The sequence below is a fragment of the Vidua chalybeata genome, chromosome 2 (genome assembly GCF_026979565.1).
Source record: "Vidua chalybeata isolate OUT-0048 chromosome 2, bVidCha1 merged haplotype, whole genome shotgun sequence".
Classification (NCBI taxonomy): domain Eukaryota; kingdom Metazoa; phylum Chordata; class Aves; order Passeriformes; family Viduidae; genus Vidua; species Vidua chalybeata.
The window spans coordinates 36,315,413-36,459,591 of NC_071531.1; positions in this window are offsets into that span (position 1 = coordinate 36,315,413).

The window sequence follows — 144,179 nt, forward strand, 5'->3', positions numbered from 1 at the left end:
AGGCTCAGCTGCTTTGTCTCAGCCATGGCTTGGGGGAAATGGTGACCAAAGAGGTGTAGGCTGTTGACCAAAAGTGTTTCCAGATACTGTTGTGACATGGGTGATCTTCAGTGCTAATTGGATTGTTGCCTTCTCATACCATATGAGGTGGTTACCTACACCACAGGAGACAGCAGACTTGTCTGGAATGAATATGTGAAAGATTAGGGGACATTAAATGCTACAGGAATTGGTTTTTATTGTTGATTGGTTGATGGATCATAAATACTGTGGTTGAAAAAATAACTCGGGTACTTTACAGATATACAGAAGATAAAAATATGTGTTTCTTCTGTATGAAGAAAACCAATGCTGAAGACTCCACTCTAAATGAGAAAGGGCTAGTCTGACTTCTCCCATATATTTTTTTAGAGCCACCTAACTGTGATCTATTAGTACTTGACATGCACTAACTGACATCATCTTTATTAATACTGCATACAATTGCCATCATCTTTATTAATACTGTTGCTGTCTTTGCTGCAGTCGTCATTATACTTGTCATTATTTTATAAAAAGAAATTGCTGGTTTCTGGTAACTGGATTGCCAAGACTAGGTCCCAGAGGATGCATGTAATAACATTTGTGGTCATCAGTATGTATGGTAGAGGAGAAAGGGGAAAAAATTTATTATTGGATAGGCTATGTTTTCTTAAGTGTCCTCAGCATTTTATACCATTCAGAGGAAGATTTCAGAGCAGATGGATTTCAGGTCAGCTGCAGGGTGGGAAGTTCTGTAGTATGTTTTGATGCAAAAAATTATTATGAAAAACACGCTGAGGTTTAAGCAGTATCTGAAAAAGCATAAAGATCAATCATATAATGGTGAAACCTCCAATAAGTAGAATGCTAATAGTCACGTGGTATTAAAAAAAAAAATCTGAAATCTTAATGTTAGTACATGCTTAGGAACTTTAATATAAAACATTACTTTACAGTTTACACTAATTTTTATTGTTATTTTCCTATATTTCTCACATGAGTTGGAGCCTTAATAAAGTAGGATTAAAGTAATCTTTCCTAACACTGTTTGTGCTGGAGATTTTCTCACCAATGTCTGCTTTTGTTGTTCTATTGTTATTGTTAAACTAGTAGATTAGCTATGTGTCAGAAAATTAAAATATTTCCTGACATATTTATTAGGTATTAAATATCTTGGGCAATGATTAAATAATACTGAACATTATATTTTTTACAAAATCCTTACTCTTTGACTGAGTTCTAGGAGTAGAGTTGGGGAACAGAGTACCTAGTAAAGGGTAGTTACACATTATGTTGTTTCCCATATCCATCTCTTCTGCTGGCTTCCCAGGGCCAAAATTTGTTTTGCATCTCTGAGTGAGGAAAAGCTACATTAGTTAGAAAACATTTTCTCAGTGAGAGATCTTAGAGAGAATTCAAACGTGCCCACCAGAATCAAACACATCCTGGTATCTATGATTGGGTCCCAGGATAATGCCTTACAATCCCTCCACCCTGACAGGGCCCTGATGCACAGAACAACAGGGAATCACACACACAAAGAAGGAATAGAATGACCACCTGTCATTCTATTGGACAGGCAAACGGAAAATCTCGGGATGTGACGGAAAGCAAGACCCTTCCCCCCTCATCCTGTAATAAGTAATCAATCACCCCTGAAGCATGCAGCCCCTCCTAACTCCAGTAGTTTTCCACTCCTTTCTAACCCTAGCCGGACCCACCATCCCCCTTTGACATAGTAAGACCCCCTTGACTATTTAACCTCACCAGATGAGATAATAAACGCCATTTGACCATCCACCACATTGGTGTCTGTGCATGTCTGTGGCCCGAGTCACCCGGGCGAGGTTGGGTCGCCGTGCTGTGTCTTGAAACCAGGTCGCCCGCCTTCTCAGCAGAAGGCGACAAAGTGGTGCCGAAACCCGGGAAAGAGAAATTCTCTCGGGTAGCGGGTATCACCTGGACAAGAGCAGCGGACGGAGCTGCGGGACCGACTCTCGGCGGGGGAGACGTCCCCAGACCAGCGATTGACATGGAAGCCATCGCGAAGGTTGTGAGTTCAGTTTATAAGCAGTGGGGAATTAAGTGCAGGCTCAAGGATTTTTATCTCGCTATTGCGAGACTCTTAGAGCTTGGGGCGATTGAACATCCCATGGAAATATTACGCCCGGAGGTGTGGGAGAAATGCACGGCCGCGCTGGCCGAGGATACTAAATCCTCAGGCAGCGGCAAAAGCCTCAAGGCGTGGGGAAAAGTCGAACAAGCCCTGTGCAGGGCGCTAGAGGAACAGGAAACATGGAGCGCCACACGCACATGTTTATTAGCTACACCCAAACTGGGGGTAGGAGCGGCAACGCAAACAGCCCCTGAAAGTGGTCTACCCGGGAGCGGGGATCCGGGGGGGCCGGGCGCGTTCCCCCCCTCCCCGAGCCAGAGTCCAAAACCCCCCGCGGAACCTCCCGAAAAACCCGTGGGTTCCCCATCCGTCCCTTCACCGCCAATCAGCGATTCGGTGCCGGGAGCACGGCAGCACACGCAGTCCTTTTGGGAGGAACAGGCGAGGGAAGCCAGGGACGCGGAGAACGCGGCTCAAGAAGAAGCGCGGGCGGCGCCGCCACCATACCCAGCCGAACATGGCGCCGGCGACCGAGGGGATGGGCGGGGCGCGGAGGCTCTCGGCAGGAAGAGCCAGGAGTCGCGGGTTCTTGCTAATGCGCATCCGCGGGGAAAAGAGGAGGAGGAGAGCGGCAGAGAGCGCACACCCAATCGGGAGCCGTGCTCAACGCTGCTACCATTTAAGGGAGAGACCTCCCCCTGCGGGCGACAGGGCAAGCCCAGGGGGCGGGAGCAGCACCACCCCCGAAGGGAGGGGCGGGGCCGGAGCCGCACAAAAAGGCACCGAAGCTCGGAAGTGCGCTGGCATTCGACTTCCGGCTCTGAGTCTGGCGACAGCAGCTCCACCAGCTCAGGAGAGCTGACGGAAGCCGAGTGGGACTCAGAAACGGAAAGAGCGGAGCTAACGCGGTTTAAAACAAAAACGAATAAAGCCTTAAGCCACATCGAAAGGCAATCACAATGCGAACCAGCCCAGTTCACCGACTGGGGAAAAATAAAAATAGCCTGTGCTGAATGGACCCCTTCAGCCGCGGTCCAAGCCTTCCCGGTGAGAATCACCGGACCAGAGGGGAACCAACAAAGGATATATAATCCGGTAAACCCCAAAGACATACAGGCAATTGTCAAAGCGATCTCAGAAAAAGGGACCGGAACAGACGGTGGCAATCCACCCCTACATTCTACAAAGCTCTCCACCCTTGATAGGAAGGGATATCCTTGCTATGTTAGGAGTCAGGATCACAAATTTATCCTGAGGGCCACTGCCGTACACCCACCGCTGCCAATCAGACTGACTTGGACTAACGAGAATTGCGAGTTTCTGTTTACAGGACATGCTCGTGGGCCGTCCCCATAACGCGTACACCCCGGTTCCAGAGGAAAACGACGAAACACCAAAACACCAGACAGCACCCAAGAGTCCTGCACCGGTGAGACCCAGACAGCAACGGTGGTTTTGTGCGATCTTGCTATTAGGGCTCATTGCCGGAGGGCGAGCCAACCCAGACTATTACCCCCATCAGCCATTCAGGTGGGTCATGCAACATCTTTCAAGTGACAAGGTATTCAAAGAAATCACCACGGCAGGCACCCCATCCTTCGTGTTCCACATTGCCGACCTGTTTCCAGGACGACCAAAAATACGACCCCATCACCCACACATCATGTACATGTACCTATCCTACTGGTGTCCAGCCTCCAACCTGGGGAAGAAGTACTGTAACTACCCGGGGTGGGGATATTGCGGACACTGGGGCTGTAAAACCATTGTCACAGATGCCAGACCATCAGGAGAAGGGTGGGAACCGCAGGAGCCCAATAGATTTTTACAGTTCACCTGGGCACCTACCGGCTGTAAAAAGCCCGCCATTGCGAAAGGGGTCTATAGCAACCATTATACACAGCCCAAATATCGGAAGTGCACAGACTATAACATGACAGTTTTGCAGCCAGAACACCCTAGTTGGGCCACAGGCAGAACGTGGACTGTAGTCCTCAAAGGGCCAAAAGAGTGGGTGAATGTGCGAATTATCAGGCTCCAACCACCGGCACCCCAACCAGTAGGACCCAATAAGGTTATTAAGGACATGCTGAAAGGGAGAAACATAACCCATCCCAAAACCTTACCCACAAAGGCCACTGATATCCCGACTGGCCATGCGGATGCCTTCCAAATAGGCTGCTTAGCCGAGTCAGACTCAGACCCAATCTTCCGCATGCTAGAGGCTACCTTTCTATCCTTGAACGAATCCAACCCAATTCCTAACCAATTCCTGCTGGCTTTGCTACGATGTTAAACCTCCTTTCTACGAAGGAGTTGCTCTAAACACCCCCTTCAGTTACTCCACAGCCGATGCCCCCCAGCAGTGCAGATGGGACACTCCCCGTAGAGGAATCACCCTGAGTCAAGTCACAGGCCAGGGCAAAAGCTTTGGCAATGCAGCCTTGGCAAAGCAGAAAGGCAACCTCTGCACCGAAGTTGTCAAGCCCAACAGAAAGATCAACAAGTGGGCGATCCCATCCGCATCTGGGATGTGGGTTTGTCAGCGATCTAGGGTGAGTCCTTGCGTGTTCCTTGCCAAGTTCAATGACGCTATCGACTTCTGTGTCCAAGTTCTGATTGTTCCTAGGGTCCTGTACCACTCAGACGAAGAGGTATACCACCTTTTTGAGGAACCCGGCTGACTCCACAAAAGAGAAATAATAACGGGAGTGACTATCGCAATGCTGCTCGGCCTGGGAGCAGCTGGCACAGCCACAGGTGTCTCAGCCCTCGCAACCCAACACCAAGGGCTTGCTCAGCTGCAAATGACCATCGATGAGGACTTGCAGAGGATCGAGAAATCCATCTCCTTTCTAGAGAAATCAGTCTCCTCGCTTTCGGAAGTGGTCTTACAGAACAGGCAAGGACTGGACCTCTTGTTCATTCAACAAGGAGGTCTGTGTGCCGCCTTGAAGGAGGAATGCTGCTTCTATGCGGACCACACAGGAGTCGTTAAAGACTCCATGGCAGAACTCCGAGATAGACTGGCTCAAAGAAAGAAAGACAGGGAAACCCAACAGAGCTGGTTCGAGTCCTGGTTCAATCAATCGCCATGGCTCACCACTCTAATTTCCACCCTAATAGGTCCGCTAGCGATACTGCTTTTAGCGCTTACATTCGGACCATGCCTGCTAAACAAGCTGGTCTCATTTGTTCAGGCTCGCCTAGAACAGGCCAACATCCTGTTTATAGGCCAGCGACAAATGCTGTGAACCAAAAACCGAGGACACTGCCAGTCGCAAAGGTTCTCTAAACTTCCCTTGCGAAGATTACTCAGGTTTACCAAAACCCCTTTTCCCTTACCAAATTATAACTTTGTACCTCACCTTAGTGCCTATGTTTATAACTACCTCATTCATTAGTAAAAAAGGAGGGGGGAGATGTGGTAGATAGGGACAGGCGAACGGAAAATCTCGGGATGTGACGGAAAGCAAGACCCTTCCCCCCTCATCCTGTAATAAGTAATCAATCACCCCTGAAGCATGCAGCCCCTCCTAACTCCAGTAGTTTTCCACTCCTTACTAACCCTAGCCGGACCCACCATCCCCCTTTGACGTAGTAAGACCCCCTTGACTATTTAACCTCACCAGATGAGATAATAAACGCCATTTGACCATCCACCACATTGGTGTCTGTGCATGTCTGTGGCCCGAGTGACCCGGGCGAGGTCGGGTCGCCGTGCTGTGTCTTGAAACCAGGTTGCCCGCCTTCTCAGCAGAAGGCGACACCACCTCACATAATAATGTTTCTGTCTGTTTTGTAAGGTGACTGGTTTGATGGCGTCAAATTTCTACACATGTTTCTCTTGAAAATGAAAGAAGTCTGGAGAGAAGACACAAATACACTGTGACAAAATGGCCAAACACAAAGATGTAAAGCCTGACTAAGAGCGGGGAATGGTGAGTAAGCAAACACACTGAATCACAAAATTGTCATCACTGTGTCTTGATTCAGTCAAAGAGCCAAAGAGAGAGATCCCAAACAAATACAGGCTGGAGATCAAACAGATTGAGAGCAGTCCTGAGGAGAAGGAATTTGAGAACTTAGAGGATTTGGTTAAGGAGAAGGTCAACATCAGACAGAAATGTGCACTTGCAGCCCAGAAAGACAAACATATCCTTTGCTGCATCAAAAGCAGAATGGCCAGCAGGGCAAGGAAAGGGATTCTGTGCCTTTCTACTCCACTCATGAGACCCCATTTGATTACTCCTCTGAGGACCCCAACATAAGACCAGTGTGGACTTGTTGGAGTGAGTTTAGGGGAGAGTGATGAAGCAACTCTCCTATGTGGACACGCTGAGAAAGTTGGGGTTGTTCAACATGGAGAAGCAAAGGCTTTTTTGGAGACATTATAAAAATGTTCCATCACCTGCAGGGGACTTACAGGAACAGAACATGTTGGATGGGGCAACATGGTCTAGCAGAAGATGTCCCTGCCCAAGGAAGAGGAGTTGGAACTAGATAATGTTCCCTTCCAACACAAACCTTTTTAAAATTCCATAATTCTATGATTTTAGTTATCATATGGAAATACAGTCTGAAGTACATTTTCCTCATGTTCAGGGTAACAAGTACATGAACTGACTTATAATTTGTTCTTCAGAAAGCATACTAATTTGTAGAACTTAGAAAAGCATAAAGAATTCTTTCTTCATATATATATAAAAGATGCATTGTACTGATTGAAGTTCGTGAAAACAATTTTGTGTGATACATATCAAATACGATATGATTTAAAGCACAGCATTTACAGGTCTTCAACTAATATAACTTTATGAAACTATCTCACAAGTAAAGTTATGATGGTGACAATGACTCCTACTGGATAAGTCCAATCTATTTTTTTTTCTTCTTCATGAAAAATTAGTTCAAACTATGTTTTTTTAGGGTTCTAAGAGTTTGCAATCTTCTTCTAAAGGCAGACTTATAAAAAATAACACTATGCCCTGATAAGAAGATTTAGGGTTTCTAGTGTAGTCAGACATTTGTAGTCAATTGCTTGTAAAAAGAAATGGAGTCTTGAAGCATTAGTGGTTCTTGAAAATTAATTTACTGGCAAGTTTTTACTTTAAGGCAACTATGAGTTGTGCAATAGGATCCCAGGGGTGAGACAGTGCATGTAGTCTGTGTGCAGGCTGCATGTGTGTGCATCTGAGAAACCCATTTTGCCTGATTGACACTTCACTGCTTAACACTTGGCTCTTTGTTTATCCAAGTGGATGATATATTCTAGTGCAGCATGACTTTTTTTGAGGAATAAATTGTGATAGTCCAAGCCTATAATTTGATTTCAGCAACAGGCCTTCAGGGACTAGAGTATTTGTTCTAACTTGACTTTGCTTCTCCCTTCTGAACTACGTCACTCAGGATATGCACACCCACTCACCTCCATGTTTAGCAAAGTGTGCTCATTGTCCTGTATTGTAATCTCAAAGGTCAGGGCATTGAACCATTAAATATTCAATTTATTCATGTAGGTACATTACACATGTTTCAGTGTTTTCTTAAATGATTTGACATTAGCAAAAGAACACTGAGGCAAAAGAAACTGTGCAGAAGAGATAGGCCTTAGGCGATACACAACAACAAATCACAACAGATATTAAAACCAGATTTAATATACATATTGTTGTAAAAACCTTTCCTTCATTACAGTAGCAATAGATGAGAATGACTGCTCATGCAATTTGCTGTACATTAACTTAAAAAATTCTATTAAACTTCTTGATAAAAATTCTGTTATAATTACTTCATGGATGTCAAATCAACAACTTTATATACATTCAGCCTAGAAATACACAAATTTTTCTTGTGTGATCCTGTACCATCTTGATTCTGAGAGCTCTTACTAGAGCTGAACTAAAACTGATGTGTTTTCTTCATTTTAAGCAGGCTTTCTTTCAGCTATTTACTCATTTACTGTGTCTGCTTTTCATAAACATTGAAAAGTTAAAACTTATTGAGCCCAACATTCACTATCTTTCAATTTCTAAGTTACAGATATGAGAGTTGGTTGGTGGTATATTTGTAGCTGTGAGTATTCATGTGAGAATTTTGTGGTTTTCCCTCAAGGGATAAAATGTCACTCCAATATCAAGACTATTTAAAAATATATAAGTATATATTACATAATAAAAGACTACTAAAAAATGATAAAAGAATACTAAAAAAAAATTGGACTATAAGGTATAAATTACTTGTAGGTACCTTGTGAAAAATATGTACCTCTCATTCTTTTCCCTTTCAGGATTCTGCTGGCATGAAGACTACAAAGACAAAAAATAACATTTCACATTAATGGGCAACTTCCAAAATAATATAATTTTGCAATTAGAAATATATGCTGCAAATTAATATTCACAGTATTTACTGCTCTGAGAATTTAGCAAAGCAAAATTTTACAAATTATTACTTCAAACATTTGACAGGGAACTGTACTGACCTGTAGAGATAGAATGTAAGGAAGATAATTTAGAGGCAAAATCTACCAACCTGCTTGTATTGACCATTTTTTTACTCTGAAGTTATCCTAGTGAGATCAATAGGATTACTGGAACAGTAATGCCCTACTTACTGAGGTCATTACTGTGAGAAAGCCTGGCAGAATTTGGCCTTTAATGTGTTTGGTCAAAATCTTCCTTTTTTTTCCAATTCTTTTTGTGTGTGTGTGTGTGTGCGTGTGTCTGTGTGTGTGTGTGTGTGTGGGTGTGTGTGTAGGTGTTAAACAGTTTCACTGTAGCTTTGGGAAATGTAGCTTTGGAACCTGGAAGTTTACATACTTATTTCAAAGAGAAAACTTAAGATTTGGTCATTCATTTTGAAAATATTTTCTTCTTTTATTCTGCAATTAGATTTATGAAAACCATTTTTAGAAATCACACAATACCGGGACATACTCTTTTTTTTTTTCCCTGTAAGTATATTTGTTTTGCAACTCAAGTAGCATTCTCCTCTTAGAAGGATAAGACCTCTTCCTCTCTTTGTGAAACCAGAAAAATATCATCTATGCCCTCCTTCACACTTGAACCACTGAAAGCAATGCAAAAAATGGCATTAATTCAGTAAGAGTAGAGCCTTGACCCTGACATTCTGAGCCCTCTTAGGGACAGAGTAGCCTTTAGTGGTGCTTGACATAGGCCTGGATCATGCCTGAAGTACATATATCATTTGCAAAAAGTGAGGTTTTTTTTCTCTTCAATTTTTTTTTTCTCTTCAAGAACTCGGGAAGACTTTCTTGCAACTGCTTGGGAGGGAATAGAGACTTGGGTTGAAATAATCACAAAATCTCTTGCTAGAGAATAAATTCCATTTTGAAGCTAACATGTTTTTCTTTTTTTGTATTAGTTGCTGTTGCTGCTGCTGCTGCCATACACTTGTCTTTGTTGCAACTTCCATGTGCCTGAACACGATTGGTTGGCTCCTTGTTCTCATGCTATTGTTCAAGATGTTTCTATGGAGAGTGATTTAATTTCACTAGATTTGTGGCTTTCTCCTGCTGTGCCTGTATAATGGCATTGAGGCAGATTGTTGAAAGGGAGCGTCTCAAGCCAGGTGGAGTTAATTAAGCTGAGGTAGGTACCCCCAGTCCTTCTCACATGCAAAAGAGTATAGAGGAAACCTGGCAGCTGATGATATAACAAATGTAAATATATTTTTGATGACAGATTATGTCATGTAAAAATAGTGAAAGCAACTGAAAACTAAGGCAATGTACTGTCTGCTTAAATTGCATTTCCCACTAAGAAAGAAGTAATTTATTTGCAGTGAATAAATGAACAGTCACAGGATTTGAGAAAAACTCACTAAGTCTTAAAATGAGAGGACTTGATATACATGCAAGAAAGATACAGGACCAACCCCCCCCCCCACCTTCCCCTCCCTGCAAGGGTCCATGTTATGCTCACACACTGTTAATAATGAATTTGGAAATTCCTCTAACTTCTAACATGCTAAAAAGTTACTGAAATATATTAAACACACAAAAAAGAAAATAAAGTCCTATATTACTTGTGGCTCATTCTGTTCCAGAAAAATTGTGTGGGCTTCAAGATTTTCCTGAAAACAGCTAAAATTTACAAGCTGCAGAAACATAGACTTGCTTAAACCATATTTACAATGTTGAACTGACATGAAACAAAGAAACAACATAGAGAGCAAGGTCCATATAAGGAAATATCATACTATTTTAAATAGAATCGATGGAGGAAGTTCTTTTTACTTTTGCTTATATGAACATATTTTATAAAATTGTGTAAACTCAGTACAAGATACTGTGACAGAGTCAGGTGAGAACAAGCAGAAACTTGTAGATCATCTGTGATAAAGAATGGAGCTAAGAGTGGTAAAGAAACTCTGTGGATTTGGAGCTTAATGGGTTGAGAGGCAATGAAAAGATGAAACTGGGAAACAGCTAATGGCCACAGCATGCTTTTTGTCTTGATGAACTAATTTCCTGGTGGAATGTGTTTTGCTGCAGGAGTATGTTTGGTATGAAAATTAAATGGAAGCATAAGCAGTTTATCTAAGGTATTTTATCTAATCTCTGTGTGTATTTTAAATCCATCAGAACAGAATCTCAGCACTAACAGTCTTTTGTAACAAAGCAGTCAGAGGACTGAAATTAACCACTCTTCTTACATCATCTGAACATAGCATGTTTTTCCCTTGTCTTATTCTCCAAGGGAATAGTGTTGGGTCACTCAGAGGTGACTGCATCTATGCAAATGTAAAGAGATGGATCTTCACTTTCCCTTGTAAGGTGCCATGGTCCAGAACTTATTCTGATTTTTGATGAAAAAAAAATTTCTGTCTGTAAAGCAGACAAAGGCTGCTGCCAAGATCTTAACCCTGGTTGCTGTCTGTCACAGTTACTAAGGCTACAGCTGCCACACTGGGGCAGAGTGAGCAGCAGGTATGAAGGAGTCATGGCATAGTTCTTTCAAGACTTTGAAGAATAGGGCCAGCATTTGGCCTTGGAGTGGATTTGATGCCACCCAGGTAGAGAGAACAACAGAAAGATCATCAGAATGACGTGCTCTTTTCGTGCTGCTGAACTTAGGACATGCACTGAATAAAATGATTGCAGCCAAGTAAAGAAGAGAGAAAAGAGATAGTTACTGAAATATGTTTCCTGAGTAATTGATTAGATAATGGATTTCAGAGTGATGTATCAGTGGTACATAGCAAGGTATTAAATGTATTTGTAGTTTGAGTTGTAAGTCTGGGCTTTCAACTTTCTAGGAATTCTTATGACAAATACAGGGAAAGGAATCCTGGAGTTATTGTGTCTCCTGTATCTGTTGTAATACACATTTCTTCAGTTCCCTCTGTTTAATCTATTGAAAATGAACTTGTCAAAGTTAATAGAAGAAAAATTCTTTGGATCAAACAGACTCATGAGCTAGTTAAGCTAACATCTGGGATTAAGGCTAGATTTTACCTACTACGAAGTAAGAGAAGTGCTAACAAGCACACAAAAATAAAATAATTAGAGCAAAAATTTGGAGGTAAAAAGGAAAATAAGGATATGAAGGTCAAATAATGTTTTTCTAATGACAATTTTTCAAAGTTTAATTGTTACATTCATTTTACAAGATAATATCTAGCATCCACAATAATTTTTTGACCAAAATAGTTGAATTTATTATTTTGAACTAGAGTTTCAATCCCACTCCCAGCTATTTATAAATTTAAAATTAGTTTTAAATGCATCACTTATTATTGTTTTACTTAATTCCTGATGTTCTTCTGAATCTCTTGAAAGACTAGGACTGCCCATGAATGCATCAAGTACATTAACATATTATTCAGTATTTCAGACACCTTCATTCTTCTCAGAAAGACCTCATTATGAGTGAAGAATACAACTTTATGGACCTTCATCAGGACTGCAAGTGAGAAGTTTAATTTTCTATAAACTACAGTAGCTTTTGGAAGTTCTCTGCATGAATTTTCAGAATCTCAAATAACTTCAACAACTGTCAGGTGTAAAACTGTCTCTGTACCAAACTGCCATACACACAATTGTTTTCACATAGAAACAAGGTCATTTTTTAATATATATCTGGCTCACACCACCTCTACTCTGTCATTCAGTGATGGGCTCAACATTTAGAGAACCTTCCAGTTTCCAGAAAATAATTTTTCAAGATACTTTTTCCTCATAATCACTCTGCTCGTAAAAGTAGCCAGCTTGTAAAACTACAGGTTGTTCTGCCAGAGGGTGAAAATTTACTGCACTGAAGTCAATGACAAACACCTAGAGAGATAGTATTTCACTCATGATGTTTCACCATAATATATTATGACTCTAAAAGAAGTGGTGATAGTTCATAATTGATTTGTGATTACAGATGAGAAGCAATGAGAAGAGACAGTGAAAATGCCATTTATGTTTAGAATAAGGTAAAAACAATGAGTTAGATTAAAAATTTAAAAAGGAAAGCAAATTAATTATTTAATTTTTTCAGAGGCTAAGATATATTATTTAAAGGACCACATACTTGACCTTTTCTTCCTTTTATTTATCTGTTTTTTTTTTCTCTACAGATTACATCAAAAACCAAACCCTAATTTTGGACATTCACAGGAAAAAAACAAGCAAAATGTAGCAATTTGTTTTTAGCAAATCCAGAACTATAAGAAAATTATGCTGTATCACAGTCATTTTTTTCTAAGTCACTTGGGGAAGAACACCTTTAAATTTGGGTGCATATCAGACTTAGAAGAATGAGACTTGTGCAGTGTTTTACTGCTAAAATTGTTGCAATGTTATTAAGAAAAATTCTAATAAAATAAATTTTAAAAAGCGCCCTCACATCAGCACTTTCTAGTTCCTGAAAATTTTTATTGTAAAGGAAATTGTGTTATCATGACCAGACTTCCATCTAGAATGATTAGGCATGGAAAGCTATTAGAAAGAATAAAAGCAGGAGGAAAAACAATAGAGTTGAAATATAGCATACCGTAAAAAGCTGAAAGTATAGCGCATTAGAAAAAATTTGAAGGAAGGAAAGAAACAAAAAATGTGCATCCCTTGAAGAGGCTTGAAAAACTGTCAGCTTTTAGCAGTAAGCCAATATTTCTATTTGTGGGCTCAAGGGACTGTTAAGTAACAACCAATTATTTCAGGCAGGCGTAGATGTATATGGCAGCATTCAAAAACCTATGAAAAGATACTGTTAAAACTGGTTTAGTACCTTTTAGAATATTGTGGCTGTGCAGTCTTACATATTACCAAGATTTATTCCCTGAAGAAAGATCAAATAATATTGGAATATTCATCAGTGAGGCAAAATAATGAAGCCAACCAAAGTGTGTTGCAGAATGACACATTCAATTGTAAATGATATGTTAATTCCCTTGAATGAGTTGATGGCAGCAAATAAATAAGACTCAAAAGACTTATTTCCTGCTTAAAATCGAACATGAAGTGAATGTTTAAATTTAAATAGAGTCTTGTTTTTAAAGTTAAGTTATGAGTTTGGGGTGTGGGGTTGAGACCAGTGATAATCCTAGTACAGTAACTCCCTTCTTGTACAAAAAATGGAAAAGTGAAGTGCACTACTTATTTTTTTGTAGGTCATATAAAAAAATGTAAAATGAGTAGTGAGAAGCAGGTACCAGATTTTGAAAATTTCTTTTAATGTTATATTTTTGGCTGTACATTAAAAAGCTGAAAGTCTCGTACTTTTGGGGACTTGAAACAACACGTGCAGTCTAGATAGTTAGTGGTCTTCTGTTCTATTGACAGATGCAGTAAAGATTCATATAGGTGGAAGTAATTCTGAGTCTTGCCATAGTTTATGTCTATAATTTGTTGTTAATTACTTTTCCTTTCTTTCTCTGTTTTAAAAATAATAATAGTGGGTCTTCATTTGGGAATAGAAAAGGGAAAAGTTAATTGACCAGCTGTGTAAGAAAGCAACTAATTTCTGGAAGTCAATATAAAGTGAATGTTTGCACAAAATTAAGTATTTTACTTATATTATGAATATTGGAAAACAGGAAAGGCATTCACAGAAAGAAGAATTGTCTGACAAATAAAATTATATGGTTAAAAAAAAATTAAAAAAAGTTAGGATTTAAGACCTTGGTAAATAATGGTAGATATATGTAAATAGAAGCAGTAAATAGCTGGACAATGACTAGCTACCTGTATCCCAAATATACACAACAGAACTAGCTTCCCAGATGTATCTGATGTGAATAAAGTATCCATTTGCAAACCTGGTTTAGGCATGAACAAACGTATCTTAAAGGTTGCCAATGTTTAAATTAACTCTTTGGGAAAAGGAATATATTTCCTTTGAGCATGTAGAATGCCAAGGTAAATGGCACCCTAATCCCTAATGAAGGCTTATCTGCACTGCCAGAACACAAACTGTGAAAGAAGAAATAAAAAATCCCCCAACGCACAGCATAAAACTTCTTTACTCTGTATTGTCTGTGTTCACAGCTGCAAACCTTTCAGTGAGTAGGAGCAGCTCTCCAGACCCTGTAACATACAGCAGTGCCAAGTGAAGAGTTTTGCAACAGAAATCTATTTGCCTCATCATCCTCGCTCACATCCTTTTCCTCAGTGCACAAACAACACAAAGTGACTGTCTGTGCTCATATAACAAATACAACTCTAAAAATTGTGGTGATTTGAACTTGATGTTTTCATTCCCCTGATGATTTGCAATCCTTAATCCCTGAGTGCTGAAAACCTCTGAGAATTTATAAATAAATCTGTTAATTATTATGTGTTAAAATTAATTTAAATTATTTTAAAATTAATTTAACACTTAGTATTAGATACTGACATTTCTGTCCCAAGTGGTCTTATCAACACCCTAGTGCTGCAATTTCCTATTTACTTAAAACTGTCTGAATTGTTATGCAGGTTAGTACTTCAGATTTTTTAAGGATGCAAGGAAGTTTCTCATTTTGTGGAGATTGGAGAGAAAAAAAAAAAAAACCACCAACTCAACAACAACAGATAAACAACACTTATGAAAATGTCAATGAGTTGCCATATCTCACAATGAGTGCTGTCTAAATGCGCTAAATAGTATTGAAGCTTTACAATTTCCCCAGCAAAGGTTTATTTCTTGCATCTCACTCCATCTTTCTTAATCTTTTAACAACATAAGGTTTCTGCCATTTTCATTTAGAGTAACAGAGAAAATGCAATGCTATTTTGCTCAGTAAGAGGCAGTAAAGATAACCCCTAAAAAGAGATTTAGATGTCCAAGTTTAAAGGTTAGTTTCTTCTTTCTTGTTTAAACTAGATATCTTTATTTTCTCTATGTCATAAGGGGCTTTTTCAGAAATGTCTAGAATTATCTAGTTCACTACCTCTAGTTTACTCACTTTAAATTATATTAAACAATTTCTTAGAGTTTACTTTGTAACAGTTTATTCCACTTTTGTTTATCTCAGTATTTTGGTATAGACTTCCCCAGACATGACTCAAGGCACTTGATATCTCACTTTAAACTGTTCTCAGGAGAGAGACTCTTCTGTTATTTATATTGAGAGCCTAAAAGACAACCTTCCTGAAGATGCACTCACAATTAGGTTCTATAAACCCTCCACCTTTGTCCATCAGGAAGGGAAGAGAGAGAGGGAGGGAGAAAGGACACTTCCATAAATATTTTTCTTTAAGATATGCTAAGACCTTAAGTTCAGAAACTTAAAAACAAGAAAAGTAGGAAAAGAGTGAAGAACCATAGCACAAACTCTAGTTATCTGCAGGATATACCCACTCGAATATGAATTCTTTACTGTCACAAAATGATAGATAATGGGCCACAGATTTTATTTATAGAGAAACAAAGGATGGACGAAGGTGGGGAAGGAGGGAGGCAGAAAGCATAATAAAATATAAACCAAAATAAGGTAACATTTTCTCTGGAATTTTGTATTAGTTTGACATTGTTAAATTGTTATAGACTATAAATGAAGAAACATCTTCAGTAAAAAAATTAGTTTGAAGGATTAATGTAGTAATTTTGAGTATAACATATTACTGAGGTAAACATAAACAGTTTACTCTGGGACTAGATTTTAAAATTTATCATTTTATGTCCATGTCATCCATTTCAGTTGGCTTGGTGATTTATGATGATACAATAATAATACATAATAATAGTGTTAGGGGTAGAAAGTTTTTTAGAGACTTTCTATAGTATCTTATATTTTAGTTCATAATAATAGTATGTGTAAGTCTGGTGATTTATTGAGCATATCTGTATCAGAGACAGCACTTCTAGACAATTCAAAGATCTTGTTTTTTAAGAAATATTGTCACAATGAAAACTTTAAAATGTTAGTCACTGTTATATTTTTAAATTTCTTTAGATTTGGACAAGTAATTAACTTTAATTTTGTGTTTTACTGAAACACAAACATTTGGTGTTTTACTGAAAGGACAAGAACTTTGTGGTGTTCACCCATTTATAGTTAATGTAAGCAGTGAGAACTAAAATCTTTCACTGAGATTTACAGCGTGGCTTCTGTGTTTTCTTCTCTGTATCTCAGTGGCTGCTTTCTCCCCCTGCATTTAATTGGGTGATGTCCTTGATGGTGTAGGGCTGGCTAGTCAGTGTCTGAGACTGTCTAGAAGACTCTCACTCTTTATTCTCGTGGAAACTATATCTAACAAAATTGCTGTGTCTCAAAAGACTGGAGCCTCTCAGGCAGTATCTGACAGTCTGCTAACACAGTCTGCTAATGCATTTTTTGAAATTTTGTTGCTTATACTTATGAGTGGCAACAAAGTAAATGAAAAGGGTTTGCTGTATAATGCTGAAAGAGAAGACTTCTTTCCTTTTTTTTTTTTTTTTTTTTTTTAATTCCTCTTTTATTTGTGCTAGTCAGCACTGGAGATGCCTGACTCACATTAACAAGTGTATTGACACCAAGCATCTGAACAATAAGAGAGAGAAGGCATATGCTATGTCAGTTTAGGCCATCAAATATCATATTGTATTGTCAGTCATTTCTGAATAATCTGTTGAGAGTATATACTCTGTTTTGATATGTGCTATTTTTTTAATATGAAATACAGATTGGAAAATACAAGTATTATCTGTAGAAGGTAGAAGAAAAAAAGGAACACTGGCAATAATGATTCAATTGTAAACCAAAACGGCCAAGGAATATGAAGAAGCAATAATTTTTCATGGTTAAAGTACAAAAACAGAAAAATTTTTATTTCTGGAAATATGAGAAGATTCAAATTTAATTTTTGGAAAGAGGAGTTGTAGGCTGTGTTCAGAGCTTGAAATACTATTTTTATGCAAATTATTATGATGTGTCAGAAAAATGAAATCTCTCATCTCAGTACAAAAAATGGAAAACTAGAATATCAACCTGAGTGTTTGAGCATAGCATAGTATATATCCAAATAGGATTTCACAGATTAAAGTTATGCTCAGGGCAAAGAATGAACTTAATATAGCAAACAATCCTCATTTTTAGCTACTTTCTATACCAAAAAAACCCAACTTTTCCAACATCATTGTTCAAGAAACTCTTAGAAATTATTTAAGGAATCAGTAACTTACTTGAGATAAAAGGCTGATCAATGCTGTAGATACATATCTAGGAAGACACTGTTGACCAACACTTGTTGTTCATGTTTACATTTCATTAAAAACTTGAGCACAGAAGTAGAAAACACTCATTACAAAGGTACTAACACTGTTTACTAATCCACAGGGAAATTTTACCAGCCTATTGAATGTATTTGGACTCCTGTTTATGGGAAAGGTATTTCCTTGATGAGAACTGAGCAGAGGCTTTCTGAAAGAAAATTCTGATCTATGCTGTCACATGCTTTAAAGACAAATGTAAGGAAAAACCTGATTCTTTAGAAAATCAAGCCAAGACAAACCAAAACAAAGCCCCACTTGTTTTAAAAAGTGGTTTTCTGACAACTTTATATAATTATCACCTTACTAGGTCTCAATGTAGTTTAATATGGATGTAAACCCTAAGAATATGAATGTGTTATGACAGGAAAAATATGTTAGCATATACACAGAATCACAGAAAATTGGGGTTGGAAGGGACCTCTGAAGATGACCTAGTCCAACCCCTCTGGTAAAGTATGTGTCCAGCACTTGTGCCCAGACAGGTTTTGAATATTTTCAGAGAAGTGGACTCCAAACCTCTCAGGGCAGCCTATTCCAGCACTCTGTAACTCCCAAAGTAAAGAAGCTTTTCTTCATATTCAGATTGAACTTCTGTGTTATGGCTTGTGCCTGTTTCCCGTTTCCTCACTGAAAATCAGTGGAAAGATGGACATTGCTGGGCACATCCTCTTGACACCCACCCTTAAGATATTTCTAAACATTGATATGATCCTCTCTCCTGGCTAAATAGGTCCAGTTTCCTCAGCCTTTTTTCATAAGAGAGAAGCTCCTGTCCCCTAATCATTTTCATAGTTCTTCACTGGATCCCCTCCTGCAGTTCCTTGTCTCCCTAGAACTGAGGAATCCAAAACTGGACACAACACTCCAGATGTGGCTTCACCAGGGAAGAGCAGAGAGATAGGATCACCTCCCTCAACCTCTTGGCAATTCTATTCCCAATGCACTCTAGGATACCACTGACATTTTTGGCCATAAGGGTGCCTAGCCGTGGGGGCTTTTAGCCACTTGGCACAAAGCTCGGATAGCTGGTACATCTGAGGGTCCACCAGAAGAACAGGAGGGACACTCGGGCTGCTGAAATCCTGCTTGTTTATTGAAGGGTTGCAGAAGGGGCAAACAGGGAGACAACGAAGCAGAAGGGAGGCAGATTCCGAGAGCCCCGAAGGGCGGGGTGAGGATTCTTTTACTGCGTAGGGGTAGGAGGGTTTAGCATTCGAGGGTACAATCGGGAGAAGGCTAAAGGGAGGGGAAATATAACATTAACCAGTGGGGAAAAGGGAAAGGAGTGTTCTTGGTGGAAGAACCAAAGGGAAAACGTGGAACAGAGAAGATTCTAGGCTAAGGGGCAGACTTGAACAATAACTGACAGGACAGGGGGAGGGTACAATTCTCTTACAAAAGGGGGTGGAGAACTCATACAACTGCTGTTTCCCATGGCAACCCTAGACTGACTTCCCCAACCCCTCCTCCTACATAAGGGCACTGCTGCCTCATGGACAGCTTGTTGTCTGCAAGGACCCCCAGGTCCTTCTCCTCAGAGCTGCTTGGTAGTAGTCAGCCTCCCTGCCTGTAGTGGGGCATGGGGTTATTCCTCTCCAGGTGCAGAACCCTACAGATTTTTTTCTTCTCTGCCTAGCTCTCCAGCCTGCTCCCATCTCACTGACTGGTAGAACACACTCTGGAGTATCAGCCACTCTTTCCAGTCAGAAAGCCTGCTGAGGGTGCAGTGTATCCCTTCATTCACGTTGTTGATGAATAGGATACCTGAAATATCAGCAAAGGTCTTTTCCATAGTAAAAAATGCATCTTTATATGGAATTGCTTTCAGATTTGTAAGTGATCTGGAAATATGTAATGAATGATCTGCCAAAACAATGGATTTTTAAACTCAGTTACAAATGACTGTTATTTTGCAGTGATGAGCAGAAACAGACAGACCACCCATAAAAGGCTGGAAGTGCCAGCTAGTGTGGATAGTACTCCATAAGACAATTAACAATGACATGTTTATGCAATATGAAGTAAACCAAAAGTATTAAAATAAAAAATGTTTGTGAGTGCACGTATAAATATAGAATATAAATATCTATTATATTTGTAACCCTACTATGGGGCTTCCCTGGGAGAAGCATGACCAAATTCAAGAGTTTCATGAAAAAAAAAAAAAAAAGGAAAAAAAAAAAGAAAAAAAAAAAGAAAAATAAGAAAAAAATATGCTGGTCAGAAGCCTCAAATTTTTTATTCAACTTTTTGTTTTTCAGTGAGAAATTTGCCCCATTCACAAATATGAATCCAATGACTAAATTGACATTTGTATTAAAGAGAGAAAATAAAATTCTCTGTTGTTAGATTAGTGAGGGAACAGCAACTCATTCTTTAAATGTCAGAGTAAGAATTTATGATCTTTCTCTCAGAAGAAGAGATCCTTAGGCAAAGTGCTAAGATCAATGTTGTACACTGTGGTACAACACAGGGCCTCTCTTCTCCAGTAAGTCTCAATCAGAGGTTCCACTGGGTAATGTGGCATGGTTTAAGTTGATCTGACCCATCAAGTTACCATTTTTCATCAGCCAACTTGGCTACCACCTGTTATTCCCCCTGGTTGCACCTGACCCTGTTAAAGATCTACGAGTCATGCCATGTCCCAGTACTCACTTACACACGCAATGTCACATGACAAAGCTATTCCCTAGTGCTGGGGTTTGTGGCATCAGGAGTAACAATTGTTACTTTGTTGCTTGCAATTATTTATTTCTCAAAAAAAATTTTCTGTTGTCCTCCAACCATTTTATCTCTATTTTCTGTAATTTTCATAAGACATACAGGAAAAAAAAGAAAAAAAAGAAAAAAAAAGAAAAAATGTAAAATCATCCTTAAGTTTTAAAGTTAAAAGAAAGTGGTGGTTTTTCACAGTTTAGTAGACATTGCAATAACATCAGCCATCTATGACAAATAAGTGAAGTAGCAACAGCCCTAGGACCTGTCCAGATGTGTTTTCATCACAAAACCATGAAGAGTTTTTGAGGCATATATGGCATTTAAGACTTAATTACGTGGGTGATTTCATCCAAATCTCTATTAAACATTGTGACAATTAATTTCTTGGTTTCAGTTTCCTGTAACTTATTGTTGCTACTGATGGTTAGAGCTGTTAATGAGTAGTATTTGAACTGCAAGTACTGCTATTTTCCTTAAATGAACAAGAAGCACTGCTAAAAGAGCCCAAGATTTCCAAAAGCATATAAATGCCAATCAACACTTCATATGTATTAATATTTCATGCCAAGTGATCAGACTGAAAATGTCTTTCTTCTATTGTACAGCACTAAGTCATGACTATTTTCATTGAAACAAGTAAGAATTTTCCTGTGACTAATCCTTTGCCCAGAAGGGCAAGGGAAAAAGTAAAATTTTCAAAGAATTGTCTAGAAAATTTTTGTGCCAATTAAATTCCATATGATATTGCATAGGGTTTCAAGATAAATAAGGGAAAAACAAAGATGTATTTCCTTGATTTAACTTCTGGACCTGTTCTCAAATTCTGGATCTGTCACTCAAGAGGGAAAATACCTTCCTAGTGGTCTCTGCTGCTTTATGAGTTATGACTCACTTTTATACCCTTGTTTATTATCTCCTGGCTATAGTATTTAATAGGCATACAGAGTTGCCCACATTCTATTCAGAATGTAGTAGGATTCACAGAAAAAAGTCAAATTCAGTTTCATTTAAAGTGATATAAGTTTACTTTTTGGACCACAATGAGCTCTGTCTGGCTTTACAACAAAGTAATGACACAGGTTTGGGTATCTTACCATGAAGTGACATGATATCCTGAAGCCAAAGAGAAACCCTTATTCCCTACTATTTCTCAGTAGGTTTTCAATCTGAATGGTTTCTTGTGTTTCTTTGTAAGCTGTCATTTCCAAAGGACTATAGTTAAAAGATCAAAGCAATCATACTTTAGCAGTTAGCTAAAAAAGATTGTATTCACTCATTAAACAGTATTGAAAAATAGATATTTTCTTTTATAACTATAATGAAGTTCCAGAGCCTGAAGAATCAATTCCACATCAAAGAATCACTGCCATGATAAATACATATTTTTTTCTCCTGTCTAACAAAACTTCATAGAAGGATTTGTGACATATTAAAACATCAATTTGTGAGAAACATTTATTCTGAACTTTTAAGTAATTAGATTCAAGTCACACACAAGAAATTTTTATATCAGACATTCCTAAAGGGATGAACCAAGTCAAAAGCACACTGCTACCATCAGTAGGCAGCACTTTAACAACAGAGAAAGATGCTGCTGTGTTTTACTATACATAGTCTACAAAAATGAACCATAAACGGAGATTCATTTAATTCTCTTTCTGTGTGAGTGTCAAAATAACCAGCTATACAGAAACATGCGGCTCAAGTACATAGACGGATCACCTTGGTTAGACAAATAAATAAATTTCACCTCTGTGGTGGCACTCTTTGTGGTCACAGGCAAAGCAATTTAATGTTGAAAATATTTTGCTTCAATCTCCCAGTTAAATTCTAATCTTTAGTTTAGGTAACCTTGTGCATATGTGCATGGGTTTTGTAGTCCTGAAGGTAAATTTTCACTGAAGGTGTTTTTGCCAGCATATAAATAAAAGAACAAATACTCTGGTGCTTGTTTTCTGGTGAGCTAGACACATATATATAGCATATGTCAGATGAATAAAATGAACAGAATTTTCTCTATTCATTTACATAATTTATTTTGGGAAAAATCCCAAATAAACAAAAATAGAGTATTTCTTGATTCTGATGATGATACATTTCAAAATTTGCCTATGTGGACAAAGAAAATCCTTGTCCATAACTATGAAGGTCATTGATTATAAATGAACATGAATTTTTTTTTTCAACTCATGTGTGGTTTATGCACTGTATTATTAGACACTAGACCTGAAGTACTGAGGGAAATAAAACATCATCAACACTTAACATATTTATTTCAGACTGCACATTTTGGAAAACACATAAACTACTGCCTAGGCTTTCCAATGTGATCTTGAAAGCCTTACTACTAGTAAATAATTTCTTAAGAGAAAAATTTTTAACTCCACTTCTCTCCCACTCCATGGAAATAAACAGAGTTTTCAAAGAAAAATACGTGCTGTTTATTCTCTTCTTAATTGATCCAGTATAAATCCTACATTTGCTTGTGTACTATTATAAAATGTGTCTGTTCTATTAATGACAGACATTGGTTCCAAAATTTGATATATTTGGTAAAATAGTATAGGATTATTTTAATGAAGAAAACTTTAACAGATTTTTGCAATCCTACTCTAGTTTCAAGGTATCACTAGGTGGAGGTGAGAGAGCTCTCAATCAACTTAACAGTTGCTCCACTTATTTTTGCCAAAAATACTAGAGTGAAGATGCTATGGTGTATCTGATGAGTGACAGTGCGTGGGAGGAGACCCCAAACATAGATGAAATCACAAAAATACATCATGATGTGGCATTGTTACTTTTTAACTCTATTCATAAAATGCAGTTTAGGACACACAAGAGTATAAGTGGAATAGCAATTTTTAGAGAGTTTACTGCCATCCTTCACAACCCAAACTGAAGAAACGGCACTCCCTACTTCCTTAGCCTGTTGAGATCAGAAAATAATTGCTGTTATGACTATGAATCACAACCAAGTCACTGTCAGAGAAATGTAGTTTATTTAAACCCCTTTTTAATTTACTTTCCCCCAGCTGCATAGATATATTAGTAACCACTTACATCATGGATACTGAAAATAACTCTTTTCCTGTTATGATTTAGATCACAATCTACAATTTGCTAATTTTTATATTTTTTTTATTCTTGAAAAATTAATTGAAATTTTAAGTCTTGAAAATTGTGGTTTATATCTTTGATTTAAAAGACCACTGATTAAAACATTTTAATTTTTCAAAAGATATTAAATAAATTATGACAACAATATTTATTATGAAATTAATTATTAATTTCTTGTAGAGCTCTTATAGAAATGCACATGTAAACATACATGTTGGTGCATGTATCCAACTGTTATTTATATACAGCATAAAGCATATATTATACATATAGCATTTTCCTTATTTTAGCATTATAAATTGAAAAGCCAGTCTGAATTCCATAGATAGTTCCTCAATTCTGACATGCTTTTTCATCTTCTTAAATAGATCTCCTTCACATGTTTTCCCTAAAAACACAAACACATCTACTTTAGTTTAAATAAAGGCTTCAGTATTATATTTTTAATGGTGAAGTAGCAACAGAAGTTTACTGGAGATAGTGAAATCTAGCTAGTGTTTAGAATAAACTACTTGTCACTGTGTGTGATGTCTGGGTAACTTAAACTGACTGGACATGCAGCAGTCAGTACAGAACATACCTGGAAAGCTTTAAAAACATCCCTACCTCCAAAATGATGACTAAATAATGGGGTACGTGCATCAAACATACATTTTACATTTATATAAGTTACTTAAGTTATATAAGCATGCTTTTAAGTAATCACTTTATTTCTTGAATGCTATTTTGTACTTTTACATGAAAAAGCTAAAAGAATCTGATGACTCTGAAGCATCTTCTTAACTCTTTTTACATTTGATCCTGTACTGTTGACTGACAGATTAATAATTTTTAAAATAGATTAAATAATTGATCTCAATTATTTTGAGATCATTACATTATTTAATTGAATCATTTAATCATTGAATTATTTAATTGATATCAAAATCTTTCTGATATTTTTAACTATACACACTCTGTTAAATGTTAAAGGGGTTTGGGTTTAGGTTTAAATATACTAACCTGAAATGGTAATTTTTTCTTTCCTTCATAAAATAGCTGATCTGAATTTCTCAAACATTATTATAATAAAGTATTTTCTTAGTGTCCTAAGAAACATATAGATATCTCAATTAAAGCATTATCTAACAATAATGCTGACACCCTATAAATGCCTCTCTCACAGAATTGGTTTGTTTAGACATTTTTATGCTCTTAGAAACCTTATCAGGTATGAACAGCTAGCCTTTTAGATGATGCAACTTGTGTTAGCAAGGATTTATCAAGACTGTGGGATACAAACTCTATTTTGTAATAAAACCCCTTAGCTAATCTGCTTTAACCACTCCTGAGCACTCCATCACCACAAAAAACCTGCTATTTTAATGGTAGATTTCAGATACATGTTAAGGTTAAATAGTGATAGAAGGGTGCTAAATGAAGTCTTATCAGGTTACCATGCATCAGAACTGTGATAAAGTTTCCTCAGGATAGTATCAAATGGAACAAGGGTCTATTCAGAAATGTTTGACAGAAGACACACCGTTTCAGTGGGACCTGTCTAATTGACAGCATGGCTTAAGTGTGGAATTTCTGATACATAGAACCTGGTGACTGCCTCGACTGCAGCAGTCTGTGCTGTGTTCAGGCTATTTCAGGGTCAGTTTTATGAGTTAACCAAAACCACTGATCTGTATAAGCAGGCAGAAAATTTTGCAACAACAAGCTTCTCTTACCTTTTTTTTTTTTTTTACTATTTGTCACCATCAGAAAAATATGTAAGGTTCATAGATAATGAAGTGTCATGCATCTCTGCATTTTTTTTTTTTTTTTTAAGTTATTTGTGCTGGACTGATTTACCATCTCTTTCCCCAGTTTTTAGGCAGGGCCTCAGCTCTCTTGCAAGTTCTCAGGATGACCTCATCTTCAAAGTGATTCATGGAAGGAGAAGACAGACAACTGGACACATGCGGGAGCCATCTATGTAAATGAGTTTTAATTTTGGTGCTTTCTGTTTGGATGTCCCACTTCTGTTTCTATATGCCCTTACGAAGCTCTGTTGCTACTGAACAGAATTTTACTTAAACATAAGTTGACAGTGAAGTAACTAAAGAAAAATTTAACTGAAGTTATATTGTTTGGTCTTGGTCCCATTCCATGGACTTGGAACTGTTTAATTTAAAAAGAGGACATACTCCCTTATGTCATTCCATAATAATCTGCGTGTAAGAAAATGCTTATTTGAGAATTGCAGAGTATAGGAAATAATGGCTGGAAAGAAATGGCAGACCAAAAAACTAAGGTTTTGAGGTGTTTAGATAAAAAGCTGTAGCACTCCTTATCACCTTCTGACCTTCCTTGAAAGATAAATATCAGATGTTTTAGGCATCTAAACATACAAAGGGTTGAAAGTGAATCAGAGGAGAATGTTGCTTTTTTTCCTTCCAGGCATGTGTTTACTATTTGCAGTAAAAAAAATTCTATAAAGAGTGTTCAGCAGAGACTATAACCTGCTAGTGGCCCTCTTCAAAACATTTATGAACAACAAAATGTGTTGTGTTTAATCAAGTAGTTAACATTAAATCAAGAATTTTTTGTCTCAGAGAGTACAAATTTGCTGTTGAGGCAGATTAACTGAAAGATAGCACAAGTCACAAAAAAAGAGGGGAAAATCAGAGGCTCTGGCAAAAGAACTCCATGTAAACAAATGATGCTGGCTCAAAAGGCAAGCAAAATTTAAAAAGGGAATATAATTCTTAAGGAAAAAAAAAAAAAGTATGTGTTTGGTACAGGAGTAAGGGAACAGAGTACTTGAAAGGGTACAGATAACAGGAATGAAAAGGCCATTTTGCAATGTTTTGTCTTCTGGAATGGCGTCTTTCTGCACATATCCAGATACCCAGTAAACTACAAATTGCTAAAGAACTGAAAGAAGGAAACTGAACTGAGGATTTCTGGACTGAGCTAGAAAGCCTCTTAAAAAATTCACTTTTGAAAAATTAAAATTACACATTCTATTGCACAAATATGGCTGTATAAATAATTGGCCCAGTATTTGTGCTTAGAATCTTCTTTCCATTGCATCATTTTAGATATGATGAAAACCAGATACAACTAAGAAACTCATGTCATTAGGAATGTTTTTACCACAGAAGGGAAAAAAGGTTTCAAACATTAACTCTTTTCGAGGCTTTTTTGAATGCTGTTTGTGTTATAAATTTTGGAAAATCAAGCCAGCTTTTACAGTCTACTACTTCTTGCTTTACAAATACTCTCTTATGCAATAGATGCAAAGACTTCAATAGATGTACATCAACTTAGAATATCAGGGGACTCCTCTGGTCTGTATTACATGTCCTATATAGGTTGGAATATTATTCAGTGCTCTAAATAGTATTTTAACTGCATAAAGAAGTATACAGTTCATTAGCTGCTATAGTCACCTCCCTTTTTTATCTAGTTTGATAAAATGGGAAACACTGGAATGGGAGAATGCTTTATTTTCCATTTAAAAAGTTTTTCCTATATGACAAGTAGAATAAATTGTTTGCATCCATTCTTAGGTGTTAGGAATTGTTTGACTCCACTCAAAATTCTGAGTGAGTTTATTTGAATTTTCAACTTGATTTCCATTTTGACTATAAGAAATGAAATATATGCATGCTACAACAACAGTAGCAACTTAAACAAAAACTCAGAATTTATGTTCACATTTTGCTCCAGACAGCATTCAAAACTCTCTTACATCTACAGGCAATCAAAAATGTAACAGACTGGAAAGGTAAAGTTCTTAATTTTTTGCACAATTTTTTATGTATTATAATGTACAAAAGTGTTTTTTTCACTTATTTGATGTTTAGTTTCTGCTTGAAATACTAAAATAGCTAATGTTTTCTGCTGCTAGAAGAGGAAGAAATTATAGCATAAATCTGGAGGAAAAAGAAAAAAAGTTCGTATAAAGCAGCAAAATTAGGAGAAATTTTGTTATAACATTGTTTACAGACAGATATTTCTAGGGATTTTAATTATTTATTTGAAGACCAAAGTATTTTTAAAAGCATGTAAATTTTATTGACCATCATCTTAAGTGGGCCTAACTGCTAGCAATATCTGCATGTACAAAGAAAGAATGATAGGAAGAAAATTTAGGATTATCCTGTCAAATTTTCTCTCTGGATTTGAGCATTGAGGAAATTTTCTGAAAGATATACAGCTATGTATATTAACTATTTACAATATCTACATATTAAAAAAACCCTCAAAAAACCCAAATATTCTTCTTTCTGTGGTATATTAGACATCAACACCCTAGTGACAAAAAACGAGGAGAAATCTGGGTAACGAGTAAATCTGGGTAACACTGGATATTTAAAAAAACCAAAACATTTTGATGAAAATATAGTTGCAGGAATCTTTAGCAGTCTTGTGATAAAATTTCCTTATTTTTTTAACTTCTTATGTTAGGATAACATTGTTCTTAATAACAGTAATTTTTTGCCATCCAATTTTTTTTGCCATACTGACCAAGAAGTCTGTGCAACTTTGAGATAGTTCAACAAAATTACTTGACTAATTCTGCCTTTAGAGGATTATTTGTTCCCCACTGATGCCAACTTTTGACATGTGTTTGTTCTGTATACACAATTTGGTACATATTTAATGTATCAACAGCAATGGGAGTCATGGGTATCTGGGGATCATTTCACTGACTGCCAAAGTGCACTCACCTCTTGGGGAAAAGTTATTCCAACATAAACAGTTTTGATATTGCCAACTTGCACAATATTTGATAATTTCTCTGTGGCCCAGCTGTTCTCTAGTCTTCACATACGCAAATATAGCTTTTATTTGGAGAAAAAAATGGCGTTTAGTACTCAGTGGAGGAGTTTGGGGCAGACTATAAAATTAAGCTTGAAGCATTAAAGGATTTTTGCCACAAAATCCCCACAACTACTTAATATAAAGTGATCATCCTTTATTTTTTTATTTTTAGGCATGATCTGGAGTGGAGGAAAAAGTGGTGCAGGGAACTTGGGAGAGCCCTACTGTGTCTTTTAAGTCCTTAATATTATGAATGCTATTCTTTAGGAAGAATAAGCAAACATGGCACATATTCAAACTCTAGAGAAATCAGTGTAATTCTAGTTGCATAAAGACATTCAAGTTTATTTTCATACTGAGTTCTGGAGAGCAAGGCCGCCTTTTTTTTTTCAAATGTAAGAACATTTATTCCACAGAAATAATTCCAGGTTAAGTATTTTCTATACTTTAATGATCTTTAATTAATTCAAATATAAAATGAGAATCTTGAAAGTTTTGTTCATGCTGGAACCCTTGACAAATAAGACATCAGTCTGAGAACAATATTATAAAGTTTATATTAATTGTATTGCTTATTTGCCTTACATTTATAAGGTGATACATTACATATAAAATTTTCTTTAAAAAAAAATCAACGTATTTTCTTAATATACTCAAAGGTGAAATCTTCACAGCTAAATTTCCTTGCTAATAAATTGAGACAACACGTGTTCAAAATAAGTTATCACAATATAAATGGTTTAATGAAAGTTTCCAATGGTACTTCTGAATTGAACTTGGATTTAGCTGAGAAGGTTTTCTCACAACTCTGTATGCTTCCAAAGAGAGAGGTTAATCCTTAGGAATGCTAGAGAATCACTGGGTAAACTGATAATAGTACATTTTTATGATTCTGTCAAGTATAGCCACAATTAAAAAGTTCCTTTGTGGACTGAATACAAAGGCCTTGCAAGCTGCAAGTGGTCTGTGGGCTGTGATATAGAGAATCTTAAGCTGGTGGATATTGACGTAGCCCTATTAAAGTCAATGGCATTAACACCTCTTTTGTACTAGCTAACAATCTGGCCTGTGATCTGCCCCCTACTCTCCATTATACACTGTGTTAACAGATTGTCAGACATCCCTTGAGAGAAAATATATATCCTGCTAGACAAACTACTTTTATATCTACACATAATTTTCAAACCAAAAGTTTGATCTGAAGCCCAGTAAAATAAAATAAACTTCTAGAAAAAGTGCTTACTTGCTAACATTTTCCCTTTTCTTTTTTCTTATTTTTAAAGTTCTAATCTAGGAACAGTACAACAAGGAAGTCAAAGGCAGCCTCAATAGAGCTATTATTTCCCCTCTTGCACAGGTGGTAGACTCAGTTTTTCCCCTCCCAGTGTTACGGCCAGTGCAGCTGTATCAGAGCATGTATAATTAATTAATTATACATGCCTTAGTATATAATTAAGTATAGGGGTGGTGTAGGGGGATACATCAATGACTTTATAGAAGAAGAGAAATAGGAGGCATATTGTAAATCTGATTCACAGTTTGTAGGTTTCTCCACCCCCTGGGGCAATGCAACTGCCCTCTGTAATTGAACCCTCAGCTTGTACCTTTTTTTTTTTTTTTTTTTTTTTTTTTTTTTAAATAACAGAACAACATCAATGAATAAAGAGACCATGCCCTAGAGTTCAACTTCAGCCAAGTTACAAGGACAAAAGACTAAGATCTCAGAGGTAACAAAACTGAAGGCAATGACTGCTGAATAAGCATGGAGTGCAAAGCAAGACTTTGCCAGCACAATTAGAAGTGCAGCAGTGAAGTTCAGCATAGACGAGATCTAGTAGCAGCACTGGATGTACAAGGTAGGGTTTTTTCCATGTGATTGAACATACCCTTATTAGAATTTTAAAACCTGTAAAAAAAGAACAACCACCCTGGAAGAGAAACTCCAGGCTGTGTGGTTATGTTAAGTCTGACAGGATTGCAAACATCTATTTAGATGATAAACTGTAATTCATGTGATTTGGTTTTTATAGGGTGCACTTAAGCGCACAGTTCTAACATCATTCTCTACCTTTTCTCCCATATGTGCATCTTGAGCATCTCCTTGCTGTCATTATTCTGAAAGAGAAACAGAGAACGGGGTAATTTTTCTTCTGTCTGTTGTTGGAAGGCTAATGAATGTCTTTAGCTTTTTGTATTTTTATTTCCATTACACTGGGAAAAAATATGTTAGTAAAAATTCAGGTAAAGATTTCCTTTACCATGAAAAAAAAATTGATAGGATCCCAATGTTCTTAAAAAATATGAATAATCAGAAAAAATCCAAGTTGAAGCTGAATGACTCTGCCAGTTTTGTGGGACAGCAGTTGGCCTTGATTTTAATACCAGCTGTCAGACATCAAGTTTAATATTTATCTTTGCCTTTCCATCATTGCAAGTGTAAAGACACCTCTTGTTTATTGCTCAGATGAGAAAATATGTGTGTAAGGTTTGTTGTAATTCATATGTGGCAGTCTTCCATGTATCAGCAAGACTGTGCTGAAAAGCCTTGCAGACTATAGTTTTTTGCATTAATTTACTTGGCTACAAAGGGATTTGCTTAAAACTTCGAGGAAGGTGGAGTGTCTGGGGGCTGTTTGTTTTGTAGTGGAAATGGTGTCAATGTGGATGAGTCCATCCTCTCAAGACACATCAGTCTCAACAGGGTTATTTATGGCTTATGCAATTTCCTAAATGAGTGTATTTCAGAAAGGCATGGAATATTAACATCTCAAATACTACTTCCTATATTAGTTCAGTAATGATGTGATTTAAAGCTACCTACACACACACACACTGCTTTTACCTCCAAACTCATTAAAATACAGTATGATTTTTGCTATTTTAACAAGAATAACACACTGCTATGCAGGGTCAAATGACTAGTTTCCATCCCAAAGCTGTTACAAAGTAAATTCTCAGTAACTATAAGTTGTGTTGGGTTTGGTTCCCCTTCATAAACCACACTATCTAATGGAAGTTACTTCTATTTTCTAGATTTTTTTTCTCTCCTTTCAGGTTATTTTTTAATAGTAGCAGAAACAGCTATCAGTTTAAGCTACCTTAACATCAAGGTAAAGCATTGGTGGCTGTAAAGAGCCTGTTCTCTTTCTGCGTTAACAGTGCGGATGCTTCTTCTGTTCCTGCTGTTTGAACAGCAGCTGAACCATGTAGGAGAAAGCACTGCTGCCCAGGCGCTCCAGGCAGAGTCTGCAGAAACATAGTTCTTGAACATCCAATGACATTAACCTTGACATGGCTCAAATTATAATGAAAGCGGTCTCTGGTGTATCTTTATATACTCTGTGTTATCATCCCAGGGTAAATAATGTGACCCCAGTACGATGATGTAATGTTGAGGTGCTTGTCAATATTTGCTGTTTGATGGCCTTCTGGTTTTGCTCATTGTGCCTGAGGAGCCCAGGAGAACTGCTCCTAAACTGTACAGCTGTCATGGCTTAACCCCAGTTGGCAACTCAGCACTAGTCAGCAACCCACTCAGTCTCCCCTCCCACATGGGATGGGGAGGAGAATTTAAAAAAGGTAAAACCTGTGGGCTGAGATAAGAACAGTTTAACAATTCAAACAAGGTGAAATATAATAATAATAAGTTATAATGAGAAGGAGAGAGAAGAATAAGACCCAAGGAAAAAAGTGATGGAGGATACAGTTACTCAATACCTGCTGGGGTCATGCCCAGCCCATCACTGAGCATGGATTGACAGATCGCAGCCAACACCCCTCAGTTTATATACTGAGCATGACAGTCTGTTGTATGGAATATCTTCTTATTTGGGCTGCCAATTTGGGTCAGCTATTCTGGCCATGCTCCTTCCTGGCTTTTTGTGCACCTGCTTGCTGTCAGAGCATAACAGTCTGAAAAGTCCTTGATTTAGAGCAAGCACTACTGAGCAAAAACCAAAACATCGCAATGTTGTCAACATTATTCTCACACTAAATCAAAAACACAGCTCTGTACCAGCTACATGGAAGAAAATTAACTCTGTCCCAGCCAAAAATAAGATAACAGATGACGTAAAATTATAGAACCTTGTCAGCTATTTTCAATTTTAAAATATTTTTCTATCAAAATTGCCGTCGTGTCCACTCAGTGGTCGCTCGAGTGACCCGGCTAGGTGACACGGCGACGGCAGAGGGCACCCCCTTTGGGTTCCCCGAAGGGCTTACCAGGGGTGCCTCTGGAGGAGTGACGGGACGGCGAGACCACGGAGAAAAGAGGCTGACTCTCCTCGGGGGCAAACGTCAGGTTTTATTATTAGCTCTGAGAGCTCCAACAGCGCCTAACTCTAGCCAACCGACGAGAGCCCCGCGAAAGGCTCTGCGGCGACTTATAAAGGGGGGAGTGGAAGGGGAGAACAACCAATAGGGACAAATCAGGGAGTGACTTTCGAGGAAACAGACAGGGATGACAACCTATTAAGGGGAGCTAGGGGAGGGATCCCTGGTCCTGATCCAATCACTCGACGCCCCTGATGGAAGTTTCCAGGTGGTGGGAATGGGCTGCCGAGTGATGGACAGGGCACCAGGGAGGGGACACAGGAATGACTCAGCAGTTCTGCTGAGTCCAGGGGTTGTCTAAGGGAAGAGTGACAAGGAAGGAACCAAAGGGATGTGGGGGAGCAACAGGGGCAAACCATCTCAACAACACGGGTAATAACAATAGTGATAACAAACACAATACAACACAAAATTCCGTTAAGTTTTTTACAAAAACAAATAGAAATTGAAAACAGTTTTATCACTTCCCCTTCAATGTGAACAGCTAGACACATACTTTTTTTTATCTCCATCAACACCTGCTATGTGGATTTTTTCACAGTAAAGGCACTACTATTCACATCAGTAATTAGTTTTCTTGAGAACCTGTGAATCTACCTTTGAACAGACTGAGAATTTATCATAAAAAGATAATGATGACAAAAAGTGGATACTTTTTTTAGATGGTCTGTGCTTCTGTAGCTTCTGTGGTGTTTTATACTTCAGAACCAAACTCATAATCCAGCGCCTGTGACTGAAAGCATTATGGATTTTGAAATACTCCTCTCAGTTTCAATTTACTTTCCTGTGCCTGTTAGTCTACAAAAGTTTTTGTGCAATGCTGAACCCTCCTCTCTTTTGTTCTTGTACATTGCAGTGTTTATGTATCCTGTTAGTATCAGTTCAGAAGCTCTGGAAAATATTACGATTATGGCAGTGACTTTTAGGAAGTTCTGAAGAGAGCCAATTAATTTGAATTGCTGCAATTCTGTTAAACTACTCGGGGTTATGACTATTCATATTAGCAAATGATTGTTTTTCCATTGTGCCTAAAGAATGAATATGTATTTGATAGCATTCTCCTACAGTCTTGTGTATATCTTTATTACATTTGCCTGGAAGCAATGTCAATTTTTTCTTTACCTGTACAACTAATAACAGCAGTAGTCCATCTCTTCTACATTTTCTGCTTGTTCAGCAGCTTTTTTGTTTCATAGTTTGATTTCAGTATCTGATGCCACTCATACATTAATTCATTCATTAAAAACCTCAGAAGAGAGCAATGAGTATTAATAAAAATACTTGTTCTCTATACCGTCCATCTTGATGTTAGTTTTCTGGAAGACATTCCAAGCTTACAGAAGCAGCAAGAAATATCAACAAAGGTAGGTATATGAAGAGCTATGACTAGAAGTAGATTCTTTCCTGTGTTTAGGCAAAAATTTCCAAAAAGAAAAAAAATTTTAAAAAGAAAAAAAAAAATAGTACTTGAAGGCTACACCTAAGGAAAAAATTAGAGACTGTGATTATGAAACACAAATTTCATGTCATTTTTTATTAAATTTTAGTTTCTGCAGGCATGATCTTACAGACAACACAAACAATTCCTCTTTCTTAAACTGCACATGCTTTTCCAGATTTGTTCTAACAATTTACGTTTGTTTTTTTTTTTTTTGCTTATATGTAATGTATTTAGTAAGACCATACCACAGTAAAAGAAAAAGATGAAAAACACTAAAACAATTTTGTTTTCTTTTCTGGAGTCTGATGTACTTACCTAGACTTTGTACTTTTTAGCCAGAGAGAAAGACTGGACAAGAGCTAAAAGATTGTGCAAGGATATGAGAATATGACATTAGTCTGAAAAGAGCATATCTTATATAGAAAGGTAGATAATCAAACAGAAAAGGCAATTTAGGACATACAGATTGCTACCTTACATGTTCTCTTAAAAATCTCTTATCTTTAAAATTTCATCTTCCATTACTATCAATCCAAGAATTCTATAACTATATATGATAGGGAACTGTATATGAGGTAAAAGGCTGCATGATTCCTAAAATTGAAAGATCCTTACATGTTCAGTGACAACAAACAAAACCAATTTGTTTTTTTTTTTTTTCCATTTAGATCTCCTAATGCTTTGGCTCCCTCCATTCCTATGGTACTCCAAGGATTCACATGGGCTTGCTTTATTTTAAAAAGTTTGATCTAGAATCTCAAGTAAATCTGCTTGTAGAGGAGAAAACATACTACACTATTCCCTCATAATTCCGAAAAAGAAAATGCTGATACTGTATATCTCTAGGAATCCTGCTTTACTTTTTCTTTTTAAATTAGAATGAAGATTGAAAAGTATATCATATGCATGATAAGACGGAGCTCATTCATACGTATCAAACTACAACACCTCTGGCTATTCAAGGCTCAAATCTTTTTTCTAATGCCCATGCAAATCATTAAGTTCACTGAGGTTACAGTGACATAAGTGAGACCACAATTTGACCTTCCGTGGAAAGAGGTTACAGGAGAAGGCAATTAACAACAATCTATATGGGTACATATTGTTCCACAATGTGTTTCTCATTGGCACTTTAATCAACGGCGGGTTTATGACAAATTTCTGTATGGTATTTTTCCACAATCTAAGGAGTAAACTATTGGTAATTGCAGTTAACTTATTCTTATTTACAGAAGCTGCCCTTAGAGATTCAAGGGACAAGGACCTTTGTTTTTTAAAGACTTGCAGTTATTGACTGTGTTGATTAACTCCATGCTTGCTATCTTTTTCCAAGAAACAGAGAAAAGTTCTTAATAGAACTATGATGAAAATAATCACTGCATTCTTTTGCCACTAATGATGTACTGATATAGTGATCTAATCTTTCTGGTTATGGTTAAAAAATAAGTGCCATACTTCTGAGTTGTCTTTCTACATCTGTATATGGACCTTATGGTTCTCTGCTGTTTCATAAAGATCTAATTTAATTGTAATGAGTTATGGCTTGATATTATAATATAGTCTGATTTAATTCTTGTTGAATATACTAGAAGAAACATTACTAGATTTAAAAGATTTTAATAAGGGAATAGAGATATTTGATATCTTCTATTGGTTTTGGACAGTACTTATTTATTACTTACTCACCATATGCTTAATGGATTTTGAGTTTTGAGCATTTCTTCCTATAGAATTCAGATTTTCTGAGAATATGATGTATGCAAGTGCAACTAGGATAACTGTTGAATTGCCAAAACTTTTCATTGCTTTTCCTCTCTTTATTAGTAAAAGAACTCAATGAAACACATAACTTCTGTTTCTCTGGAGTTTGAAGTAGTCTTTCAGTAAGTCTATGCTTAATATTTAAGCTAAAATTAAAATAGTGGTGATAGTTTCATTGCACTTGTAGAATTTTCGTTCTTTTATAGGCTTCATCTCAAGGATTGAAATACAAATGTAATACTGAATTAATGACAAAATGATACTGTATCTCAAAAGATTTATATCAGAAATTATCTATCCTTTTCAGGTATAGCAGAGCAAATGAAATCAGATTTCTTATTTTAAAATAATATTTCAACTGAATCTGATTATCATTTCAAAATCTAAATCAAAACATCAAGGAGCCTGAAAAAACTTGCTTGGATTTGGTGGAGTTTTTTAGGAAGGGAGCATGTGCTTTAGGTTTTTTTCCTAGATTACATCACTGTGATCAAGTAAGCCTCTGGCAGTTTTATTTTAGTTGCTTATTTGCATCCAGGTGTTGGAATGTGTATTTGAGGCAGAGCCTATGTCTCCTTGGAAGACAGACATTCACTTATTTGGGGGCTGTTGCAATTTAAATAGTTAAATAGTTTAAATTTAAAAAGTTTCTTGGACCTTTCTTAGTAAAGATCACTTAATTGTGGAAGGATCCCTGTGTTTTTTGAGTTGTATATGTAAATGTCACATAGGATATCCTAAAATGTGATAAAGCTGAGCTCTTCAGGTTTAAGAATGTAATTATTTAGCTGTGTAAGGAAACCCTCTCTAAAACAAACAAAAAGCTAAACCCTAAGCACTTATTTATTTATTTATGTATTTATCTATGTATTTATTTCTGTAGATTTATGGTAATTTCAGATTTCAATTATGTATCTGTCCCTCTACATATAAATTACTTGGTTTTTGTGGTTTTGAAAATTCTGTCTTTGATGCTTAGGCCTTACTTTAATTCTGTGATTAAATCACAGAATTAAATCACCACTTTAATTGGTGATTCTTAATGAAGCACAGTGGGCCAAAAAATAAATAAGCAGAATTTTATTTTATCTATTTGTCCTCATTTCAGTATATAGTAAGTTTGACTAGTCACATTTAAAGTACTGAGTAAGTAATTAAGTTCTCTCTGTCTACATGTTAAAAGTCCATATGACATCCACATTCTAGCTGAATGTAGCTTGAAATGTCATTGTTTCCTGCAATACTTGCTGTGGTATATGTTAGCTATTTAGTCCAAACTACCCAAGAAAAGTGAGCTGAGAAAAGAGTGGGCAAAAAGCTCCACTGTTTTTGTATACTAACATACAAATTCAACAACACCTGAAATGAGCAGACACTCCTTTGGGCAAAGATGTTCTGACCTTTCTTTGCAGAGCACTTGAGTTTTGCAACATATTGAAAACTACTGATTACTGTCACAGTTTCAGTTTTTTTTATGGAGCAAAATAGTGAAATTAAACATAATTACAGCTAAAAAGATTATAGGATAGAGCATCCAATGTCTTTATTGCTCAGTGACTGTTTTCATAACACTTGACCTGAGAAAAACTTGTAAACTAGTTTTAGTTAGAGAGTTCACATTGTCTCTGGTGCAGTAGACAAAAGAATCCTTTATATCTCACAGTAAAGGAAGTTACTAATTTCATTGCATTTATAACTTCAATGTCTTTTCCTGAGGAGAATGAAAATAAAGTACTGAACACTGTTTTCATTTTCAAATGAACACTTGCTGTGAATGGGTTTTACTAACTGTGTATTGGTATCACTACAATAGAGCTATCAAAGAATCTGGAAGATAGTCACACAACATATATGCATGTGGAACATACAAATTTCACTTTGTTGGACACATTTTTTCTATTTAAGACATAGTTTCTATACTAGTTGTCGATGCCTTTATGCTAATAAATTTTCAACTAATTTTATTTCCAGAATAGGGAGAGCATAATCTCAGCACATCTGCAGATGATGACACATTCTGTGCATTATATCTAAATAAAAAAATTTGAGTACATCCAAAGGGAATGCCCCCCCAAAAGCTCAGAAACATCTCTGCAATAAATACTGACAACTTCAGATCCTCATTCCAGCCTTCCAAATCAAACAAGGGACTTAATCTTAAAGAACATGTCAGAGTTTAATATATTAAGAAAAAAATAAAATTGGAGTTTACATATATTTTGTATAATATTTATGCAATTTATTGCTGCACAATGTTCAGACTTTAGACCAATGTCTACTGAAAGTAATGGAAATATTTCTTTCAGAGCATTTAGCATAGTAGGTGACTTGGAATTACCCAAATAAGGAAATTCTGAGCAAGCTGACTCAAATACTGGAGCCAATTTAAGAGTCTCTTAACATACCCCAGGAGGAGAACTACAGCTGCATTGCTTGCACAAGATATCTCCATGAGACCTGGTTTGGGTATCGTTACAAAATGAGGGCTGTAGAGATATAATTTTAAACTCTGTGAAAGAATACTGTGTCAGTACAAATTATTTAGACTAGTGGAAATCTGGTAAGTTTCAGAAAATATGTAAATGAAGTGCTAAGGCAGGAAACTGCTTCCTCCACACAGCACAATCAGAGCATATTTATTTTGTTAATGTTATGTTACCATAAAATAATAAAGGAAATTAAATCAGAATTTAATTGTTCATCATATTGCAGAACACATTGTATCGCAAGCTGTCATGAACACTAGTTATCATTTCTTTGATCTTTAAATCATACACACAAAAATAGTTGAGGAAAGATAGAGGGATCACAATATTTGTATGAGAAAGATTAATGAGCTGTCTAAGCTGATTGCTTTTGCAGTAATACATATTTCATTATATTGTATGATGCATAAAATAATATTTTTTTAAAGTTTAAATGAAAAAAAAAATCCTTTTCTGTGTATTGATAATGTTATGCATACCAAGTCATGAGTTTTACTTTCTAATTATAGCAATCTTGCTAGTGGTAAAATATGCAATGTATGCTACCTATTTCAAAAGTCTATCTGTTCACGATTTTCTTCCAAGCACTTTTTCCTAGACACTTGTCATATGATTGCATTTTACAGTATAATATGAATGTGTTCATGGAGAATTCATTTGATTCTATTCATAGTACACCCTAAACAACATAAAGGATTGCACTCTCTTTCTTTCTCCCCCCAGCTACTAAGGAAAATATTTATCAAGTATCAGTATTTCAGTATTTCTATTGAGCATTCAGGTCAATTGTTGGAGGTCAGTTAAAGTTCATGTAATAATGCTGATGCATTTTTTAGCCACACCAAAAAATCCCATATATCTACATATTTCTAGTTGAAATTTTAAAAAATGTGTTTACATTTCTTCATTCAGTACTAAAGAAGAAAGAAAAAAAAATTAAAGCATATAGCTTTTTTTTTTTATTTTTCTTCTACAGTATAAACTAACAAAATCAATCATTAAGTATATTCTCATATATTCATATAATCATATATTCTCATATACTCATATACTCATATATTCATATATTCTCATATTCATATATTTAAGTATATATGTGATAATTTTTAAAATTATAATTAAAAAGGAGGTTTCTTTCTACTACCTATTCATATATGGAAAATAAAAACATAATTGTAAAAGATCACTTCAAATTTGAGTGTGAAACCCCAGTTTTCATAGAATCATAGAATGGTTTGGTTTGATGGGACTTGAAGATGATCTATTTCTGATCCCCCTGCCATTGGCAGAGACTCCCTTCTATTAGACCAGGGTGTTCAAAGCCCCATCTAACCTTGTCCTGAATGATTCCATGAGTGGGGCAACCTACAGCTTCTCTGGGCAATCTGTTCTAGTACTTCATCACACCCATATAAAGAAATTATTTTTAATATCTAATTCAAATCCACCCTCTTTCAATCTGAAGCCATTACTTCTTCATGTCCTTATGAAAAGTCCCTCTCCAACCATCTTGTGAGCCCCATTTGAATATGGGAAGGCTGCTTTAAGGTCTTCTTGGAGTCTTGTCCATGCTTGTCAACCCCAACTCAGCTTGTTTTCATAGGACAGGTGCTCCAGTCTTGTGATCAGTTTAGTGTCTTTACTCTGGATTCATTCCAATAGGTCCAAGTTTTTCTTCTGCTAAGTGGTCCAGAGCTGGATCCAGTACTCCAAGAGTGGTCTCAAAAGAGCAGAATTGAGGGAGAGAATCAGCTCCCTTGCCCTGCTGGTCACACCTCTTTTGATGCATTGGAGGATATCATTGGCCTTCTGGACTTCAAGTGCACATATTGAGCTTTTCATTTACAGATTTCCCCAAGTCTTTCTCTGGAGTGCTTATCTCAATCCATTCTCCTCCCAGCCTGTATTGGTGTTGGGATTGTCCTGAAGCAGGTTCCGGATCTTGCACTTGGCCTTGTTGAATGTCACAAGTTTCTCACAGGCCCGCCTTCCAGGGGATGGCATCCCTTCCTTTCAGGGTGTCAACTGTACCACACAGCTTGATGTTGTCAGCAAACTTGCTGAGAGTGCACTCGACTCCAATCTCCATGTCATCAACAAAGATGTTAAAAAAAACCAATACCAACACCTGAGGGGATTGCACTTATCACTAGTTTCTGCTTGGACATCAAGCCATTGACCTCAACTCTACAAGTGTGACCATATAGTGAATATCTTATCCACTAATTGGTCTTTCCATCAAATTCATATGATGATTACTGGCTTAGCCACTTCTTCTGTCAGATCTCTCAGGACACATGGATGCATCTCATTAGGTCCCATGGACTTTTGCATCTTCAGGTTCCTTAGATATTCTCAAATTTGGTTTTCATCTATAGCTGGCCACATTTTCCCACTCCCTGCCTTTGCCATCTACAATGCAGGTAGTGGGAGGGAGCGTTTTCCATTGAAGACTGAGACAAGTCTCATTCTCAGTGAATACCACAAGTCTCCTGTTTCTCTTCAGAGAGGGCCCACATTTTCTGTAGTCCTCCATTTATCACCCATGTGAATATAGATGTTTTTCTTGTTGCCCTTGTGGTCTCTGGCGAGACTTAATTCTATCAGGGCTTTAGGTGTCCTAGCTTGATCACAGGCTTCTCAAACAATCTCTCAGTTTTCCTCCCAGGCTACCTGGCCTTGCTTCCATTCTCTCCTAGCTTTTTTGTTTGTTTGTTTGTTTGTTTGTTTTGTTTTGTTTTTTTGTTTTGTTTTGTTTTGTTTTGAGCTTGTCCAGGAGCTTCTTGTTCATGCAAGAACAAGATTTCCTGGTGGTTTTGCCTAAATTTTGTGGGTGTGCAGCCTTCTAGTCTTGGAGGAGGTGATCCCTAAATAATAAACAGATCTCTGAAGAGGCCAAGGTCTGCTTTCCTGAAGTCCAGAGCAGTGAGTGTTCTGTGCACTCTCCTTGCTGCCCTAAGGATCTCCTCACTCTTCTTCATGTAAACAGTTAGATAATTTAAGTTAGACTTAAATTATCTCTTTATCAGATTCATAAGCAGCAAGTAAAAATTACAGCTCATATTGCTAGTTATGAATAGGGCTTATGACTTAATCAGAAAGGCAAAATAAAGCATATTTTGAAATATATGCATGAAATAAGCATGGTGAATAAGCATGGTGATATATGCTTAAAATAAGCATGGTGATATAAATATTATATTCTTTTTTTAGTATCATCACTTTTTTTTTTCCTCTGAGATGGCTCAAAGGAAATGGTTAACTTTGTGGCCATTTAGGCTTTTGCCACCTTCATTTTAAAGATATTGACTGGTAAGTCTTAAGACTAACAAAAATATGGTATTGATTATGATGTTACATTAGCTGATTAAACTAAGCATTTCACCAAGGCCTAGGAAACTTTTGTTTCATCAGACAAAGCAAAACACAGACTGAAGATTTGAGAGCATAATAATGACTTAACATATTTTTTTTTTCTTCAACTTACATATAAGTTTATTCTCTATTGCCTAGGCTAGTAAAATAGCAGGGAAAACATAGGTGCTTGCACAGACACTGCTCACCTATCCAGGTTTACTACTTTCCTTGTAATGTCCCATACTCCTAGCATAGTGCCCAGTGTATCTAATCTCTACATATTCTCTTTCACAGCAAGTGTAGATACAGAGACAGCTGTTCATGACAGCTAATTTTTTATAACTTTTGGCTTCCTAAATGCCTTCTCTTTGTATGTGAATGTCAGCTCTTTTGTGATTCAACGCCATTAAGAACTTTACTATTCTTTCAACCAAAAACTTTGACTTTTTCTTTTTTGGGAAGTTAAAAGTCTGTGTTGTCAGGAAACTGTTTGTTGAAACTTTAGTATGAAATTTAAGTTACAGAATCACAGAATCATAGAATGGTTTGTGTTGGAAAGGACCTTCAATTGCCATTTACTCCAACCGATAGCAAAGAGCAGGGGCATCTTTGCCTAGATCAGGTTACTCAGAGCCACATTCAACATAACCTTGAATGTTTCCAGGGATGGGGCGTCTATCAGCTCTCAAAACGTTGCTGTTTATACTGAGGTTGTATACAGCTTTAGCTTAGCATATATCCTGTCCATTATACTCATATGTAGATTAAGAAAACCAAAATGTTGTAAATTAAATCTGCGTTGCTTCAGTAGTTCAGTTTGAGAAGAAAATATTCAGAAGTGGGAAGTGACATTTCAGGTATCAGAAGTGTTTCTCCTGCTCCATTTCTAACTTCCAGGGAAACTTGTCAATAGTTTTTGTATTAAAATGCAAAGAAAATTAAGAAAATTTTTGCCAACTTCTTCAGTTGGATAATATTATCTGCTCTTTAGAATGAAGTTAAGCATTCAAAAGTGAAAGTAATAAAGGAATAATTAAAGATTCTTATGCAATGATTGCAGAAAACTGCAAGTGTTGAAAAGATTCCCTGTATTCCTAGCACATACTGGTAATATCTTTGCTGTGTAAATAAATGAAATTGACTTGCTGGCTTGTCTATAAATTAAGAAAGTAAGTGAATTGATATTTCAATAATAGCACTTTGGTGCCTGGTAATCTAATTTGCTATTGTGGAAGGGTAATTAATAGTAAAGGAAGAAAAAAAAAACTTTTTCACACAGAAATCTGTAATGACACAGACTTTGCTTGAGACATAATCAACTATATTTTTGCTACTCTTTCTGAAGCCACACCTGCAGTTTCTCTGTTTTACCTTCATACATAATAACAGTTGCTGCTATATTATTGAGATGTTTGAGAAAAGTAAATTTAACTCTACTTTTAATTGTCTTTTAACTGTTCTTTTCTTTTTCACCAACCACTTCTGTCACTTCTTCCAGAAGTCAGAAGAGGAACAGTGTCTTCTGGTTTTTTTGTTGCCTCGTTTTACAAGTTGGTCACTTGCATTAAATTAATTTGTAGGCATTATTTTCCCCACTGTAATCAGCTGAAATCTTGCCCAATGTCTCATTCTACGCTGACTGACTAGACCACTCTACCTGAAAATCAAGATCATGATATATATTTGTGTGTGTGTGATTTATTTTTTTTTTTAATTTTTTTGTTTATTTGTTTCCTGTGTTTTTCTTTATTCAATATAATTTGTTTTGTGTAGGGTTTATTGGGATTTTTGTGGGGATTTTAAATTTTAATTTATTTGAAAACTTCATAAGTTTTCTGTAATTTTGCCCCCTTTTTTGAAGGATGGGTACTGAGGGAATGAAGCAAAAATAAAGAGCATATACTTTTAATAAAAAAAATGAAATCACAACATGACTAATTAAAAAATAGGAAGGTAAATATTAAGCATAGATGTAACCACACTCCACTTTCTGAAGCACTGCATTGATCACAATGTCCCCAAACCTTTGGAATTCAAAAGCCAAGTAATGATGTGAGAGCAGTTTCATTTTTATATGGGTGATTCCACCCATTCAAGTTAGTCTGTCTCTCTTGGGCTCTACTCTAGTGGGTCAGCATGTTTTTTGATGTTCTAGTGCCTGTTTGTGTAGGAGTTGTAAGGTTTAGATGCCATACTTCTGAGAAGTTGAAGTGATTTTGTATCAGTATTTTCTTGAAACATTATGTGTTGGAGCACAGGTTACTTGAATCTGTCTCTGGACTACTGTGTAGATATTTTCTACATTATTTTAAGCCATGCTTTCTATTCTGCAAAGTGCAATAGTACTTTTTACCTTTTTAAGGAAAGTGTAAGTCTTACACTACACAGAATATGTAAAAAAAATGAAAGTTTGAGCAGAACATGTGACTCAGGTATGAAAAAAAAAAAAAAAGAAGAGTTGGAAATACACTATCTGAGTAAGTAAACTACTTTAAAAAAACCAGTCACTTAGGGTCAGAATTTTCTGTTCATATTTTAGGATACTAATTTACTGTCATTAACTGATTAATAGAATGCTTAGATAATGATTAAAAATACCAACTCTCCTAAAGGAGTTCAGTGTTTTGGTTTTGTCTGCATTACACCTCCAGATAACACATTTGTTATCCATTTTTGATGTCAGTGAATGTAACTCAATATGTAAATATCCTACTTTAGAAAGTGACATTCCAACCACTATCAAGTAGGCATCCATGGTTTCCTAATCCATCTTTCACATGTCACATGCATCCCTAGTTAGTTTAGAAACCCGAACACTTCTTTGTGTTGACCAGTATCTCAAAATTCAAACTGGTAGCGTTATGTAACTGGGCCCTCGTGTCCTCTGATGTTTTATTGTTGCTGACATTTCTTTTCAAGGCTTAATTCCAGTGTGTTGAACTATTTAATCTAGTCTTAAAATTAAAATAACATTAAGAGTCTTTTTGTGGTTTTATTTATTAACAGGCATTTTTTCTTTGGTTTTGTTTATTTGTTTTAATTTTGGTGTGCATAGGAGAGTTTCTTTCTACTGTCAGCAATATGGATTCTTTGGTCCCTGTGAAGACTTTTCTGCTCTTCTTCTCACAGTTATACCTGAGAACTTTTAGGTACAGGCAGTGCAGATCATGAATTACAATGCATTAGCTGTATGTCTTTAAAAAAAGCAAATATTTGGAACAGTTGTTAGAAAACAAAGACATAAGCAACTCTAATCTTTCTTTGTCTCCACTAGTCATTCCTCTTAATGGGTGGATTCTGGCTGATTTAAACTGAATTTGAAAGTCTGAAGTTTCAAAAATATGAAATTTTGCTTGTGCATCTAATAAGTCAGTATGTAAAAACCTGTTGCATCCCGGAGTTTGGGTTTAGATTAGGGTTTTTAATTTATGTTAAAATAAGTCAAGTTCTGTAATCCCGCGGACCCCTCGTGTTGTTCCCCCCCCCCGCGGTTTCTGGCCCCATGCTGCCTGCTGCCAGATCTTCCCCCTCTGCCGCTCCTGTAACCACTCCCCCGTCTGGCCCCGGGAAACCCCGTGCCGGCCACCCCAATCCACACGATCTCGCTCAGCCCGAGGCTCGGTGCCCGCCCCTGCGGGGTTCTCTGGTTGGTCGCTGTTGCTGGCGTCACCGCCATGGCAGCCGCCCCCTATTGGCCGGCAGGCCGTGGATCCTCTCGCCCCGCCCCTCCATAAAACCCTATCCCGCCGGCACCCAGGCGCCATTTTCTCCCATGCGAGTGCCGGGAGCGGTCGCGTCTTTCCATCGAACCGCACCACGTGACCAATAAACCGTTCCTGCCAAGCACGGAGTAAATGGACAAATTCTTTACCTCTTTACCGGATCCCTAGCGCACGGTAACAGAGGCTGGCCAGCCCACGCACCCAAGACACGGAGCCATGTCGAGGAACCCGCGGCAGCAAACCCCGGCAGCACGTGGAAGCTACGTCACAGCCGGGCTCCCAAGAGCCACGTGCAGCCGGGGAGAGCGAAAACCCACGCTGCAAAAACCCTGGCTTATCTGAAGAGCAGTCAGCTTCCTGCCTGACTAGAAGCCACATTACTTGTATGGTTAGAGTACCTAGGGGAATTGGAAGTAGAATGGACAGCACAAAATGTATGAAACAAAGCTCAGATAATTTAACTAGAGACTAGTTAAATTATTAATTTAACTAACTAAATTGTTAATTAGACAGGGACTAGAGAGGCTGAGAAACAAATAGTTGTGATAGAGAAACTGAGGAATAAGAGGTTCAGGATGACATAGTGAGACAACAAATTGTGTGTTGCATTTTCTTTCTACAGCCTACATATTGTCTAATATTTTTAATGTGGATTAATCTCTATATGGTTATACTATTACTGTTCCAACTCAGAGCTGCTGTATGGGTATGGATAATCATTTCTTGGCAATGATTCACCAAATGTTGAGTTGGTAGTTGCTAGATAAAAATGTTATCAATAGGAGAGAAAGTTCTGTGGAGATGAAGGTACATTTTTGTAGCGAAAAATGAGACCATGTCTCTCCTTAAAATGCAGAATATAGGAAATAAGTAAATTTAGCTCCTTGTGCTGAATTTGTAGGTAGCTTGTTTTTTAGGAAAAAAAAAAAAAAACAACAACCAAAAACAAACCCAAAAAACCAGTAATTTTCTGGATTCTTCAGAACTGAGACAGAACATTTATCCTGGTCAAGAATACCAGGATAAGTAGCAAAACACCCACTGGCACTACTTGATAAAAAACGATCATGCTACAATACAACCCATGCATTTTCCTTTGTCTCACGTGGTGAAAGCAGAGGAAGGGTTGTAAATGGGAAAGGAGTGAATTGTTCTGCTTCCTGAAGCAATCCATCTTGATATCTGCTAGGAAGTATACGAGAAGATGCTGATGACATCAAGCCTAGAGTGGACATTGACACAGTGATATAAGGATGTCTGATCACTCTGTCCCAGCCATCCTCCTTCTAACCAAGGAATGAATCCCATTTACTCTTGTCCCTGCTCCTGGTTATATAAACAGGTTTAACATATGTGTCATGGTCAGAATTATGTTGACTTCCTTTCCTCATTTAGCTACAATAATCAAGCTCAGGGCTGTAAATATCTCCAGAGAGCCCCAATTATGTTATGTTCTTGCTTTATTTTCTCCTGTCCTGTTTCCTTATGCTTCATTTCATCGGCCTCATACCTCCCTTTCTCTGTCTAAATTAACTCCTATATAAACAACCTGCCCCTAATTACATTTTCCCAGATTCACTATTTCCATCCAAAATATACTTAGGCAATCTTGGCTGTATATGTTGTTACTGACAGTGAATGCTAATACTGATAATAACTCGCTGCTGCCAGTTATTATAATTCTGCCACCCACCTATTCCCAGCTATCTGTAAAGTAACTTCCCCTTACTCACCTATGCCATCCAGCTTTTCATCATGATGCTGTTATTAACCTCTGTTAGCGTGTCGTGTGCCATGTCCACCCCAGTTTCTCGTGGCATGTATCTAGTCGCTCCTAATATTCTGCTCTGCAGCACGACCTTAAGCCAGGGATAAGTCAGCAACCAAGCCATTTCCCTGTAGGCCTATCAATGTAATTTAAGACACTTAAATTTCTTTTGGGAGGCCTTTTGCTCCCTTGACAATTTGTCTCTGTACAGTGAAAGAGCGCAATCTGCAAAGGCAGCTAAGATATTTTACTCTGCAGTCCATGAAGTTATAAAGCCATGAAATTCTACAATACTACATGAAGAAAAGAGACAACAGCTTTTTATAGAAAAAGACATACAGATATTAACTCCAGAAAATCAAATAGCTTGAGATATTAATTTAAAATATGCTGATAAAGTTTCCGATACTTGCTAAATTAACTGATTAGCTAGTGATTAATATGTCTAATAGGAAGACTCATACATGAGCAATATTATGTTTAAGTCCTGAGTCCAAAACCTCTAAAAAATTATCTGAAAAGGGGGTTTGCTATTTGCTGTGTGACAAATAGGTCTTCCCTCCCTTCCCCATATTTTGTACAGAAATACCATCACAGAAACAATTTTGCTTCCAAGAAATATGAAAAGTTTCTGGTTTTATAATGAAATCCAAAATGTCACTAAACTTCACTACAATGTAATTTTTACAAACTGTCTGTCTAACCTGCTCATCCATGACCATACAAAAAACAACTATTTATCTGCCTTTAGTGTCTACTTACTTTGAGGAATATAGCTGTAAAATCAGCAAAAAAATAGAATAAAAATATTATCATTTGGTGACCTTCACAATGATGTAACTTTTAATCAGAAATCAAAACAATTTGCCTTTACTATGGAATCTTGATTATGAATCCACAAGATAGCAATGTTAATTGCAATTAAATTTTGGCAGAATCATGGCTTTTTATTCCCACATTTGATTCACTTTAGTTCTTCTAATTTGTTATGCTGTCACAGACATGAACATATAATGGAATGAATGCCAACATTAATTTTTTCAGCACCTTTTTCAACTTTTAAAGTATTTGGGGTCTAAATAGTTTATGGTATGTCTACACAAAGAAGCCTTGAATGTTCTAAAAGTTTTAGGTGTATTTTTTCTGTAACAACTCTGTGCCACTAAAACTGCAACAAATTCATTAGCAAAATGCTACTGTCATTGTAATATTTTTTATAACATGAGGATTAAAATAAACAAGGCAGAAATACCACATATCATATAAATTACAAGTAGATCTTTCTTGGCATAAAATCTTCTGATACACTCCATATATTCAGCTGAAATCTGTTGTTGTTGTCCTAAATATACTCCTTTGTTAAAATTATTCTTCTAACCCCTTTGGCTATTGACAGCCTATTATTTTTCATATGTGCCATCTTTATCCAAGAAAATGAAAGAACAACTAATTATATCCTTTGCAAATGAGTGTAGCAGAATAGCTTTTGTTCACCAAAATTCTTAAGGCTACTCATTTCGAATGCAGAATTCACTATGATTTTTTGTTGTTGTTTTTAATGTACAGCCACTTTAGTGGCATGTGAAGTTTGGCATTTGAAGCTAATTGTATACTTTGCTTTGGAGACCATAAATCGTCTGCCTAGCTACACAACATTTGTATTTAGCCCTTAATTGATCATTTTGAAGAAGGTTTATGTGTGTAGTTTTTGTGTGATTGACATTGGCACTATTATTTTTAAAGGTTGCCCTCACAGTTTCAGTAAAAGCTATTGGTAAGCAATAAAAATGAAGGTCAGTAAAATAAGTCTATTAACAAAAGTGTAATGTTTGAGGGCAATGTGCTATACCTGAAAACTTTACAAAATTAACTGCATCTAAAACTTTCTCTAACTCATTTGTCTGTGTTACTGAGAAATCAGAAGTAAATTACTTATGCAGAAGAGCAGACATTTGAGCTGAAAGTCTCATAGGCATGAGTGGTATGAAAAAAATAATGGAAAACCAGAGCTGAAATAGAAAGCATATACAGTCATATATCTTCAACAGATATAAGAATTTCAGATATTTTACTGGTCAGTCTGTTTATCAGTGTATGTATTTTAAGTTAGCAGGTGTCAGTAAAGACAATGGAAAAATTAAGTTTTAGCATCTTTGTTAATGATGAAGCATAATGTACTATCAGGAATTCTGCTAATGTTACAAAAATTAGAGGAATGGCAGGTACACAAGAGAGCTGTACTGGTGTTTAGAGGGACCTCATCACTCTGGAGAAAAGGACTGACAGGAACCTTGTGGAGTTCAACAAGGGGAAGTACAAAGTCATCCACATGTATCTGTGTACTACATGGTGCATGAATTACTTCATTTACCAGTAGAGGTAGGGGGATACTGACTGGTTCCTGACAGACAGCAAGTTGTGGAGTCTCCATCCCTAGAGATATTAAAGAAAAAAATAACTCTCAGTGTGGCCCTGAGCAATGGACTGTAGGTGGCCCTGTTTGAGGAGGACAAGAGAGACTTTCAGAGATCCCTTCAGCCTCAGCCATTCTGTGACTCCATGAATTCCAGATAATACCATTATGGAGCCTGTCTGCTGTTTCTTGTCCATTCTCCTAAGACCCGCGGATTCTTGCATTCTTCCTAAAGGATTCAGAAGAAATGGGTATAGTTTTCTGTTCATCTTTACATAATCAATGTGAGTCTAAAACTAGTTTTTACTTGAATAACAGACTCCAAGAGGCTTTTCTCTTCTCTCTTTTCTCTTTTAACAGTGGCAAGAATTGCCACTGTTAAAAGTATATCTGCATAGTTAATTGGGACACTGCCAAAAGGATTAGCCCTACTGGGCATGATTTATGAACAAATATACAGCTTTTTGCCTTTAGCCAGAAAAAAAAGACATCTTACAATTTGTATTATTATTCTGCAACTCTAAAATTTAATGTATAATTACTGTTTCCTTTGTAATTTCAAAAGTGATTTTCACTGGCTTTCCTATCATTAATCTGCACTAAGGCTTGCACTGAGAAAATTGCAAATCTATGACTTTATTACAGGTCTGAGAGGATACCGTCTGCTGACATTTTGACAGGTTGCTTGCATAAAAATGGTTGAAATACTACTAGCAACCTTTGTGGTTTGTATCATCCCTGTTTTATGTATTTTTTTCCAGCAAAACTGATTTTCAATACATACCAAACTCTTTGATTTCATATCCCTGTGAGACAGGAATACATGGAGGTGTTTGTCCAGTTTCTTTCATAGATAAGGAGTTTATCATCCCTAAAAGCATCGGGCCAAAACATGTCAAAATCTGTGCTGAAACTGAGGTTAATAGTGTGCTGAAAATGATATTTTAAATAAAAGATAGAGAAAACTATTATTCTCTGCAAAAAGAGAAAAAAAAAATAAAAGCTATCTTTTAAATATTTTCAATGAAAATAAAACTCAATTGTGATATTTATCCTCATGGTAAATCTACTGCAGGGATTTGTAGATTTGTATACCCCTCTCTAAAATGTATGAAGTACTAACCTTGATCATAAGCATCAAAATACCAGAATATACAGTCTCAGCCTGTTGAAAAATCCAGTATTTTTAAGGATTTTTAACTGTACTGTGCTACTTCAGTTGGTGTGAAAGAGAACCCATGTGCCACACTTATCAACTGGAAGATCTGTTTATCTGCTCAGCTCTCTGGTTTAATGAAAGTGAATAAAATTATAGGTAAAACTAAAAGGACTTCCAATGCAGTCCTTTCAATTGATGGTCTTTATTTTATACATATAAATAAAATATCTCCCTCATGTAGCTCTTGTAGGTCTTAAATAATCCATCCCATTTTAGATGAACTCCATCTTAATATGCTTTGCCTTTTCATAGAGTAAAGCAGAAGTACAGAATAACCAACTCACATAGAGAGATTTAGACTGTTGCTTTATTCCTTCATTAAATGTATTTCATACTGGTCTCCCAATACCTGTACAGACTCACGTGTTCTAATTCACAAGAGAAGTTAGTCTAGAAAGTAAATAAATTCTTGTCAACGTCCAGTTATCATTAGTAGAAGAGAATATATAGAGAGAGCATAGAGGCATTGCAATTTTTTTAAGATTGCAGGGTGTAACCTTTTAATAAAGGTGTTTTAATATTTTAAAGATCATACAGAGTGTGTTCAAATTGAAAAAAAAAAAAAAAAAAAAAAACAAATATCCCTAAAACTCCCCCAACAGTATCTATAAAGAAAAAGGATAGGACATCCAATTTAATTCATATCATTCCTCCAAAAATAGTCAAAAAGGATGTTTGGTTGCTATATTTTTGAATAAAAATACATTGAAAAAATAATGCCATTGCATCTTTGGCACTAGGTATCGCTATTGATTATACACACTAATGAACTATGAAGGACAGAGTAGTAACTAAACCAGGTCTTTTATCATCTGTATAGATGGCAATAGTTTAGAAAGAAACTGAAAGAGGTGAGAAGATAGTGCTGACTGATTTACTAAGAAAAATTATATTAAAACATTTGCAGTTGTAGGCAACTAAAGTATAATTTATTCTAATCACATTTACCAGAAAGAGTTGCTCAGCTAAGGTTTGCCTAGAAAAAAATTCCATGAGTTGGTTCAAAAATAGGTAGTAGTGTGAAATTCATCACATTGCAGTGTTGGAAGTAACTCAGCTTAAGGGGCTATACAGGAGAAGCAAATAGAATTTAAGTTACAGAGAAGTTATTATGTCCTGCCATTCCATTACATTCTCACTGATGTAATATTTCTGACCTGCAATGTTGGGGAAAGAGGAAGGAATTTATTAAACAAAAGAGGAAGAATATAAAGAAGAAAAATAAGATACAGTTAAGGAAGCAAAAACAAACTTGCCAAATCTCTTTCAGATATATGTTGTGATATATGAGTTTCTGTTAGGACTTTTATGATCATATGACTAATCTGGAAGGCATTAGCAGCTAGACACCAGCCTTCTGCTAAATGTTCCACTTAGCACTTCAATGTTCTCTTTTCCTCAACTTGAATATGACATAAAATCTAAATGTTATTTAAGGATTAAAAAAAAAAAAAAACCATTTAACAGACATAGAAGTAAAACTAAAGATTAGGGAATAGGTAAAATTATTTCTTAATTCTTCATGAAGTTAACATTCATGGATGATAAAAAACCAAACAGAATATTTTAAAAATTTATTTGACATTAAACAGACACTTTAATTTGGTATCTCTTTTTTTTTCCTATGAAAGGAGATGTGTTTTACAATGTACGTGTTCAGATCGTTAATAAATTTTGGTAGAAAAATTTGAAGAATAAAGTATGAGTTTCTGTTTCCACATCACAGTAATAGTACTAGTAATAGCAATAATATATTTTATTTCAAATGAACAATTTATATTACACATTTTTAACAGTCTCTGTTCTTTAATAGAACAATGGATAGACTGTTTCTCTTTTTAATGAGACCTTCAAAGGGAATTATGATTATCAACAAAGGCAGGATCATGATGACTCCACTTTTCACACCCAGTTTTGTGCAGATTTGTATTCTTCAGATCCTCTGCATAGCAAAGGAAATGTATCAAAGAAGAGAAAGACTTCAATATACTGATGTCTTCATAACACAGGACTACCATTCCTCACAATTCCTCCAAAACTGTACTAAAAATTAGGACAAAACCCCCAGAATACCTAATATTATGAATTGTTAACACAACGGTGGCATTAAATTAGAGTTTTAAAAATGAAAAAAAATCTCTGTAAAGGGGGAAGACTAGAAAGTAAATCTTATCAGGATTCTTAACACAATCAGTTTTCCTCTAACTTAATTTTTTTCTCCTCTATATAGATTAGAGCTATAAATAGGCACAATTCACCACGGCTAAGCATCCAGAGCTATGTCCACCTTGTAATTGAAAGTTCATTAATAATCAGCTACATTGCCTATATAAATATCTAGAAAGTGAATGTGGAAACATAAAGAATGTTTAATATCATGTTAGCACACCCTTAGAAAACAAAGTTGACCTCTGTGCAGTAGATGACCAACAGAGAAATATGAATGGTGAAGTCCTGACAAGCCTTCTATCAATGAAGACATGTCTGGAAACATGTATTGCTACTGGATACTCTTAATGTTCTGCAAAGGGGAAGCACCTATGGCCTGTTCTAGCTAAGCCATGTTTCATTTACTTGTACTCTTACATTAACCTGACTGTAAAAAACATGGAAATAGGCAGTTCTCCAGGCTCTTTAAGAACTGTATGGATTTTTATTTAAGAAATGTACAGTTCTACTTAAACTAAAGAAAAAACACCTATTTTTTATACATTTATTGTGTTTGGAGTAGGTCCCTCAATAATTATTATGAAAGGACATCTTAGGGATTGAATTACTCATTATTAATTAAAAAAAAAAAGAATTCTTAGGTTAGTTTTCTCTAATTATGTTATTTTGCTTTTTAAACATATGTTGACTTAATTCCAGTTAAATAAAATATTTACTTTTTTCAATATTTATACTTCCGATGGAATTCTTTTCAATGTTGGAGGACTGTTGTCAAGAGAGAACTTTATTGACATTTTTTACATTGTTCTGTTTAAGGACACAAGAGGAGGAACTTAATTTTGCTCAGAAGTTGTAGAAAATAGGATCTGAATTTTCTTTCTCTCCACAATTTTTTTTTTCCTAGCTGAGTCTTTTTGCATTCATATTGATTTTGTTGAAAGGCTGAATAAGAGGTGCTTCACACAGCAGGTCAAAAGCAGATGGTATAGTATTTTTTCATGGAAATTTTGTCATGGAAATTTTGAAATTGATGTCTATAAAAGTCTCTCTAGAGGTTATAGGCTCCCATGTCGAACCTCACTAAAGTGAGTTTTATGCCAGCTATAGGTCACCTTCAATAGCCTCAGCCCCTCTAGAACAGTGGTACATAATGACAGTGATTCTACCTCAAAACAGGCCCTTTGCCCATGCAGAGACTGCAGTTGTATTTTCCCTCAAGTGCACATAATATTCTTGAACATGATCCTGAGTTTTTGAATAGCAGATCAATTCCTACAGAAAGCATGTTTATACATGGTAGTGTTTCCTATGGGACTTAATTCACTTTGTCAGTATTAATCTGAGACAGCTGTTCTATACAGGTGATACTTTTCCTTCTAAAACCACTTGTGAACAGATAGATGTAAGAACATAAAAAAAATCAAGAAAGGGCCTGGAACAATATTTAAGAACCAGTCATCTAGTATGTCCCAACATTTCAATTGACACAGAACTTAACGTTCTACAGAAATAGGGTATTGATTGTCAAAAGTAAGTTTCTGTAGTGAAAGTACATTATTATACTATAATGAATTCACCAGAAATATGATATGCTTAAAAGATTGTCTACATATGTGCTTTTATGTAAAGGAGGAAGAATGAATAAATATATCATATTCTTTCTCACTTCTTTTAATGGTGCATTTAACTTATGCTTTTAACTTGTGTACGTAGTGTTTTAAATATCCCCATTCCTCAATATTCCACAGATCTTTACAATATTCCTCTTGAAAAATTAAAGAACTTTACATTTCTGTTCATCCTACAATTTAAAACTCATATTGAATTGAGTTTTAAACTTTACTGTATATTCCAAACAGAAAAGAAATACATTTTTTATGGAAGAATATAAGACATGGAAGACATTTTTTAAACAATTCTACTTGATGACAAAATAATAGATATAATGAACAGCAGGGAAAGAAAGAGAAGCTTGTGCTTTAGAGCAATATAATTATGTAAATTATCAACTGAGTTTTACATGCTACTCTTTCATTTGAGGTTATTTCATTTTTTTTATTATGTGCATAAAGAATAACAAATTATTTTAAAATATTAATTGTAAGAAGCTCAATTAGAAATCAGTTGGGAGAAACCTTTGTATGAGTTTAAAGACATATGGATCTGTCTTTTCTCACAGATACTCAAGAAGCTGAGTTGTCCTGCAACCTGAAGAATCACAGAATCACAGAAAATCTGGAGTTTGAAGAGATGCACAAGCATCATCAAAGCCCCATTCCTGTTACTTCACAGGACATCCCAAGGGTCACACTGTGTGTGTGAGAGCACTGTCTAAACTATTCCTGAGCTATGAAAGGCTGGTGCTGTGATCACTTCCCTAGGGATCCTGTTCCAGTGCTCAATTAGACTTTTAAGAAGAGTTTAGAGTATCACATGAAGAAAAAAGTAGGACCTTAAGACACTACTGAGATAAATAGCACTGAAGGCTGACAGGACTGGCAAAAGAGAAGGAAAGGGGAACAAGACAGTGTAATTCAATAAACACACCTACGATGGCTGTACTTTATTTTCCACTGCTTTTTCTGTTTTTTCCATCCTTACATAGAGAGGATTTTTCTACTCAGCAGTGTAAATTACAGTGTCTCCAGTGACTGAGAGATATGCTGGGTAGAGCCAAAAGAGCATCCAAAATCACGTGGGAGTAGACGAACACTCTGTAGAGAGTACCATATGAAATGATTGCCATCTGAGATCTGACAGGAAGGAGAAAGAAATGTTGCCAACATGAGGGGAAAGGCCAAATGATGAACAGCATTGCTGGAGCTCTAACCAAGTCAACAATTTGGGGACTGACTTTTTTTTTTTCTAAGTTACACCTAAGCTTCTGTACTATAACATTTATGCAGAAGTTCTGGTTATGCACTCTATCAAATTTCCCTAACATTTAGACCATTTTAGTTTCAGCCTTTCTTTTTATGGGTCCAGTTCCTACATTTGAGACATGAAAAACAACTGTATTTCAGATAATGGAATTGCAATGTGCTATACTGGGCTGTGTTCTACGGTGCTTTATGTTTGTAGCTTGGACAGAATTAATTTTCCCTGGATTTAAATTTCTAAAAGTTTTTCATCCTACTTTCCTTATGGTATTTCACGGATTTTCCAGGAAAATAAAATGTTTATAATTCTCCGGTTAGGGTTTAATTATAGTAGAAACAAATACCATTTATAAGCAGTCATAACTATTAAATATTAAACCCCACTTGCTTAGATTTCAGTAATAGAATGTATTTCCAGAAGACAATTCAAACAATCTTAGAATAATTGGTATAATATGCTTTCAGACAGGGAAAGAACTTACAGAACTTTATATTGTTAGATGTAATGAATCTTAAAATTTAGGGTGATTTTCAGAAACATTCAAGACTTGTAATACTTATATGAGGAATATGACATAACTAATGTGTGTGTGTATGCACTGTTCTTTAGCTATAAAGTAACAATGTTAAAGCTTAGGCTTCTAAGTAAGGTAAGAGAGTTTTCTTACTACTGTTTTACCCGGCAAAACTAACCTATTTTGCCTAATCTTAATTCCAACAGCAATTCAGAATAAGATGTCTTGGAATACACAATGCTTATGTTGGAATGCTAATATGCAGTAAGGAACAGAGACGTACATTTCAGAATTTTGTACTTGCAATGACTTTTCTGCCTAAAACTTTGACCCCATGATGCTTGCTAAAAAATTGTTTTGCAACTGTTGAAGAACTTAAGAAAGGAAGAAAAGCAAAATAAAATTTTATGTTAAAATTCCAAAGATTAAAATTTAAAAAAAAATCCAGTCTTACAAACAAACAGAGTTAGTTTTCAGTAAAATCCTAGGCTGTTTTTAGGGTCTTGTTTGAAATGAACATGAAGTATACATTTTGAAAGTCCTTTTAAAAAGAAACAAGAAATACATTTGAATTTATTATTTATTTCAAATATTGTATTTAAACAAAGAGGACATTCAAGTGAAAACTAAGGGCCTTCAGTAAAAGTCAAAGAAAAGATACTCAGTGGCTGTTTAGAAATACTATTAAGAGCCACAAAGTCCAACACTTGAATTTCCTTATTTTACACCATTTCTAACATCACCTAGTATTCTGCAGTATTAATGACTGACCTCAGTTCAATAGGATTTTGATGCCTGTAACATTTGCTTTCCATTTGGATAATGTCTTCGTTATTGCTTTCCTGAAGCAAGAATTTTGGCTATCCTATAAAGAAATGTAGTAAGATGTGACCAGTCCAGGCCACACAGTATGAGGTACCCAGATATGGATGGCCAATAGTCTGCTGACCGAAGTTTGGAATCTCCTACCTGAGTGTCAGTAGCAAGTAAACATTAATACTGAAAAAAAAAATATTTTTGTATACAACTAAGAATTTCCAGCACAGATTTACTGGAAGATGGAAATAGAACACCCTTAGCAGGGCCTGCTGTGGTACACTGTCATGTGACGAGTTACAAAGTCGTACCAAAAGAGAGATCCTTTTTGTCCATCAGCATTCTGGATCGTTCTATCCATGCTTCCTGGATTACTTCTATGAAATGAAACACAGCTTGGTAAGCATTTTGATTTTATTATAGGATGTAAGAACCAAACAATCTGATGTCTCTTGGCCTTTCCAGCAGCTCTATCAGACAGTCTGAACCTTTCAAATGTTAACGGTACTTCATTAAAAACATCCAGCCTTTGCGGTAAAGTTTAGATGCTGTAGACTTTTCCATATGGCATAGTAACTGTGTAGATATTTAATGTATTGGCACACCCACAAATGAATAAAAAATGTAAATAAATATAAAACTGCTTTTAGTAGAGAAAACAGTAGAACTGTGATATCTATTTTGAGAATTTTTTTCTATTTTTTCCTGCAAAATATTTTACAATGAATATTGTACATCTCCTGGAAATCTATAGATAACAAAATATTTTTCATTTCTTTTGCTCCCAAGAGTCAAACAAATTTCTGTGGAATATTTGGTGAAAAACATCCCACAGCTGATGTCCTTTCTAAGGCAATAACTTGAATACGTGTTTTGGTAAACTTTGAGAGATAAAATGTCCCACAATTGTATTTAATGCAACTCTTGCAGTTATGTTCAGCATTATTATTTTACTGGGGAAGGGGCAAGGTGAGAAACACCAACTATGTTAATGTCAGTAGAAATGTGTAAGACATCCAATGCCATTTGTTTTCTTCTGATATCTGTACCCCACTGCAGATGTTAGTGTCAACCTCACTGAAATTATTGTAGTATTTCTTCAATAGCAGACAGACACAGAGATAGTAAAAAGACCTTTTAAATGCAGAATATTGTTTTAGTCTCGCAGTGATTTCAGTACTAGCAATACTTCATAAGCTAGAAGTAATAAATATTCATGTGCATTAAATATATTCATTTAGTAGAATTATTCATAGTGAGGGAAATTATGTAGTCAGTTTCTTTTGGAATCAGTGTAGTTTTAAATGAACAAAGATTGTATGACTTGGCCTGTGTATTTAGCAAGATAAATAGCCTGTGCTCAGCACCATGTCACTTTTTGGTGCTTCAGTGATACCACTTCTCTTTCCCACACACAGACATAAAGAATGTGTTTCTTCCACTGTGGTCAAGTTACTTCTATGCTTTTCTTACCAAGAAAGAAACATGATTTTAAGGGTCTACACCTGTATCACAAATGCTTCAGCAGGAGTAAGACTGGGCCAAAAACCACTGACTTCTTCCGAGAGCCTAATTGAGTTATGGAGTTAGAATCTGCCCATTGCTTGCAATGGTTTTGACTGAAACTTCCAGAACAGCCAGGATCAGTTTTAGCAGCAGTTGACTGTGGCAGCTGGATGTAACTAGGTGTACATGAAGAAAATGTGTGGAAGTATAAAATGGGAAACATATTACAGATGTATGCAATCCCTGATCACTTTTCTCTGAAACCATATTCACAGAGACAGACTAATGACTTCTGGCTTCCAGGCAGTAAATTTTAAAGGCTTTAAACTTTGATGTCTTTCCTTTTTTTGTGATCAAAATTGCTGTTATGTTGAAAAAAATTAAAATGTAGAATCCTTTTCTTGCGTAATAAGCATGTTGCAAGAAGTGCAAAGTCATCAAACACAGAATTTTCAGGCTTAACATTAGAGATATACTGTAGTATACATAGAATGCTGAGCCAAGAAAATTAGTTTTCAAATTCCCAAACATGTACCATTGTGAGAGACAGGTAGCAGAAGTACACTTCACATGGTCTGTATATTTGCCCACTGTTGCATATTAGGGCTGTGGAATATGCATTACTTTAGAGGTACAGCTATCTAAAGTCTGTAGGAAATTTAAATTTGCTGCTATGCAGTCACGGGAAGGCTGGCAGATTGTAACTATAAAAAACATAATTAATGTTCCCAATAGAGTTTTAAATTAGGTGCTTTCAGCTCTTTAGTAACCTGGGCAGTCCATTAAAAATAATATGTGATAAATTTAATGCTGTCTGCTTGCACAATCAAAAATTCATGATTCTATTTTTAAAGACTGCTGCAACACCCAATATTTGATATTTCTTTGCATATTTTCAATTATGAAGGTTTAATTTCAAGCAAAAATAATTGGTATGGAATTAGGGATTATATATTTTTGTGGATTCCCTGTTCTTTCTTTAATATATCTTCTAAAGAACAATAATATGACATTTCTTAAAAACACACACTGAGATTTTTTTTTTCTTTAATGACCCTTGACATTTTTCCTTTGAATGCTTGTGAGATTTCCTAGTGTTAACAGCAAGGAACAAGCCAGGGAGAACTCCACAATGGCAAGCATCAGCAGCAGAAAGAGTGCCAGAGGGCCTGTCTTGGGGTCCAATCTGTTCAGAGAAGAGACAGCAAACTGCTGTTGCCAATTTACATACCTTTGCTTTGCTCTGAGGCACAGGGCACAGAACTGTGTCTGCTGAGAGCTGCATATGCATATTTGTCTCAATGTAGTAAGTATAGGGAGTTAAACAAAGCAAAACACCAAAAAAAAAGTCTACCCTAGCAACAACATCAAGATCAGAAATACAAAAGATCTTACCACAGAACAATTGATGAAAGACTTGTGGTGTAACCTGACCTTTTGATGGAAAAGCCAAGACTAAAGTCAGTCTGGATTCCAAGACACAGATAGAAAGCTCGCATGCTTTGTGCACGCTTTTGTTACTGTAGTTGTTGTTTTGTCAAGGCAGCTGTGGAAGCATCTTACAGAAATTATGATAAAGATAAGAAACTATATACCTACCTTATCAAAGGGCAAAATAATCACATGTATATTTTTTAAAAAGAAAGAAATTGAATAGTGTTTTAAAGCACTCTGAGAATCAAGCTTACTCTCTGTACAAAGGGAGGAGACTTTCTTCCTCTCACAATTCTGTTGTGGCTGTTTTAAATAAGGAGAATGGAGGACCCAAGGAAACCATATCCAAAATATATTTTTATCTCTGCCTACTGATCATTGACAACTCAGCTCCACCCAGAAGTAGAAATTTGCCTGCTGACCACTGATAACAATACTTCACCCAGCAGAAGAAATTATGGATGGTTTTGATGATGCTGGAAGGTGAAATCTGAGAATTCAGAAATCTTCTAATGTAGAGACATGATATTTCTAAAATAATCTGTTGTGTGAATTCCAAGGTAGCCTTTCACTGATTAAATAAAAAAGCCACAATATTCAATCAAGTTATATTACTTTTCATTTTAGCTTCTAATTTCACATTGGGGTCATATGATTTCTCGTAATGCAATTTAATGAGATTAAATGACTGGTTTAATATAAATCCTAGACTGCTATATTTTAAGTATTCTAATTAAAAAAAAAAAGTCATGTAACAGTATCTGCTATACAGAATACGTTTTTTAAAAAAACAGAACACTTGGCAAGATTTTGTCTTATAGTAAAACATCAAACTGAAAAACATGATTTAACCCACTATGATGTGCTTGGCAGCTGGATCCAGTACATTCCATGGGAACTTGTGAGAGTACACAGGAGGAATTTTTTCTGTCTTGAAGAATTTGATAATGCTTACAACATGGCACTTTTGCTATGGCTTGTTTATTAATTTTTTTCCTGGAATGAAATGCTTCTTGGAATGTTTCCCTTGAAATATATGAATTGAAAAAACAAAAAAAGCATGATTAAAAATATATCCATGCTTGATTGGCCTCTGGAGAAATCACAGGAACCCAGGGTTATTTTTTGTTTCTTTTGAAAAGTGACAAGTCCACTGTGATCATTTGACAATATAGTTATTTCAACTGGTTTTATCATGTTACTGTAGTTTGAAACTCTTAGGTTTAGAAAATAATGCTTTTTTTTTTTTTTTTTGCTTTTTTTAACTTAGTATAAGCAGTCTATTATAAATTTAAATATATTTTAAAAGCTTTTGAGACATGGAATTAATGCATATTCCATGTGCATGGAATCAATAAGATAACACAATAAGATATGTTTTTACTTTATGCTTCTTAGTTCTGTTCTATGAAGCATAGTGGACAATGTGTGGAAAGCAAACTGTTTGTATGATATTATTAGGAAGCCAAATATTGAGTAACATCTAATAGTTATATTAATTATATTATACTCATGAAGGGCAGTTGATGCCTACTACCTTTTGGGAGTGACAACTGCAGTAAACCCAAGATGAGGAATTAACGGTGATTGGAATGAATTACAACTTTAAATAAATAAATGCTTTGAGTCTTCCACCTGTCATTACAATCTTGCCTCCTCTCAGAAATGGGTGAACTTCTCAGGAAAAGAGGGAATCTGAGGCTTGTGTTCAGCTGATAGAACAAAGGGACAACATCCAGGTTTAAATATTTGTGTGTGAGGCCACTAGGTCACATTAAGTTTGTTAATTTAGGCTACCTTAATATAAAATATATTAATTTCTATGACTTTGTTCCTTTACCCTGTGCACCTTAATAAATGGAAATACAGCATTCAGGTCAAGGTTCCTATATAAAACCCCCTGAATTTTAAATGGAAATAAAATCAAGTCTTAGAACACAGTATTTAGGCCTTTCTTCCAAGTGCTTCTCACCCAGTGTTTCTTTGTCTATTGTATTCGTCTTGTTTTTTCTTTATTGAGTTTGATCTTCAGTACTTGCTTAGGTTGTTTTACTATCTTTAGGTGTTTGTGTTCTTTTCCTAGAGAAAAAATGTGTACATTCTGACAGATATTCTAGAGGAGCTGTGTTAGCTTTAGGCAACTAAAATAGGGAAAAACAAGTCTGTAGTGTATAATGAAAAATTGTCTTTCCATGTAGAGAAAAAAACACTAGAAAGATCAATGGTACCATATTCATTAAATGTATAAATAGATAATGTGTAAGTTTAAATATATAAATATTTTCTTCCCCCTTAGGATTCTGGTTTTTATTTGTAAGAAGCAATCATATTTTTACTATTATGAAAATCACATATATAGACAATATCAGGAATTTGTGCAGTAATATCAGTTAGTGAAATGATTACTACATTAAATTAGAATATTAATCTTGTAACAAAACAAATCCTGTCAAAAAGTCAGCAGAATTTTATATAGATGACGGGAGTTCATCTTTTTTTTCCCCCCTCACCTCAGAGGCAGGAAATATTAATTTGCAAGTTTCTTAAACTGAAATTATAGATTCCTCTTTTCAAGTGTTTGACCAGCTAGGAGCAACTCAGTGTGGCTTAAATTTTTCATTAAATAGAGCATGTCAGGTATCTAACAATCAAATCTGCTTTTATGTACTTGTATAAATTGCTCAATAAAAGTGGAAAGGAGAGTTACTCTCTATCATTTTTAGAACACGTTCCAACAGCTTGTCTTTGGAGTTAAATAGAGCTGTCTTGATCATTTTTACATATAGACTTCTTTGAACACTAAAAAGAATTATAATCACCTGATTATAAATTCACTGTTAATATAGCCTTAGAGCTGAGAACATTTCACTCCAGTAGTTAATTTAGTCTGTGGTAAATTCTCACTGTTATTTAATGTCATTTATCACCTGCTGTTTTGTCTTACTGTGAACATCCTGCCTGCCCTGTACAGTCTACAGTACATGGACCTTCTGTGACTTTAATGTACTCAGAACAAAGGCTCCAAAGTGCTTCTTTCGGGAGGATTTGGCAACTTGCCTTAGATATATTCAAGCCATTTTGCTGCCTGTCACTCAGTGCTTTACAAATTGAACTCTGAGGAGAGGTAAAAAGGGTCTATAAGGCATTTTTTTTCTGGGAAGAATATGCTAATAAAGCGCCATCAGCAGGAAGCAGGTTGTGTCTGAAAGAGTTTTGTCAACTCTGAATTAATTTTGTGTGTTAAAAAACACGGGGGTGCTTCTAGAGCTGGTCTGTGGTAATTAATCCTTCCTGTTTCTGGAAGAGGAGAACTGTAATAAATGCAGCCCAGATTTAACAGATGTGTGCACACAATGTCTGCTTTATGAGGAGTAAAACAAAATTATGTGTATAGAACAAAAAATGTTGATTTAAAAAAATTAAAACAGTATGGAAAGTACTAAGATTGGAATTCCCAGTGCTTATGCAAATACTGTATTCCTTTAAATGTTACCAGACAGTATGGTTTTAGAAACATCTGCCAGAGTGGTTGGATGCTGTGAAGAGAATGAAAAGGACAGATGTTACTTGTGCTTGTAAAAACACCCAACCAAAAAATAGATGCATGAGATCTGAGCAACAATCTGCTTAATCAAGGTGATTATGGAAGCTGGACTAACAAGATAGAGAGTGGTAATGAACTATTCTGGGAATCTTTTTAATCTTTTCATAATATACTTTAAAAATTGTTAAAGATTTTTGTTGCAGTACAGCTTTGTGATTTCAGTGCCCTTACCCTGTGTGGGATCAAGATCAGGGCAGGACAAAGGGAAAATATATTTGGTGCTATGTAAAGCGGTTTAGAACACATATGTAATATCTTACTAAATTATTTTAGTCATACTTGCCTGTAAAATGTGACTGCAGTGAAGTGTGTGATCATTCATAACAAGTTTCAGATTTTACTGAAGTCCATTACTTGCCTCTCATTTATTTCAGTACCCATCAGATCCCACGGACAATGCCATCTCTGAAGAACATTACAATCACACAACTAACTCCTGAATTTCCTGTCCAAAACATATGCAAGAACTTTTCCTTCAGACCTAATTCCAGGTTTGATTTTGTTTGAGGGACTGTTTTGTCTGTGCTTTTAACAAAAGTAAAATCCAAACAAACAAGCAAAACCTCCAAACAAACAAAACTCCATCCAAAGAAAAAAAAATGTTCTCCATGATCCATTGGTCATGTTTTGTCATACTTATAGTGCATGTCCTTCATTTAGGTCTGTCTTCATTATGAATAGTTTTAACTGCTATGTAGCCAAATAGATGTCTTCATTTTAACAGGAAGTATAACTTTGAGGCTTATTGCTGGTTCAGCCCTCACACAAGAAGCAGAATACCTAAGCACATTTCATTTGAAGTTTGACACAATTCCCGATTACTAAGAGAACTTGAAGGTTGTTTTAATTTTCTACCTCATCTTTTACTGGAGCTCATAAGCATATATACTTCTCTGACACTTTTTATACTTTGTCTTTAAACATCAAAACTTCTCTTGAATTTGAGTAAATACAGTACTAACAATGTATTATTAATACCTTAATATCAGCAGCTTTTATTAAAATGTCTACAAAGACAAGTGAATCTGAGCAGACTGAATTACATTTCCATGTGTAAGTTAAAATACTAGAATCTACAACTTGTGATTCATATGAATTCGAAGTCTTTCAGTTATGACTTTCAGGTAATAAATCTCTAGTCATTAGTTCTATTTCAATTACAATTCAGTTTAAAATACGACATCTGAAAGATTTTTCTGCTGTTTAATTTAGAAGGATTACAGAAATGTGGTTAAGAAACTAAACCTCACAACAATGTATTATTGTCAGATTCTGAGCAAAACTTCAGTACCAGCTGCATAAAACTTGCAGATTTCTGTACTGAAATTCTATGATCTTCAACCAAGATTTAGAATGCATTAACTGTTTTTCATTTCACAATTAATGTAACTGGTAACTTTATGAAATTTTGTTTGCTAATTAAATAATTTGTTTATTGAATAATTGAATTGTTTTTCATGGCAAGTGTTGGTAACCTATGAACATTGAAATATAAACTGAACACAGGAGATAATTTTATTTAAAACTTTCAACAGAGGTACAGTTTTGGGTACATAAGAGTGCTTTATGCATCTCTTTAAAATGCAACATTTTTGAATAATAGTAATAGGATTTCAGTTGTATGAATTTACATATTTAAATGATGTATTAGGAAAAACAGACAAATTATATATTTGGAAAAGTGAGAAAAAGGAAATCACTCACTGTGACAAATTATGGGCTTCCTGGCTTCAATATCCTTGATCATTTTGTGGAGATACCTCTTTTTTTTTTCTTTTTTTCCTTTTTTTTTTAGTTTATTGACTATCAGCTCCTACCTACAGATTCTCTAACGTGTGCCAATGCTAGATGCTTAAAATAGTCCCAAATGGAAAGTGTGAATTCTCCCTCAGTAGCCAAATTCACACATGGTGTATATCCTTTAAATCCAGAAGACCACCACAGATTTACTCTGTCTAAATCAGTCTTGGATTATTCTCACATTTCACAAAATTTATAGCACGTGTCCTTTTCAGTTTAAGAGGAGAGATGTGAAGTCTTGTTATTATTATTCTTTATTATTCTTAACCAAATGCTCAAGGAAGAGGTTAAGCCACAGGCTCCTTTTCCATCATTCTTGCAAATCACTTGGCCAACTACCTTGCTTGGTCTATTGAGACTTTCTGTAGTGTAAAGCTCTAAGCAGTTGCCCTGCTGGCATCCCCTAGATCTCACATCTGTTCTTGTGTCATTGAATATTTAGTGAAGTTTTTCAAGTAGTTGTAGTATGTTTTTTTACTTTTATAAATTTAAAAATCAGGAACAAAAAATCTGTGCCTCCTTACTCAGGAGGAGAAATACTTATTTATTTTGAAATTAGCACTGAAAACCAATTATTTTGAGAATATTCTGTTCCATAATTTAAGGTTTTATTCCTTATTCTGACTGGTTTTTGAAATTTCCAAGAAAATACTGACTTCTTTTCTTACAAAGGCTTTAATTTTTAATTTAGAAATTAATTGGTTTCTTTAGAGGAAAAATGTTTATTTTCTTTGCAAAGTTATCTTTTTATCTTTTAATGTGGTCAAGTGGCTCATATTTTGTCATCCATTTCTAGTTAAGTTTGTGCAAAAAGATTCAATGAAACAATCTGGCTCTCTTTCTCAACTGGTGTTTTTTCCTGTCTTGCCACTTGTCTACCCTTGGTAGATGATCTGTTTAAAATAAATCATGATAAGGGTTTTTTTGTCATTATTCCCCTATTTGTTCAAGATAATTATAAAATGAGAATAGGACTGCTTTTATTCACCCAGAATTACTTCCCAAACTGACCTCAGCAAGCACAGCTTCTCATGAAATACAAACATTTTTATTGGTACCTGACATTTTTCTGTATGAGATAAATACTGTATTACATTTCCACTGAAAAGCCTTTTACAAGTTCGGAGACAATGCTGAAAAATTTGTGGTAAAGTTCTTGATGAAGACAAAACAGTCTCATCATTTCCATGCAGCACATTTGTTCTGGGTTATAGTGAAGGAGGCTCCATCTGGCTGGCAGCTGGCCACCAGGGATGTTCCCCAGGGCTCAGTTCTAGGCACAGCTCTATTCCATATGTTACCAATGATCTGGCTGCAGGAGTTGAAAGCACCATTAGCAACTTTGCTGATGCTACCAAACTGGGAGGTGCTGTTGACTCTCTGGAGGGACAGGAGGCCTTTCAGAGGGATCTAGCTATCATCACAGAAGCACTGGGCTGTGATTAATGTGACGAAATTTAACTAGTCCATATACCAGATTGTGCACCTAGGGTGGAGTAATGCCAATTATAAACTACAAGAGTGGCTGGAGAGCAGCCCTGCAGAAGGGGATCTGCTGATCATCAGCAGTCTCAGTGGGAATCAGCAGTGCCCTGGTGGCCAAGAGGGCAAATGCCACCCTGGAATGCACCAAACATGACCAAGTGCTCAAAAGAGGTGATTATCCCTCTTCAGCATTGCCACAGTCTTACTGTGAGTGCTGTGTGCAGTTCTGGGCCCCACAATTTAAGGAGGATGTGAAGGTCCTTGAATGTGTCCAAAGGAATGCAACAAACTGATGAAAGAATGTGAAGAAATTTTCTATCAGGAGTGGCTGAGGATGCAGGATTTGTCTATTTTGGACAAAAGAAGGCTGATGAGTGATCTCATTGCACTCTTCAAGTTCCTGGGGAAGGGAAGTGGAGAGGAATCTGCTGATTGCTTCACTTTGGTACCCAGTTACAGGAGATGTGGGAATCAATCAAAGCTGCTCCAGAAGAGGTTTAGACTGGACTTAGCAAGAGGGTGGTCAAACACTGAAACAAGTTTCCTGGAGGAGTGGTTAATGTCCCAAGTCAGTCAGTGTTTAAGAGTCATTTGGACTGTGCTCTTAATAACATGCTAGTCTCTCTCAACTGAAAAGAATTTTTATTCTATTCTATTCTATTCTATTCTATTCTATTCTATTCTATCCTATCCTATCCTATCCTATCCTATTCTAATTACTTGCAATAGCTATCTATTATGTTTGGCTGGATGTTTGTTGGATGTTTGTTGACATAGATTAAACTTGTTTGAATGATTTCTTGGAGATTTTTTGGAGGTGATTGAATTTTCCTGGGTTTCAAGGCAATCTAATAATGAACACACTACTAGTGGTTGTGGTTTCAAAGCTGTTATAAAATATCTGAGAATAGCAAAAATTGACAGAGGAAGTGGATACAGCATTTGGATTGCAGGTGAAATGGAAATGTGCTGATTTTATTTGGGTAGTCTTTGTCTTGCTTGGGTATGAGTATCTGAGGCACATATGCTCTTCTTTTTAATTCATACAGATTTTTGCACTGCGGTTGTATTGACAAGCATATGTAAAGCATAAAATAGGAGTTCCTATACTTGTGTGTCTTTAAGTCTAGGTAAATAAATGTGACAATCAAATTGAGTTTGCACACTGCTTCTACTAAGAGCTGACATTCACTTTAAAACAGCTTGCAGCAAGCAATTTCTGAAACTGCAAACTTCCTCCATCTACAAGTAATTCTAATAAACAGTGCCATGAGCTACCTCTGAATGTCTAAAGGCGGAAACAAAGTGACCAAATTGTTATTGACAAAAGCAATAACTATATTGATATTAAAAGCACACAGTGCAGTAAATAATAAGTCTCAAATTTTTAATAGAACTGTCAAACATACATTATTCTGGATTTCTCAGAAATGTTTTCAGATCCTAAACTGACACTCAGCAGTCTGTAATATCTCTGGGGCTATTTTATAGGGCAATATTAGTGATGAAATATTTTGACTGAAAAGAATGTTTTGAATGAAGTTTTCTTCTTTCGCTAATCACAGTGTAGCTGAGATTAAATTCAACAAAGGAAGAATACTTCAGCAGGAGAAAAGAAAAAACAATAGGTTTATACCAGCTTTGTATAAGGGAAAAATAACCCAAAACAAAATAAACCAAAAAAAAACCTAACCAAAATGCTCATATCTCTCCATTGGGCGAGCATTCCTTTTCCATGACTCAACTTCAATATGAGGCAATTTGGCAGAGCAATTGGGCACCTATGAAGTGTTCCATTAGCAAGATTGAAGGATTATAACTGCAGCTGGTAGGGATGGGGGGGAAGGGGTGATATATTTTGGTTTGGTTTGGTTTGGTTTGGTTTGGTTTCTTTTTTAGTCTTGGCTTTTAACCTTATGTGAGTTGTGATGTCTACCCTTAAAACATCTGGGCTTCTTACTGAAACAATGGCATCGTTTCTGCAGTAATCTTGTATAATTTCTGATGAATGGTAGGATACATTTAAGCAGTTCTAATGGGGTGAGCAATATTATTTTAAGGGGCTTTGATCATTACTTATCTTCCTGCTGATTATAGGAATCTTGCTGGAAGCTTTCAAAGGATTTTTAATTTTGAATCTCTTTATGTCTTCAGCTTAGTGATGACATTAATTTCCCCTATTGCTTGTGAAAGGAAGCATAGTTTTATTTCAGATGGTTTTTGTTCCCTGTGTCATGTCTTTTGTGCATGCAGATGGGACTGATTAATTCTGTGTCCTTACTTTTACCAAAAAAAAAAAAAAAAAAAAAAAAAAAAAAAAAAAAAATTAAAATATCACAGAGTGGTAAGCATAACAACTACTGTTAAAATCTACCAGTAATGAAGGGAGTGTGGCTTTTACCTTAGGAACAATACAGTTAACAAGTCTCTGAATATGAGGTTTGTGTGATTTTTTCTCAGTTTATAAAGTATTCAGGATTTTTGAAACATGTAAGTTTTGCTAAGGGAAATTTGTTTCTGTACAGAGATATGTCACAGGCCACTTCATGTCTTGAATCCTATTTAAACCTTCAAAATAAGGTTTATTTTGCAAAGTAAGGATCATGCATAAATTATGGCATTAAGAGTTATTATTGACATTATTCTATATTTAAATAGAGAAAAGCTAACATCTAATTTATATAACTTTCATTTATTAGGGCTTCTGAACTAAGCATAGTGTTGAATATATGCATATCAATCTTGGAGTAATTTCTTGCATGCAGTATCATCAAGTTGATCTTGTATATTTAGATCTAAATATTTTTACCTTTGTTTTTTTGGTTTTGTTTTGGTCTTTTTTAGTTAATATTAAAGTTTACTGAAACCAGTTAATAAATACCATTAAGGCAGTGCCTTTTTCATTCTGTTCTTGCTGAAAGAGATGATTAATATTAATTTCATTCTCTATAATGTACCGCAAAGCATCCTAGGACTGATAAAAAAAATCCCTTCCTATACAGAATAAGATTAGAAAATTTAAAATTTTCTAAATGCTATATTAAACTTATTTTCTTAGTGGAAAAAATAAGCAAACAAAAAACTTCTCCAACTTAGAGCTGAAGTCATATAAGCATGGTGTACCTTCAGATTTCTCAAGTCACTTTAGCTAGAAAGTGTAAATGCAACAACAAAGGGAAAAAAATCCCCAAAAGAAAGCAAAAGATCTCACCCTACTCAAAAATATGTATTTTGGTATATGTACAGGAATAGCAAGCTCATTTACAAGTGAAAAATAAATTAATAAAAAGCACCTCTTAAATGTAAACCAAGAAAGGAAATAAAAAGTACCTTCATTATTTAATGTATTCATAACAATTAACCTGACTCAGGTTTTCATTACATTTTTTACCCAAGAATTCGAAGCACTTCAAATTACATCTTGTACTAAGTAAAGCAAATCACGAGAAGTTTCATGCCTTCTTATTTTTTATTATTTTTTTCTGTAAAAAATTAAGTTGAAAGCTTCCTGGCATTTTACTCTGGCCACAAAGTAAAAGTACTATAAAAATTCTGAACGAGTGATTTCTATTTTCAAACACAAGCAAAGCTTCCTGTCTGATCAAGGCAGTTAAATCTCCCAATTTTTATCAATAATAAAGGCGGGGTGTGGGGGGGCGGGGGAATGTTTCATGCCTTCAAATTAACTTCATGATTAAAAGCAAGTTAAAAGCTGCCCAGGTGAATTAGAAAAAATGATTGAGCTGAAAACCACAATAAGTAGTATTTTAACAGCTGAAAAAAATCCTGTAGATGAAATTTCATGAAAACACATTTTTATTCTCATTGTTATCCTGTTATCCTTCTGTGGCTTTAGGAGGCTTTGAATCAATCAAGTAAAATGGTATTTACAAAATTCCATGCTTATAGAAGTAACGTGAGTTTTTTTGAATTAATGTATGAATGGATGTAGACTCTTAATTTTGCATACAATTTTCAATAACAAATTTTCAAGATATGTAAACTGATTGCTTGAATAAATGCAGCACAAACTATTTATCAATTGTAAAATGCCTCTAATTCATGATATTAATTGTATGTTTTTGCTTCATCCTGTTTCCTAAAAATCTGAAAGAGAAAATTTAGAATGGACTACAACTTATTATCTCTCCCTATACATAGTTTAAATAACCTGTTTCTAAAGTTCAGCCACATTCAAACTATACAGTAGATTAAGGCAAAAAATACATTTTAATTTCATGTTGCTGAATGGGAAGAAGACATGGAAACTGGCTGCAGTGTAAATACTGGACACAGCATGGAAGAATTATAAAGGTAATTTTAGTAGGGTTTGAGCAACTGTCTTCAGATCACCACCGTCCGTCGCCCCTTATTCACTGTAAGCTGCAACATTTGCTGTGTTTTTCCATGTTTGCTGTCCTCTGTAAAGAAAAACATGTTATACACGTTTTACAGGCTCCCATAGCTGCAGATTGGGACGTATTGTGGATTCTTCCTACAGTAAAACCCACAGTGCTTCATCTTTCTCCCAAACACCTCTTATGTAACCCATTTTGTTATTTACACAGAACTAACACTTTTTCTCATTAGACCAAGGCATGAAGCCCTTTATGGATACAAACTGTTGATTTATATGTCTGATATGCATTGGTTCTCTGCTTTTATCAGCTTTTAAATCCCTTCTTTACTTCAACAATTTTGAGAATTTTTCAGTGCCTTTGTGCTTCACGGGTTATCTGACAATGACTATGAATAAAAATATGCCCTTGGACAAACTCCTGGTCTTTCTTAAAACTAAGCAATAGTGAAAGAAGGAAAGGAATATGATAGTATCAGCAAATATAACTCCAAAATACTTTTTGCATAAGCTAAACTCAATTGAATGTCAACCTTGTAAAAATGTATGAGTTCACCCAAGTTGACCCACTGTCAATATCATTCAGAAAAGACAAATAGACTTCTGGACTATATATATATATATATATATATATATATATATATATTTCCCTTGAAGGTCCTCAGAATTTTCATGTTACCTGTCTATTTTTGTTGTCCTTTTTGTGCTTTAGTTACCAAAACTTGAAATAATACTAGATCATTCCTTTCACTTGTGTTATCAACGTACCACATCATCAAATCTCTTAAGTTCTGGTTTTGAGAACAAATCATTATAAACACTTTATATGCCTAAATAAATTATAATTTAATTGTTAAGAATACAGTAGTTTAAATACTTTAGACAGCATATCTCTCAAATAATATATATCCCATTTTATAGTAGCAGTGACTGCAAGCTGCAACAGAAACAGGAAATGCTGGATAGTATGTCCATATGTGATATCATTCCAAAAGGATCAGAAGTAAAATAAGCAAGACAAGATAGCAGAATATTATTAAACTGTTGACACTCCTAAAGAATCAGCAAAGCAGACTATAAAGCTCTTCTTTCTTTAAATCACCATAAGGTTGAGCAGTGAGTGTTCTTTAGGATTTATAATACAATTATGTATATATTAACTTGATAATGTTAAAAGTGAAATGCATTAATATGCAGCACCTATATTTGCTACTGAAAGCCATAAAATTTAGTCAATGTTTTTCACTGTCCCTAAGCCGTTCTGATAAATAAAAAAAGGACAATAGCTACTCTGTGGCAACAAAGGCCAATTAAGACAGTAGAAATTGTGCCTAAGCAGGTAAATTCTCTTACCCCCAGACACATGCAGTAGTATTAGAACTACTCATTTGGAATGTCTCAGTCCTGAGCCATGACTGTATATGTTTCCTAAGCGTTCTGCTTTTCTAGAAGGCTAGGTCAGGAACCATGCCAGCTGTTTAACAGCATAGAGTATTGGACGCAAGTTCTTGCAAAGGTAATCAATCTCTGAGCATGAAAGAAATGAAAGGAAGTAACTGTACTTCAGGATTTCAGTAAAACCACCTAAAATTAGGAAGGTTGAACTCTAAGTAATTAGTTGTATGTAATATATGTTGACATTGATCTTTTTCTTTTGTATTTGTACATGTGCATACACGTGTCTGTGCCAAATATTTTATAATACAGTAATTCAATTGATTCAAAAAATGAAAAAAATGTTTTATCTGACTGTGTCTTTGACTAATAGACTACAGTGCATTCAAAATATAACACTGTAGAGTATGAAATAATCCATGATCTTTGTTCCTTATTAAATGTGAAAATGTGACATTTAATTTCTGCTCACCAGCAGCTACTAGAAACTACTTATCTACACAGTTGTGAGAATTGCTTACTCTGCACCTTGTTAGAATAATTTACTTTTTACAGTAAACATCTCTTTGTGAAACTATCCAAAGAATAATGTCAAGGTCCTAAAAGCTTTCGTATTTGCTTGATTTATCATTCTGTTCCTGATTATAATGCATGCCATTCTTTTATCTTATTGAGCTTTGTGATTGATTTTGACCTCTTTTGTCTGTTTTTAATGCTACTAGTCCCTTATTGTGTGAAGTTTTACAGCAAATGTTGGTCTACTGTGCCTACTTGGAAATAAGTACCAAATAAAGCATCAGGATTTCAGTAAAATTTTAGATATGTACTCGCATGAGATACTCTAATAGAGGATATTCTTTTCTGTAGCTTTATATCAAAGCCATTATGAATGTTCCCACAAATTCCATGACTGCATGATAACCTTATATATTGAACTGTTCTGTGGGGGGAAAAAATTAGGAAATTATTAAATAAATACTTTCTAAGATATTTGCCATATTTCATTTATACAGTCAATCAAAGCAAGTTCTATACTTGTTGTAATAACTTATGTATCTATAAAGATTGTATTAAAGTGATTTCAATTTAATTTTAGTTAAAAATAATTATATATATATTTTACACTGTGGTTGGAAGCAAATGTCATTATTCCGCCAAGTTCTGAGTATTATTATTTTTTTGAATTGAGTAATGAATAATTTAGCTATGTCCAGTGCTAAGCTCAGAGCACATATATGCATATAAGAACAAGAGACAACATATGACTTCAAGGAATTTTATCATATTGTTGCTTTCCTTGCCAGGTTGTCATATGAACTGGGTTTAAATTCAGAACAACTGGATTTAAATTAGCAGCTATAGATGTATCTGATGGGTATTTGTGATTATGTAACATTCAAAAACTCATTCTAATTCAGCAGCCATAGATATTTTTAATATTTTTTCCACTTTTTAAGTTTTAATTAACAATGACAATGAGGATTTTTTACAGTTATTCCACCTCTGTTTTGAAAGCACTCATTTTGAACTATCTCAGAGCAGTAAGATACACTGTTTAACTAATGTTAAGAATGCAAGCACAGACAAATTAATGGGAAATTAATCCAGTGAAAACTTCTTATGAATACTCTTCTTATCTAGGGAAGAAAATTGCTCATTTATTTATTTATGTATATTTAAAACAGCTGCTGAACTTATATTATCTTTCTGTATTTTAGGTCTAATTCTGTCTGAAATTTCTCATTTCCAAGTCAGATTATGCTTTGCTGTAGCTAAACCTCTGTTTCACCATGGAACTACTTTCCTGTTTTAATATGTTTTATTTTAATGGTTTTTGACTGTCATGTGCAACATTTTGCCTCCCTTATAAACAATGCAACATGGGTCATAATTATAACAGGACGAAAAAGAGTAATTGCTATATTACTGAAAGTTTCTCTTAACTTCATGCTTTTTTTTCTTTATGTGTACCTGTGGACTTGAAATGTATGGACAGTACAGAAAATAAATAAATATCTATATTATAAACTACTTCCAACAGCTTGTAAAATGCTGTCTGGTGATAGAAGAATATCAAAAACTTTTCACGTGCTTTTGCTGTGAGACATTGAAAGTAAAAAGTGCTATAGAGATCAAGAGAAGGTCTGCAACCATTCAACATTCATCTGAGACACATTTCACAATTTATTTATTATTTTCTTGTGGTTGGAAATAAATTTAATCTTAGGAGTATGCTTCCTTAAATAAATTACATGAAATGCACCTACTGGTGTTATCAAATAATGTTAACAAATTTTTCTGGCTATATTAGCACTTGTTGAATTTTGCAACTTTCTAAAACAACATTACTGATCTTGTTCTGAACAACTGAGATAAATAAACATGGTATGAAATGAAAAAAAAATACTTATATATTTCTTTAATATCAATCACTACTTTGTATGATAACATGACAATAGTTATTATTGTTACTATTACTGTGTGTGGACTAGCTCTGGGTCAAAAGGAGCAGAATAATGTGTAAAAGGGCTAGGAGAAAGATCTCTTCAGTGGTAGGGAGACACTGATTCCTCCAGCATAGGAGCCAACAACCCTATTTCCCAAAGACATGTTTATGTTACCAACATATACTTTCAGGTCATTACATGAAACATTGTGGGAGTAGGAGAGCACTAAATGGCATCCTGTCTCCTCTTCTGCATCCTTGCGAAAGAAAACAATAAAAAGATGGTGTACATTGTAAAAGCTGGGGGATTCATCTCATCAATGTTTTTCTGAAATTCAGATTAGTTGTCTTGTCTTTACTCAAATCGGTGGAGGCCACACTGAGATGTGCTGTGGCATGTTCCAGAGTCTCAGCATCTTTACTGCCTGCACTGGTACCCTGGTGGAGCACACCATGGGTGAGAAGCAGCAAGGAAGGACTTGTATGACCTTGGGGCTTAGCCTAAATAAAAGTGCAACCAAGCACACACAGCCCTGTGAATCTGGGAATGTGTAGAGGTGCAGTAGCTAAGACATTGCTTCTCATAATTGCTTTAGGTTTATTTTAGGTTGAGCACTGAGTAATGAGGTTGTCTGGGAAGCAGATTTTCACCTTCTCCAAAGCAATGCAGTGTAACCCTGATCTGAAGCCAACAATTTTTTGTTTCTACAAAGTTCAATACAATGTAGCAGCAGGATTTTTTGGGTTTTAGAATTCATTAAAGGACCTCTCCACAAAACTTTCTTCTAAAATTCATGAGAGCCACATGACTTGAAGTCTTTTCATCTTGTTCCTGTATTATTACTGTTAACCTTAGAGACTACCAAATTGCATTATGTATTTCAAAGAAAAAAAAAAAAAGTAAATCTAGTTTAGGTTTGATTTACAGTACAGAATACACCAGGAGTGATAAAAATATAGAGACTGCCTTTGACTCCTTAAACTGAATTTGCCAGTTACAATATCAGAAAATGTTTCAGTTCAGATAATCATAGGACTGGTTTCATTGATCTTTCTAATTAACTGGAAAGTAAATTTCAATTATGCTTTCTTTAAAAAGTTTCACTTAAAAATGAAAAAATATACAATCCCCATTGTAAGTGTTAAGGATAAATGAAAGCTGTTTTTTATGTCACTCCTCTTGTTTAAGTTATCCCCTCCAGGATTATTTTATCAATTAAACCTGTTATCTTATTAACAGTTAAAACAGATTTTCCTGAAAGCATAATTAAAGTATTCTTGTTAAACCTCACAGATGTTCTGTTAAAAGTAGTGCACTTTTGTTCACTGTTAATGAAGTTCTATATAGTTATCACCTTGGTGTCACTTAAATGAGATGCTAGAGTAGCACCAATTTTAAATGTTTTTTAAAGTTTATCAACTATTTTTGACACAACCAGAGATTTACTTTGGTGACCAGAGAATGCATTTAGTTTCTTCAGAGGCAAATATATATTTTTTCAACTTCTGTATCAACACTGATGTAATTCACAACACAGTCCAGATGAAGGAATTTTTATAAATATATGTTGTTTCATTACACTTAAAATTTGTTTTTCCTTTTTATAAGCTTTCAATTACATCATTATTTAGTTACCAGATAGCTCATGGAGACAGACAGTTGTCTTATCATGAGACAGAAAGGCAATGTTTGTAAAAATCATTATGTTGAGTTCCTTCGCTAGAAATGAAACTGTATTCATGTCCTTGATAAATAATTAAATGATAATTAATTTTTCATTCTTCCATCTGATACTCAGCAATTGTTGAAAAGCATATTTATTATTCAAGTGGAGGTGTCAGATTGCCCATAACTTGCTGTGTTTCAGCCTCAGTCACAGAGAAAACTATACAAGTTCAGTTCTGTTTTCTTTTTTACTACTTTGCATGGTGTAAAAGTAAAGCATGACTGATGCAATGAAAAAAAAATGATAGAACTGGAACTCGAAGAAGATATGTGTCTACTCTCATCTTCCCACTCTGTACATGTGCAGCCTGGTCTCAGAGACTGGCATAACACTCTCTCCATACCCCAGTCACCGAGAGCCTTGAGGGCTGAGGTCTTTATGGAGCCATGAGCTTATTTTCACTATCTAAAGTTATACCTATCAATCTGGTCAGTGTTCTTCAGTGTCAGGGATCATTAACACAGGTTGATAATCTCGCACATGTGAGACAGGCAATTTTGAGAACTTTATAAATGCATGTGTCTATATCTGTTGGCATTGGCTGTATGGTAATCAGCCAATAATCCAGCCAGGTAATCATCTCAGCACATACAGCTGAGATGATGATATAGTGAATTCCAGACCTAACTAAGGCTAGTTGTGTATTTTTGCCCAGCTAATAACAATCAAAGATTAAGAGACCATATTCTGCAACTTTATTGCATGTATCTGGGGAAAAAAAAAATTCTTGACATTCAGGTGTTTGTTCTTACATGTTAACCACAAGCCAGAAGAGCATGATGAAAAAGACCAGTAGTAAACTTTGCCCTTAGTGTGCAAGCCAAAAAAATAAATTTGAAAGCACAACTATATTAATGTAATTAATAACTAATAATGAATAATTTGATGTCTATAGCTATATTAATATGATGCATAAACTACATATTTTTATTAGGGAAAAAATAAGTTCCTCAGTTATCTAATCATACAAAAAAAAAAATTATTTTATATTTTCAGAGACAGCAATATCTTCTGTGCAGAAAGTAACCAACAAACTTGAAGCAAATGGCTTCACCTGCATACCTGAATCTTAGAACTGATAGAAAAAATAAAGAACTGATAGGAAAAGAGTATAAATCTATTCTATTTTTGTTAATCTTGCTGCAAAGAAAAAAATATTTTCTGTCTCAATTTTTCAATCTACCAGAAATTATAACTGGAAAAATACACAAAGCTTATAAAAATCTACAGGGTGCTCTAAACTGGCAGGCTTCAAAGGGCAATGGAGACTTGCTAGAGCTACCATTACCAATGGGAGCACCTGAGCACACACCTACTGTAAACTGAACGCTGACCCTGATCTAGTAGCCACTATGCCTTATAAGAATCTTAGAGAGCTAAAGTATGGATTTTATGCTAGTCTAAGTTAGATAGAAAATATGTGAAGAAGATACGATAAACATGTCTAAAATATTATGTCATGGTTTTATTAGACATTAATTGTAACTAAAAGGCAAATGACATTCTCTTTCAGTTCTTGCATAGGTTGCATATTTATGAGAAATAGTATTAATTTCTCTGTGAAAAAAATCTTGGTTGGTGTGACATGTCCTTTCCTGGTATGCTTTGCATTTTGGAATGCACCAGTTTGGACATCTGAGTACTCGGTTCAATGTTTATGGAAATGTAGATAGTACAACACACAATTTGCTCCAGTGATACCTTGTAAATTTTATCAAATTACTTTGTTCAAAAGCCCTCAGCAACATTTGAGTACAGAATATATAACAGAATATGTTAAGATATATCAGTTGAAAATCTGCCCCCTTCATTTCTTCTGACAAAGATAACTGTGTTGCTCTTCCTGCCCCCATCTCCTTTGAGTTGGACTGCAGCCATGCAGAGTGAATAATGACGCATAAGCACATTGTTTATTTAAATAGATTTGTGTAGTTAAGTATGTGACCTGTGATCTAGAGCTGAGAAAAAAAGAATTAAACACTGATTTTCTAAGTGCTTTGTGAGATAAATCAGCCACCACTCCAGGACTCAGCCAACACAGATACTTTTATTTGTACTTATCACTTCAGTTTGTTTGAGTATTGTGTTAATAGTTTAGATTAGGGTTTTTTATGTCTGTGCACTGTTAGCATTTTCACAAAATGAGAAATGATGAAGTTATGCACTCTCTGTTATGTAGCTGCAGTTTTCACTTTAAGCAATGAACTGCTACTTACCGTAACAGATACACACTAAGGATCTGATTCTCCTGTCACTTGCAGCCAAGTTTCACACCAAGGTAAATTCTCTCCCTTCCTAAGTTTTCTTAATAGTTTATGTTACTGTTAAGATTCAGTCCTCCCAGTGCTTCTGAGCACAAGTATGTTTACACAAAACATTCTCACAGATCTCATCAGGGCTACCTGCATGTGTAAAGATATTCAAAAGCAAAAATCCTTTGCCAAATCAGTCTTTGAGAGGCAAGTAACATTCTTTATTTGTTACATTAAATGTGTTTATGGCAGCGTGGTCAGAAGCTGGCAAGGTCCTATATGCTTAAATGTAACACATGGTTTTTGCTTTTTCTGCAGACAGGATGCTCAGAACTGCTTAGTCCCTCATGATTTTCAAGCTTTCATTGTTAGAGTTATTTAACCGTTTGTCTTTTACAGTATTTTAATTTGGAATTGCAGGTGTAAAAGGTAAGCCGAAGAAACTTTTATTGTCTAGGTTCCATATAGCACACTTTGCCTTCCATCATTTCAATAAGTGAACTGTTGTGATAAAATAATCTAAGACAAATGTCAACATGCTGACATGCTGACTATAAATTCAATGAATTTTAATACATTTTTAAACAATTTAACTAGAAAGATATTTTAGAAATTACAGGGAAGGTTTATTTTTCTTGTAAATCTTGCAGACTAAAACACGGAAGTCCATCATTTAAAATAGAGTGGTTTGTAGCACTTTGCAAATATTTCTTTAATTCAAAAACCTGGTGCAACTTTATTATTATTATTATTAAATTAAGATTTTTGTGGATTGCTTTTGTTTTATTTGTTTTGGGGTTTTGCTTTTGTCTTTTTACTGTTCCTTTTGCTGTCTGATTAGAAAAAAATTGTTTTCATTTCATATTCATTCTGGAATTTCCATTGTAAGTACAAAAGTGCCTTTTCATGATGATTTACACAACTATGAGCTAATTCTCATTTTTAATATCTTGCACCAAGAAATAAGATAAAACTAACCATGTGACCTTGTTGATAGAACTCTTGTTCAAATTTTAAAATCTGTATTTGTTCACTTCACACATCAGTACCTACGTAGTAGGATGTGTCTAAGAGTAATATGTGTATAGTGATGACAACAGTTTGGCTGCTAATAAACACTGACTGAAGGCTTGGAGCTGGTAACCACCAAGGCTTTGTTCTATGTCTCTGATTCTTTGTAACCTAGGTAATGCTGAATCTGCAGTGCACTCTCCTGCTCCTTCAGCTAAAAGCTAGTTAAATAGGGCATGTGTTTTCACTCCCCCCTGTCTTCCTTTAAATATGTCTGATGTATACAGCCTGACAGGGCTTTGATTCCTACTATAGCCTATACTGTGCCTGAGCTTTGCGTGGAAGATACTTTCCAGTCGCTAAAACCTTGCCTAACCTTGTGCCAATATGCACTCAATATGGACAGCTGCATGCCCAGGCCACTGCTAGAGGTTAACCCTGCTGATTTTTTTTTTTTTGTACAGATGTAACCTCTGCTGTAAGCATATGATTGCAGAGAGAAAAGTGTGATAAATGGAGGAGAAGACTGCATATACAGCAAAATGTAACAGACATGTGAAATATCAAATGCACATCTGAAGAAGAGGCAAACCCAGGAATACAGTGCCACTGTAAAGCTGATGAAGAGACTAATGGACATAAAAAATCTAAAGGGAATTTCAGACAGATTGGTGGGAGCAAGTAGACTCCATCAGTGGATATATAGTAGACTATAAACTATTAAGATCCTGGATCAGAGAAATGAGTGGCACAGTTACCTAGTCTATCTTGACAGAGAGAAATGGAACAGCTATTCACTCCTTCTTGGAAATTAAAAAAACAAACAAACAAACAAACAAACAAAAAAAAAACCAAACAAAAAAAAACCAAAAAAAAAAAAAAAAACCAAAAAAAACCCAAAACAAAACAAAACCAAAAAAAACCCCAAAAAAAACCAAAAACCAAAAAAAAAAAAAAAAAACCAACAAAAAAGCCAAAGATTTATATCTATATCTTACATACATAAAGATTTTTTTATGGTATTTAACTGAAAAAACAGCCATCTAACCCTAAATAAGAACCAGTAATTTTTAAAGCAAATGAGCAAGTATAAATCCTTGCATATTGAACTGTTTTCTTTAAAAAAATATTTTGTCACTTATTTTTTAAATCTAAAAATAAAGCATGTCTCTCATACATGTATGTTCAAGACCAGTAATACAGAACATTAAAGTTTAAAAATAAAATATCAAAGCTGACCTTAAAATATGAAAAATATATTTTTCTTCTTGTATTAAATGCTAAATATAATACCCTTGATAGCTTGTTCCCAGTAATGTGAGAAGGGCTTCTATCATCAAATACTTTCAGAGTTTTAGTTTAGCACATCAAATTAATTTAATTTCTTGTTTCCTACTTGCTTGTCCACTGTAAAATAGAATGCTCCTGAAAGAGAATGTGGTGGAAAGAAATGGAAGACACCTGAATATTTGGAGTTTTCTTTACCCAATTAATTCTCATTGGATTCCTGGGAGTGCTTGAATTAAATCTGAGAGACTAGGTAAGTGTTTTCCTTCATTTATATTTTTTTAATGTTTAGCTTATTGTGTCGGTGCAAAGGTCATTCAAAGAAGAAAACTGGAAAACACTGTTTTCTTTTACAGTTACATACATAGATTTGTTTCATTTCCATTCCTTGTCAGTAAAGGTGAAAGACATTCAGCAGTACCACAATAACTGGAGAGAAAAACAGGTCTGACCTTTAAAGAGCAATGCATGACTTCTTTGTAATTACTATTAAACACAGGCAAACTCATGTTAATATGAACAGTCCAGCTGGGACGTGACATCAACTGTGGTCTGTGGAGCCCTCAGTGCCATCCTGGGGAGGGTTGGCTGCAGTCGTGTGGTCTTGGACAGCTTCTGCAGCACACCACTAAATCATATCAGCACAATCAATGGATCAGTTAAGGACTTGCCAAATTTCTGTGCTCCTTGCAGGCAGCTGCTCTGGCTGTTATGGGCTTATGATGAAAATGGAGCAGGGGATATTGTTGCTAAAAGCAGGGAATGAACAATTATCTTTGCCCATGACTCCATAAAGATTCAGTACATATTAAGATGAAGCTTTTTCACCTCATCCATAGTAGAAAGTATGTATACAAAAATATCAGCATATTGACAGAACTAATAAAAGAAAGGTATTGATTTCTAAACTGGGTGTCTGATTCTGTGGGTGTCTGATTATACAATCACTGGCACTTTGACAAATATGTAGCCTAAAATATGTATATATAACAAGTAAGTTACACTTTCTTTGATGATTTTTTAGGTTACATAATTTTTTACTGTATTATATTTGAATATAAATGAAAATTATATTTAAATGCTACTCTTTTCTCAAGTGAGGCACTGGACCATCTACATATTGGGATTTTACAAAAGACAGCTACATATTAAAAAAATCTAAACTTGCCACAATATAGATGTAAACTTCTCTCAACTCTCTTGCACCTGGCCACAATATAGTTGTAACTCATACTAGAATCAGTATCACAGTATTTTCATAGATTGCACTGAAAACTTTAGTCTGCGTTGATTTTTCTATCTTAACTGACTGGCTAGAACAGATAACATCAAAGCAGATAACCTTGGCTACTATATTTGTTGTCTAGTGGTATTAGCATATTTCTATTTAATTTTCTCCTATTGTATCTTAAAAAACAAAAAATAAGAAAGGTAGTTGTTTTATGCGTTTTTTTTAACAACTCTCTAATTCCTTACTAAAATAAATCCTATTGAAATAGTCTGATATTTAGCATAACCAGGTCATAGGAAGGTAAATTTGAGAAGTCAAAAACTTTCCAAAGTATACTTCTTTTTCTGAAAAAGAACTCTATAGTAATTTCCAATTTTTAAAAGCAAAAAAAAAAAAGAACAATCCCCTCCCTTCCCCCCCCCCCCAAAAAAAAAGAAACAACTTGGAAGCAACTACAAAGGCTATTTTAGTTTGCTAAATTTTTATTCCAATAGAGGGTGAAAGGATATTTCAGAGATAGAATTTTCAGTGGAAAGGAAATCCCAGGATGATTTTTACAGAACTGAAATACAAAATACAGATGAACTGGTTTTCAAGTAAATTTACTCTCTAAATGTATAAAGCCTACTCATGTCATTAATATATTTTTTCATTTAGTTTTTGATTTTTTTACTGATTTACTTCTTACATTGCTACTCATCTATTTCAGATATGAGAAACATCTCTCTACATTGTGTCATTATTCTGTCACTATTCAAGTTCTGCAGGTTACTTCCCTGCAGTGAAGTAATTAATAATGTTGAGTTGTATGTAGATACAGAAAAGAGATAAAAGCAAATGTTATTGCTTGTGAATATCTTTCCAGGTCAGAAGTTTGCACCTTCAATGAAAATGCTGTTCCAGAAGCATGTACTTGTTTAAATAAACAAAGGATTATCTGCACTCAAAATTAAGAGGTTGTTTATATGGTAAGACAGGTAGAAAATCTGGAAGTCTAAGCTGAGCATCACCACCTGATGTTGTACTTCTTGAAGAATGTGGTAATAATGTCATTACATGAATCTTTTCATTGTGATATTCAAAAGCTGGTGTAGCGAAGTGATTAATAGCCGCAGCAGATGTGTGTGAGTAGGTGCACACATAGGGATCTCTGTGTGAAAATGGATACAGAAGACTTGATCCCAATGAACACTGAACACACTTTTCTGAATTTCCAGATGTGTCTTATTTATTGTCCTCACTGTGAAATAGCCTAGGATTCCATGATCAGGATCCATGGTCAGGATGTTAGTCTCTAAAATATACTTGCAAAGTTTCTGGCCAATGTGATTTAAAATGGCTGTTAAACCATATATGGTGCAGAAAATTGGATTCATAATGGAACCATACAAATATTCGCTGTTTTTTGGAAATGCCAGACATGGTTATATGTAATGAAGTGCAGGTGATGTTAAAATAATGGATTATTTAAGGTGAAAGGCAGCAGAAACTTCTCAAAGCATAGACAAATGCTGACAGGACTTTAGACTTCTCCTTAGTTACTTCATATTATTGGATCCATTCTGAATAAAAGATATCATTCATATAACCTGAGGTCTGTGATTTCACAGTGGAGGCCAAAAGGGTATCACTTTCATAGTCTCCAACCATACCTCATGGTGACTTAGTGGCAATAATTCTATTACTTCATTAGCATATGTTTCCACTGGAATTCTTGAGATATTTTTCTGCATTCATGAAAATATCGTCACTTTGCTACCAATAAACATAAAAAATTATACAATTTCTTCTCCCATTCATGCAGTTTTTTATAGAGAACTCCTTTCCAGACATAATTAAAATATCACTTATCTAAAGGCTTGCTATTCATTGCCCCTCACCAAGATTAGGTTGCATGAAATGGGAAATAGGGCTTTCCTCCTTTTTCTGTTCCTGTTTTGCCCTAGAATCTTTTTTTAATTAATTCCACCTGCATATTATTAATGTTCATCTCTCCTTTAACTTCAGATTTCAGGAACGATTTAATTGATGAGGATTTTTTTCTTTAAGAAGTCCTCACAAAGAAATTAAAAAAGAAAAAGCCAGTTTTAAACTCCTAGATGAAATCTTGATGCAAATTTATTTAAGCAACTCTATATTTCATTATATTTATTGAAGAATCTATCAAAAGAAAATTGAATAAAATACTGATCAAAACTTCTTCAAATAACTTTTCACTGAAACACTGCCTTCTCATGTCTTTTTTAACATGCAGTTTATCTGCATCTGAATTTCTTAATTTTTTAAGATTTAAGAATTTTTTAAAAGGCGGACATCATTTCTTGGACCTAGAACATGAGATTTAATTGACTTATTTAGACATGCCATGTGCTGATCTTCCAAAATGTTATGTTGCTATTTCACTTGAATTCAAAATCAATTTTTTTTTTTTTAATTCAAAGGTAAATTAATTCAAAAGACAATGTTTATAGGAAATCATCTGCATGAAATGTATCAGAAAGAGAACAGTGCTTTCTCAAATGGTTATTGCGGCGTCACATTGTTTTCCCTGGTCCCCTACCGCTCTGGGGAGCCTAAAAGGCACGGTTTGTCCTCGGGACTGGGCCGCCGCTTGCTCCCAGATGCCGCTTCCGTGGCGCGCCGGTTGGGGCTAGCCGGGTTCTGTCGCCCACGCGAGGGTCAAGGCAAAGAGGCAAAGGAATTGTCCACTCCATCCATGTGGGAGGCTGGGGAGATTTTATTTGCTGTGGGGAGCTGTGACGGAGAAGCTGTGAACCGCCCCCAACTCCACGTGGATGAAAATGTCCCCAAACAAAGGAAGGCATAGGGTGTTATAGGGGGCAGGCCGAGGGAGGCGGAAGCCCTCCTCACCCAATGGGGGCAGGCTACGGGGGAGTGACGTGGATCGGGGTAACCAAAGGGGATGCAACGGGGATGGACATGGGGCTCTGGGGCGAATGGGGTTGTGGGAATGGGGAGACAGGCACTGAACTCTCCAGAGTAGGCAGGGGGGTGGTTACAGGACTGGCATGGTGAGCTCCAATGGTAAGTAACCCAGAGCGGACTGCCGTGGGGGTGGGGGTGGGCGGGGGGGGACACGGGGGGGGGTGCACAGAACCGGCTAACTAACACATATCAGAACTCCTAATCTGAACCCAAACCTGGGATACAACAGTTATTTCATTGAACATTGATGTGTATTTTTGGGTTATTAAAGATCATAGAGAAAGAATCCCCACATTTTAGGACTTATGAGAGGGAATAATTTGTTTCCATGTCTGGCTCTGATATGTCCACTGGAAACATTTAAAGAACTTAAGCCGAAGGCCAGTAGATACAGAAAATTCCTAAGCAGACTTTTGCCACTTCCAGAAATGCACAATAAAGGTTTCCTGAGAGCAAGTATTGCATTCACAATGAACCACTTATCCATTTATACTTCTTTGTTGTCACCCAGAGTCTGAGTTCTACACTCATGGAAAAGGATATTATTATGCGTGTAGTAAACAGTGTTTGAATATTTCATTTGTTTTCCTTTTTGGTCCCTTGTTGCCAGAAGTTGTGAGCAAATATTCCTTGTTCAACCTTTTGAATAATTAATTATTTCATGTTTATATTTTATACACTATCTTTGATCATCCTTGTCACAATTCTCTCTACCTCTTTTCTAAGATGTGCTGTTAGAGAGGAGGCAATCAGAACTACAACTGGTATTCAAGACAGAAGCAAAGTGACATAGATAACAGCAGTTTGCTGGTACCTTTTTTTTATTACTATGGCTTTTCCCCCAGACCATTTCTATAATCTCTTTCACCTTTTATCTGTTTTAGGCAGAGCTGGCATATTTAGAGACTTCACAGTAGCTCTGGAATATTTTTCCTGGGCATTCCTAAATAATTTAGAGATCCACAAGAATTTTTCTGATTTAATTCTGATAACAAATCCTAAATTTAGGATTTCTTTTCCTTCCTACATTTTCTCCAGACTTAAATGAAGAATGTAATGACACTTAAATTTATGCAAGATCATAGTGGATCATGTCTCTTTGTTGGCTCAATCCATTTGGTAAATGTCTTCTGTTAACTTTTAACAACTTTCTAATTGAATTTGTTTAACTATTTATGTGTCTTCAATCAGATTATGGGGGATATTTTGGATAACAGACTGCAATGTTATACACATTTCTAGCTTTTTTCCTCCATGTTTGCCAAAAATAATCTTCACACTGAGCTAAATCTGAAAGGCAGAGCAGCTGTGGGATATATTGAATGGTTATTATGCAAGTGTAAAACACTGTATCAGAATTTTAAAGTGAAAAATATGTATATATTTGTATGCATACCTATTTGTATGCATATATATATACACATATGTGTATAGATATATATGTATGTATGTATGTATGTATATACACATATACATATGCCATAAATCGATAAATGAATTGTGGTTATATTTGCATAGTTTGCAGTTACGTCTGTCTTAATTTCTGAGCATAAAATTATCTATAAACAAGAGCAAGATGCATAGGAAAAATGCCAGGCTGACAAACAGCTAAGATTTTCTTCAGTTTGAATCATTTGCTCAAACGCTAAAATTTTATTCATATTTGTATATAATTAAATTGATTGCTTTTTTATCAAAAACAGGGCCTGGAAGTCAGAGTAGGGGCTTTCAGGAAAAACGTCATATTTTGTTATGTCTGATACCCACAATAGTATTCACAGATGCCTTGAAATGATTGCTGTCAGAGCTTTGATTTAACACTTCTTCATGCACAGATACAGCACATGGATCATATGTTTGATACTGACCAGTTCTATTTATTTTCTCAGTATAATTTATAATACCCTGAATTCTAAATGATTGTGAACTGTAGAAAGCAATACAGAAGAACAGGATATGAGGTGTGCACAGAGGATATGAGGCACGCATGGTCTTTTATTTGTGTTTCAGGTCAATAAAATATTGCATTAACACTTTTAAATCAAAGCAATAAGTAAGGACAGGATGCTTTACATATGCATATGTGACTACATCAATATATCTTTAAAATTCAGAGATGCTCCACACAGTTTTAGTCAGTTACATGGTGAAGTATTTGTCCTGGATACTAAGTCAGAGCCACAAATCGGAACATTGTGTTATCTAAGGTGGTATTTTTAAATTATATATGTCCTTTTAGAGATTTATAATGATAAATGATTGGATAGACTTTTACAAAAAAATACCTTGTGTTAAAATACTGGGATGTTTAGCAAAATCTGATTGAAGTTATGGTAGGAAAATGACATAAATGAAGGAAACTTTTTACTAAATCTGAGACAGAAACAAGAATTAATTTTCATTTTTAGTTTCTTTGTAATATGTTTTTTTACCAAAGTAACATTTAAAGCCAAAAGTAAATGCCATATTTTAAGATTTTACAATATGAAGCTCAGTGGATCTCTAATGAAATTCCTGTGAGAATTCTCTTTATGGAAATTAAAATTTATTCTTAAACTCTTTCTGGGGGAACTATACTATTAACAAACTAAATTCTTCACAACTTGTAAAACTCAGGCATCATAGCTTGCATTTAAATCAATGGTTCTCTATGGAAAATATATGAGGTATACAGAAGATAATAAAATAGATCATGACCATGTTTTACCTATCCCAGATGGTAAATGGCATGGCATAATCTGAATTCATATGGCCAAAATGGCTTCAGCAAAGGCCGCCGTCAGTTACAACTGGATATTTTCTAAGACTATTACTGTGTTGTAGTCTAAAATTCTGTGAGGAATCATGTTGACATTATAAAAGATATGGATGTTACACCATTGATTATTTCAATTTACTGGTGTACATATAGCTGCAACAGCCTTATGAGGTATCAGTATATCAGATTTACAGCTGAAAATATCCTTCTGACCAGATAAGTAATAAAATAATGTCTTATCAAAAATCCTGGAGATTTGCTGTAGACTTCACTTTGGCCAGAATTTGACATAATCAGAGATTAAGAGCCATCTATTTTGTATATACCTTATATGTGTATATAGCTATATATAGTGTATTTATATGTAGATACAACATATTTTCCCTCAAAGATTTCATCTGAGCCAAAGTTAGGGGGAGGGGATTCATACCCTCTTATCAAAGCTATGCACTCAACTTCCTCAACTTCCCTTTTGGGGGAGCATGAGGTCTGGCCAGTTTACAAAATGTAAGAGTTTTGCAAACATCAGATCACAAGATAGAAATTACAAGGCCACACAAGAAGAGAGACAGCTAGAACAGTGTCTCAAACTTTTCTTCCACAAAATATACCTCAAAGTACACAAATAAATATGACTATGAGAGTATTAAACATCTAGGCATCTCCTTTAAAGAGATTACCTAGTTCTTATTTTGATTCAGTAAGGAAGAAAATAGCATTTACTCATACTTAGCTTAAGGTGCTTAGCTTAAGCGCATACCAAATATTTAGCAACACTGAGTTATCCATTATTCTGGTTGCTGTCATGTTTCTGGACAAAGGAAATAATTTTTAAATATTCTTCAGCGCCTTTCAATTTTAAAATAATTGATAAAAGGGAAGTGGAGTAAGTTGAATTGGTACTATGCTGAGTTTGAATTGCAGGGAAAAAAATAATGAAGTAGTTGAAAATTCCCTCTACCTGTCACCCTTGATAGTAGGTATGAAGGGCTTAGTTTAAAACGAGATCACCTTGCAAATCTTACATAGGATGCATTGTGTAGCTTCCCAGCCAGACGACGCCAAAGGCACACACCTTGACATGCTGATAACAGCCTTTCAAATAGACACACACACACACACACACACACACACACACATACACACGGAGTTTAAAAGCATCTCCCCCACCATGCTCTGACACAGAAACATTTTTCTAAAAACAGACTTTGACTAGCAGCAACTTTGGTCAAAAACTATGAGATGTAAGAGTACAAAAAAAAGTGTTGACACGGGTATGACTTCTTCCTATGCAATAGATATTGCACCATCAACCAAGGTGTCTATTTCAGTTGGTCTTCCTCCTACAAGAGTACATATTTAAATCAGTTTAGATTTTTCCCTCTTTCCATTCACTATTCCTGATTCTAAAGTGGAAGCTGGGTCATGGTAAAATTACTTGCATTGCTTAAGCATTCCCATTATTTTAATGTTGTGAGTGCAGATTTTCTGATTGCTTTCACAAACTGAAAACAATTGATTACTGCCTGAAGGCCTTGATGTATTTTGGTTGTAACACAATGGCAGGTATAATGTTGCCAGAAGCTCTATGACACATCACTCAAAAAGAATTCAGGCCAAAAGGAAGAAGATTAAGATAAAAGACAGGGAGGAATTTTGGTGACCTGCTCCACTGAAAACCTTCAATTTTTTCTCATGCTACCTATGGTGACAAAGTACAGAACCAAAGAGGAAATTAGAAAACCAGCTTCTGCAAGTGATTTTACAGTGTCAATCTAATAGTATAAACAGCCACAGAATTATTCAAATTATTCAGAATTATTCAAAGGCAATTCAAATTATTCCTCAGTAAACCAGGGGGCGACATTCAGTGTGATCCAGGACAGAACAAGCAATTAACCCTATGTAATGTAGGAATGAAAGGGTTTGTGGCAATCTGCTTCTACCATTTCTATTTTCTTTACACCAGGTGAGCTCTACTGAGCCCTTTATCCACCCAAAAATCATTTCTTGATGGTCCAAGATTGAACCAAATCCCAAATGTGGGATTGGATTGCTTGCCTGTGGTAATTTGCAGCTGTTGGTACCTGCCCCCTCCACAGGAGTCTTTAAAAGCCAAAAGTCTTTTCAGGTTGCCTTGGCAGCTGTTTTAAAAATCTTTTGAGAGAAATTAGGCATAGCCATGCATTGGATTCAGACAGCACATTGCCAGTCAGACTTGCTGAAATCCTGCTTGCTTAGAGTAAAGGACAAATTAAATGAGTTACTGCTCCCAGTTTGAATATTTTCCACGTGCCATTGAAATCAACATAGAATACCAGAAGAAAATGCACTACTCGGTTTGGGGTGAGAGGAATAAAACTTCATTTTTCAAGCTTAGTATTACCATATGCATGTGCGCTTGGAACTTAAGGGACCTTGCTTGGGAAATGTCTAGACTACATATTCCAGTTAAAACATTAGTAGTATTGCAAACATTTATCAGGGATAGTATCTCTGGAAAAATATTTAGCTGTTGTGTAGACATAAAATAGATAGAGATAAAAATATCTAATATAAGCGTAGGTGATAATATAATTTTTTTATTACAAAAAGTTGTCATGCTTCTGTACAATTTTCTCTCGTTGCTTATTCTAAAGTGAGGCTAAGTTCCATAAAGTAAGTGAATGATATGTAAGAAAAAGGAAGTTTTCATTGCATATCAGTGGAAAAAAAATTGTTAACTAGAAGCAATATTTAAGATTATGAGGACTCTTTTGTCTCAACCATTTTGAATGTTGGTCACCCTCATGGTAGCTGCAGGATTTACTATAGTACCTGAAATTTTATATTTTTGGTTTAAATTATTATATTGAGCTGTATGGCAGAACAAGAATCTAAAATGATAAGCATTACTTTGGTACATTCTTTTTCACATTTTATTTCTCATGTTTGTGTCCTCATCATTTCCTTCCCCTCCCTACTCAGCTGCAATCTGCTTACATGACTTTCCTTTCTGCTAAAAATGCTCCTTTAATTAATGACATTATTTGACTTCAGAGTTGGCATTATCTAAACAGTGGAGTATGGGAAGTGAGAATTTGATTCCTGTTGTGTATGCCTGCATTGAACTGTGCAGTTCTGTGGAGATACCTGAGCTACTCTGACAGAACCCAAGCAACATAGCAATGTCAGTGTGTTGCTGTGCCAAGGCTAATTAGCTTCACTGCTTGTAAGGATTAGGTACAACAGCTGTGTAGTGTATGCAATTCCTTTTAATACATGGAAATTGATACCACCCTCTTCCAAGGCTAGAACCTCATTCAAAATGTCATATTTCATGGTGATTTTTAAAGAATGAACATTTACAACGTGATAGAATAGTTTGGCTTGTAAGGGACTTTAAGGATTATCTAGTTTCAAGCTCTCTGTCATGGACAGGGACACCTTCCATTAGGCCAATTGACTCAAAGCCCCATCTGACTGGTCTTGAACACATCCAGTCAAGCAGCATCCACAGCTTCTCTGAACAATCTGTTTCAGTGCCTCACCATCCTCACTGTAAAGAATGTCCTCTTTGTATCTAATCTAAAAGTACCCACGATCATTTTAAAGCTATTTCTCCTTGTCCTATCACTATATGCCCTTTTGAAAAATCCTTCCCCAAATTCAGGTGCTGGAAGGCTGCAATCAGGCCTTCCTAGAGCCTTTTCTTTTCCAAACTGAATACCCTCAACTCTTTCAGCCCATCTTCATAAGAGAGATGCTTCAAGGCACTCCTCCGGACTTCCTCCAACAGATACATATTTCTTATGCTGAGGGCCTCAGAGCTGGATGCAATGCTCCAGATGAGGTCTCAGGAGAGTTGAGTACAGAGGCAGAATCAAATCCCTCAACATTCTGGTCATTCTGCTTTTGATACAGCTCAGGGTATAGTTGTCTTTGTGAGCACACATTACTAGGTCACGTCACTCTTCGCAACAACTCATATTCCCAAGTCCTTCTCCTGAGGGCTGCTCTCAATCCGTTCTCTGCCCAGCCTGTATCTGTGGTTGGAATTAGCCTGAACAACATGCAAGACCTTGCACATGGCCTTGATAAACTTCATGAGGCTTACATGGTCCCTCTTGTAGAGCCTGTCAAGGTCCCTCTCAATGGCATCTCTTCCCTTCTTTATGTTTCTCACGCCACACATCTTGGAGTCATGGACAAACTTGCTGAGAGTGCACTGAATCTCACTGTCTATGCTGCTGACAAGGATGTCAAACAATGCCAGTCTCAACACTGACCCCTGAGGGACACCATTAGCATTGGTCTCTATTTAGACATCGGTGCTCTTGACTTCAATGCTTGGAGTGTCAATTTCTTATCCACTGAGTGGTTCATCCAATTCATGCCATAGGGACAGGGATGTTGTCCAGGAAAGTGCCAAACGCTTTACACAAATTTAGGTAGATGACATCTGCTACTCTTCCCTCAGCCAACAAGACTGTTAGCTGTTGTAAGCTGAAAGGCACCAAATTTGTTGGACACAAATTGCCTTTAGAGAGGCCATGTTAGCTATCATAAATCACCTCCTTATTCTCCAGGTGTCTAAGTATAGATTCCAGGAGGATCTGCTCTGTGATCTTGCTGGTACCGAGGTGAGACTGATTGATCTGTTGTTCCTTACTACTTCCTTTTTTCCTCTTATTAAAAAATTAGGTTATATTTCCCTTTTTCCCTCAGTGGGAACTTCACCAGATCACCACGACATCCCACTATAATGGACAGTGGCTTAGCAACTTCAACCACCAGCTTCCTCAAGACCCAAGGATGCGTCTCATCAGGTCTCAGGGACTTGTGTACCTTTGGGGTCCCAAGATATTCTAGAACTTTATCTTATCCTACAGCTGGCAGTTCTTCATTCTCCCAGTTACTGCCTTTTCTTTCTGCAACTTGAATGGTGTGGCTGCTGCACTTTCTAATAAAGAGTAAGGAAAAAAAATCACTAAGTACCTCAGCCTTTTCCATGTCTCAGGTAACTAGCTATTTTGTTTTGTTCTGGAGAGGGCTTTGTCTCACTAAATATAGTGTTATCTATACATGTAATAGATCTATAGAGTAATATCATGACCCTGAATGACTCACTACACCTCTAACCAACAATCAGTTAAACTACATGGGCATCACTAACACAGAATGAGGCTTCAAAGTATAAGCAAGCCTTGAAAGACTCTCTGTTATAACTGAAAGAAGATGGATGTGTCTTTTCAGAGTGGGGTGGCAAGTTCATATTGGAGCTGAGAGAGAGCCTAACACCTGTACTGTCTCTCCAATTCTGTGTCTTAGATGAAATGTGCTACCCATTTTCAAAACATTTAGAATCAAAGTAAACAGATGTGGAAAATTACTGATTATACTCTTTTTAACCAGACTGCTAAAGCACCTCCCCATATCTCTTTTGCTGTAAGTGATACTTAGATTAACAAGATATTTATTATGAAACAAATTTTCCTTCCTGAAAAGTAATTTCAGAAGATGTATAATAGCATTTTGAATTAATTCTCTATCACCAAGGGTGTTATAATTTTCCATGTATTAAAAGATACAGTGTTAATTTTACCCTTTTTCCTTTAAGTATATTTATTTACTTATCATTTTATCTCTTTTTTTTTCCTTTGTGTCTCTTTGCTGTTTGAAAATAGAGGACTGATCTTATTTTCCTCAATACCTGATTTTAGAATTTAAAAAAAATTATGGTGTTTTACAACTAATTTTACAGGACTGTCAGAAAGAATCATCATCAATTAATGTGAAAAGCTACTTAGGAATTTGAATTTAGAAGCATGAAGTATTCATATTTACTTCTCAGTATGAAGTTGGGTGAACATTGGACTGATATGACCATTAAATACCCTGAGAAAAGGTCCAGTAATACTCCAGTCTGAAAGTAACTTTATTAGCTATTGATTTTTTGACCCTTGCATGTATTTGATTGTATTCTTACTCAGCTAACATTCCTCCAAAAATTTCATACATTTATCCCTTTTAAGAGAAATTAATTCCATATTTGTTGTGTTCCAAAATTAAAGGCCTATCTGAACAGTACACCTGAATATCACAGTTTGGCTTCCCTTGGTCTGTGATCATTGACGGGACTGAAAGAGTTTTTCTTCAAGTGTTCTGAGTTTCACTTCAAAACAGTTTGGCTGTAGGGTAATACAGGCTGTAGGGTAATGTAGGGAATATAGAATATTTAAACATAGTGAAAGAGAAATAGAGTAAGGAAAAACAAAAGTAAATATTTGTTGAAAAGAAATAGTGTGCTCTGCTAAACAAAGCTGCAACCCTCTTTGGTTCTTGACATAAATGAGAGGAGGCTTAGCCCTATTTTGCCTACTTCAGAAGCAGATGAAATCTGGTTAGTGAATTTTCTCACTCTCCCTATGTGCTTGCTCCTGCTCATGCATGAGTATATGAGCAGGAACAGCAGCCTTTTAATGATTATTTCTTCCTTTGGCACCAACTTTACCTACACAGAAAAATAAAGTATTTTCATTCTCTTTTCTTGCTAGACAGCAGCAATAAAATGCATATGAGTCCAGATAGAAGCAGTGAGTCCTAAGATTATATTAGTTTCCTATTTCTTCACCAAATGCCATGGTTTACTATTAGACAACAGACTTGTTTATGTTGGCTCCTCATTACACTCAGAAATTGTTTTTTTGCCATTTACATTATGTAAAAAGACTATATTATTAACTTGTGCAGAAGTCTATACAAGTGTGATACCAAAAATACACCCTACAAATGTCTGTAGGAACCTTTGTGTGACAATGAGTCATGCTTCTTCCCACTAGCTTCTTTAAAGGAAATGCCACAACAATTTTTCATTATATATGTTATAACTAATGATAATTTATTACCAGCAACTAGTTAAATATGGAGAAAATGATAACAAAGATTGGGTCATTCATCCATGTCTGTGTGTATACACAGATATTACTTACACAATTATCTAAATCTAAATATATGGTATGAAGGGAGAAAATACAGAATCACCTCAGCTGATATCATCCATAGATGCATGACTTAGATTCATATAGATATGTTGGCCATACAAGTTGTATTTTACCAGTTCACACCTGCTGTTATAGTAGGTTTACCCAAGATTCAGTAATTTAATTTAGGTTGATTTTTTATAATGGGAAAGTCTATTTTATCTTACGGTAAGTAGTTCCTATAAAAGGCTATTCAAATTATTCTTTACTGTCATTACTCTTTGCTTATAGGCATATTGACTTTGCTGTTAGTGGGACAAGTGGAACTTCACCTAGCATATTTTGGATTTCTAACATAACAGGTTTTTCCCTAACACTTGCCCTTTGGTTTTCTTCCCTAACTCATTTATTCAGCTTTAAAAAGAGAAAATCTGTTTAATTTACTGTATATGATGCATTTATTCTTAAATCAGGGCATAATCAGACAGCTCTGGCAGTGCGTCACTTTTCCCGCCCCGACCGTCTCCCGAGAATGTGGCTTAGCGCCTCGGCTCCTCGTCAGGGTCAATGCCACTGCTACTTCCGGGCGCTTCTGCGGCTGCACCCTGGGGTGGGCTGGCTGTGCTTTGTCATTGGCGTGAGGGAAGGAAACGAAGAGGCAGGGAATGGTCCAAACCTGTCGCGTGGCGGCTGGGCGCTTTATTGGTCATGGAAGCCGTGATGGAGAAGCCGTGGCCACTCCCGGCCTCACTTGGATGAATCTGGCCCCGAGGCTGGGGTGCTGTGGAGGGATATAGGGGTGGGATAGGGGAGGACGGGAGCTCTCCGCCCAATGAACACAGACGCCGTGGCGGTGACATTGCCACAACGGCCAATGGGACACGACAGGGGCGGAAACGGGGGTTCAGGGCCAGTGGGACCGCAAGAATGAGGTGACAAGCACGGAACTGCCGGGGACTGGACTGGGGAGTGGTCACAGGAGTGGCAGGGGAGAAGACCCAATGGCCAGCAGCCTGGGGCTAACTTCTGTGGGGGGGGATAACACAGGGGATGCACAAGGATACATGGAACCAATAAGCTAACAAAGACCAGAACCCCAAATCTGAACCCAAAACTCAGGATGCAACAGACAGCTAGCATTATAGATCCATCACTTCATTAATTTAAAATAAGGAAGGTAAGGTACATATTTCCCATTTTCAAGATCTTAAAATATTTTAATGTGGGACTTTTTTCTGTTCTTACAGAAACAACTTTGAAGAGCAGAAGAGAGATGAAAGAATCTCAAATTATTTAGGAAAATTGAGTGGCTTGGGAGTTACAAAGTGTTATACCAACATCTTCACTAGATGTTCTCAGATTTAGAGCCACATAGAATATCAAACATGAAAAAGAATTGGACAAAAGTCAACAGCGTCACATTTGAAAGCATTCTAGAGTAGAACTGTGATTCTGTAACTGCTAAAAGATGATTCAGGTGATCCATCTTCTTGTCCTCTTTATGAGCAAACAGCTTATGAACTTCATCAGGCACTGGTCTCACTTGTCTCTCTGTTATTTTCCCTGATCCCAGAAGTGTTTAAAGGTAGCCTGTGAAGGCACACGTGATGGTACAGTAGGGTTAACCTGGTCCCCAGTTAAGATATTTTTAAGGCCCTGAGCAAAGACAATAAGGATATTTGTCTATACTATCCTCAGTATTCCAGAAAGGGAAACAAAAAGAATCATAGCCTAAACTCCTCCACATCTCATTGTGAAGCAACGTCAAATAATAATGTGTGGTTCAGAGCAAATGTTAAATGTAAAGTTCATAAAGAAGCTGTCATAAAATTACTTTGTTATACTAGTGCTTTATGCTAGCACTTGGATGAAAGGCATTGAAAAGTCAGAAATAACCAGGATAAGACTTCAGAGAAGTTACAGATTCTACACAAAGTATTCTGTGTCAAAAGACTGGAAAAAGCAGAAATTGCTACATCTTCAGAAAGAAGTAATCATCCGTTTTGAAAGAGGGAGAGACCAAGCTCATGCAAAAATGCAAAAGTGAAAATGTAAAGACAAATAACCATAAAACAAAACAGAGAAACAAACAAATACCAATTGGAAAAAAAATTGTATGGATTTTCCATGAAAACATTCTGCAGGCAGTTTATCAAAATATTTTAAATGCAAAAAATGTCTACATCAACACAAAGAGACATGACATACACTCTGTCCATGAAGACGGATACCATAACAGATCCCCTATCCATATGGTTTATACTCTTTTTCATTCCAGAAAACGAAGGAATTATTCATATGGGTGTTAATAACAGCCAGTTTAACCTGTGCCCCCTCTATATCAGAGTTTGCTTGAGAGGATGATTCTTGCTCTAGTAAAAGGTAGCTATTAAGAGGCATTTGAGCAACAAAGCAGTCTGATATTTTGTGTGAACCAGTCTCCAGACCTACTCAGTTTATTAGTATAAGTATAGTCAAAAGGGCCATTGCTATCTTTCAACTAACTATAACAAATTGCATTTTAACGCTTCAGCATTTTCCCCCAGAGATTACAGCTTCTTTATTGAGGTTTCCAGAGCACAAAAGTAATCTAGATGTTTTATTAGGTATGAAGTATAAGCAGAGTGTACCAATGTATCAAGTTTACGCTGCTATGGAAGATGCATAAGAGTCCTCATAAGTCAATTACTATTCAAGCATTTTTAGATTGTGTTAGAATGAAATTGATCTGATTAGCGTGAGCTGGAAAAAAGCTTTTGAAGCCAGACTTTTTCTTCTGGTGAAAGACAAAAAAAAAAAAAAAAAACAAAAAACAAAAAAAAACCAAAAAAAAACAAAAACAAAAACAAAAACAAAAACAAAAACAAAAAAAAAAAAAAGAAAAAAGAGATAAAAGAACAGAAAATAGATTGTGATCGCAAATACACAAATATAAATTAAAAGCTTATGTTAGTAGCATAAATAAACAAGGCTTTATTCTTCTTTCCAGAAAGAAGATAATTTTCTACATTGCAATACATTACAATATCAGGTAAAAATTCATAACAAAAGTGCAAGAAAATGTAAAATAAAATATGTAACAGAGGTATTCACCTCTTTAAAATATGGTATCAGACATTGGACTATTGGACTCTCATATTTTCTAGGGAATATGGCAAGTTAAAAGAAGTTTATGCAATTTTACGGAAAATGCAACAAAGCAGAGTAAAAAAACAAAACCACAAAAAAAACCCCAAACATACAAACAAAAAACCAAATCCAAAAAAAACCCCAAAAAAACTCCACCAAAATCCCACACCATACTTTCCTTCAAAGCTTTATGTGAAAATAAGGAAGTTACTGTAAGTGTATGCAAAAAAAAAATTTAGTTTTACAGAGTACTCTATTTTTTGAGCACTTGATGTCATCTTGATGAGAATAATTTATATATGTCTGTGTTTATCAAATTTATCCTTATTTTTTTGATAACGCAGTGGAATAATACTGAAATTCAGCTATACTGAAATTCAACAGAAATAAAAATCTAAGACAACAGTAAATTTCTTTTGTAGAACAGAATAGCATAAATATTGTCTATCATAATTACTTTACTTTGTTTTTAAATAAATCCTTTTCATATAGTGCTTGGGATTCTGAATATGTTATTTCACAGTACTAACATCTGCAGAATGGGAAGACAAGCTGTGTTTTTCCTGAAAGGAAAAGGGCAGTTTCAAAGATGAGAAATGAATTTTGATTAATTGTTTTTCAGTACTGTCCTAGCTACAGAAGTCAGGGGACATTTCTATTCTTTTTCAAAGACTTTTCAAAAATATTTATGTCCCATGGAATTTATAATCAAAGGGCTAAACCATGACTGTTCTTGATAGTCAAGGTGAAGGAATAGTATTAACTGATTTTCACAGAGGAAACGTAATATCCAACCTCACTAAGGCTGAAGGGGTTTTGAAAAGAATTTTTTTTTAGCCAAGCAGAATTCTGTCTTTGCAGTGTGAATCTTATATTTCATCTGACAGAAATAAAAGTATCATCTTCTTCAGTTTCCATGTGGACACTACTTCTGGAAGATAGAATTCCTTGCCAGATCACAGAAATAGTAAACCATTTCATCTTTTATACATTTAAGCATTTTGTTCACTATCAAAATAAAATACATGAGAATTTCTCCTTCAGCAAAAAAATATGATTTAAAAGTATTATTTTACTAGTGTAGTTACTGAAAAAACACAAATAATAGAAGCATAGAATCGTAAAGGTGGAAAAGACCTGCAAGATCATTAAGTCCAACCTTTGAATGAATATCACCATGCTAAATAAACCATAGTACAGAGTTCCACAACCAGTCACTTCTTGAACAATTCTAGGGATGGTGACTCCACCACTTCCCTGAACAGCCTGTTCCAATGCCTAACTACCATTTCAGTGAAGAAATTCTTCCTGATGTCCAACCTGAACATCCTCCGGTACAACTTGAGGCCATTTCCTCTTGTCTTGTCACTTGTTACCTGGGAGAAGAGGATGACCCCCTCTTGGCTACAGCCTCCTTTCAGGTGGTTGCAGAGAGTTCATCTCACCCTTGAGACTCCTCCAGGTTAAACAACCTCAGTTCCCTCAGTCATGTGACAGATTCTAGAACCTTCTGCAATTTCACTTATGTAATTTCTTGTAATAGTTCAAGTTGATTAGTACCAACAGAATGATCATCGTTAATCATCATTAAAAATGCATACTTCTCTTTCTACCCCTCTGAATACAGGACAGAGTTTTAAATTGTATATATTTTTGTGTCTGTTTCTAGGATGTCTCCTAGAAAATCGATTAAGAAGGCAGCTGCAGTCCAAAAGAAGCAACTGATGAAACATCTGAGAGATACCTCTTCTGGTAGGTATTCACTTAAATGTTTTCCTTTTCTTACTGTCGAAAAACAGTTTTCTCTCGCAAACAAACTGTGATCAAAAATTTGTTCTCAAAAAGGATTCTGAAGGCTCTGAATCTACTTTTATTAAAATACAAAAAACAGAATCAAATCACATTATTTGCAAAGCAACTGATTCTGTTCTTACAAATAAGTTTTGGTATTACTTCATATTTAAACACCTACTAAAATCTATCATTATAAGAACATGGCACTCTTGTTCATTAAAACCTTGAAATCTCATTGAACATTTGTGCTTTGCAACAATTTAGCCTTTTAACCTCTCTGATAAATTTTTAAGCACAATTTCCCCAAGTAAAAAAAAAAAAAAATAAAAAAGAGAAAGTTTTGTAAGGATTTTTATTAATCAAAGATTATATATGGAGTTTATTTTTGAGATTGCACTGTTCACAAATATTTGGATAATCACTGAATATATTGAAACAGACTTGAATCCTAAAAGTATTCTGTTATTTAATGGAATTATCATGCCTATGTAACATAACATTTCTGATTTGCTATTTCTTAGGCATTGATAACTTTGTGTTTAAAATACTTTTCATCACTTAAGAGATCAGTGATACTTATTTAAACAATCATAAATATGAGAACTATGTAAGCATGCTGAATCTTCTAAAGGAGTCCCATATACAAAAATTATTTTTTCCCTGTGATTTGATTTAAAATTTACAAAATTTAATACACTCATTGAAAGCACAATCAGCCTGTGAACACCATTAGCACAGAAAAGGATGATAAATATTTCAATATGCTGTTGAAAGAGAAAACTCAATTTATCTTAATCAAAGAAGCATTTTTCAATCTATTTTTCTGAGAGTTCTACTAGAGTACACTGTCCTGTTAATGCAAGATTATGCTTTGTTTTACTTTTTCCAATTTTAATGAAGTACAAACACTGTACACCTCTTACTCCTGGGAGAATATTACTCTTGATCATGACATTTCCTGATAGTGGCACTTCTTTTCTCCTTCTGTAAGAAACAATTTCTCTTTGTTTCTGGTACTTAAGATCTTTGTAAATGAGGCAAAAAAAAAAAAAAAAGTGTTTTTTTTCTTTCTTTTTGATCAGCATTTAAACATCTGAAATGAACAAATAAGGCCTGGAGTTCTGGTGAAATGTTCAGCTGAGCAATAAGGCAAGCTATGGACCATATTTTACTGTGAATGAAATTTATCTTCTTGGAAGGTTTCTTCATTTTGAAGCCATAAACACGGAAGGAACTGTTTTATTTGATTAAAATCTTAGCAACACTTGAAATTTTATAACCAAAAAGTATGAAAATTCCATTAACACATAGATAAATATACATGTATATATTTAAGTCCTGATGATCTGTGCTTAGGGTAGATTCATAAATAGCATTACGAAATAATATACTTAGATGACTCTTAGACATAAACAAGACAGTTAATTTTGTGAATTAGAAAGGAAAAGCATAAAAAAATTTAGCCAATATTATCAGATTTTTTTTTAATTACAAAACCACTTTATATTGCTTTTATGATACACACTTTGTATCAACTAAAGGGAATAAAAGGCTTTAACATCTTGTTTTATTACCCTCCAGGAAGTCTGGAACTGCAATTCTTAAATAAGTGGTGACTGGAATATTTTGATATTAATATGAAGAATAAAACCACATTCTTATTAGCAATAATAAAGTTGATTTAAATAATATTTGCTGGAAAATAAATTTAATTTTAATATCTAAGCAAAAATGTAAACAAAGTTTTATTCAAGCACAATGGAAGAATGGAGTGCTGAGGCAGCTCTATGGGTATACTATGCTGTATAATTTGAACAATGCCTGGGTCTATTTCCTTAGCATACAGTAAAAATGAAGTTATACAGTCCAGATTTTAAGACAAGTTAAAGATAATTTGAATTTGATATGGTGTGGGTATGTGCACAGCTATTGAACTCCTCAGAACCAAAAAAGTAGTAATTTGATTGATTTATTTAATGCAGAGTTACTGTAGATTATAAAAATAGTAATAATAGTAGTAATAGTAGTAAATAGTAATAGTAGTAGTAGTAGTAATAGTAGTAAGTAGTAATAGTAGTAGCTTCCCTACACCTGTTCCTTATATATTCTAATAACTCTTCATATGACTCTAGAGACATATAAAGGTAATGGCTTCTTTAAGGAGCTTTAAATTAATAAATTTATTTTACTTGGTGTTGACCACTAAGGTGAGAAAATTTAGCAGTTATGGTTGGGAAATCTTGACTATTAACAGAAACAAAGTATGAAATTCACTATCTATGTATTATTATAATTATTATAAACCTTCTAATTTTTCAATGATTGATCACTTAAAATGCAAAATATGGATAAATAAACACATTTCATAAAATTCTTTAACATATTCATGAAATGCCTCCATGAATTCAGTCTCTCAAGGCTGTATTTGGTTTCTACATGAGATTCATGAGCTTGGTCTACATTTCATTTCTGCATTCTCTCGCAATGTTCATGTCCAGCTGCCATTATATTATAGCTCAGAAATAGCACCTGATAAGCAGTTTTCTAGTTAAGAGATATTTGAATATTAAATTCATAGTGATGAGTCAGAAAAAAAATGAGTTAAGCTGTGATTGAACTTCCCCACAGAGGAAGAGCTTTCAGTGACTTCCAAAAGGTCTGTTTCTGGCCTTGTCTTAGCTATGGACAATGGTGAAGCTGCTTACTTGGTCTCTAACATCAGCTGTCAAGCTCATCCACAGGGACCAAAATTTATTATCTAACATACAATAAATGATCCTACCTAGCAGTTAGCTTCATGGTCATATTGAGTATTCAGCCATCGAACACTAGATATCCAAAGATTCTTCCGAAAAAAAAAATTACATTTGTAGCTTGATAGATATGCCTTACAAAAACCAGAAGTCTGTCCTCTTAAAACCTAAATGAAGTGGATGCATTTTTGTTCACATGTCCATATTTTGAGGGAGATTGTGTTCTTACTGTTATACCTGTTATCATCTGAAGAGAAAACTGATATTGTCAAGGAGAAAGGCTTACAAAACAGGCAAGATAAAAAGCAACGAGAAAAGAGTCTGTGGGCCTGAGTGAAAACATAAACAGTGTTTCTTCATTTGTTGTATGAAACCATAATAACAACTTTTGGTGACCTATGATTTTTTTGAATTTCCTAATCATAATCTCTTGTGAAATTCTTGTCAATTATTTGAAGGTACATCTATACTTCTGGGCATTTAGAACAGCACTGTATGGAACCACAGTCAAATATAAATGTAAAATACTTTCTGCAGAATATAAGGTAGGAGGAATAGACTCTATTATTACCTTCGAATAGTAGTCTGTGTGCCAATGTATAAGTAAACCTCAAGTGAAGTGAAGAACATACTCCATGTCAAGATTTCCAGGGACCCTCTATATTTCTTCTGCATGGAACAAAGGGTTTTTATTCTGTTCATAATGTAAACTTTATATTTCAGATTTTATTTGCATAACAATGAATCTCTTCCTTTCTGCTCATCGAAAATTGCTTTTTTGTTTATGACTTTCTCTTCAGTAGGAAGAAGTATAAATTCATTATTCACGAAATAAAGACTAATTTAAAAAAAAAAAAAAAACAAAAAAAGGGAAAAGAAACCAACTATGTTGTGTCTTTAATTTAAAACCTGCTTGAGGGCCCTATGGGGTATATTAAATCTGTCTCATTGCCATATATCTTAGTGTACATTTTGCTTGAAACCAGGTGTTTTGTATATTGAACTTTTTAACACTGCGGGGAGGTAAGTATTCACAGCTGGAGTTTTATGCTTCACACATTTTCATGTTTCAGAACAAGAAGCAACCCCTAGGAAAAACTCTTACAGCTTGAAAAGAGGCAGAACAAAGCACGTCTGTATCTGGTGGCAGGACATGGATATGATGAAGTCACAGATCTAGGACTTGCATATAAAATAGATGCTGGTGTAACCAAGACAAAAAGTTGCAAGCAATTGAAGTGTACAGCTTGCAGATCAATCACAATAGTGATTGTTAGTGTGGTTGTTAGTGTGGAAAAGAGGTGCAAAACAGATTTGAAGAAGGACAAACAGTTTTTGTAACGGACAAAAGTTAAGACTTGTACTTTTAAACAACATTTGAAGGCTCTCATGTTTACTGAGTTACCAGTTTAATGTTTATCCTTCTATACATTATTACTCCAAAATTTCCAAATCAGCCTTTCTACAGTGAGAATATTTTGAAAATTATTTTTGACACATAAAATATGAAATGAGTAAATTAATCTTTCTGAAGAAGTAGTTTGAGAGATTAGCACTTTTCTTTCTCTCATGCAGACAAGGAAGAACATTGCATTAGTTTTCCAAGTGATTTAGGTTTATCAAAAGGAAAGAAAACTCCAAATTTTGGGGCAGCTATTCCTGTGAAATCACTTCAGCAAAACAAAAATGGACTTCCAGAAGAAAAAAAGTTCTACATGCCATTAACATGCAAGTTTGAAGTTGTTTACTTGATAATTGAATTTCAGTTTTTAGGGTACTGGAGAATAATTTCAAAAGACACAGAATTATGGCTTATTAATATAGGAAATGAGAAGGGTTTGGGGCTTAGACAGAGCATACAACATTTCTACACCTGTATTTTGATCACTTAACAAGTTTATAATCCTTTACCTAATCAGCCAATAGAAAGATTAATTTCCTGCAAAGATTAAGAAGGAAAATATTTTTTTCCTCTGTCCTTTGTAGTAACAGCTTCTGGTAACAGAAAGCAAGCTTTAGCCACAGGCTGATGTGGTTAACTCAAAGGTTATCCCTGAAATGGTAAAAAAAAGACAAAGAAATAACACTGTATGAATACCTGGAACTGCTGAACACCACAGAATAATCTGTATTAACAGTAAAAGGCCACTTGATCTGATAGAAAGTGTAGTTAATGGATCCTTTACAAATTCAAAATACACAAAATAGTAAGTAAGTGCATACTGATAATTAAAATTATTAAAGTAATGGTGACTCTGATCCTTTGGTCTCTTGCTGAGGTCAGGGATGTTCACATTTTAGTGCAAAACTACATTTTAAAGTTTTGGGTTAGTTTTTTTATTTGTTTGTTTGTTTGTTTTTTATGGTGCTGTGCTTTCACCCTTCCTTCAGGCCTAAACCAGACTACTGAACTCCATAAGATTGACACCTGCTCTTGTCTCTCCAGACAAACTACTATTTTATTTATATACATTATATCTGTGCCAGTTCCACTGTGGAAATCCCTCTGTTGACAGTAATGCACAGCTTTTCTTCTCACTGTGGGTGTTGCAGGCACAATGGGGGGCATATGCAGGACAGGGAGAGAGAAAGCACAAGGATAAACATAATGATAAATTGTTACGTGTGGTCAATATTATTACTACTTCTGCCAAGAATGATTTATTGCATGCAATATTCTATACAGATGGAACGCTTAAAAACAGAAGAAGAGAGTGGACAATAAACAAAATTATAATCTTATGCAACAATAGAAAGGAAAACAAGGTAAAAAATTAATCTTGACTCATTGTTTTACTGGAGATAAATTTTGGTCCAGACAGAAAAGCGTTTTTGAAGTACCTTGATGTATGCCTAGAGTTCATAAAAAACAGTAAAGTGATGAATTAGATGACATCTTTGAATAACACTTTAAAAATAATAAAGATAAATGAAAGAATTTCCTCAGTGTTTTTGTTGTTTGAAGGCTCTTTATGATGCATGTTTTATTTAAGCTTTCCTTCCATTCTTCCTATGAGAGGATTTTATACTAGGCTTAAAAAAAATGTAAGATGTTAATAAAATCCACTCTGCTGCTAAATTTTCTATTCTGCTTGGAGTAAACATCTGTCTTACAGGGAATCTAAAGGTTTTGGCCAAAACTTGAGGATGTGTGCATTATTGTAACTCATTGTCATAAATCTCAGTACTGTTTCTTTGCCTGCCCCTGGTTTTGAAAACGGTTATTTTGCTTTCAAGCCTTAGTGGTGGTCCTTGAGCAAAGCCTATGTCCTTAGGTTGTTTGCAGGAGCTCATGTTTATACATGCATATATGGGCTTGTGTTAGTGTATGTGCATTGGGAAGCATCAGAGGGAATGGATTTCATCTAGAATTAAGTAATTTGTATTATATTCATCTAGTATTTTAATAGTCTATAATTCTTTCTCCAAGTAAAAACTTCTGTACATTTACCTCAATATATGTTTTGTCTGAGAAAAGGGTGCATGAACAAACCCAGCTTAATTTAGGGAGAGAACTGAACCACTGTGTGATTGCAGGTATATAGATTTCAACCTAAAATAATTGCATTGACTTCAGAAGACTTACTCTTGATTGACACTACTGAAAGTGAGGGCAGCATCTAGTCTCAAATTTTTTGACAGCAATTTATTACTTCAAAGTTACTTATCTTACAGTGATTGTCCTTTCAAAAATACCTTTATTTTGATTCATCACCCTTTAAAAACATTCTCGGGATCTATATTCTCAATGCAGATTTCAATAAATTGTGAGGAAATATTAATGAGCTCAGATATCCTTGAAACTATGGTGCATTATATTTGACTGATTCATGTAAACCAGCCTCTTGGAGAAAAATTACACACTGATGGATACTTAAAATGACTCATAGCAGTAAATAAAACTGCTCCTTTCTGACACAGGTTCAGCTCATTAAATCTCCAGTGGTCATGTTTCTGTGGCAGAAGTGATATTCTATGTAACAATTATCAATTACTTTGGTAAATATAGTTGGTCTGTACAAGAGGACATCCTCATCTACATATGGCAATGAAGCATTTCCCTGGCATCTGACCCAGAGTGCTTTGCATGTGGTTTTCCTAAAAAATAAATGGCTGAACAGTGCAAGGAGAACCATTTATTAGACTCTGCACATTCTTTGTTAAAATCTTTGAACATAAGAGCTGCTGTCAATCACCTTCCACTGAGTAAGATCTTACCCAGATAAAATGTCTAGAGTGCTAAAATCTTTTTCAACTACTTTTGCACATAGAAAGATCATTCCAGATCTGTCTGTATGAATGTTGGATGGTTGCCATACTTATGTAGCTACTGTAACTGCCAGCATTTAATTTTATTTTTGCTTTATGCAGAAAGAGAAAGAAGGGTGGGGGTCTGTGGAAAATGAGAGATCTGAATGTTTTTAAAATATAAATATATTTAAAAATTCAAAGATGATGCTAATTATAAAGAATTATAATTATAATCCATCTTGGAAACAGCATGCTTGTTCCTCTAACCATTTCTGTCAGCTCAGCCAGAGATAGTTTAAATTTTAGCTGCAGTTTCTTTGTTTAACTGGATTATTTTATGCCCACTTCATTTTCTGGGGAAGAAAAAGTGACATGCATAGTTCAGAGGGAGAGCCTGACCCCTTTGTGTCATTGTGTTCCTGGAATTTAGGATTTCCATTTCTGAATAAGGAATACTTCACCCCTGGTGAAATCACCATAGCTGAATGACATTGCCTGATAAAGGCCAGAAAGACAGAATTTTAATAAGCGCCAAACTGCAGCTCTAAAATAACTTAGTGTGAAGTTTTACATATGTTTACAATGCTCATTACCCTACATACAAATTTCAAAACAAAACAGACTGTTTACAATGCCTGTAATCAGCTTGCTGTCTTGTAACTGGAGTACTCCAAGGACTGAAACAATGAAAGCACCCAACAGAAGGGCCCTTCAGCATAATATGTTAACTACAGTTTGTACCAGACCTTGGTAGGAATGGAGGCCCCTGGCTAATCTTTTTACTTGGCTAAGTGGTTTTAGGCACAGAGTTCACAATAAAATAATAAAAGCTCAAGGGGCCCTTCAAAATAGCATAATATTCAGTGCTGAGTCTCCTTATTAAAGAGTGAAGGTCAACACTATATTGTAATGTTCTTGTGTTTGCATACAATGATTTTTTTCTTTTCATGTCAGTGAGGCAGTTAAGACTTTTATTTCACTGTTTTATAATGATGGCATTTATAAGAAACATATTGATTTTGTGTCATTAAATACTGTAGTGAAATTTTACTCTAAAAAAGCTTTCAGATTAGATTTATTTTTGGAACTTCAGACATGCAGAAAGGTCTTAATAGATTAAATTTTATGTACCTTTTCAGCATAATCCTGATGCTGACTATGTTTTTAATGTCATTTTTATCTCATGGTGGATGGAAATATAAAATCTTAATTTTAAATTTGTGATAATTCACTTAGTTTTATCATAGATACTTAATACAATATGTATGCAGGTGGCTGAAATGTTCATGTATACCTTTCTAGTCTGAAAAATAATAATGCGAAAACACATTTTATATACTCCTCCTTTCTTATAATTACAAAATTATAGGCCAAAACCTCTGCTTGTGAAGATCAACCTACATATACTGATGTCAATGGAACTCTGCTGATTTATGCTGGCCAGTGATTTGTGTCACTGTCTCTTATAACCATAGCTATAATACGCAGGCAATATCTGACCAATTTAACCAATGTCTGGTGTAATGCAAAGACTAGGAATAGTAATTAAGCTTTTTTCCTTTTTTTTTAATCTGTGTTAGACTAACTGTTTTGTTTCTTAAAAATGAAGGGTGATATTGCTAGAAATGCAACCTGCTTGTTTTTCACACACTCTAGTTAAAATGGAACAGTTCTCCATACTTGCTTGCTTTGTCTTGCAGACACCATTAGGGCCATTCTACTCAAGAAGTTTAAAGTGAATCTACCTGCCCCGAAAATAACTGGAACACTCCTGAGAGAGAACATTTATCCAAAAGTAGTATCTCCCTCTCCTCACATAGGTGAGCTGTGAAGCTACTTGGTGCGCTCAAAGCCATATGCAATAGTCTTTCCTAAGAGGAGTGCCATCCCAATCACTAAATCTTGATGCCTCAAAAATGGAGGAAGAGTGGGAGTGTGTCATTTTCCTGTGATCCATTGACCAATAAAATAACTAACTAAATAAAACACCAATAAAAATAATGAAATCACGATGTTTTTGAAATAAGGATATTAATTGGTTTTGTATTCTTTGTTTTTCTGATAGCTAGAAATATAGTTTTGTCATGAAATGGTGGTATTGTATAGAAAATAGTTTTAAGAAACATGAAAGGAACAGTAATGAAAATCAATTTATTACTGGAAGGATTAACACTAATTTTAAAAAGCATTCTATGAGGAATATAGATGAATATGTAGAATATGTTTTATTAACTTTATTATTGGACTTTCCAGAAAGTAAAAATAGAAATGTATTTTTTTATGTTAGTACTGAATAGAAATTAAGGATGAAAATGAATGATTCAAATGCTGTCAATTTCTTTCACTTGCATGAAGAACAGTCACTGAAAAACTAGTGATCCTCAAGAATAAAAGAATAGAGAGTGCGGCGTTGCATTCTTCTCCCCGGTCTGGGGCAGCTGGGGAGCCCGGCTAGGCTCTGTGCTTTGTCCGCGAGACTGGGGCTGCTGCGGGTTCAGAAGCTCTAGCGCTGAGCCTCTGCGTGGGCTAGCCGCGTTCTGTAGCTGGCTCTGAGAGGAGGTAAAGGGACAAAGGAAGGCACATCTTATCCTGCGTGGCTGGAGAAAGTTTATTCCTGCGTGGCCGCCGCGGTGAAGGGCGGCATCTGTCTCCTGGTGCTCATGTGGTCAAGATGGTGCTGAAACAAGGGAAGCATGGGGTTTTATAGGGGGCGGGCAGACAGGGGCAGAAGCCTCCCTTGCCCAATGGGGACAGCCAACAGGGGAGTGACATGGACCATGGCAGCCAACGGGAACACAACAGGGGTGGATACAGGGTTCTGGGACAAATAGGAATACAGGGATGGGGCAACTGATGCAGAAGTTTCAGGAATGAACAGGGGGTAGCTACAAGACTGACATGGGAAAGCTCCAATGGTGAGTGACTTGGAGCGAACCATCGTGGGGGGAAAATGGGGGTACACAGAACCGGCTAACTAACATTTATTAGAACCCGTAACTGAACTAACCTGGGATGCAAAAGAGAGAACTTATTAATTTGCTACCTAAATCCTCACATTCCAAAGCCTCTCAATATCCCAAATAATTAGTTCAAGTGTATGTGCTCCATGGTCATGCTTTAGTAACTTATTTCCATGTAAAACATAGTTAATGAAAACCAAGTTTTGTCTTTTTGTGAGACAAAAATCTCCATATATATAAAATAGAGGTGTCCACTTATTTGTCAACAACCTGTCCTGTTCATTATCAGCTATTGCAGTAAAAATCAGACATTTTTTTCCATTTATTGCTTAATTGCAAGTCATGGCTTCTGAATTTCTATTTAGTTGCAGTGGTTTTAGAAGCTGAGAAATTATCAATCTCACAGAAACACTGACACTGTTAATTGTGATGTGCATGAAATCATCTTTATTGGTGTGACTACTCTATTAAGGCAGCATGGAAGAGCACCATTGTCTCTCTAGGGTATTTTTCTTTGTCATTGAAGGACCTCAAAATGAAATAAACCTACTATGGTTAGATATATCTGCATGTCAAAAATTACATTCTCAGATTTTCACTAAATTACATTCAGGATCAGTCATATTAATAGCAAAAACATAGATTCTAAAATGCGTGGAATGAAAGCTAGTGGAATTTGAGCAATCCAACAGAAAAGTAGACAAGGTGGGCGATATCAAGAGAACTTGGGCAAAAAAATGTACAGCGTAGGACTGTATTATCTTTTTCAGGCCTCCTACACTTGCAGCTGTTGCACCAAAGAACTGATGTCAGTAGAACTTTAATTACCTTTCAAATACCCTGTGTCTTTTTGTACAGAATGGAAAACACTTTCCATTTTGTGAAAATATAGTTCACATTTGCTTAATGAAAAAATAACCACAATCTAGCTGCCACCTAATTTTCCTTTCAGAATAGAGCAGGTAGAAGAAACACTACTAAATAAGAAATGTCACAGTCTAAATATTAGAGTATTTAAAGATATATTTAAAGGCCCTTAAAGACCATTTTTTATTATTAATCTTGAACATAAAATTGAAATATAATTGTGAATAACTGTTCTGAGATTGTTACATTCAAGCGAAAGTGTAACTTTTAATTCCAAACACAGCTTTTTCTAGATTAGACTATTTTCTTGTCTCCATTGGAATTCTTTCAATTTCATTTTGCCATTCTGTCTTTCTTAATGCTTTTCCTCTAATATACTTTCCTTTCTTTCAGAACTATTTGATGATATTCCCTTCCTATTTCCCTTTCAACTTCACAGGAACTTGTGGTTCACTTGCTGAAATTTTTGCATTCACATGTCCCTCTGAAATCTGTTGAGTCTTGAGGGATTATTTTCCTCTCATATTCCTCCTAATTAACATCTCAATATCCTGCTGGCTTTTCTTCTAACTAGAGCCATGATGACATTTCTATAACCAGAGCAAAACCAGCAGAAGAAACATTTTCTTTTATTTCTGGCATTCAATGCAAAATTACTTCAGCAAACAAGACAACTGTACACCATCTAGTGCTGGTTGGAGCATTGTTCAACAAACTTGAACATTGTTTCAAGTGACTTTTTTTTAAAAAAAAAAAAGTAATTTTTTTTTAATTTGGAAATAACAGGTATGGTCTTTGCCTTTCAGTATTGTTTTTCTTATAACAAGAATTATGTAAAATTTTAAATCTGCACAGCATATACCACTAGAGAAAAGCTGCATGGATATATGCTACAACAGGGCAGAATAGAAAATTTGTATCCCTAGACCATATAAGGCCATTCAAAAAACATTAGACTGAAAAATTCACCAGGGAAGAGAGATAGACTGTTCCCATCTAGAAGAGAAATTTCTGTCTCCTATAGTTGTATCTCCTAAAAAATGTCAATTTATGAACAGTAAAATTTTTCACTAGTACGTTTTAATGGTTTTATGCTCTTGCATCACTACAAAGCAAGACATCCTTCAGCAAAGTTTGCCATGTTTTGTACTTTAATGAACACTGAAGAGAAATGAAATTAATCCAATGACATATAAAGAGTCTGGATATTTGTTATGTATTTATGCAATCTTTTATAACTGTTTTTAAATGTTCATAAGCGATTTGACTATTTGTCATAACTTCAAGGGTTACCTAACCTTCAGGTATATAGAAGCTGTGACTTTGAGTTCATAGGATGATGTAATACACAAAACCACAATTTTATCCTCTAAATTTCACTACTCTATTTCTGATTGCCACCAATGTCATAAAAATCACTAGTAGTAGTAGATACACTTATGATTAATAAAATGAATATTAATTACTATATATCAAGCATTACCAATTACTATCTACAAACAGTAGTGTATAATCAATCAATAGTTTGGTATCTTCTCAATAATAACAATTTGTATTGTCATACAAGCAACAACAACAGTAAATACCTAGAGGCTGTTAAAAACTACTACAATTAAAACTACTACAATTTATCATCAAGCCAACATATCAACAATATAACAGCTGATATACCTTTTATAGATTACTTGTATGACTATATAAAAACACAAAAATTAATCGAAATCAATTTCAAAAGGAAACAAACAATCACAAAAGTGAGGGACAAACTGATCCCAGATTAAGAGGACCCTTGAAGTGAAAAGGTGAGGATAGACAAAAACAGTAAGATAACAGACAGACTGTCCCTTTAGAAATGACCCATGTGACAGAGTCTGGAATCAGTGAGGCATCCCACCTGGTAAGGTCTCAGAGAGAGAGAGACACATTTTTTGAAAAAAATTAAGTCCTTTTTTAAACAGCAACATACGAGTGTAGGTTATCCGTCTTCGAGGAGCCAATGAAAGTTGTTAATTGCAATTTATCACCTGTGACAGAGAATAAAAGATTATGTTTGCTGTTGTTTCTGAAAAACTGTATATTTTTATGAAGAGTTTTCCAGCTCCTCAGACTATAAGTTTTTACGAGAGCCTCATGGTTTTGTGCTAAATGGTGGTATCTTAGGATGTCTCTGTTTCCTAGGCACCCTGTCTGTCCTTCAAAGAGGCCAGCTGCACTTTTCAAGGGTGTTTCAGATTGACAGGCCTAGCTCCCAGGTTCACAGTTCCAGTCTTTCTCTGTTACTATTTTTCAGCAGACAGTTTTCCCCTTCTAACCAAGCCACGTTTTTAACTGGTCACATCACCATAGGTGACTTTATTTTCTGATGGAATATATTTCAAAGGCACTCAAACCTCTAATAGTCCATTTCACCCCAGAAATATTACTTCACTGAATTTTCTTCAATGTTAGTATTTGTTGCAATAGGAAAAAAGGACCTTCCTGAAAGTCTCATTTAAACAGAATAATTTCTATAGGGATGAATGCAATAAAAGTATGCTGAAAATTTTTTACCTAATTAACTATTACATCTGGAGCTACCCAAATTTTTGCTGTATCTCTAATGTTTCCTGTACTGCATAGTTCAGTAAACATTAGTAACTTATGTTCTTGATGTTCACCTTTGCTTTTATTGATAGAAACACAGGACAAGGATGAGGATGATGGAATGACCTGAAGGGTTTTTGTCTGTTGTAGCACCTCACAAGGTGTTTACAGATAATACAGCATCAGTGAATGAGAATAGTTGAGAAACCTAGTTTCAAATAAGGGAAAAAAAAAAAAAAAAAAAAAAAAAAAAAGAAGAAAAAAAATTACTGTTGAAGATGAAGATTTGATACAAGTTGCAGACCAGACAGAGCACTCCCTATGTAAAAGAATTTCAATGAAAATTAGATATTTTTTAACATGTCTTTTTTGAAGAAACCCTTACTTCCTGTGGCTCTTGGACCCTTAAAAAGCCCAAAAAAGGAGGAAATCAAGTCTGTTGAATGCTTTTCTTTATACAAAGAACTGGACATTTAGGTAAGAAAATTGTAACATTTTCTTACACGTCACCTCCCTTTCCCAGGAAAGGATACTACTTTGTGGAAACACTAGGTTACATTTGGCAGATTCTAGGAAAAAATGTATCTTATATCCATAAGCATAAATACCTGGGGAGAAGACACGAGGAAAGCTTTAGAAAACTGTCATTCTGTCAGGAGATTGAATGCTACAAGAAACAGTATGTCCACCTTGTAAATTGCAGATTCTCAAGAAAAAAAAAAAAAAAAGTCTGATATTTAATCAAAATTTTCATACTTCCATACTTTAATTCCTAAAATATAATTAAAATTAGAGCTATTTGGTTTTTTAATGGGTTAATACTCTATAAATCCAAGTGAAGTTGCTTGTACACCATTCTTTGCAACTACACTAAATAATACATAACATTTAATCTGTACTGAATAGATGGCAGGCTATAAACTATGGTTTAGGTTCATCGTTTTTGCAGGTTAGACATGATCTACATTTGGTTGGCTTCTCTCTGACACCTTTTGATGTATTACAACTGAATAAGTCCAAATTCATGTCCCATATTTCCTTCATTATCTGTATACTTACAAAGGAAGCAACTTAAAAATGAAAGCAGCTCTATTTTCAAAGCAGATTAATAGTTTTGGTATTTAAGGTGGGTAACTAGTTGCAAAAAACAAGTGTATAAAGTATTCTGCAAAAAAGAGATTCTTATATCTCTGAGAATGAACTGGAATAGAAAATGTAAATGAACGTGTCCTGTAAAGAATATCAAAAGGACTTTCTACACAGAAGCAAAACCACAGAAGTCTCCATGAGTAATCCTCAATGAAAGCCCTTGATGCAGATACTGTGTAAAAATTGGTAAAGTGAGACAGATATTGACATTGATGATTCAGGGAAAACAGTACAATTTCTCAGAATTTCTCCAGTGATATTGACACTCAAATTTTTTTTAGGGATATTTTTTTTTCATGTGGATGAATTCCATAAGTATCTATTCTGCTATTTAGCTTACCTAAAGAGACAAATGGAGCAGCAGAAAACACTTTCCAAAAGTTTGGTAAGTTTGATATATAGTATATAAAGTATATAAAGTTAATTAGATAATCATTTAGAATTGTTTTGAAGAAGAAATTGCTGAAAGAAACAAATTATATATTTAGGCCTCTAACTGATTATTGGTTACTTGCATAAATTATCAGTAAAGTAATTATATTTATCCACTAATTATCACTGGAAATTATACTGCATCTCAGAGGATATCATGTTACTTCTGCTCTTCTCATGAACTGCTGTGCATGGTAAGATCAGAATGCCATCAGGTCCCCAGGTAATAAGTCATACAGCCATGTTTCAGCATTGCCATATCTGTGATGATCTTCTTTCCCATTCTCAGGACATCATCTAATGAAATTTTTTTTTTTTTTAGATTTTTAAATTTAATTTATCTCTTAGATTTTTTAATTGGTAGACAGACTTCTAAACAAATATATTTGTTAAAAAATTAATTGCTTCTAATTCTACGATGCTACAATCACTTGAATGAACATTTTAGTTGTTTTGCAATTGTATTGTCTTCTAGATACTAAGAACGACCTTTTGATCATCTACTATTATCTTAAAGAAGATAATTGACCATATATTTCCAATGTGAACCTTATTGATCAGGTCAGGTTTTCTAAAGTAAGTTGACATTTTTAAAAGCCATACTCTAAAAATATATATGTGACATCAATTTATCTTAATTCTTTAATAAACTGGTTAAAACTGGAACTTTCTTTCACAAATAATATAATCTCAGAGTTATTTAGTGGCATTTGAATAACAGTAATAGAAGTTTGCAACTCAGCTCAGAAAGCAAAGAGTAGAAAGGATAGCCAAAAACTAGTTCTAGATAGTGGGTTGCTGTATTTATAATTGTGAGTCACTTTTCCCATTAAAATTCTTTTCATTAGTTTTTGTATTTAGAAACAATATTGATTGTTTACTTTTTATTTGTCCTCTGCCAAAAGTACATGTTTATTTGACCTTCTCATTCATTATTCCTGCTGATAAGAGAAGGGTGGCACATCCAGAAAGATATAGCACAGCTGTTCCAGCTTCAATGAGAATTTTAAAAAAGAATTATTGTTATCTGTGGAACAATTCAGAAAATAATATTGAAATATGTCTATAAAGAAATAGGCCTTGCTACTCAGCTTCTTCAGGAAAACTGAAAATACCTTTGAAATAAAGAAAAATGAGTACCCAAGAATTATTAATAAGAATTTATTAATATTAACACCACATAAAATTAGTTTCAAAAATACTTGTCTCTCTAGTAAACACCTTTACAAAATGTTGAACAGAATATATCTATTTGAACAATTTATTGTAGAGTTCTGTAAGGTTAGGATTTAAATTTATAAACAGATTGTTACAAACAGAAATTAGGGCATTTAAAAATAACAGAGTATGCACATGCCTATTTTTATTCCTGGATTTAAGAACTTATTCAAGTGGCAACACTGCTGAAGGCTTTTTCACCCTTTATCTGTCTATTAATTTCAATGAAATTATTGGTAGGAAAAGCACACAGGTGGCTTAAGATCATAATTGTAAAAAAGAAAAAATCCTATAGAAATGTAAAATGTTTGAAATAAAATTTTAAAACAATAAAATCATGTACCTCAAAATACTAATTTATTCACAAATAAGTCGAATAAGATACTCTTCAGGGTATAATTTGTGATGTCATTTTAATTTAGAAATTCATGTCAGGGAAAAACTCAGGAAAATATGCACAGAATAATAGAAAACAAAGAATTCTTTCAAAGACCAGTTAGTGTTATGGAATTAAATTCATTCCAGAAGAAATGGTTAGGACCTTGGTTGAGCAAAGAATGTTCTCAATACGTACCAATATTTTCTACATAAGAATTAGAAGCTTCATGATAAGATTCTTGGGAAATACAGCCGAAAGATGAAAAGTAAATGCAAATAAAATGCCACTCATAAAACTTATATGGTTTTAAACTGCTTATAACCTTTTATTTTGTCTTTTAATTTTGTGATCTATTTTTCTGAGAATTTTAAGATCATTTTGTCTGCAGTCATCATTGCTCCCATAGTTTTACTATTTCTGCTCTTTAAGGACTCTCATACAAGAACCTTTTTTGATATTGTCACCGTTTCTTTCTCCCATGGTGAATGTCTCTTCATGAAATAAATATTTGTCTAAAATTGCCACTTCTAATAATAATTATTTAATGTAAAAAGGTTAATTAGATTAGCGATGCATATCATGGTCATTGGTCCTCTACCTCTTTATAGTTCTTGACTTCAGCAGCCTTTTCTATCAGTCTGTCTTCAGTCATTCCATCTCCCATACAGGTTATTTTCCTGGATTTCATAGTAAGTGCTTTCATGTTTTATTGCCCCTCAGACTATTATGCAGCCTCACTGTTTTCTTAAAAAAAAAATCCATTATAAAAATTAATCTGGTATGTCTTTTCTGACTTTTCATCTTCCTTTAGAGTCCTCCAGGGGTGACTTAAAGACCTGTCTTGTCTACTGCTTGCCCTCATTAAAACTGAAATTACTTCCTGATTACAAATGCCCTCCTGTGGTTCCTTTTCCTTATACATTCCTACACAGCCAAATTTGTTTCAAATTTATTTGAAGATGTCTTTCTTCGCTGGAAATATTTTCTCTCTCCACATTATGTATTCCTCCAATTTTTCTTCCACTTCTTTGTATATACATGTGTGTGTGTATGTGAGGGTGTGTGTGTGTATAGATATATGTATATTTTAATTGACCTCTTTTTCCTTCTAAAGTTCTGAATAATCACCACGAAATTCTGTATTCAAGGTAAAATTTTGCATCCCATTTTCACAAACTGTTGAGTGTCTCTGGGTCTTTCCAAATGTAAGAGGACATGTGATTTCTCAAACAAGTCTGAAAGAATTTTTAATATATTTCAAAAAGTAAGGTACCTATTTGCAATAGCCACATACATTGAATTGCACTACCATTAAGAAGTGGATGTACTTAAATATTTTCCAGTGAAAATGTCTTGCTTAAAGATACTATTTACTGTTCCATTTCTATATTCATTTCCAGTTAAGAGTTGTACATGTATGCATGCTATAATAGAGCAGGGGTGTTTTTCTTCTTAGAGTTCATATCAATCTTTATTGACATATAGTACTTAATTCCCACTTATATTTTTTTAAGAAATGTTTCATGCCTGTGGCAATACAAGAAATTCAGGAGTAATTTTTCAGTCCATCTCTGTGATATACCTGAAAGATAAACCTCCAAATGAATGAAAAAGCTATTTTTATGACTTGGTGTTTTTTTAGTAGTCTTTACTGATTTTTAAGACACTATCTTCACTGAAAGAGTTTTCAGGGAACCAACAGGCTGCCCAGGGAGAATATTGAGTCACTGTATCTGGAGGCATTTAAAAGACGTGTAGTCGTGGTATTTAGTGACACAGTTTAGTGTTGGACTCAGTAGTGTGAGATTAACAATTAGACTTAATGGTCTTGAAGGTCTTTTGCAACCTAAACATTTCTATCATTCTATGAATATGTACAAGGACGTAGTGTTTATTTTAATAAATGAAATTTTGAGAGGTGCCTTTTTTGGGAAACTTGAGTTTCATGAACATAACATCTTTGACTAAGTTGTGTATTTGCATATATCAGTTTGCTATTTCAAATCATCTTAACACTTTATATTATTGTCTGCATTATAGTATATACTGAAATCTACAGTAGCTGTTAGCTAATGTACCTATGATAGAATATTTTATGGAAGCATTTAATTATATGCAGTAAATGCACTCTAATAACAAGCTTTACCTGTAAGAAGTTTAAGTCCCACTCTCAAAGGAGGCTTAGCCAATTGGAAAGACAGTTTCTGTGAAAGCAAAAAGTATAATTTTCAGTGTAAAAACTGAAAATTAATGTTTAACTCACTAGACTGTACATGCAGTGAATACTGAATAATAAGTGTTAATGAGATGATTCAAAGCAAACACCAAAGTGAGTAGTGGTCCACCTACACACTTGAAAGGGAAACAAAGACCTCTGCAACTTGTAGGTTTTTCCAGATGATGAAAGTATAGAACATTGTCCTGACTGTATTTGTAAAATGTTGGATTTTAGGTTTTTAAACTACTTTTTTTCCCTTTTTGTAAACCACATGCAAACTATTTCCCTTAATTGTCCAGTACTTCATGCACTTGGCATAATTTCTTGTCAGTTTGGAGTAAATATAAGCCTATTCTCTGTGTCCTGCCAAGTAGATATACCTTTATTCTCTCTTATTGTGCCAGGATCTTATCAGGGCTCCTTTATCTCGTTCCCATCTTACATAACCATTCTGGAACCCAAGCAACTGACTCGTCCATAGAGTTCCAGGAGGATTCTGAACAATGGCATTAAGCAAGAAATTTTTTTACCTATTTCTCTGAGGAAATACAGTACAAAATCTGTCTCTCATATGATTTCATACTATGGGGCTCAATTATCTCACCAACATACTTTGTTTTCAAGCTACATTGTCTGTAAATGATTTCAAGAAGGCATCTTATCCATCTGCTTCCTCTGACAAAAAGCAGCTATTGTGGTTAGGCATTTTCACTTTCTCATCTCCAAAATTTCAAAACCATCCCTTCTTCAAACAATCTGTTCTATCACATCATTACTTAAACCACTAGAAAGTGTTTCACAGTTCAAGCCTGAAGTTTCTGATTTTGATTCAGTACAGGTTCAACACCAAGTCTTATCTTTTGTGGATTCAAAGGAAGAACTATTTCCTTTTGCCTTTCAGAAATACTATATTTGTTTGAAGCCTGTGTGATCTTGTCTTAGTCTTCTACATTTTAGCTTAGTGAACTTCAGTTTGGTTTCTCCAATATTTGTTTTGCTTTCCTCTAGACCATTTCTAGACTGACTATTTTAATACAGCACCTCAGCCCTTGGTGTAATAAAGCACAAAAACATCCAGCTCCAGGTTTAACTATGTTAAGATATGACTTGCTTTTTACAACAATACGCAGGTTCCTAGTTTTTTTAATCTAATCTCAATCTCTTTTTTTCAGATCTGCTGTATACACATGTCTTGGGATAAGAAGAATAGTCATCCAAAGATCGTTTATGTATTCTTTGATTGTCATGGAACAGAGACAGATTACCTTAAATTTGAATGTCTAAGTTTAAGACGTGTAAATTTCACTGTGTGCATTCTACTGCATATGATGAAAGTTGCATTTTTACCCCAAGTTATCAGCAGTCAGAGGAAGCTAAGCAAAGGCAGTACAGGACTGGAGCAAACTCTCACCAGCAATCAACAAAGGAATTTCCTTAATATCTTCCAAATTTCTTTTTGAACTCACAATAATTTTAATGAAAACAACAGATATAGCTAAATCAAACAAGCTTTTAAATATGAATATTTCCTCGAATTTAGAACAAGTAACAACCTTCAATACAGTCTAAAAACATTTTGCTATATTTAACTTTGATGATTTTAATTTTTTTTCAGTGATTTGACAACTGATGGATAAAAGGTTAAAAACTGGGTCCTCAGCAGGGTGACAAAAAATTTTAGCAAAAAGAAAGCTTTTAAAAGCATAGAAGTTAAGTACCTGGAGCAAACTAGTGGTAGGATGGTGTGTTCAAGTACTTTTATGTTGCAAACCTTATTTAAGAGGTGAATAGATTTTAGGAAGTGGATGGACCATGTTCCATTTAAACATATTTATAGTCACACTGTTCTTTTCTTCTAGTCTCTGCTTTGTGATTTTTCTTTTAATCTTCTTTCTTATATGTTTCACTATTCTCTTCCTAAATCTAGGAAAGTCTTTGCACTGGTTCCACATGGTTCTATCCACTGGTTGCACTGGTTTCACATGGTTCTATCCACTGGTACTATTCAGTTTTCATTTGTTTGGTGAAGAATGGAATAATCATTATGCTTGCTAAGATTACTCTTATTAATTTTTTTAATGTGAACAAACTTTAATGAACCATGTTCTCCATGTTTCCTTTGCTAGGAAAATATTTATAACCAGAGAGTAAAGATGGTAATATAAAATCAGATACTTTGTTAAATTCATGATGTAACATGCTCTATTCTCAATTTCCTTTGCTGTCTCCAACATGTACTTCAACAATTGTTCTAAAAGCTTAAATAAAAATCATACCAGGTTAATGATTCTTCAGTTTTCTCAATCACATCTCTATTAAGTAAATATTGGCATTCCATTTTCTATTATTTATTTTTTATAAAGACAGGTTGATTTAAATAGCTTGTTTCTGGATCTATAATTTCCTATACCAGGTTTTCCAGTTTCCCTGCACTAAATATCATAGGATCCTTTTACTATGAGACCTTGAAACTTTGCTTTTGCCTATTAGGTAATTATATTTTTTTACACATATTAATTCCATGAATTTGCCTGTCATTTTCTTGATGTGCCTTGCCTTCAGTCTTACTGAAAAGTGAGGTGGGCATTCTTTAAGTTTTAGATACTACACAGATTATTTTTAATGTCTACTACATTTTGGCCTCATTTGTCTTGTGTGCTTGTTCTCTTTTTATTTTTATAGCAAATAACTTTTACTATTTCTATTAATTTTCCCCTTGTGGCATCTTGATTTTATAGCAATACTCCTTTAATCCCTATGCTTCTTGATGTCTAGGACTGCAATTTTGTTTTCTGGTCAGTGTTGCATTCTATTCCACAAAGTCTTTTTATTTGCTCTTAATACCACATGTAACTGCTGGACTGACCCTGCCTGGATGCCAGATGCCCACCTGCCACATTCCAATGTTGGGAACTGCTAGGAATTGTTTTAATAATGGATAGTTGGGAACGAAATTAAGCCAAACGAGACAAATATTGTATCTGAGAACCGTTTATTGGTAACGAAAAGACAAAATAAAAGGAGTTACTCTACTAAAGAGGGCTAGAGAAGACAGAACAAGAGGAAGAGAAGTGGGAGGGAGAAGAGGGAGAGGGGAGACAGAGGGAAAAAGAGGGTGTTGCCACTGGAGGTTGGGGAGTGCCATAGATGTCCATATGGAGGGGGCTGAGCATGCTGCCGTCCTGGGCACAGCTCCTATGGTGACAGGCGACTGGACATGAGGTGAGGGGTGCTCGGGCAGGAGGTCCAGAAGCTTGGAGAGTCGTGACGAGGATCACTGTGATAGGCAGGCTCAGAAGCAGGCAGGGTTGGACACAGGTGACTCAGGAAGGGATACAGAGATGGAGCAGGCAGGGTGCTGGTCAGGGGCACAGGGAGGCAGGACAGACACAAGGGCGAGCAGGAGCCAACGAGGGCAGAAGAGCCAAAAGGTAGGACTCCAAAGCAAGTTTAAAAAGCACCCAAAAGAGTCAAAAGGCAAGGCCCAGAACAGCCCCCAGAACTTGTGACATAGTTACTTTTTATGCCCCTGGCTCCTCCCTAAGTCTGCCCGCTGACAGGAGACCATGGCCCAGTCCAGTGTCCCAGTGCAATCCATTGGCAGAGCCCTTCTGCCGTCTGACTGGGGAGTGTTTTGTGAAGAGTACAGCATCTTTGGTATTCCCCTGCTAACTGCCTGTCCCATGTGGGACATGAACTGGTGGCCAGGCAAAGTCTTCCCAGAGACAAGGTTTTCCTCCATCCTCTCCTAGATGTCTCCTGGACATGGCGCATGTGCAACCTCTCCCCCACATGCCTCTGACAACCATTGTTGAGGCATAACAAAACTGAATTTGTTCCTCACACCACCATAACCAGTCTATCACTCCCTTCTTCAGCTGGACAAGGGAAATAAAATATAAATATTATAACTGGGTTTAGATAAGGGCAGGGAGAGATCTCACACCAGTCACTGTCACAGGCAAAGCAGACTTGACTTGGGGAGATTAGCTTAATTTATTACCAGACAAATCAGAGCAGGATAATAAGAAATAAAACCCAAATCCAAAAAATATCATATATATGTCACTCTCATGGGGTCCAGTCTTTCAGGAACAGACTGCTTCAGTGTGGGTCTCCCATAGGATCATATGTTCTGCCAGGAGTCTTTTCCATTGTGGGCTCCCTTCTCTGTGGGTCCACAGTTCCTGTCAGGAGCCTGCTCCAGTGTGGGCTTCCCAAAGGACCACAGCCTCCTTAGGCATCCACCTGCTCCCTTATAGGGTCCTCCACAGGCTGCAGGTAGATATTAGCTGCACAGTGAACCTCCATGTGCTGTGGGGGCACAGCTGTCTTCACCACAGGCTGCTGGGGAATATCTGCTCTGTCACCTGGAACATCCACTCCTTCTTCTTCCTCACTGGCTCTGGTGTCTGTGGCATTGTTTCTCTCACACATTCCCTCTCCTCTCTCTGGCTGCAGTTGCTGTTGCACAGTAAATCCCTGCTGCATCTCCTGCTTTCTACCTCCTTCTTATATTTGCTGTCCTTGAGGTGCTGCCACCATCACTAATGGGCTCAGCCTTGGCCAGTGGCAGGTCTGTCTTGGAGCTGGCTGGCATTGACTTTTTGTTGGACATGGGGGGAACTTCTATCAGCTACTCATGGAAGTCATCCCTGTCTCCCTCCTCCATCAGAATGCTGCCACACAATCCCAATACAAAGTGGTTATTATAATTTGCTTGCTTCTCCTGTAACACCAGCTTAAAACTGTTTTAATTCTATATATTTAATCTCATTTTTAATTAAAATATCAAGGGCAAAATTAAGTTCAATTATGTTTAAACGCTAAGGCCCAGGAAGTGGATGCCTAAAACTGAGGCAATGCAAATATGGTGGAAAATTTTAAGTTGACAGTTTCCTGTATCTGTTTTTTGCAGTCATCAATTAAAAGAGAAAAGCACTGAAACTTCTATCTGTAGTAAATCTTAGTTTACACTGCTGTGTATCCTGGGCCTTCTATTACCAGTAGTTTCCATTGAACCTACCCCCTTAGAAAAGGTAACTGGAATAAAACCAGCTCGGGAATAAGGTGTTCCTGTGATATGTACTTGTTCCATGTTTTCATCTCTACAGATAAATAAGGTCCATATTGGTCTATAAAGATGAAAAATATTGGTCTATAGAGATGAAAAATAAATATAGGCTGTAGTCCACAGAGATGAGAAGTTCATAATTTTCTTACCACTAAAATACTTAAAGCAAAATCAAACTAACAAAGACCAAACATGGATTTCAGGAGGGCAGTAAGTTACTTTTTTTTTTTTTGTCCCAAAAGGTGTAGTTTTTTCAGAATTGTATTCTGAGCATACTGGTTAGAAATTGAATGAAATACAGGCTGTTGCTATCTATTACATTTTCTTTACAAGGATGATTTTTGTGTGTTCATCAGCTCCTTCATTGCTGTTATTTACCTTTATGAGAAAGAAGAAAATATGTTCTTCCTCCCTTGTGTCTCCCTCAGTTAGTAATATTGCCTCCCACAACCCACAATAAATAAATTTCATGGGAAAGAGCAACCTTCTTAAGAATGCAAGAAATGCTTTTCTTGCATTAACCTTGGTCTGGCTGATTACCTGGCTCAGTTATCACAATGAACATATAGCAATAACCTAGAATAATTATTTCTAGAGTTGCCTGCAACTGTGTTTCTAACTGCAGTAGTCAATGTGGGAAATTTTACAAATAATTAATTCTAGTAACAACAAGATAAAAATTACAGGTGAAGTCTGGAGCAGTAATTGCTATCTGAACATAACAATATAATGTCTTATTTTTTTGACATTCTAGGAGAGGTAGTTTTATTGAAAGTGTGAAAGAGAAACACAGATCTCATTCAAATTATTAAAATTCAGTATTCTTGTTTTCTGGGTTCAGTTGGGCATCTTATTTGCATCCTGACTGTCTGTTGGTAGGAAATTTGACAACTTTGTTAATGTACTACACACACACACACAAAAAAAAATGCATGTATCTTATTGCTCATTTTTTCACTAAAACAACTTTAGGGCACAATAAGTGACAAAGCTCAGGTAATGTTCAATCTTGATGAACAGGTGAAACAATGTCAAGTGTAACATATAGTACACTTTCATCAGAGTGGAAACAAGGCCAAAACCCATAGATCTGCATGTCGGGACACAGGGACAAGTGAAGTTCTGAAATTTCACAATTGTGATAACAATTATTAAATTTTAGGTTCTTGATTCAAGATAATGGTTGAGACAGATTTAACCTGTTTTGAGTGCTTGAAGGAAAAGATATTCTACTATAAAGTTTGGGGGGTTTTCCCTAAACTTTTTGTAATTTTACTCTGAAATTGTTATTCACTTGGTAATTTTCTTTGTGACAGCACACACACTGTGGTAATGCTAATAGATCTTAAAATTAATCATAAATGTTTTAATACCAAGTACTGAAAATAACCATAAAATAGAGCTACATTCTTTGCATTTAAATTAATTGACATTTTCTTTAAAAGCACTGGGGGTTTTTTATTTACAAATATGCCCTTAATATCTCTTTGTTCTAAAATATACAGAAGATGTTTCTTTACAAACATCAAACCATTAAATACTTGGTCCTTGGGGACATGTTTGTAGATTGACAAAATCATTCTTAATTTACACAATTTTGAATGCATAATTTAGCATGACATTTTTTGATGAAATTCTTGGTGGTGACAAAAAAAAAATATTTCCCATATCCCTCTTCAAACAAGTAGATAATCACTTCATTTTTCTCTTTTTTTTTTTTTTTCCCATTTAAATCTAAGTCATTATTGTTCTCCCATTAATCCCTAGCAGCTAAAAGTTTGGGGTTTATTCATAAAGTAATGCAGTTTGAAGGGATAGTGAAATACAATACTGGTGCCCCCCAGGGAAGATTATAAACAAAATGGAAGAGCTCAATTACTTTGTCTCAGCCATTTTTCTTAAGGTGCTAATTTGCCAAAGCATTTCTGAATTATTTAATATACTTTGAGTATTGTATTCTGGTATTGGATAAGCTTTTATGAAGAGCTTTAAATATATCACTAGTAAATGTTTACTCAGTGTTTTGTGTTTGATCTTTTTTGTACAGTCCTTATACCAAAGCTGGAATTTATTTTCAGTGACTACATATAAATGCAACACACGCTCTGTGTCCTAACAGATGCCATCTGTAAAAGCATTTACTTTAAATTAGTGGAATAAGTAATCAAAAGGGCTTTGTACTTAATGCAGAACTTTTGGTGACTATTAAATACTCATTAGAGGGTGTTTTTGCTGTATGACTGTCAAAATCAGCAGGACGTTTATGTTAGATTTCCTGAGTGGGTCAAGATTGAATATGATTTTACAACTTAAATAACATAAATGAATGCAGGTTATTTCAGAATCTCCAGATGTTCCTTAAACTCCCTGCCCCTAAGCAAAACTTGCAGCCAATTTAAATTTTGCAGCAATATTACAGTGCAGATTTTTGCTTCAAACATTTAACAACTCTCTTGTTACATTCTGCTCATTTGTGCCTTAACCATCACAAATTAAAAAGACGAATTGTATTATATTGGGACTTTCTCTCTTTAAAACATCTCTTTAGAACATAGATTGTTCAGATTAGTCTATCACAAAAAGGCTTTTGGTGGGACAAAAGTTCTTTTCAAAATTTCCTTACAAAATCTTCATAAATGTTCCTAACAAAATTGGGTTGTCTGTCCATATTTCAGATATTTTTTAATAGTTTAGCTCCATGACAAGATGAAAAATTCATGACAAAAAGAAAATAAGCAAGAGAGAGAGAATACCATAGACCATTAACCCCGGTCCCCATGTCAGCTGCAGGTGTTGGAACCCAGATGAGGACCTGCAGGAATAGCTCCCACAATCTTCATTAAAGTATCACTGTGTAAGATATGTAAGAAATCTTACAACTAGATATTCAAGGGATTCAATCTTCAGGTTAAACTATGGTTTACTATGGTTTCTTTTAACTAGTGAATGCAAAGAATAATTAAGTCTGTGAAAATTGCGAAGACAACTCAGTTCACTCTAAGTTCTGTCTACATATTTTAGGATAGACAATGTTTACATTTTTATTCTCTTCATTTGGAACCTGGGATAATTCATTTTGGAGCCAGCCTTCTGTTAACAGCATTCTTAGGCCAGATCTTGAGGACTTTAGACAGTTCTGAAAATATCTATGGACAGAACCAATATGATCTCTCCAGGCAATGTGTCTTTTTCTTAACTATTCTTGTGAAAAAAGCTTGTCCCATCCAGCCTGAAACTATTTGGTTTCAATTTATGCCTGTTGTCCCTCATCCTGTCACAATGAACCACCATGAGGAGTGAAATTGTCCTCACAGTCACCTTCTTCTTCAGAGGGCTGGCTGTGAGGTACTCCAAAGCCATTGCTGCACCAGGCTGTACAAACCTCACTCTCCCAGCCTCCCCTCATGGGGCAGTTACTCCAGTCTTATCATCTTGGTGATTTTCCACTAAACTTACTACAGTATGTTGATATCTTTCTGTACTGGAGGTTCCAAACTGGACATAGTATGTGTGAGTGCTAGATGAAGCAGATAAAAATTTTCTTTCCTCTCCTAGTGATGCTCCTCCTGATGCAGCCCCACATGTTTTTCCTGCCAGGGCTTGCTGAAGGCTCCTGTGTGGCTCACTGTACCTGGCACCCATTCCCCTGATCTTCTCTCAGTCCAGCCCAATCCTGATTCTTTTTCAAAGATCTGTGAGTTCTGATTTAAACATTCAAAAATATCCCATTCTTCTTCCAAAAGAATCCGAACCAAATGGAAGTAATGCTACAGACCTAATCATTTGCTATATAAACCATGGATGGATACATTCTTTTATTCTAGAAAAATCCATTGTCCATTCTAACCAGGTTATCCAGCTGACAAGAAAATGAGAACGTGCAATACTCATTTTTAAGGCACTTAGACTCATCTCTACATTTAAAAAAAGAGTCCTAGAGGCATTGGATTATTTTTACTTATGTTTCCAGGACATTTGTTACTAAAGGATGTAAACTTTGTAGCTAAGTCTTTCTGTTGAAAAGGTAAAGAAAGAATTTATGATAAATCAAATAAGAAGTTTGTCCCAAGGGCAGATTCAGTGTGTGTCTCTAAAACTAGAATCACAAATCTCATTTCATCTAGTTTAGCCACTTCAAGTTGCTCAGATTTCAACCATGTACTACTGCTGCACATATATCTACTGAACAAAATAACAGCAACAAAGCAAACACCTTTAATCAAATAAAATTTATTATTTTTAATACAATTAAAAGCAAATGAAGTACAGAATCTATTTCAACTAGTCTCACTTGTAGGAGATTTTACACCAGCTCCTAACTGCATTCTAAATGTTTGCCGTAACTATCATGTTATAAGATATTATGTGGAAAACACATAAAAACCACAGTATTCATCCTGGATACTGATACTGGCTGATTAATTGAAACAGGTTGTGGAAGATTATAATTTTTTAATTCCCTGTGAAACAGATACTTGCAATGGAGAGTAAAGTCATCTTGTTGCTGTATTTTTTTCTTAATTCCTCCAATACTCCTTTCCTGCCTCTCAATATTTGTTTTGTATAAAATAAAAGGAATCAACAAAAATCACTTAAATACTTATGATTGCTTAGGCCACATATTAAGCCTTTTCAACTCAACTTAAAGGTAATTCTTTCCCTCACTCATGAGATTGTTAAGAATAGCAGGCTCTATTTCTTTGGTTTTTACTTTAATGCTGGAGTCTGAAGAAAAGCAACCCTCACTGAACCAAGACAGTAGCAAGTTAATGACTATTAAGTTACTGGTCAGTGCATGGACAGGTCAGACTTGAAGTATGTCATTGAAGAATCCTTGAGAAAATAGAAAGAATGTTTCCATAAACAAAGGGACAGGAGCTTTCTGTGGAATATGTATATATTACATAATTGGATGTATTATATTCCACTACAATTATGTATTACATAATTGGATGTAAAAGGACCTTTTATGAAAAGTGGGAGATTTAATTCCTTTAAGTTCAGCTGGGACTAAAACTTGACTAGCCCTAAATACACTTAAAGCTCAAAACACAAGACAAAAGTAGCTATCAGTAATATATAGAACTTAAGTTGTGTGGTGGTAGTTTTCATTTTTTATCTTTTTTTGTTTTTTTCTAATTAAAATTATTTTGAAAATCCAATTTTTTTGCAGTCAATACAGTATACTCCTATAAAATTTTTTTTAAAATTATTTATCTAGGAGTCTACTGCTAAGTGGACAGTTCCTCACTCTAACATATTTTGATTCCTCTTCAAATAAAATGTTGCTCTAAAATATGGAGGAATAACAAAAATTAATTTGCTTTATCCAAAACTGTAATTGCCTGTCTTGTTGAACTGAGTTTAACTTACATTAGTTAAAATCAAGTTTGGTCTGTGCACTAACTAGTATCTGAAAATTTCAACTGATATGTTAAATATCCTGCAGCTACTTGTACATGCATGTTTATTTCAATGTAAGAGTGATTTGTTGAAAGGGAATTTTTTTTGAAGTCCTGTAAAGAAGGGTCATAAGAAATTGAAATAAATAAATTTTGAAATAGAAGACACCTTTCTATACAGATTTTAGCAGCAAGTTACTATGATTGACATATTTATTTGCGTGTAGATAATGCCTTTCAAAATGGCATAATGCAAACATTTTGCACTAAGTAAATATTGTTTCATTTGAGGATAGAAGAAACGTACAGTCAACAGGAAAACATACTGGATGTAAAGAAATAAGAGAAAACTGAAAGCAAACACCTTTTTTTTTGCATACATTTTCTCCATATTAAGTCCATTAAACTATTTTGGTTTCATTTGTTTTTTTTCCTTTTTCAGAGCTAGTATGTAAGTTTCAGTAAATGTTTTTCAGCTGTGTGTCAGAGTACATGTTATCTGAATGAGAACTTTGAAAGAAAAACAACTATTATATTTCTAAATTGCCCACATGTGTGTGGGAGGCCACGGGTCGGACACTGGAGTGGGAATGCCCTGGAAGGAAACTCCCTATGTTTAGGGTGAGAAACTGAAGCTTTTTCCCAGGATTCTCTGTTCTCTCATGTAAATTCGGCTTTGTCACTCAAACAGCGCTCATTCCCTTGTTCTGGAAAGCTCTGTATCCTCTGTCTACCCATTGGCCTCTGTCTAGAACCACTCCCCTCTCTGCTCCCCATTGGTTGTGGTTGTGTCTCCCCATCCCAGCTCCTCCTTTCTTCCCTAACCCTATTGGTTTGTTTGTACCTTAATCCCTCCTATCCTTCCCCAGTTATAAACCTTGTCCCCTCCCTGCTCGGGGCCTTGGTGCCTTGTGCCTGAGTGCTTTATGCTTCTGTGAGAGAGATCAGCACCCTCTCTCTCTGGCTCCTTGATACCAAGACCCTTCAACTGCAGTTGTGGACCCTGCTGCCTGTCCTACCCTCTACCTCACCTGTATCCTGCCTTCCCTGGACCCTCTGCCATTCCTACAATAAAACCCAGTTGGATTCCTCGAGTCAAGAGCCTCCTTCATTCGCTGGTCGAGAATGCTCTTCATCGGGGCTTGAGCGTAAGGTGGGCTGGGGGAGCTGGTCATCCGGACCGGGAGGGGATTGCTCTCGGGAAGGCGGTCACCCCGACAGCACCTGCCCAGGGGTTCCCACACAATTATTATTGTCATTTTTACCTGCTTTAACATTATTAGAGAGGTGATTTTCTGAAATATAAATAATGTCCTAATCAATTTGTGCTGCTTCAACAAAAGTAAGCCACTTCAAAATTAAGCACTATTATAGTCTGAACATTTTGTCAAATATAGGGTACAGGTGGCCAATCTACACATATTTTTCAAAAGTAGACCAGGTCACTTTTGTTCAGGGCAAGTGTTTGTAGAAAGCATTTCCTTTTCCTGAAAGTGAGATATAACTGGTAGTTGTCAAAAGTATCATTGCCAGATGAAAAACAACTTCAGTAACCTCCCTCCAACTTCCCTCATCTACATTTTTTTTAATGTTAAAATTTGTATTCCAGGGTAATGATGAGAAAGCATGTAGAAGTGCCATACTTGGACAGTATAAATGGAACTTTATATTTCTTTAGGTTGCAGTTTTCAGTTCTGAGACTCCATTGAGTCCACCTTTTAGAGCAAGGAAATCACACACACACACACACACACACACACACACACACACACAAAAAAAAAAAAAAAAAAAAAAAAAAAAAAAAAAAAAGAATTATTTAAAATTTCTTGGGACTTTCCAAGATAGATGATGATGACAATGATGATTGTATATCCCGTTTCAAGTATGCTGTTGAGCTTTGTTTTCAAGGTTTAGTGAATACTATGCACTCAGACAAAATGAGGGCAGAAAAGAAATTTCTCCTTATGTATTTAGGCCTTCTTCTCTGTCTGCTTGTATCTACTTCATTTTTTTTTTATTCTTAGCTATTTCTTTAGAAAACATATAATCTCTAATTTTATATATTTTCATTGAATATTTTAGGGAAAGAAATAAAGATTTTTAAAGGTTATTCCAACTGGTTTAGCCAAGTGTTGCCTCATAATTTAATGACTTATACCTAGACTTCACTATCAATTTGCAAAACATCCTTAGATCAGTAGAATTGACATGACTATGACTCATTTAATTCAAGTCCGTCAGGGATAAAGTTAAAGAAAAAGATTAGGCAGGAGATAGCAGGCGATAGACAAGTAACAGAACACTATAATACAGGTCTCACCAAAGGTGAATAATATTATTTTAATAATTCAGTTTGAATAATTGATTTATAAAATTCTCTGAATTGAGGTTCAGTAACCTCCTATATCAGTAAACCGGCTTGATTAATCAAGTACAGGCTCACACCTAGACACTTTTCTTTTTTTTTTTCTTTTTTTTTTTTCTTCTGAAAGGCAAAGGGTTTCCTGGGCTGTTCTTAGTTAGTTAAATCCAGGAAAACTATTAAGTTAAATTCAAGAGAGATTTTTTTTTATTTATTTGGTGGAATTAATTTATTAGTTAATTAATTCTTTTATTAAGATGTTCCTTTTTTTAAAGAGACTCCTTGTAAAATTTAGTAGGTAAGTAGAAAAAGATATTTACTTTTCATTGCATCAGCTCTTGATTATTTGGGGCATTACAGTCCTCTTTAATGTATAATAATTGTGTCCTACATATGTGGACCTATACTTAACAAATTTAATCAATGAACTTTTATCATTGAAGTGTGGTTAAGACACGTTTATGTAATAAGTAGGATTTATTTTAGCTCTTCTGTTTTTACTTTTTTATTAAACTTTTTGAAGGATAAGAAATAGAGAAGTCAAAAGGAAATAAATTCTTGAATTGTATAATGATAAAGAAACACACAGAGTTCCTCATGTGTAATTGTCATAGAACCATAGAATGATACAATCATTAAGGTTAGAAAAGACCTCCAAAACTGAGTCCAACCATTAACCTGACACTGCCAAGTCTAGAACTAAACCATATCCCCAGATGCCACATCTCCACATCTTTTTAGTACCTTCAGAGACTTCACCTCTTTCCTGGGTAATATGTTTAGTGTTGTCAGTGCTTGACAATCCATTCAGTAAAGAATTTTTTCCTAATATCCAATTCTCTATATTTTCCTAATATCCTTCTCTAGTGCTGCTTGAGGTTGTTTGCTCTTGTTCTTTCACTTGTGACTTGAGAGAAGAGACTGACCCCCAGGTGGCCACATTCTCCTTTCAGGTAATGGTAGAGAGCGATAAAGTTTCCCCTGAACCTCCTCTTCTCCAGACTAAATAACTCCAGCTCCTTCAGCTGCTCCTCATAATGTTTGTTCTTAGGCAACATGGGAAGACAAAAAGTCATAGCCCCAGAAATCCCCCTTTCCTCCCTCTTCCCTTCTCCTCATATGCTGACCATGGTGCCTTATGGTATAAAATATCCTTTTGGTCAGTTGCGGTCAGCTGTCCCCTCCCAACTCCTTGTGCACCCCCAGCCTGATCACTGGTGGGGTGAGAGGCAGAAAAACCCTTGACTCTGTGCAAGCACCGCTCAACAAAGACTAAATTAGGTTTAACACCACTGTTTTCATCACAAATCCAAAACATGGCTCCCTACCATGTACTATGAAGAAAATTAACTTTACTCCACCCAAAATCAGTAGACTTAATCTTATCCCATTTTATTGGTCTCCAGGTAAAGAAAAGTAATGTATGCAACAGATATAAGTTACACTTCAATGGCATAGCTGATATTCACATATTTGTATGACGTACTGAACTTTCAATCACTTTTTTGATTTATGTAACTTTTGAATTCCAGAGTAGCTATTCACACTTGATAATTTTGTATTAATTTTTTTGAAAGTGCTCTCTAGTATTAGGCTAAAATTTAATGCATTTTATTTTCCTTGTATTTATGTATATTAATTGGTTCATATGAGCAAGAACAAATGAATATCAATTAAAAAACCTCACTTCTTTCATAATTAAGATTGAAATTTAAAAATATTTCATTATTGAACTACTTCCCCTAGGTTCTAAATATTTTCCATGTGGCTCAGAAAAATTGATAGTCCTAAGTCACAAAACAGGTAGTTTTGCCATGAAGACAAAAAAAAAAAAATTTAGATCTTCTGTAGTCCTCTATATTTTATGTGAAGAATATTGTCAGCCTAATGTCATTGGTGAGATACAATTTTCTTCCTTTGAAAGATTCTATATGGCTACAACTGCTTGCTTATAATTTTATTTTCTGCTTGATTATTTATGGATTTAATTCAATATCTGGTTTAAATCAGTTTTTCTTCAAGTTCCTTAGATGATATTGCCATATAACTGATACTTGAAGTCAATAGTAAAGGTTCACTGCAACAGTGACAGGCATCATAGAAAAATAAATGTCAGTTTTATTATAAAGTTGGTTTAAAATGAATGATGAAGGTATTATACTTAAAAAAACCTCAGGTCCAAAAGTGAAGACTGTATAAATGATTAGCCAAATTGGCTAATCCTCAGCTGAGTGTTGAATGGCTGTAGTGTATATGAAATATCATCATAACTTCCACTTCTTTTGGTAGAACAACATTCAGTTCCTCTCACAGTAAACAATACATCTGCATAATAAGTCAATCAGTAGAGCTACGAAACTCTCTGGTATGCTTCAAGTAACATACCATTTTCTTCTTTTTATTCAAAATTACTCCATTCAGGAACAGATGGGTTATCACTTCTTTTTTTAAGTCACGACTATAACATCAGCAAATTATTAATAGTATAATAATTGATCTGTCATCAGATGGCTTAACCTTCTTAAGTTGATGGTGAAACAGATGTCTAGAATCATAAAAACAAAGCTTTTTTTTTTAATAAACCATCTGAATGTGTTACTAGTGCCTAACCCAGGTGTAGATTTTAAAATACAGTGACAAAAAAGAAAGAAAACAACACTGGCCATCATATAAATCTACATTATCTTATATTTGTTTAGCTGTTGATTAATTTCTTAAAGCAACCAACCAACTATTTCCTTCCAATTGACCAGGCAGAATATTTAGGCTTCAAAAGCTGTAGCTTCATTTAGAATTTCTTTCTAAACAAAGATTTCTAAGTGTGTATTTCAGCAGCTGTCTTGTCAGGTTTCTGAAAGAGAAAAATTAAAGCCCTACTATATTTATTCCATGTCTTCTCAGTGAGTGATCTAATATGAGAGTTAATTTTATTTTCTGTTTATCAGGAATAAGGCTTATCAAAGACGCCGTATGTAAGTAATTATGAGAAACTGTCACACAGATGGTGGATAATAATGTGTAGCTGGGGTGGATAATTTCTTCCTTTTGACAAGCAAAGAGAAATGGCATTTGACTTCTCTTCAGAAATGATAACACTCAGTTCTTGACAGAGATAGTCTGCTTCCATTTTTCTAAGCAAAGACGGTCTAATGCTGATAATAGTCTGCTTCCATTTACCTAAGGAAAGGAGACCTAATATTGGTAATCAACATGTCTTTCAGAGAGCTGTTCATTGCCCTTCTTCACTTTAACATTCTATTAGCTTTCAAATTCCTAAGTGGTTACTTTACCTTTTGGACATCTAATTGTGGAGTTGCGCTTAGCAGGGAGGAAATGGGTACTGAACTGTGTTTACATTGTTTATATCGAGAGGAATTAGAGAATGAATATAGCTAAACGTATCTTTACTACTGTTCAGATGCATTTCTTATATCATTTAATTCTGGAATATCTGTACAGCTTGCAGATCTTTTGGGATATTTGAGCCTGTTGGTATTTCCTGGACTTTACTGATGAAGATTAATAAAAAGTGAAATTATAGTCAGCATATATGGTCACATTTTCAAATTAATTTTTCTGATGGGGAGCTTGTGTCTGGTGTCTCTGGAAGGACAGTAATCTCTCTCATGGTGAATGCTGAGACAAACCTTTCAGTGACTCTATTTTATTCTCACTGACCCAAAGGTGCCTGCTCTTGCCAAGCCAAAAACAAGCTTTCTGAAAGTCATCAAGCAGATTTTAAGCAGGACAGGAATCTTCTCTAAGAAATTTTTGTAATGTGAATCAGAAAAGGCACTTTGGGGGACAGAGATTCCAGAAGAAGTTGTACTGGTAACTTGAACATTTTGTCCTAAGATTTTTTTACATTACTACTATTTTGAATCTCTTCTTGATTTCGTGTTCCAGGAGAGCAAGTGGTTCCATTTTTGAAATAGATGTCCACTTGTTGTGAAGAATTGTCAATGTTTGCTTTAACTTAAGTAAAAATATGCAGACTTTATAAATATTTCCAGATTCAGAATGACTTTGATATCTAGAGATGATTTTACCGACTCTGTAATTCCCACTTATGATTCCCATAATCCTAAATGATTCTATGAAATCACTAATTTACTATTTTTTTGTTTCATAGTTTAATTTTCAAATACAGACTTTAGCATATATATTGTCACTCTGGCTGTAACTATCTCTGGTTAAAAATAAAATTGACCTATGGGGAAAGTAGGGGTGGGGAAGTAGTACAGGTAAGGAAGTGAGTCAAACACACTGACCTTCCACGTCTAATAGAAGCCAAAAGGAAATATAAGAATACAAAATATCCAGAAAAATTACACTACTCCTTCTCTCTGCTCAGTCAATTGTATCAAAGATTCAGGACCTCACACTGGATTCCTGAGACTTCTTCCAGTATCCGTTTTGTTTAATTTATTTTCCACTTCTAAAGGGCTTGGTGTTCAAAAGGAAAAGAGAGATATATGGAAGAGATAAAACAAGATGGATTTTTGCAATTCATTAAATCTGCATTTATGGTTTTTTATGTCATGGTCACTTCTGTTATAATGGTTGAGAGAAAAATATTTGAAAGAGAATTTGAACATTTGCTATGATGAATGCATATTCAATCAAAGGCAGTAAATGAAATGGGTGGCAAGGGTGAGAATGAGAGTTAAAAAGTGTTTTGGGACCCAAGCTATGCGTGTAGTTCTGTACACTACATGTAAGTTCACTAGCAAGCAGAAATTGTTAAATAAGGGGAGTAGCTAGTAGAAGGAAAAGGTTATCTTCAATGAATGGTGAACATTACACATCTAAATGTCAGCCTGGGCTTCAGTGAAGCTTTTGTACTCAGCTAGAGGGTCAACAAATCCCTAACAAATACTGCTAAAAACATGAGATAAGGTGTCACTTGAGAAAAATTGACAAGTAGTTTTCTTACCAAGAAGTTAGATGAGGAACATTCACTTTAATAAGAAAGAACAAGCTGCCCTTCCCCATAATCTTGTTTGTATTTGTGTTGTCTGTCTACTTTCTCTCAACAAGAAATCCATGTTTTGCTAAGTCACTTCATTAATCTTTTGAGAGCAAGAATAGGAAGCTCATAGAACACATGCTGCTGTTTCTCAGGTGTCTTGATAAGAACTCAAGCTAGTGTTTATTACTGATTCTCCAAAACTTGATACAGTTCTTGCAACTGTCAAATACTGAGTTATGGAAGGACTTTACAATTCACAAAACAGAGTAACATAAACTATATTGTAGATTTCTGTAGATACAAACTACTCTATCATCGTATGTAGATGTGTCTTATGACAGTTGAACTCTGGCCTTCTAAAAATTGTCACAGTGTAATTGACAAGCAGAATATCCTAAAAGACTATATATATAGAATATATAAAATCAGATATTCTTGGATCTAAACTTAAATAAGTTAAGGCATTCTAGTATGTACTATACCAGAAATTATAGAATCTCAGAATATTCTGAGTTGGAAGAGATCTATAAGGATCACAGAAACAGAGATTTAATGAGGTTGGAAAAGATCTCTGTGATCACTGTATCCAACCTATGACAGAACCTGACCTTGTCAACTAGATCATGGAGTGCCACATTCAGTCTATCTTTAAACAATTCCAGGGATGGTGACTCCCTGGGCAGCCCATTTCAACATCTAATCACCCTTTCTGTGAAGAAATTCTTCTTAATATCCAACCTAAACCTGCCCTGTCACAGCTTAAGACTATGTCCTCTCAACCTATTGGTTGTTGCCTGGGAGAAGAGGCTAACCCCCACCTGGCTGAAACCTACTTTCAGGCAATTATAGAAATGATAAGGCCACTCCTGAACCTCCTTTTCTCAAGGAAAAACAACTCCATTTCCCTCAGCTGCTCCTCATGGGACTTGTGCTCCAGACCCTTCACCAGCTCTGTTGTCCCCCTCTGGATTCCCTCCGGCTCCTCAATGTCCTTCTTGGATTGAGCAGCCCAGAACTGGACACAGGGCTCACGCTGTGGCCCCATCAGTGCTGAGTACAAGGGGACAGTCATTGCCCTGGTCCTGCTGGCCACACTATTGCTGATACAGGCCAGGATGCTATTGGTCTTCTTGGCCACCTGGGCACACTGGCTCATGTTCAGTGGCTGTCAACCAGCACCCCCAGGTCCTTCTCTGCTGAGCAGTTTTCCAGCCACTCTGCCCCCAGGCTATCCTGCTATATGGGGTTATTGTGGCCAAAGTGCAGGGCCTGGAGCTTGGTCTTTTTAAACCTCATACATTGGTTTCAGACCATCCATCCAGCTGGTCCAGATCCCTCTGCAGAGCCCTCCTACTCTTCAGTAGATTGACATTCCCACTCAGTTTCATGTCATCCACTAATTTACTAAAGGTAGAATCAATTCTCTCATTCATATCATCAGTAAAGAGATTGAATAGAGCTGGGCCCAATAATGATCCCTTGGGAACACCACTAGTGATCAGACACAGAATGGATTCCATTCACCACCACTTACTGAGCCCATCCAGGCAGCCAGTTCTTTACCCAGTGAAGAGTGAACTTTTCCAATCCATGGGCTGCCAGCTTTTCCAGGAGTTGGCCAAAGAAGATGGTGCAATGGTTTTGCTGAAGTCCAGGTAGACAGCACCACAGGTGACTGAGTCCAGCTCCTGGGTATTTACAGCACAACCCAAAAATCACCGTGTCCCTGAGAACATTGTCCAAGTACTTAACAGGCTTGGTGCCATGACCACCTCCCTAGGGAACCTCCAAGCTGAATAAGCCAAGTGAGCTCAGCTGCTCCTCTTACAGCTTCCTCTCTAGATCCTTCACCATCTTCATGCCCCTTCTTCAGATGCTCTCTAATAGCATTAGATCCTTCTTATATCGTGGCACACAAAACTGCACATGATACAGAGAGATACTTCTGGAAATGCTTTAATGGCCATCTTTTGTTTGCTACTAAGTTTAATGAAATCATCTTATAAACAGTTATTAGTAAAAGGAAACACTTGAGAAAATTTTTTAAAAAAAGGAAGTACTCACAAGGATTAAGTAGTGGATATGGAATCTGGGCTCCACATAAAAGCTATTTAATTTTTCTTCTGTTTTCTTCCTAATCACAATGTTTTGCAGTAAATGTAAAATGTAAAAAAAAAGTACAGGCGATGTCAAAGATGTATAACAAAACATGACCAAAATCTCTAAAGGTAAAAGTCTCATAACGCTGTAAGAGGTTTTCATAAAATAAATAAGTTACCAGAGCAGAAATTAACAGCCCCAATGAATTGTGGGAACAACGCTGCATGGAAGTGAAACATGAGTTTCATTGGTTTTTCTACTGCAAATTTAGCTGCTGAACATGAGGATTGTTACTTGTTAAAATCAGAGATGAATGAATAAAAGACAAAACCAACAATGAATAATTTATTCAATGAATTTGGCTGGGTTTTTTTTTTTCTACAGCCTAATTATCACAACTTTCTTAAATGTATTCATTATGCAAATTAATTCAGCTAATAGTAATTTACATTCTTAAGAGATTGGATTTAATTACCCAAAGGGTATGTTGCTTATAGTATTTGTTACTGGTCAAAAAAAGTCAAACAGAATTGCTTGTATCACATGACTGGATAAATAAATAAGTTAGTGAAACTATACAGCAGTATAATTATCATTATGTATAGCCAAATACAAGTTTGAAATATACCTTTTAAACAGTTATGCTGATGTGTCAACCCTCAGACATTTTCTTTCAACAAAAGGAATTAATTAAAAACTTGAAATAAAATATAATTGTTCAGCTCTGAGTCTCCATCTACTTTCTGCAAGCTGAAAGAACTTTTTAAGGAAATGAACTTTGTATATATACCCTGTCACATCACTAAGAAACTGTTGCTCTTACAAGCATAACTCTCTGGTAGACAGACCATTGGTATGACCCAGGACTGTTCTAACAGTTTAGTAACTCAAATTCCAATACAGTGAAATATGATCCTTTAAAACTGTTGCCTATGACCAAAAAAACCCTGTGTCCATTACTATTATAGTGTATGAAAAGGGCAGGAAATTGAAAATATTTAAAGACTTATCTGTTAATGGTTTGCCTTCAGAACTACCTCTGCTTTTCATAGAAGTGCATCTCTTAAGCATTGTCAAATATGTTGCTACTCATGACTGGCAATAACTTCATTAAGTGACTACCTTATAAATGTCTACTACACTCATTTGCTGAAATTTCGAGTTTGAGCTTGAACAGTAATGTCTCAGAAACAAATTTTTTGCTCACCCATTGCCAAAAACAAGAGGCTTCTCTTTGAGTCTTACAATTCCCATGACAATTAATGCTTACCTTTGAAAAAACATCAGAACTCTAACAAAATACTAAAAAAAATCCTAATGTTTTTATCTACTAGATTTTATATTTCTTCTCTATAAGTAGAATTATTTGTTAGTATTGTCACAGTTGTTCTGAGACATTTAATGTTTTTAAAGCATATAAAAACATAAACAATTTTGAAATTTTTGAAACAGCTAGTGGTAGATCCTTTCATAATTCAAAACCCATAACAGCCTGCATCTGATCTCAAAAGCTAAATAACAAATTCATTAAAAAACCCCAACTAATAACATTTCTACCAGATGATAAAGTGAGAAGCAAAACAAAACTGATTTCCTGTAATATAGAGCATCAAGTTTTCTTGATTTTCTGTGGACTAGGGAATTCAGAATTAGCACTGCATGTCATTTGCAGTTAAAAGATGTGGTGAAGAAAGGCAAAGAACGCCACAGCTGAAAGCTTGAGCTCATTTGAGCTGTTAAAGTCTTATTTAAAGGCAAAACTGTTAAACTGAAGCAGAAAACATTTTACTGCTTTTCACAGTAAAAGCAGATTCTTATTTGATCTGTAAAGTCTTTTTGCGTCTGGGCTAAGAATCTAGTTAGTAGGAAACTAGTCCATTTTGATGTGGTGTAGATCACACATAGTTTTCTAAGTATAATAAACTCTTCAGAAATTTTGATTCAAATTACCTATATATTTCTGGAAAAGGACCTGAAGGCAACTTATCTAACCAATATTGGCCATGTCTCATAAATGCAGTGGCTGGTAAAACCCAGAGTATGTTACAGGAGACACAAGGATCTGTTGTTAACACTTCTGAAGAACTTGTGTTAAGCCCAGATTTCTCCACTACTGTGAACTATTGTTTTGCTTTTGTACAATGCACATGAATTTCAAAAGATATATGTCACTTGTAGGATCAATGTTCTCTTAGTCTCTGCCTGATATTAAGTATGACATACTGTTTTTAAGTTCTCTTTTAAATTGTTGTCTATTTAACTGTATAGCATGTACAAAGTCATGTACAAACTAATAACCAAAAAAGAGGACTAAGTTTTGATCAAATAATAACATCAGAATACCATAACAGGACCTAACACTGACCTTAAAAATTCAATGAGCAAGGCAGATTTTACAGGCCTCTTTGCCACAGAGAGTGCAAAATGAAAGAAATTAATTTAAAGCATATTAAAGTATAAGGCTTTATGCTTTTCAGTTTTGATCTTATTTTTAAATGATGCAGAGCAATAGAGAAATCAATAACATATGGACTTACCTGATTGACTCCTTGGCAAAGAGCCCCTTGTTTTTAGTTATGTTTTTATAGAAATAAATGAGAATGTCTTACAAATGTGCAGTTTACTATTTTAATACACATTTTATGAGATTTATTATTTCAGTTTCCAAAAGTAGTTTGTAGAACATAAGGCAGCATTACTTATTCAAAATGTGTGCCATTACTCATAATAAATTCAATAAAAGTAATAAAATATGGAGTTTACTTTTTGCACTTCAACAGCCTTTTCTATTCTAAAAATAAAAGGCTTAAAAATTGAGAAAGAATCATTTTGACACCACCAGAGTAGTCTGAAACAATCCAGTGGATGGCTAGTTAAGATTGTCAGCAGTTATTGTAGAAAACACATTAACTTCCAGCAACACAGTAATGTGACCTTATACTTGTAAGGAAAGTTTCTTCCTAAAAGATACTATAATATCTTTTAGATATTATAATATCTAAAAGCTACTTCAGAGCTACTAAGTACATAATTTTGTTTGCTGAGAAATGGACTCAACATCTAATGGAAAACATTGTCATTTAATGAATGGGGCAGCAGATTGGAAGCCAGGAAACTTCAGTTCTGTTTGGGGTTTTGACAATGGTGTCTTGCATATTTTTTAACAAACCGTAGATCTCTTGTGATTTTTCCCTGATCTTTTGCATTTTTTATCTCCTTATAAGGTTCTTATGGCAGAGACTGGATATTTTGATACTGCATACAGCATCTAGTCAGAGACGGGATTCAGCTTAGTCAAAGTCCCCTGTTCCTCTCCAAAAAAAAGTGCTGTGAAAAGTATGGTAAGCTTTTTTACGTTGAATTTTATGTATGTGTGTGCGTGTGTTATTTTTTTTCAGAAAGTCCTACCAGTTCATGGTTTAACTAGTGTTTCTGCACATTGCTCCTGGTGTCAATAGTATGGTGAAAAATATTCTAAGAGAAAGTTTCTTATGTAAGAAATGTAAACCTGGTAAAGATCTAAAGGTACAAGCTCCTATCGCTCAGGGAAAAAAAAATCAATACATTATATTATCTCAGGTAAAAAAAAATAATTTTATATTTCTGTATTAACAAGAAGGGCAAGATTCACCAGATCATTGAGTACTGAGAGAAAAAAATATCATCAGAATATCCTGGTGAAAGAAGTCTGCTAAGAGGGTTTTTTTCACTTTTAATTGTTCAAGTATAATGTTTTTGGATGCATTCAAGGAACTTTTGACTATGAATATGTTATAAGGCTTCCCAGAAGACAAAGTTACTTGCTGAAGCTCTTATTACCTTGTGCTCTGTGTACTGGATGATTTCTTAGCAGTTTAAAAGCTGCATTTGGCACAGGAGAGGAAATGATAAGGCATCTTTAGTGTAACACCTATAATTTATATTCAATATTATTATGTATTATGACCTCTTTTGAACAATATAAAATGCCAAATAGAAAGAGTCTGAAGTGGTTGCATGATTATTCAGAAATATATTCAGGCTTGAAAGATACAGATGATGTCAATGGATGTATCTTGGCTCTGCTTTCCCCCAAAATGATGCTGTATCATAGGAAAGGCTATCTTACTTCAAATACATTGTTGTTGCCAGGGCCTGAGACACTTCATTTACTGTTTTAAATTACTAGATGAGATGTGAAATATTTTTTTTTTTTAACTGGAGAGGAAGAATAGTGAGTTTACTCCTTGCTCTTAGAAAAATACCATACATAGAAAAGACCAGATGAATACAAATCACAGTGTACACTGCATAAAAAACAATAAAATGCTACAGTTCCACCTGGATTATTGTAAAAGTATTTGGAGAGGAAAAAAATCAACCAAAACAACAAAATAAAATAAAACCAAACACAAATACAGCAATAAATAGAAGCACATATTAAGTTCAGAAGAAGTAATTGGATAGATAAAAGACAAAAAGGATTGGAAGACTTTTATTTAGTAATGATATATTTGTTTGGGTTTGGCTTTCACAGCTATGCATTTTAACTACAATACCATCTTTTGACAAAACTTAGGAATTACATTATCTTATTTCAAAATTCATCCAGATATTTATATTAGATTTATATTTTAATTGTGTAATTAATTTAATCATCATCTTCAATTAATTAATTTTTCTCATGATCTGTAGGAAATATGGTATTCTTAAATTGAATTTTTATATATAAGGTGCTTGCATTATGTAGATTAGAGTATTTTTTTTTTCCTGGGGAGAAATGTTTAATTATTGTGTTTTAGAGATTAGTAGTAAAAGTGTCACCACTAAATTCAATTAATTTAAGCAAATTTAAACAGAATTTAAAGCAATTGGGGAGACACAGAGACTTGAGAAGTACAAGCTGCAGCAGTAATGCCTAAAGCTATGCCTAGGGATAAGCTTCTAGCTAAGATCAGCATTAGTAGGTTAAACAGTACATGTGACACTGACATACATTTCTGATCATGGAGAATTA